The sequence below is a fragment of the Myodes glareolus genome, chromosome 12 (assembly GCF_982192425.1).
Source record: "Myodes glareolus chromosome 12, mMyoGla1.1, whole genome shotgun sequence".
Lineage (NCBI taxonomy): Eukaryota > Metazoa > Chordata > Mammalia > Rodentia > Cricetidae > Myodes > Myodes glareolus.
The window spans coordinates 1,810,975-1,955,153 of NC_142037.1; the positions used below are offsets into that span (position 1 = coordinate 1,810,975).

The following is a 144,179-nucleotide window of genomic DNA, read 5'->3' on the forward strand; positions in this document are numbered from 1 at the left end:
AATAGGTCCTTACTATTTTCTATTTTGTGTTAAATTATAGCTTCAAAGCAGAAGATTATTTCACAGACAAGTGTTGTCAAGCACTGTAAAGTCTCTGCTATCTTTTCCTACATATGAGCTACACACTTGGCCTTCAGTTTCCTAGGGATCAGTCAAAGACTTCCAGGTCAAAGAAAAGGACCTTATTCATCACAGCAGAGCAAACACCAAGGTGGGTAACAGATGGGCACTCATGGGCATCTGTGCACATTGTGGGCTCTATGCAGGAAAGGAGCCTTGAGCTGAGGGAACTTTGCTTTGTTTATTTTTATCATTATCAAGCACCATGTCATTTTCTGTGTGTTCTGCAAGCAGTCTTAAAAAGATGATATCTCACTTCCAAAGTCTGAAAAAAAAAAACATTTAGAGACCCCTGAAGAATGGTTTCTCAATGCATATAACCAGTTTTTTTAAAGTAAATTTCACTTGTCGTTTCCAATAGAAACAAGAAAAAGTGATGTTTATTCAGTGTAATTCATTATCACACTGAAATAAATTTTCAAGAAGCCAGGTTTTATTAACAAGCATCTTATGCTGATTTTTATGCATACAAATAACAAAACATTATCGTATTGTTTCTCATACTATTTCAAAGTCTATGTGGCACTTTTATAGTTTTACTAAAATTTCAAAACATGATTTGGGCTCCTAAAATTGTTAATAGATAATGAGAACAGAAGGAGGTAAATTGTTTTTTTTTTAAAGCTAAACAACATCTTTTTCTATTGGAAAATCCCAAATTTTTCCTCAGTTTTAGGCTTTGTAATAAGCTATCCTATAAAATTTCAATAGCTATAAGACTTTCTTAATTAGGTGAGGACATTTTTCATGTGCAAAACAGTTCAAATTAGCACAAGAATTGTACTCATACAGGAAGGCAGTTTTGTAATATTATATGTTTATTTTTCTAGGTGACATTATATCCTATACCTATAATATCAAAATATTTCAAAGTGTCAATTGTTAGATGAATTCAAACACTCTCCATGTAATTATTTGTCTTTCTTTACCCAGCCTAACATATATCTAGAAAAACAAAAGTATTGAGAAAAAGAAACATTTAAATAGTTTAGCAATACAATGACTAAACCAACCCACTGAAAAGTTACTCTTTCTCAAACCACAAAACCAATAAAAAGAGTTACAATTGTTTCTATCACTAAGTATTTACTGATTATAGGCATTTCTGTGAAGTTCACTCAACTATTGTGTTACATATTTTAGGTTTGGCAGTCAGAGCTGAATCCTTTTCATTACTCCCCATTTTCTTTAGGTAAAATATGGGTACTAAGTAAACTTTCACTGACTTTTAGGCATAAAGACAGAGTGACTGGACAGGAAAGAGAGCTCTAAGATAAATTATGAGGATAATCAGACCCACTGATGGGCACCAATTTTGATCAAACCAAGATAAAAGGAGAGCATACCCTATTACATTACTCCTCCTGCCTCTCACTATGATGCCCTGGTGTGAAGAAAGAATTGATAACAGCACAGAAAGAGCCACTACATGAAGAGATGAAGTCAGGATTTGGTTCAGATCCTTAGCAGATAGTGATAGAATGAAGGGCAGAGGAAACAGCACAAATAAAATACAGAATTCTAACTAAGGGTCTGTCCTTCAAATTCCATTAAAAAAAAAACACTTTCTGAAGAAAAACAGATGATTTACATCAGGAACTATGTTAAAGTGTAAAGAATGAAGTTTACTCTAAGTATTTTCTTTTCAGAAACACTCTAAGTATTTTCTCTTGGGAAATTTCAGAATAGGCATTAAACAGCAACCACGAAACAGATAAGAAAAAAGAGGACTGTTCAGATTTAAGATAAGAATAGTTCCCTTTAAGCAATAATTTCTTAACATAAAAATTTCCTACGCAATTGTCAGTCAACTAACTTTCAAATGAAATGCACAGAATTCCCAAACGGCTAAATGTTTAATATACTTTTTTAATGACCTCATTTCATGCCACTACCCACGGGATGCCCTGGTGGATAGCTAGTTTTGTTTCTGGAAAACCAGTTGAACATAGTGTCAAGAGGTGTCTACATAGGAAGGAGATTTTCAAATGCCAATATTCACGTTTTTACTGGTACTCAAGATGTTCTCACTTTTGTTGATTGTATTGTTTGATCTGGAAGAATTATTCAGTCTAAAGGGTAATTTGGAATAAATGGGAAAATACCGAATATGGAAATACTAAAATTTTGTCAACTAAAAAAGAAAATCTCTAAATATTAGTACTGAAACTTTAAGTGCCATCTGGTGCCTGGCCAGGGTCAACCAAGTTCACTGGCAAGCTCATTTGAACATGTATTCATATGTTCAACACAGTTCATCTCAGATGCTTCCCATCCTTCCCAGAGAATGTTCTCTGTAAAAAAGAACAGCTCAGCTTCTGTTGGCCTCTATCCTCTCATTGGATCGTGAGCAAACTATTGCCAATACCACTAATCCTGCAAGTGAGAAGTAATCTCAACTATGGAACAAAACTGGGTAAGGTGATGCTCCCATGTCTTCCTCACCTCTGTTCTTTTCAAGCCAAAGTTTTTTGAAGCTATTTGTCAAATAGTAAGAGTGTCCTCTAGTGACTTGTTGAATGTTCTACCTGCTGATTATTAAATTACTTTTTTCCTACAATTACTTCATTTCTTCTCCACAGATTCAGTTTTAGGACCTATCAAACTTGGTCCAACCTAATTGTCTTTGTTTTATTAATAAATACTTCCCATGAAACCAAATTAAATTTCATTTTTGTAATTTATATAAACTGTGAGATAAATATTTGTAAAGTAGTACAAACTGTTGGATGAGCAAGGCATGAGTATTGGTGTTCAGTACAGGAACCACACTATCAGACTTGGGAATTACCTTGGCTTGAGGATTCGGTGGTGAAGAATCATGGAGTATGACAAACTTAAGGAGGATTGAATTGAACGCTGAGCGCTACCTCCAAAGGATACTGCCCATTAGCAATCCGTATTTATAAATATGAAAACTAGCATTTATTAGCTGAGTTGAAGAGAACTGGACTGGAAGACTTGGAAGCTGAGAGTAGAGAAAAAATATAGTTTCAACCAGGTGGTGACATGGATGGTCATGATTAAACTAAACAGTCAACAAAACCAAACCAAAGTCATGAATCTGGAAAAGGGATCAATACGAAAGAACATGGTTGATAGGGATGGCAGGGATGTAAGAAAGGATGCATGGAGAGCAGAACTGGAATGCATTATACATATTATGAAATTGTCAAAAGAAAGAGAACCTTCATTTTAAAAGTTTCAAGGAGAAACACATTTTTAAAATTCTAAACTCATGATTGTATTAAATAAATAGAATTTTAATTTAAGAATAATTTTTACATTTTCGTGTAAGATAAAAACAAAAATATTAAGTTTTTCCGAACTCTTTAGAATTTCATTGTTGCACTAGACTACTGACAATTCTACAAATAAAACCAATAAAACCTTACCAGATGTTTGTCCAAATCAGAAGCACAGTTCCCAAAGACAAATTTTTAAAATGTAAATTATTGGCATCTAGAGAAAGACTAGCAAAGTTTTGTCTTCAAGCAAGAACTTTTTACCATTAGAAACAAACCCTTCTATTAAGGGAACACCTAGAGGTTTATTTTTTTTCCCCTGAGCAACGGGTTTTAAATTTGACCTATAAAATTTAGGCTGGCCTACAGGTCCTCCATCCCTGTAGTACTAAAGAGTTAATTAGCATCTTAACTCTGAAACTGCCAAGGTCTGCAAAACTGTAAGCTAATAACAGCTAAACTGATGCAGAATGGTGTAATGCCTGCTAGTCATTTCTCTTATGGACTTAATTCCTGGAAATTGTTCCAGTCCTCAAAGGAAATAAATGATAGCATTGGCCAATTAACTCCTATCTATGCTTCTTTGTTTTTGTTAAAACATTAACTCATTCAATGGTTGTTCAGACATATAAGTAAAAATAGATAAATTTTTACTATATATATCATGTTTTAGACCCTCTCAAAAGAGGAAAGGCCATTGTAATTCATTCTACTTTTCAGGTTGCAACCGGACAGGTTTATTTGAAACGTTCTTAATTTTTCCCAGGCCTATACTCTACTATTTCGTGTCCAAATATGACTAGGAATTAAATGAAAAGTTTTCCAAACAGCATAGTCCAAGTTTTAAGCATTTTGCTGTACTTACGTGGATCTCATGCTGCTACCAGGGGCCCCTTCTGAACAGACAGCAGCAGCAGCAGCGGCAGCAGCGGTAGCAGCAGCATCATCAGCTTATCCAGGAAGGCCCCTGCAACCCAGGCCATGCTCATGCTCCAGGATAATCTAAAGTGAGCGGCAGCTGCTTGGGTGGCTCCGTATCCTTCGTGTTTCTGATGGTTCTCCCTCCTTGCTGACTCTTCTCCTGTTACTCATGCTGCTAGTTCTCCACTGGCCACAAAAATTGATTTCAAACTAAAATCAATCAGAAGAGACAGAGATGGACACTTTATACTCATAAAGTATTGAGGAACTCTCAATCCTGAATATCTATGCCCCACTATAAAAGCACCCACATATGTAAAAGAAACATTACTAGAACTCAAAACATACATCAAACCCCACACTCTAATAGTGGGTGATTTCAATACTCCTCTCTCACCAATGGACAGGTCCACCAGACAGAAACTTAACAGAGAAATAAGAGAACTAACAGATGTAATGAACCAAATGGACCTAACAGACATCTATAGAACATTCCACCCAAACAGAATATACCTTCTTCTCAGCATATCATGGAACCTTCTCAAAAATTGATCACATAATTGGTAACAAAGTAAACATCCATAGATACAAAGAAATTGTAGTAATCACCTGTGTACTATCAGATCACCATGGAATAAAGTTAGAATTCAACAACAATTTTAACTCCGAAAGCCTACAAACTCATGGAAACTGAGCAGTCAACTACTGAACCACCCCTGGGTCAAGGAAGAAATAAAGAAAGAAGTTAAACTGTTTCTTGGATTTAATGAAAATAAAGACACAACATACCCAAACTTATGGGACACTATGAAAGCAGTGCTAAGAGGAAAGTCCATAGCACTAAGTGACCACATAGAGAAAGCTCACATTAGAGACTTAACAGCACAGCTGAAAGCTCTAGAAAAAAAAAGAAGCAGACTCACCCAGGAGGAGTAGAAGAATGGGGATAATCAAACTGAAGGCTGAAATCAACAAAATTGAAACACAGAAAACAATCCAAAGAATCAATGAAACAAAGAGCTGGTTCCTGGAGAAAATCAACAAGATTGACAAACCCCTATCCAAACTAATAAAACGGCAGAGAGAAAACATGCAAAATAACAAGATCAGAAGTGAAAAGGGGGACATAACCACAGATAGAGAGGAAATTTAGAGAATAATTAGATCTTACTACAAAAGCCTGTATGCCACAAAATTGGAAAAGAGCACTAAATATTTACATATAGACTTATTTTGATTATAGCCTTATAATCAAAAATACAATAATCAAAGAAGAGACCTCAGAATAAATCCCACTGAAACCTGTATAAGAATTTCATAACTATGACTTGGAGTAAAACAAATTTGTGCTTCATTTAAAAAAAAGGAAGGGAAATTATGAAAGTATGGTAGCTATATAGTAAAGTTTAGCATTAAAATAATACTGATACCAGCTTAATGTAAAGGCAAGGAGGGTGCAATATACATTGGATTCACATGCTACTTGAAACAATATTAACAAAATACACGAAGCACTGTTTTTCCTCTAGAAGCAAAGAGAATTGGTCCTGCAAAGAGAGGAAGTGAAGTTTCTCATGTGACTACTCTTACTGCCTGGAGATTTTTTGAACCACAGCACAGACAGGAAAACGGAAGGGCCAAGAAATCCTCTGAGTTTGAAAAGACAATACTAGGAATATGGAAGATTAAGCTGTATTTTACAAAAGACACAAGGCCTGCACAGAATAAGGACATCACGGAGAAGCAGAAAGACCCCTCAAAATCCCACACTGTGTGAACAGCTGATTAGGATCAGAGGGCTGACAAAGGATTTGGAAAAACAGTGTTCAACACTCACATAGGGCCAGGAATAACATCTAGTTCCACCAGCTGCAGTGAGAAGCCCTTATCTCGCTATAAAGGTTTCATTACCTTTAATCTAAGAATTCCTCTGTTATTTCTTAAGAAAATGTAAAAGCAAGACATTTTTTCAAATACCTTAAATGTATTACCAGGACAGAGCTCAATGATATTTATAGGAAAACAAAATATTTACCATGCAAAAAGTCAAAACTACATTCCTTTGTTTCCTATAAGAAATCGACAGACACAGACAAGCGAAATGTCTCTATAGTCGACTACAAAGTGTTTCCAGGGACTCAGAGAAATCACAGAACTGAAAAGTAACTGAACTGAAAACTTTGACAGAGGATCTGAGTATTAGATCAAACAGAGAGAATTACTGAGTTATAAGGTAGGTCACTGGAAAAAGTACCCAGGGCGATTAATGACAAGAAAGAAGAATGGAAAAGGTAAAAAGACATGCAGGTCAACATTTTCACCATTAGTGTAGCAGAAGAAAAAAAAGAGGCAGAAAGGGCTACAAAGCACTCCAAAAAATTACAGTGGCAGAAAACCTTCCAAGAGTGGGGGAAGAGCTGGAATTCCAGATGCAGGAAACTCACGCTGAGACACATCACAGTTAAGCTGTCACAGTGTGAGAGGCTTAAAAGCAAAGGGAAGCTGGCAGTGGTGACAGGGGCCTTTAATACCAGCACTCGGGAGGCAGAGGCAGGCAGATCTCTGGATCCCCGTGAGTTCAAGGCCAGCCTGGTCTGCAAGAGCTAGTTCCAAGATAAGCTACAGAGAAACCCTGTCTTGAAAACCAAAATCAAAACCAAAACCAACCAACCAACCAATCAAACAAGCAAAAGCAAAACTAAAGGGAGAAAGGCAAAATGTTACATACTAGGGACTGCCCTACCACTATGTTAGTGACTTAATTTGTTTGTTGGGAAGAGATCTAAGAAATCAGAAGGGAGTGTGATAATATATTCAAGTCTCCAAAGAAAACAAGGAATCAAGAATATGTTATTAGAATTTCTGTTTTTCAGACTGGTGGAATGTAAAGGAACTGCTAAGAAAAACAAATGCTAGTGGAATTTACCACCACTTTTCCTCCCTGGGAAAGGGATATCAGTAACTGCATGAAAATAGAGAAATTATAAAAATCACTGGCAAAGTATACTGTCCGTCTCAAAACAGTAGAAAACTGCTTTGTTGTTGGATAAATTAATTATATCATTATCATGAAAATTAAAAGACAAAACTATTATAAAAAGCAACTATCCCAGTATATTTTCCACTTCTATAATAAAATATATGAGAGTGAACCAGCTATACCACTCTTGGGTATTTCAGAAAGACTCTAAGCTCTACCACAATGATACTTGTATCTCCATGTTGACTTCTGCTCTATTCACAATAGCTATGAGATGGAACCAGACTAGATGCTAGTTAACAGATTAGTGGATAAAGAAAACATTGTACATATACATAATGGAACTTAAGTCATCCATGAAAAAAAAACGTATGATTTAAATTTTTTATAAACATAAATATTTCTTCTACCCCTGACTGTTGTGATTTACCTTGTTTATGCTAGGTGGCAGTGGCATGCACCTTTAATTCCAGCACTGGGGAGGTAGAGACAGGCGTATCTCTGTGAGTCCGTCCTGGTCTATAAGAGCTAGTTTCAGGACAGGTTCCAAAGCTACAAAGAAACCCTGTCTCAAAACAAACAAACAAACAAAATCTTGTTTACTGTTCTGTAAGGACCAGACAACAGATGTATGTACAGTATGTTCTAACAAAAATAACCTTAAATTTGTATTAATATACAAAAATATGTTAAGCAATAGTAGAAACATAAACAGAATTGATGTGGGATTCCCCACTGTATGCTGTGAATACCATTGGTTAATAAAGACTGCTTGAGTCTATAGCAGAGCAGGGCAGAAAGAGCTAGATTGGGAAAACTAAAGTGAATGCGGGGAGAAAGAAGGGGGGGAAGTCAGAGAGAAGCCATGTAGCCCTGCTGGAGACAGACACTGGAACTTTAGCTGGTAAGTCACAGCCACGTGGCAATACACAGATTAATAGATATAGTTAAACTAAGATGTAAGAGTTAGCCAATAAGAAGCTAGAACTAATGGGCCAGGCAGTGATTTAATTAAATTTACAACATTCAATGAAATTAAATATAAATATTGTAACTATAATTCTTGCTTGATAACTGTTTTGTTATATGTAATTTTACTATGTTAAAGTTAAAGCCTTCCTTTTTGTTTAAATATAGTTTCTGTGCGGTTATTTTGGTTCTGGGCTGCTGGGACAAGCAAGTAGCCTCCTTTCTAAAAATTTGTCCCAACATGGGGCACCAGATGAAGACAGACATTCCACACTAGCTCAGAATTGAGTATAATAGAGTTATTTATTTTGGGGTAGACTCACAGATTACAGTCTTCTGCTCAAACGTGGAGCAGCAACCAAATCCCGCAGCTGGAAGAGAGGCCAGGCGCATGCTTTACATTGACATATATAGTATAAGAGGCCATGTCCAAGTGGGTGGGTAACTTAAAGGCTACTGGCGGTAGGATTTCCTACAGCACAGTATAGCAAAAAATAAACTCAAATTTGTATCAATATACAAAAATCCATATCAATGTGAAATACTTAAGACTGGTAGTTGCTTTTTTGGTTTAAAAGTAGATTCAAATAATCTACCCTCTTATCCTATCATTTCTGTATCACTTTTTTTTTTGTTTTGAAAATGAGATCCCTGAATTTAACCTCTATAGTTAGGCTCCTTTGTTTTGACCATTACCAATAACAACTCTAACAAACACCCTCCCCCCCAGAATGACAAATATCCATACCCACAGAATGACCAAAATCCATCCATCCTACCTCTTGGGAATGTGGGCATCATGTTCTCAACATTGCTTCCTGTTGTTTGGGGGTTCTGGTAACGTTTGGATCCTGAGAAAAATTAAGATATTGGTTAATTCTTGGCTGTAGTAGTATTCTGAAGCTGGGTGATGTCAGCCAGCAGCCTTGAAACTGTTCTGGATGTAGAACTCAGAGTAAGCTGCAACAGAAACATTTTGAGAGGTTGGATCACCTGGGTCATCCATTTTCATTGGTGTCTGGTCCCCTTGCTCTGAAAATACATAAACTTGTAAAGGTAACATACATAAGTGTATTAATTCAAGTTTAGACTATGTATTATACATGAGTCAGCAAAATACAGTTTTTTGTTTTATGTTTGAGGAGGTAAAGTATATATGATGTGCCATGTAGTTCTTTTAAGTTTACTTCTTTATATCTGTAGTCAAAATTTCAGGGGGTCTTTCTTGATTAAACATGATTTTCCTTAACTCAGAATGAATCTACAGCTTCTCATTTCCTTTGGAAATAAATCCATAACCTCTCCCCAAAGTAACATATCTTTTGACTTAAATTCTGAAGATATTTTTAAAATATATAGGTTAGTTTAATCTAGCAGTTTTCATAATCCAGTGTCTTTTGGCAGCCAAAAACTCAATTCAAAAACAACACAATAACATAAAATCCAGACTCTTTGTGCATTTCCCATCTTTACATGTTTTTTCCTTTAAGTTAATTTACTCCCCTTCTAAAGACTTTATTATTTTAAAATTACATATTTCTATTTTATATCCCCTATACCTGCTCTTTTCTTTCCCAGTCCTACATATGTTTATAAACACACTATAACCCATTTAGAGGTTGTCGTTTTTTTTAAAATCTGAATCTATCTTTACTGTATATCTGTAACCTTTTCTCTCTGCAAGAGCAAAACCATAAGTCTGCCATGCAGAGAACCCACCATGGGCTTAGTTATGGAATGCTGGCAGTTGCCAGGAAATGCTTGACCAGTAGCTCAGGCTTGTTGCTAGCTAAATCTTGCACTTTAACCCACATTTCTATCAATCTATATATTGCCACATGGCTTGTCCTCCAGCATATTGTGCTTATTCTGTGTCTCTTGGTGACTCCACTGACTCTGCCTCTGGTCTCCTTCCTTCATCATTTTCAGTTTGGCTGTCTTACCTATACTTCTGCCTGACTACCAGCCAGTCAGTTCTTTATTAACCAATGAGAGTAATATATATTCACAGTGTACATAAAAGATTATTCCACAGCATGTGCATGTGCATGTACACATGCACACACACACACAAGCTCTATTAAAGATACAGTAGTATGGGGTTTGCCATAAAAAAATCAAAATGAGATTCTGAAAATGATTAAAAATTGTACAGAAGAGTCAGGCCTGGAAGTACAACCATTAATCCCAGCCCCTTGAGTGACTGAGACAGAATGATCACAAGATCAAGAACATTCTGAGCAACTTGATGATATATTGTCTCAAAATAAAGAATAAAAACATTTGGGGATTGATGGCTGAGATGACCCTACCACATAGGATGACCTGATTATCAGTCATAATGAGCAGGAAGTAGTCTGTAGAACAATGCCCAAATTCCCTAAATGATTATTTATAAATGTTTGTTTACATTTAAAGGGGGACAAGCCATGAAGATAAATACTTTGCATTGATTTATTGATACAATAAATTTAAGGACAATGTTGTTATATGTATATTCCTGCTCTTGATTAAGTTTATGTGTTTGTGCAGCTCATTTAAAAATATAATGTATAGTTAAGGAATACATGTTAATAAATAATCACCTATAATAGTCAAGCTTATAATCATGTTAGGTTTTCCAGATGAACAGAGATAATGGATAGGTATTCTTAAAACCTTTCAAAGGCTAACAGAATATGGCAATTAAAATGTTTTAAGAATTTAGGACTTTCCATGAAAATGAGACACATCTGCTTCTGGCAGTACCAATCTACTTCAAGAGGATGATGGGCATTGAAGAGGCTCTTTATGGAGTTTGTTAGCCATTTGGGCACGAAACCGCTCTTGCCTGGATGGCTTCACGGTATACTGTATAAACTGAAGATGAAGGACCCACAGAAAAACATGACTGCTGAACTAGCCTAAAGGTAAGATTGTCTTTCAGGGCTCCTGCTTCATGAAAGTATCTGTCAGAAGTACTGAAGGATACAAAAGAAAGTGAGTGACAAACTGCCAATAGAGGTAAAACAGTCTTTCAAATTTCCTGTTTTGTGGAAGTCTGCCAGATACTATGGGCCTGTAGGCTGAAGATGGGTGCCCCAATGTTATAAAAGAACTTTGGGTGTCTGTCCTGGCAGCAAGATATTTCTGCCAATTCTAGAGTTTTGGAAGTTGCTTACAATGCACTTTCTGTTAACTTAGGTTATATCCTTCTGTAGTCTTTGAAGAAGTTGAAGAATAGATAGTTATAATTATAGTTTTCCTTAGTTACGATAAAAGATAAAGTAGATATAAATATTGTAACTGTAATTCTTGCTTTATACCTGTTTTGTTATATATACCTGTTTTGTTATATATAATTTTACTATGTTAAAGTTAAAACTTTCCTTTTAATTTAGACAGAAGAGGGGAGATGATGGGGGATTCTCTTCTGTATGCTATGAATATGTTTTATTACCATTGGTTATTAAAGAAGCTGTTTTGGCCAATGGTTTAGTAGAGTAAAACCAGGCAAGAAATCCAAACAGAGATACAAAGAGAAAGTAGGAAGAGTCAGAGAGATGCCTTGTAGCTGCTGAAGGAGAAAGGCACCAACTGTCAACTAGAATCTTATCAGTTATTATGTCAATATACAGATTAATAGAAATGGGCTAATTCAGATGTAAGAGTTAGCTAGAAATATCCCTAAGCTATTGGCCCAACAGTGCTGTAATTAATATAGTTTCTGTGTGATTATTTTTGGCCTGGCTAGCCAGGAAATGATCAAGCAGTCTCTGAGAGTCTCTGCTCAGTAGAACAGAGCTTGGTTTGTATGAGCAAGTCCCCGAATCCATCCCCAGTGTAAAACACAGAAATAAAAACAGATCAGTGAAGTGTGAATGCCTTCTAACAGTCACATATCTAAAGTAAATATATTTACATTTTATTTAGTGTTGTTTTAAAGAAAATCTCAATCATTCAATTTTACCAATAAAGACTCAGGGACTAGATGCTTCGGTGAAAGCCTGCTAGCTCAGAGGTACATAAAGCACCTAGCTGACCTTCCTTCCCTGCCAACATCCCAGAAAAAGCCTTTTCTCTTACACCATCTTAAATAAGACTCATCCAACTCAATGCCCCCCTATTTCTTGTCTCTCTGTCATTCTGACACACATTCTCTATGATTTTTTTTTCTTTTCTCACTTCCTGCCAACTGGTAGATTTCTCCACCTCTTGACATACAATTGACTTTATTTATAAATTTCAAGAAGAAAGCTCTTGGATTAAAGGTATATGCTAGGACTGAGTCACATCAAAACTAGACATAGGTTTTTCCAAGTAAATAATGCAATCTTAGGGTTCACAGTATGATCAAATAAACTGCAACATTTCCCCCTTTTGTCTAAAGAAAAGGGATAGTATTTTTTTAACTCTAGCACTTAAAACTCTTACAATAATCATGCTATTTCTACCATGTATTTTATAATGTTCATCTTGATTGTTTTGGGCTATATTAGGATTAAATATTTCTGTAAATACTTAACAGTAGCTAAAACTTCTGTAAAATGTTGTATCAATCTTATGCGAGTTCAGCAATTTGAATGTCTTGAGCAGTTTGCAGTCCAAAGTTGACCTTCAGTACTTGGTCATCTTAGTGGCAATCCTGGATAAGTAGAACATAGCATTCAAGCCAAAGGTATCCACTATTTGTGCAGAACTCTTTTCTTGGGACGTTTTCTCTTGATGATTTGTTCTTCTTCTGTAGATGTTTCATTTGTTCACTGGTTTCCAGATTCCTTACTTGGATGTTTTTGTTCTCCTGGAAAGATAAAAGCAAAACCTTGCCCCAAACTTAACTCTCAGGGATCCTATTTTGGGAGGTTCTTTTCAAGGGCAATTTTATTTGGCAACTGAAAAATATTATCTTTCAATTATTAAAATACTTTTGAAAACTTGAAACTAAATATATGTTAGTCTGTGTGGATAAATATATATACCTATATTCTCCTTTCTCTTTATATATAAATTCAAAGTTTAAGTATATTAATTTTTAGATAACAAAGGACATTCACTTTGAATTTTAGCCTGCCTTTTACAACAGGTTTTTAAATTTAAATTACTGTAACTCTTATGTGCTTGCCTCTGATTCCCACGTATTGGGATTAAGGCATGTTCTTCTCAAATGCTGGGACTAAAGATTTGAACCACTGCCTGGCAATGGATTCCTTATAATACTTATTCTCATAGGTTTGTCCTGATTTAATATGGTTCTCCATTTGCCCTTACTTTTTAGTGTTAGGGGTAAACTTTCAAGCTTTTGAATCAGCAATCTGTCTTTCTTATTTATTCTGCATTTGTTCCCTGGCAAATTTTAATAGTCCAGTCTTAAATTTGTCCACTATTTCATTGTTTTCAGATTTTCTGTCTATGTTGCCTACATGGACTACATAAATTTTGATGCCTTTGCTAAGTTTTGCTAGCTTATTCCATTTCCATTCATGTATGCCATGACCAGATATTTTTGACAATTATCTGTCAGTTGTTTTCCATTTTGATAACAACATAGTTATACTATTGCACATGCATTATGAATTGGAGAAAATATGTTTTCCTTTTGCTTTCTCAGTTCTTTGTCTTATATCCAATAGTGCTGCACTGATTTTGTGTTTCCTTCCTAAGTATTGTCCATTCCATCCCTTGGTCTATTTAGGCTGCTAATTTCCATTAGTTTTGGTTCCATCAGTGGTTGATGACCCATCAGTAAACAATTTATTAGCCAAATAGTATGGGCATTATAGTGGTCTTCATAGTTCAATAGGTGCCTCTTTTGGGGGAGAGGCAAATAGTTTAGGGATGAGAATTATGGGCAACTGAGCTATTTCTTCAGTTTAGGAAAGCACAGACCTTTTCCTTACTACATTCTGGCCATGAAGAAATTCAAATAGTGTCCTTTGCTTTACAGAAGCTTCTCAGTTTCAGGAGGTAACATTTATTCATTGTTGCTCTTATTGTCTGTGCTACTAGGGTCCCACCTAGGAATTGGTCTCCTGTGTTTGTAGACTACTTTCCACTTTCTATTCTACCAGGTTCAACATGCTTAGATTAATATTGACATATTTAATCCATGTGGACTTCAGTTTTTTGCATGGTGATAGATATGGATTTATTTTCATTCCTCTACAGGTTGACACCCAGTTATGACAGCACCATTGTTAAAGATGCTTTCTTTCGTCCATTGTATAGTTTTAGCTCCTTTGTCGAAAATCAGGTGTTCATAGGTTTGTGGATCCACAAAAAGGCAACATACTGATTGGGAGAAGATCTTCACCAACCCCTCATCAGACAAAGGTCTGATCTCCAAAATATACAAAGAACTCAAGAAACTAGACACTAAAACTCTAATTGACCCAATTAAAAATGGGGTACTTAACTGAACAGAGAATTCACAACAGAAGAAGTTCAAATGGCCAAAAGACACTTAAGGTCATGCTCAACCTCCTTAGTGATCAGGGAAATGCAAATCAAAACAACTTTGAGATACCATCTTACACCTCTCAGAATAGCTAAAATCAAAATCACCAAAGATAGTCTATGCTGGAGAGGATGTGGAGTAAGAGAAATACTCATCCATTGTTGGTGGGAATGCAAACTTGTGCAGCCACTTTGGAAATCAGTGTGGCGGTTTCTCAGGAAACTGGGAGTCAACCTCCCTCAGGACCCAGCAATTCCACTCTTGGGAATATGCCCAATAGATGCCCTAACATACTACAAAAGCATTTGTTCAACTATGTTCATAGCAGCACTATTTGTAATAGCCAGAACCTGGAAACAACCTAGATGCCCCTCAATGGAAGAATGGATAAAGAAAGTGTGGCATAGATACGCATTAGAGTACTACTCGGCGGTAAAAAACAATGACATCTTGAATTTTGCATGCAAATGGATGGAAATAGAAAATGCTTTACTAAGTGAGGTAACCCAGACCCAAAAAGATGAATATGGTATGTACTCACTCATAAGTGGATTCTAGCCATAATTTAAGGACATTGAGCCTATAATTCATGATCCGAGAGAAGCTAAATAAGAAGGTGAACCCAAAGAAAATCATATAGTTATCCTCCTGGATATTAAAAGTAGACAAGATTGCCAGGCAAAACTTGGGTGCACTGGGGTGTGGGGGGTTGGATGTAAGGGGAGATGGGTAAAGAGAAGGGAGAAGGGGAGGATTCAGGAGAGCTTGGGTGAATGGGATGGGTGGGATGGAGGAAGGGTGGATAGGGGAGCAGGAAAGTAAATATCTTAATTAAGGGAACCATTTTAGGGTTTGCAAGAGACTTGACTCTAGAGGGGTTCCCAGGTCCAAAGAGAGGTCCCCAGATTGTTCCTTGGGCAGCAGAGGAGAGGGTGCCTGAACTGGCCTTGTCCCATAGCCACACTGATGAATATCTTGCATATCACCATAGAGCCTACATCTGGCGATGGATGGAGATAGAGACAGAGACCCACATTGGAGCACTGGACTTAACTCCCAAGGTCCAAATGAGGAGAAGGAGGGAGAACATGATCAAGGAAATCAGGATCACGAGGGGTGCGTCCACCCGCTGAAACAGCAGGACTGATATAATGGAGCTCACCAAGGCCAGCTGGACTGGGACTGATGGAGTATGAGATCAAACTGGACCCTCTGAATGTGGCTGGCAATGAGGACTGACTGAGAAGCCAAGGGCAATGGCACTGGATTTTGATTCTACTGCATGGACTGACTTTGTGGGAGCCTGGTTTGTTTGGATGCTCACCTTTATAGACCTGGATGGAGGGAGGAGGACCCTGGACTTCCCATGGGGCAGAGAACCCTGACTGCTCTTAGGACTAGAAAGGGAGGGAGAGGTGAGGAGGGAGAGGGAAAAGGGAGGTGGGGAGGAGGTGGAAATTTTTAATAAATAAATAAATAAGATGGAGAAAAAAAGAAATTCAAATAGAACTCAGTTCCACTTCATACAGATATTGGAAACAGTTCAAGGCTTGAAAACTAAAATGGAGGAAATGAAGAAAACACAAACAGAGGGCCAGCTGAACATGGAAAATCGAGGTAAACGATCAGAGACAAGCATAACCAACAGAATACGAGAGAGAGAAGAAAGAATCTCAGATGCTGAAGACACCATAGAGAAAATAAACGCACTGATCAAGGAAAACAGCAAATCCAACAAATTCTCATCACAAAACATTCAGGAAATCTGGGACACAATAAAAAGACCAAGCCAAAGAATAATAGGGGTAAAAGAAGGAGAAGAATTACAACTTAATGGCCCAGAAAATATATTCAACAAAAATGAAGATTCAAGAGCATACAGGACACCGAATAGACTGGATCAAAAAAAAAAAAACCATACCCTTGCCATTTAATAATCAAAACACAAAACATACAGAATAAAGAAAGAATATTAAGAGCTGCAAAGGAAAAAGGTCAAGTAACTTATAAAGGTAAACCTATCAGACTTACACCAGACTTCTCTATGGAAACCATGAAAGCCAGCAGGTCCTGGATAGAGGTACTGCAGAAACTAAGAGACCATGGATGCAAGCCCAGACTACGAAAAAGCTTTCATTCACTATCAAAGGAGAAAACAAAATATTCCAGGATAAAAACAAATTTAAACAATACGTAGCCACAAATCCAGCCTTACAGAAAGTAATAGAAGGAAATCACAACCCAGGAATCCAACAATGCCCACAATAACTCAGACATCTAGCGACCCTTCACCAGCAGAACTCAAAGAAGGAAATCACACAAACTCTACTAACAACAACAAAAAAATAACCGCAGCTAACAACCACTGGTCATTAATATCACTTAATATCAATGGACTCAATTCTACAATAAAAAGGCACAGGCTAAGAGATTGGATACGAAAACAGAATCCAACATTCTGCTGTTTACAAGAAAAACACCTCACCCACAAAGACAGACATCTACCCAGAGTAAAGGGTTGGGAAAAGGTTTTTCAAGCAAATGGACCTAAGAAACAAGCAGGTATGGCCATACTAATTTCTAACAAAATTGACTTCAAACTAAAATCAATCAGAAGAGATGGAGATGGACATTTTATAACAGGAACAATTCATCAGGATGAAGTCTCAATACTGAATATCTATGCCCCTAATATAAAAGCACCCACATGTGTAAAAGAAACATTACTAGAACTCAAGGCACACATCAAACCACACACACTAATAGTAGAAGACTTCAACACTCCTCTCTCACCAATGGACAGGTCAATCAGACAGAAACCTAATAGAGAAATAAGAGAATTAATGGAAGTAAATATTCAAATGGACTTAACAGAAATCTATAGAACATTCCACTCAAATAGGAAAGAATAGGTTCCAGCATCTCATGGAACCTTCTCGACAATTGACCACATACTCGGTAACAAAGCAAACTTTCACAGATACAAAAAATATTAATAACCTCCTGTGTCTTATCAGGTGACCAAGGAATAAAGTTAGAATTTAACGATAATTCTACCCCCAGAAAGCATACAAACTCATGGAAGCTGAACAGTTAACTACTGAACCATCCCTGGGTCAGGGAAGAAATAAAGAAAGAAGTTAAACTGTTCCTTGGATTTAATGAAAATAAAGACACAACATACCCAAACCTATGGGACACTATGAAAGCAGTGCTAAGAGGAAAGTTCATAGCACTAAGTGCCCACATAAGGGAAATGGAGAAAGCACACATTAGAGACTTAACAGCACAGCTGAAAGCTCTAGAAAAAAAAGAAGCAGATTCACCCAGGAGAAGTAGAAGACTGGAAATAATCAAACTGAGGGCTGAAATCAACAAAATAGAAACACAGAAAACAATACAAAGAATCAATGAAACAAAGTGCTGGTTGTTTGAGAAAGTCAACAAGATTGACAACACTTTATCCAAACTAATCAAAAGGCAGAGAGAGAACATGCAAATTAACAAGATCAGAAATGAAAAGAATGACATAATAACAGACACGGAGGAAATTCAGAGAATCATTCGGTCTTACTACAAAAGCTTATATGCCATAAAGTTGGAAAATGTAAAAGAAGTGTACTTGTTTTTAGATAAGTACCATTTACCAAAATTAAATCAAGAAGAGGTGAACAATTTAAATATACCTATAAGTCATGAGGAAATAGAAGGTGTCATAAAAAACCTCCCAACCAAAAAATGCCCAGGACCTGATGATTTTAATGCAGAATTTTATCAGAACTTCCGAGAAGAGCTGATATCTATACTCCTTAAGGTGTTTCACTTAATAGAATCGGAAGTGTCACTGACAAACTCTTTTTATGAAGATACAGTCACCCTGATTCCAAAACCACACAAAGACACAATCAAAAAAGAGAATTACAGGCCAATCTCCCTCATGAACATCGATGCAAAAATTCTCAATAAAATTCTGGCAAAAAGAATTCAAGAACACATTAAAAAATTATCCATTACAATCAAGTAGGCTTTATTCCTGAGATGAAGGGCTGGTTCAACATACAAAAATCTATCAATGTAATCCATAATATAAATAAATTGAAAGAAAAAAACCATATGATCATATCATTGGATGCAGAAAAAGCATTTGACAAAATTCAACATCCCTTTATGATAAAGGTTTTGGAGAGGTTAGGGATACAAGGATCATACCTAAATATAATAAAAGCAACATATAGCAAGCCAACAGCTAATATCAAATTAAATGGAGAGAAACTCAAAGCCATTCCACTAAAATCAGGAACAAGACAAGGCTGTCCACTCTCACCATACCTCTTCAATGTAGTTCTTGAAGTTCTAGAAATTGCAATAAGACAACATAAGGAGATCAAGAGGATTCTAATCGGAAAGGAAGAAGTCAAACTTTCGTTATTTGCAGTTGATATGATAGTGTACATTAGTGACCCCCAAACCTCTATCAAAGAACTCCTACAGCTGATAAATAACTTCAGTGAAGTGGCAGGTTACAAGATCAACTCAAAAAAAAATCAGTCACCCTCCTATACACAAAGGATAGAGAAGCAGAGAGGGAAATAAGAGAAACTTCACCTCTCATGATAGCCACAAAGAGCATAAGGTACCTTGGGGTTACACTAACTAAGGTAGTGAAAGATCTATTTGACAAGAACTATAAGGCATTGATGAAAGAAATTGAAGAGGACACCAGGAAATGTAAAGACCTCCCATGCTTTTGGATGGGTAGGATCAACAGTAAAAATGGCAATTCTACCAAAGGCAATCTATAAATTCAACGCAATCCCCATTAAAATCCCAACAAAATTCTTCACAGACCTTGAGAGAACAATAATCAAATTCATATAGAAAAACAAAAAAAATCAAGGATAGCCAAAACAATCTTATACAATAAAGGAACTTCTGGAGGCATTACCATCCCTAACTTCAAACTCTATTACAGAGCGACAGCAATGAAAACAGTGTGGTACTGGCATAAAAACAGAGAAGTCTACCAATGGAATCGAATAGAAGACCTGAATATTAACCCACAAACCTATGAACGCCTTATTTTCAACAAAGGAGCTAAAAGTATACAATGGAAGAAAGAAAGCATCTTCAACAAATGGTGTTCGCAGAACTGGATGTCAATCTGTATAAGAATGACAATAGATCCATATCTACCAACATGCACAAAACTCAAGCCCAAATGGATTAAAGACCTCAATACCAATCTGAACACACTGAACCTGATACAAGAGAAAGTGGGAAGTAGTCTACAATATATGGGCACAGGAAACTACTTCCTATGTATAACCCCAGTAGCACAGTCAATAAGGGCAACATTGAATAAATGGGACCTCCTAAAACCGAAAAGCTTCTGTAAAGCAAAGGACACTGTCATTAAGACAAAAACGCAACCTACTGATTGGGAGAAGATCTTCACCAACCCCTCATCAGACAAAGGTCTGATCTCCAAAATATACAAAGAACTCAAGAAACTAGACATTAAAATGCTAATCAACCCAATTAAAAAATGGGGCTCTGAACTGAACAGAGAATTCTCAACTAAAGAAGTTCAAATGGTCAAAAGACACTTAAGATCATGCTCAACCTCAGGGAAATGCAAATCAAAGCAACATTGAGATACTTTCTTACACCTGTCAGAATGGCTAAAAATCAAAAACACCAATGATAGCCTATGCTTGAGAGGATGTGGAGTAAGAGGAACACTCATCCATTGCTGGTGGGAATGCAAACTTGTGCAACCACTTTGGAAATCAATGTGGCAGTTTCTCAGGAAATTTGGGATCAACCTACCCCAGGATCCAGCAATACCACTCTTGAAAATATACACAAGAGATATCCTATCATACTACAAAAGCATTGTTCAACTATGTTCATAGCAGCATTATTTGTAATAGACAGAACCTGGAAACAACCTAGATGCCCCTCAATGGAAGAATGAATAAAGAAAGTGTGGAATATATAAGCATTAGAGTACTACTCAGCGGTAAAAAGCAATGACATCTTGAATTTTGCATGCAAATGGATGAAAATAGAAAACACTATCCTGAGTGCAGCATCCCAGACCCAAAAAGATGAATATGGTATGTATTCACTCATTAGTGGATTCTAGACATTAATAAAGGACATTGAGCCTATAATTCTTGGTCCTAGAGAAGCTAAATAGGAAGATGAATCCAAAGAAAAACATGTAGTTATGCTCCTTGATATTGGAAGTAGACAAGATTGCTAGTCAAAAATTGAGAGCCTTGCGGGTGGAGGTGGGGTGGAGGTGAGGTGGGGGTAAGGCAAGATGGATAGAGAGAAGTGAGAAGGGAGGATGGGGAGAACTTGGGGGAATGCAATGGTTGGGATGGAGGAAGAGTGGATATGGGAGCAGGGAAGTATAGATATTAATTAAAGGGGCCATTTTAGGGTTAGCAAGAGACTTGACTCTAGAGGGGTTCTCAGGTGTCCAAGGAGATGTCCCCAGCTTGTTTCTTGAGCAGCTGAGGAGAGGGCACCTGAACTGGCCCTATCTTATAGCCACACTGATGAATATCTTGCATATCACCATAGAACCCTCATCTGGGGATGGATGGAGATAGAGACAGAGACCTCTGGACTGAGCTCCCAAGGTCCTTATGAGGAGAAGAGAGAGAGAGAACATGAGCAAGGAAGTCAGGACCGCAAGGGGTGTGCCCACTCACTGCGATGGTGGGGCTGTTCTAATGGGAACTCACCAAGGCCAGTTGGACTGGGACTGATGGAGCATGTGATCAAACTGGATTCTCTTAACGTGGCCGACAAGGAGGGCTGACTGAGAAGCCAAGAACAATGGCACTGTGCTTTGATTCTACTGCATGGACTGGCTTTGTGAGAACCTAGTCTGTTTGGATGCTCACCTTCCTAGAACCGGATGTGGGGGGGGGGACCTTGGACTTACTGTAGGGAGCCGCCAGGATGTGGCCTTGGCCAGATAGTGCCAGCAGTCCTACAGCCTGGAGGTATACATATCCTTTGATGTTGCCGCCTTAGGCCGGTGTGCTCGGAGCCTTGTTTTGCATTTCAAGAGACTCAGTCTCCTGACCTGTCCCGTGGCCTTGGATCCTAGTAGAATGGCATCAACCAATCAGCATTCGAGCCTCTCACCCTAGAAAAGCGGCTGTCTTTGGATTTTTCGCTCTCTCTCTCATCCCTGTTCCCCATTCCCCCTTTCAATCAAGGAGCTCTAATAAATTGTGATTGAGAAGGATTCTTGATTTTGTGATTGTCCATTCCTGCTGGTCAGGAAGCACGTCACAACTTACCACAGGGTAGGGAACCCTGACTGCTCTTTGGACTGAAGAGGGAGGGGGATAGAGAATGGGGAGAGGGGGAGGAAATGGGAGGACGTGAAAAACTTTAATAATAATAATATAAAACCTGAAAAAAAGATAATACAAGTTTTGATAAAAGTGGTTTGGGCATAAAACTTTAAATTCATCAATATAAGTTAGATAATAGAGTATTTTCTCTAAATATGCCAAATACAAATGGACTGAACATTGTGAATATGACGCTTACCTGAAAATTGTTCTTATCATTTATAGCTTTGATATGTTAGAGTTCAAACTTTACTTTTTATTTAACGAAAAGGGGAAATGTAGTGGAATAATCATTTTGTACACTGTATAGATATGTCACTCTAATTGCTTTAATAAAGAGCTGAATGGCCAATAGCTAGGTGGGATTTTGGGTGCAGATAGAGATGAGAAGAAGAGCAGAGATACCAGGAGAAGCAAAGCAGGCAGCAAGGGCTTTACAAAGTAAAGGTAACCAAGTCATGTAAAAGAAAGTAGATTAAAAGATATGGGTTAACTTATGTTATAATATCTAGACAGAAACCAACCTAGGTCATTGGCCAAATTTTCATAATTAGTAATAAATTTCTGTGTTGTAATTTGGGAACTGGCTGACTTATGGGACAAAGAAAGACTCAATACATTGGACTTAGAAATCACTAAAACAAAAAAATTATATAAAAACAACATATCAAAACTTAAAGAATGTTGGAGGAGGTCGTTTGTTGGTTCCCGGCTGTCCAGACTCATGAAATATTCACACAGAAACTGTATTAATTAAATCACTGCTTGGCCCATTCACTCTAGCTTCTTATTGGCTAACTCTTACATATTAATTTGACACATTTATATTAATCTGTGCATCACCATGAGGTCTTGGCCTACCATCAAGGTTTCAGCATATCTGTAGGAATCAAAAACTTCCCTGTTCTTCAGATTTGAAAGGAAGTTTCTTTTTCCCTGTAAGGGTAAATAATGGCTGTGTATGGCCATGATGCCATGTATATCCTGACATTACAGCAATAAAGTATCTATCTTTTTCCTTTGGGGCCAAACAAGACATGATAGCTATCCTTCCTAATGGTTTCCAATCTCAAAGCCCCATCACAATTTCACATGGTGTGAGATTCTCTCCCTGCTCCCCTCCTCTCTCTTATTAATGCTCACTAGAGGGTAATTTTTGTGAGCTTCTTTCTAAGAACAGACTTTCTTTTGTAATTTTGAGCAAATGTTTCTAAAATTTGAAGACAAAAGAACACTTCCAAACTTCTCTAATAGAATCATCATTACTACTCTGATAAGAAACCAAATAGGGGTGCTACAAAAATAAAAGATGGTATAGGAGGTCCTATTGCATTTGCATAGGTTTTATTGGATAATAAAGAAACTGAATTGGGCCTAGTGATAGGGCAGAACTTAGGTAGGTGGAGAGTCAGAATTGAATTCTGGGAGAAAGAAAATAGAGGGAGAACCACCATAGAGCTGCCAGAGTCAAACATGTTGACTCTTTCCTGGAATGCCATGACCTCGTGGTGAAAGACAGATTAGTAGAAATGGGTTGAATCAAGATGTGAGAGTTAGCCAATAAGAGGCTAGAACTAATGGGCCAGGCAGTGTTTAAACAAATACAGTTTCTGTGTGATTATTTTGGGCATAAGCCAGCAGGGCATCCGGGACGAAAAGCAGGCCCTCTCCTTTCCTTGTGACAAATGGTGCTCCAATGTGGTAAACTAACTCCACGTAAAACCTGAGAGGGCTTGAAAAATTATAGACACAAATATAAAGTTTAGCACAGCTGGTGGCATGCCATAGCTCCTTTAAGAAAAATTTCCTAACTCAGCAGCCATAACAAAAAAAAAGCCACACAATTTTAAAACATGGCTTCCTGGGCTGTGTCGCCAGTACAAATTCCAGCTATTAAGCATTTCAATGGCATTTGTGGGCCTGGGTGTTTCTGTGCTCACTTGGGGTCAGGAGGAAAGTACTCTGAGACCATGCCAATGGCTCAGCACTCCCTGCCTGGTCGGGTAGCATTTTAAAATTGAAGACAGGTGGAGCCAACATCCAGAGCAACTGCAACCAAGCTGCCTAACATTTTAAAAGATCTAGACAATAAAGAATTACAGATTCACAATAGGACAGATTCAGACATAAACAACCTTTAAATGGGAACACTGTTGAATAAATGTAGGCTTGGGAGAGAAAAGATATATACACAGTATGAAATATATACACAGTCATAAAATAAAGTTAAAGCTTAAAAAAAAAGGTAAATTCTTTAAAGAGACAGAGTACAAATAGTCATAGATTAAAAGAAGTAAAAACAATAACCCACTTAAAAATGAAAAATTCACAGAGTCTGGATTCTATATATAATTGTGTTTTCTTTGAAATTTTTGACTGTAAAGGAGCTAAGTACAGAGACATTTCATTATATATGAAAGATATCATGACTTCAGAATTTGGGTCTAAGGATATGATGCTTTGGAAAACAGGTTCTTCTGTTTTCAAAAAAGATGAGAACCAGTGGATTACCTCCAGGCAAATATGGTTTAATAGACCATGCCTTCCTGAAAAGTTGCCTTAAACACACTCCGAAAATTACTTCACCTGACTGCCGACAGAGACAAACCTAACACAGAGGATACGCCATGAGGGACCTTATTAACAGCACCCCCTACAGCACGAAGCAGACTGTAAAGAAAAAACTGTGCCCATATTCCCAAATATTGTTTATAAATGTTCTTTTACATTTAAAGGGGAATATGATATAGATATAAATAATTTACATTGGTATGGATTTTGCTTTGTTGATATAAACTTAAGGTCAATTTTGTTATTTGTGTATGTATTTCTGATCTTAATTACGATATTGTGATTGTGTAGCTCATTAAAAATGTAATTTATAATCAAAAATAAAGGTTGTTATTGGATAATCATCTATAATAGTCAAGTATGTAGTCATATTAGTTAGATTTTCTAGATGTGCATAGATATATTTCAGATAGGCATTCTTGATATCTTTCAAAGACTACAAAATATGAATTTAAGAAGTTTTGATAACTTAGGGCTTTTCATGAAAATGAGACACGTCTGCTCCTCGCAGCACCAGCTACTTCAAGAGAAAGATGGGCATCAAAGAAGCTCCTTATGGAGTTTGATAGCCATTTGGGCAAAAAATTGCTCTTGCCTGGACTGCTGCATGAACTGGACATAAAAAACCCACAGAGAGATGACTACTAAACTTGCCAAAAGGTGAGATGATCATTCAGGTTTCCTGATTCATAAAAGAGTCTGCGAGACATTTTGCAGGATATAGAAGAAAGTGACTAAACTGTCTTTAAAATTTCCTGCTTCATGAAAAAGTCTGATAAATACTATGGGCCTGTAGGCTGATGATGGATGCCCCAATGAAACAAAAAAACTTTGGGTAAATGTCCAGGCAGCGAGATGTTTCTGTCACTTCTAAAGGTTTGGAAGTTGTTTACTGCCAGTTTACATTGGTAATATTATATCCTACTAAAGTCTTTGATAGAGTTAAAAAATAGTTATAGTTATAGTTTTCCTTTCATATAATAAAAGATAAAATAGACATAAATATTGTAACTATACATCTTGCTTGACAACTGTTTTATGTAATTTTACTACATTAAAGTAAATGTCTGTTTTTTTTAAAGAGAAACAGAAAAGGGAAAACGGTGTAGGAGGTCCTCCTGTATTTGTGTTGGTTAATAAAGAAACTGCTTTGGGTCTGGTGATAGGGCAGAACTTAGGTAGGTGAGGAGACAGAACTGAATTCTTGGAGAAAGAAAGTAGAGAAAGAACCACCATGGAGCCGCCAGAGTCAGACATGTTGAATCTTTCCTGGTAGGCCATGACCTCATGGTGAAAGACAGATTATTAGAAATGGGTTGAGTCAAGATGTGGGAGTTAGCCAAGAAGAGGCTAGAACTAATGGACCATGCAGTGTTTAAATGAATACAGTTTCTATGTGAATATTTCTGGTTTAAGCTAGCAAGGCAGGAAAGCGCCCACACTCCTTTCAACAAAAAGATTTAATTAACATGTATTAGTTGTACATATTAATTTAACTCAGTGTTATATTTTAATACATGTTTATAGCAGGCATAATCAAAAGCAGCTTCCTTTTTACCACTCAATTACTTCTTAGCCTCTAATAATCACTTTTCTACACTCCAGCAACTGCTCTCCTCTGTCCATTCCCCTTTGAGCTGGGATTATAAGAAGTGACAGAAAGGCCTAGTTTGTTATATAGCTACTAATATCTGAACTCAAATCTTCATGATTGAACAAGATTTCTTAGCCTTGAGCTATCTCTCCAACCCCCAATATAAGATACTTTAAGGATGATAATACTGATCTTGAGTGTGGTAGTAGTGGTGCATGCCGTTAATTTCAGCGCTAAGGAGGCTGAGGGAGGCCAATTCTTGTGCATTCGAGGCCAGCATGTTCTACAGAACTAGTTTAAGGACAGCCAAGGCTGTTACATTGTATAACCCTGTCTTGAAAAAGAAAAAAATAAAACAAAATATAAACAAACAAAAATTCTCACTTTATAAGACCTCAAATTGAGATCTGCAAATGAGAAAAGGAACTAGGTAATATATGAATTCCTTGAATGAGGGAGCTGCTAATAGTACATTAAAGAAACAGAGTAGGTGGAACTGAAAGGAAGTACCCAAAAGACTGAGGAGGGAAGAATTCATCTGTCTGCAGTGCCCTCCCTCACTCAGAAGCCCTTTGTGATGTGGAGACCTGGTTTTGTGATGTGGAGTTCCCAGTTCTGTGAAGTGGACATGGGTTATCCTTCACTCCTCAGGGAGAGCCCGATCAGTTCAGATGGAGAATCTTCCCTCTCTTCTGGAAAGCATATACGCCACATGGCTGAGCCTCAGCTCCATGATGGACACAATGGACGTGATATTTGCCATTGTGTGTGGACTGGGGCTCTACCTTCTGGTACTTCCCTTCATTGATAGTCATCTGTCTTTACCGCTACCCAATATAAAGTTCATCAGGAAGGTAAGAAACTCTCAATCTAACTAACAGAGAATACTCCTCTCTCTATCTCTCTCTCCTCTCCTCCCTTCTCTCTCTCTCTCCATCCCCCTCCCCCCATCTCTCTCTCTCTCTCTCTCTCACTCACTCTCCATCCCCCTTCTCCCTGTCTCCCTTTCTCTCCCTGTCTCTCTTCCTTCACACAATCCATCCTTCCCTTCTCTGTGTCTCTTTCTTGATTTTTAAATTAGCATACAAAGTATTGGGATTAATGACGGGATCTTCAAACAAACTTCATTTTGTGTTGATTGCTGTCTTCGATCCCGCTCTCCTCCTATATCTCCCTCGCTACCTGTGCTCCTCCACTACCCACAAGACACTTTTTGGCTTTCATGTGACATGGGTCCTTTTGCCGGTCTCTCCTACCTCAATACAACATTTTACTACAAATTTCTACTTTTCCAAATCTAGTAGAGAAATGACTGGGGAGATATCTCCAGAAGGAACAGAGATCTATTCTCCAGAAAACTGGAGAGCAGAGTTGAGAGCAGTCACCAGGGCATCTATCTGGAGCTCACAGTATGTCTGTGATATATGCTGGTGGGCCAGGGTGAATTTGAATGCCATGGTTTAACGAATAGGACCAGCATTCTTCATATAAATTGGAGGCCTCTATATCAGGGATAAGACAAACATTGAGCACTGGTTCATATGTTCTCTTCTCTTGTACAATCCTTTCCTCTGTGATGGTTTGTCTGAGGACTGTGCTGAGCCTCAAAACGAATTAGACCAGAGGCCAGAGTGACTTCTGGGTTCAAGTAGCAGAATTCAACCTGGCAACTATGAAGCAGCTACAGAGATTTGACTCTTGAGCAGAAGAACAGTTACTATAGACAGCCAAGGTTGGCCTCACAGTGCAAATGTCTGTGCATCAGTCAGGAGACCACAGAAGAATGGAAGCTGATATGCTCTATAACCTTCTCCTTAATTTTGTTACACAGAGACCTTGCAACCCCATTTCTATGTTGGGCAGTGACAGGAAAAGGTCTCTGGAAGTTGGTGTCTCATAGCCTAGCTCCAAGTTCAGATCCTCAACTATGTCTGCCTCCCATAACACTAGGTTTACAAGCACATGTGCAACTATGTGGCTTTTTACATGAGTGATGGAGACCTGAACTTAGGTACTTACACAGCAATATTCTTACACACTAGGCCATCTCCACATCTCCCTTCTTATATTTCTTAAACTGGTTGACAAAGTGCTCAGTAGGTAAGTGCTTGTTTTGCAAGCATGACGACCTGGGTTTATATACTCAGCACTCAGAAAGCTGGGCATAGTGATGTGTGCCTGTAGCCTTGGTGCTAAGGAAACAAAGACTGAGGATCCATGAAGTTTCCTGGACAACCAGTCTAACTGCATCAGTAAGTTCCAGGTTTAGTAAGAGACTCTGTCATTAAAAATTAGAGTGACAGGAAGAATACCGACACATATCTCTGGACTCCCATATTCATACACACTGGAATACATATGAGAGAGAGAGAGTAGAGACAGACAGACAGACAGAGAGGCAGAGAGAAAGAGAGAGAGAGAACAACTGTTTGCACTTTTTCACTCACTTTAAAAATGTGAAGTTAAAACAACAAAAACAGAACAGAACCACCAACCAAGTTTGGTGGCACACTTCTTCAAACTCAGTACTTGGAAGACAGAGGTTAAGTAGATCTCAGTGAGTTCAAGGCTAACCTGATTTATATAGTTAAGTCCAGGCCAGCCAGGCCTGGAGAGCTATCTTAGCATTTAAGAACAATTGCTGTTCTTCCAGAGGAAGCAAGTTTGCTTCCCAGAACACATAGCTCACAACCACCTATACTCTAGGTCCAGAAGATCCAATACACTAATACACTATTCTGGTCTATGCTAGTTGCTAGGCACACAACACAAAAACACACAGCCCACACATTCCACACAAGCAAACAAACATAACACACCATAATACAACCACATACACACACATACCACACAAGCAAACACCACACCACCACATACACAACACACAATCACACACCGCAACCAATCACACACACACCACACAAGCACACACACCACATCACACAACCACACACACAACCACACACACACAACCAAACTTACAACACACAACCACACCACAAACAACCACACACAAACACCACACCAACAATCACACACACATCACAACACAACCACGTACACAACATAGAAAATGACATTAATCCTGTATCAAATTTAAAAATTCATGAATATTTGCAGCTTCTTTGGAGAATAATAAGACTATCTATCTGTCTGCCTGTCTGTCTATGTATCTATATCTACAATAACCTCTTTCTCTCTCAGCCTCAAAGGCAGATGACCTGGCAGAGTCGGTACAGGAAAAAGTTTAGGACTCAATCTAGGAAATGTCCCAAAGGTAAGTCAGTTTCTGCCATTAACTTGCCTGTGAGGAGCTAGCACCATGTTTCCCAGGTGAGTTGCAGAGGCCTAAGAAGGAGGTTCCTGGGAAGGAAATAAGAATACCCTCCTCAGGCTCTTGTGTTAGAAGAAAGCTGTGATGAGCCAGCTAACAGGTGTTCCTAACAGGGAGGGCTCTGGACTATTAGGAGCAATATTACCAGGACCTGGAGGTGGGACCTTGAGTAAAGTTGAATTTTTTCTGAGGGGAACCCATCCTTTCTCCCACAGGTCAGTCAGAAGGATCATGGGGTGAGGGTGACAGCTATGGGATCTGCTTATGAATGATTAAGTGTTGTTCATCCATCTATCTTGAGAATGCTATTGATCATGGATGACATGACCTTGGATGTTAATGAGCAGGCCCTAGAGTCTAATCTCATAATCTTTTCTAATGTGACACCCACAAATCTAGCTTACTATAAAAATCTTATGCCTTGCCTTACACCATCATAACCCAGTGTCCTAATTTCTAGCTTGGAGAGAAAGCCTGAAAAAGCTGAAAGAAAAAGAAAAAGATGAATCATTTCTAGAAGAAATTAGCCCAGGATACCATTTGCATTCATTAAGGAACATGTTTAAGTCACCAAGTACTAAACAAGGCAGCACTATCCTGCCACCCTTCTGGAACCTGAAAGGAAAATCAGAACAGCAGACAGCCACTCAGAAACTATCATACCCCACCATCTTGGGGGACCATTTCAAAGAGAAATACAACCAGCTCTTTTGGGGTCTCCCTTCTCTGCACAGTGAATCTCTAGTGGCCACTGCCTGGATCCCTCAGGCTACTTCTACTCTCCCTTGTCCCTTTTTCTTATTCAATGTCACCTCAAGTGTTTATCCAGTTCAAATGCGGGATCAGATGTCTCCAGTGCATTCCTGTACACGTTCTCTGTCCTACCTGGGCCTCCAATCCGCACCCTTAATTCTGGCTCCACCCCAATTCAAGGCCCCAGCTCTGAATCAAGCCCATCCACAACCCCCTCTCCCAGCCCAACTACCCTCTTCTCTACCCTACACAAATGATTATGGAGATTATGTATCATGTTGTTCTCAGTCACAAAGTCAGTCGCAGTGTCTCCCTACTGAAATACAACACGCAGAAGGGCACTCACTTACAAAACAGGAAAGGAGGCTGCCTTTACCCTTGATAGTCCAGAGACCTCAAGAAGTCTATGATGTCTTGACCTCCAACCGTTCCCAAGACTGGGCAGTCTCTATCCTTCCTGACAATTTTCCCATCAGCTGTGAGCTCCGAGAAAAACTAGAGCAACACATTCAAAAGTGGCTCATTCAACATCGATGGGACCTTTCTCGTAAGTTCCAAGAGTCTCTGGATGCGATGCAGCATCAGAACACAGTAACAAGACCTTGTAAAACCAGAGACAAACCAGGCCCCTCACGATCCTCTGGGTCTATGGGTGAAATTAACAAGGATGGCCACAAGGTGAGATTCCAACTACAAAAGGAATCTGGAAAAAATCTGGGTCCTATTTTAGGAAAAATCTCAAAAGATAAAAACAGGTACTTGGACAAAGATCCAGTAACGTTACAAGGGGCAAATATTTTGGAATCAGAAAGAAATACAGTGAAGAGCTTGAAGAGAGACTCCAAAACTGACTCAAAACACTTGAAGAATAAATTACAAAGCACATTAAAAGCTCATGTGGGCACAAAATCAGAGGAAATAAATCAAGGTCTGATCCCTCTGCGTGTGCGTCGATCCTGGCTTGCTATGAATGATGGTTTTTCGATGCCTAACGTCCAAATGGAAACTAAAAACGTACCATCCTCTAAGAGTTTAGAAAAGTCCATGAGCTCCTCACAGAAGCTTGCCTTTCTTGATCCAGGCGCTCACCAGGTCCTGGAAGAACATATTGTAAGGTTTCGAGTGAAGCACAGGTGGGGCCTACCCCTCAAGATGCTCAAGCCTGTAAACGTTTTTAAGCTGAAAAAAGTTGAGTCCTTGCCCGTTGCACTGTGTGACTCGCCGCCCTCAACTACCTTTGTATCTGGGACCAGTTCAGCAGTTGAGGTAGTCAGGTTCCTAGGAAAACCATGCCAGTTGAGAGAGGTGGTAATTGAGGATTCTTCTCCATCTCTAGGGTGTCTTCTCCTTGTTTCCTCTCCTTCTCATAAGGGTATCGAGAGAACTCTGGGAGCATTTCCATCTGGTGCTGACCATGAGCCTTCACAGGCCCCGCCAACCAAATCAGAGAGCAAGCATCATTCTGAAACTCTCAAGCACAAATTCACGAGTACACCATGTCAGAGTAGGACTGTCTTAGAGAAAGAGGGAGAGACCCAAGTAGTCCTTTTACTGCCTAGAACGACCAGTGTCCAAAACCCAGGGTCACCCAGTTACCAGGCAAAAACTGTTGCCAAGTTTCCACAAAGTGTGGAGACAGAACCAGCCAGTCAGCCACAAGTCTATACCACTGCTGTGCTCCTTCCTGAGCTTCCCAGGAGCACACTGCTTCCTGCAGACACTTTGGCTTCCCAGCGCTTAGGTGACATTGTGATGGTAGGAGGGGACAAGAGCCTGGTGCAGCAGAAGCCCAGTACTCCAAAGCATCAAGTCTCACCGAAGAGCCAAATCCAAGTGTTGGCACCTGCTTACCAAGGTGAGGAAACTAAGAGAAAAAGTAAAGGAAACCAAGAAGAAGGGCCCAAGCTCACCAGAGTCAAGGAGAAGGAAGATAAATTTAGAAAAAAACATCAGACCCTTCCAAAACCTGCACAGGTTCCTGCAGAAAGCCCCTTCCAAAAACTTGTGAGCCGCTTTCTTCAGTGGATTCACTCCAAGAAAGCAATCAAAGGGCGGGAATCTCCTCCTAAGGAAGATAAGCCTACAGCAGCTACTGCCCAGAGTCAACAAAAACAAGTAAAAGAAAAACCACGTGTGGACAGCAATGTTGCTGAGGCCCAGGAACTTATGACAGCACTTGGACAGATGCTAGAAAAAAAAATAATGCAACAAAGCAAACTCTGTGCTTCCAAGGTCAAACAGTACCCGGAAACTCCTCCACCTTCTACCCCTCAGTCTGCCTATGGCCATAAGCCAGCCTCCCACTCAAAGCAAAGAACACCAAGCCACCTGGTCAATTATTCCTGCCAAAAAAATTCTACAAAGGAGGGGAACATTAAAGACCAACCATCTAAGAAAAATGGACGATTTAGCAATGAACCACAGATTTTTCAGAATCCCAGACTTTTGCCCTGTAACACAACTTTAAACCTAGTGAGTTCCTTCCAGAATGGAATAATAGTGCCAACTGTTTCAAGTTACCATCTCTGCTGTCCTAGGCACTGTGCTGTTCGGAAAAATATCTATACTCAACGAGAAAAATCCTCTCTAGTTTTTCGCAGTAGAAAAATATAATTAAAAGAAAAAAACTTGGTCGTTGTAAAAATTATTTATCTTGTATTAATACATTCAATATATTTGATGTAGCCCAAAATACATATATTCCTCTTACTAAAGAGTGATGGTTCCTCTCTGTTCCATGTTTTATATGGGCCTTGGTTTCTACCAGAGATAAACAAGGATGAGTGATTGGCAGAGATAGTGCAAACCCACTTCCATCAAAACTCTTGACATCAAAACACTGTTTTCAGTTTACAGGGAGATGTTTTCCTTGGTAAAATGCTTGATGCAAAAGAATAAAGGCCTGAGGTTGGATCTTTAGCATACATGTATAAAACAAGCACGGTGATAGTTTTAATCCCAATGTGGGGGAGAGGAAGACAAGAGGATCCCTGGGGCTTGATGGCTAGCCAACTATTCAAATAAACAAGCTACAGCCTCATTAAGTGATACTGTCTCAAAAAAGAAAAAAAAAAGAGTAGATACCCAACACTGACCTCTTGCCTTTACACACACATACAAATATATATACACACAAATATGCGTGTCTGCTTGCACATACATATGCCCACACATAAAAATGGCATAAGGAAAAATGAGAAAATTCAATCTCATTGTCTGCTTCAATACTTTATATATCAATTTCACTGCCCAATTGCTTTATATTAACCTTATTAACTTTAGGGAACTGCAAAGACTAGGCAGACAGAGGCATCTTAAGCCTCAAAATTCTCCCTGGTGCTTCAGACAGGGCCAGAGTCAAAGAGCTTTACTTGTTATAAAATAGCCAGGACTTTGGATGGGGGCCCATAGCTTTCTTAGCAGAGAATAGATGGTGCCTGCCTCTAGGAAGCCTTTTCTCCTGGGGAAAGAAAGGAACAGTACAGCCTTAAGACAAATTCAGTCATATGCTTGCCACCTCTTTACATTCCTCATGCTCTACAACAGCAGAGGAAAGCACCTTCCAGGTCAGGGTGATGGTATCATTCAGGGATACCATTGAAGGTCATGTCTACTCCAGAAGAATAAACCCTACTGTTCACTTAATCTATCTCACAGCTAACTCCAGTCCAGGGAAGCATTCTGGATTAATGAAAAGGGGTATGATTGAGAGTTTGGGATTATAGACTCAGGGATGTATAAAATGAAATTAAAACCTTGGAATCAAAGAAGAAACAGGAAGGTGCTATAAAGATGTTATCAATGAGGAACACTTACTGTTCCCCTGCCATCTGGAAACCAAGAGGAGGAGGTTGTTAGGGGCCAAGTGATTCATCTTGCTCACACTTGTATCCCATCTATGATCCTTGGTTTCAGACCTAGAGAAGCCAACAAACAGCCCAACATAGACCGGATTGGAATTTAAAAAAATTAGGGAAGATCAACTGTTTGACGTTGCATATAATCAAATAACTGATCCTAGAAAGGATGATTTCACAATAGATGTAAAGACCAAGGATCTTGAGACCTTGTCTATTGTATGTATACACCATACCAGGACTAAAACCTTTAGAGAAATGGAAATTTAAAAGGGTGGGGGGATGACTTGGGATCACATGCAAATTTTCCTCAGCTCTTTGTCCTTGTTTATGTCAGAGACCAATAGGAAAGACACAATCAGAAAGGGTACACATTGTCAGTACCTTGTAGGAATGGATCCACTACCCTGTGTGGGAGAGGTCTATGCACTACTCTCTGCTTCTAGCATTCCTTCCTACTGGGCTCTGTCCATACAGAAAATTAGAAGGAGGAGGGACTATTTATGCGAAGACCATGTTCCAAGCAGTGCTACACACAGAACACAGAATAGGCACAGCTTAGAGACCTCATAACCCATGGAGGAGAACCTTGCACCAGACTGATGCTGATGCCAACATAAATGGGATTAGGCTGGTACTCACCTACATGTAGGGATAGTAATCACAGGCCCCTGGGGTCTGTGTGCTGATGCAACTAGCCTTCTCTTAAAGATGGACAACTAAGTTAGCCTCCAGAGTGGGACCAACAGTGAAAATCGAGATGGGGCTTGCAGGAAGGTCTGGAACTTGAAGCATAGTTGTTCTTCAGACAACAAAAACTAAGAAGAGGGTAATATAGATTGGACCTTGAACTCAGAAGAGGTCATATCTGACTGCTGCTGGCTTCTCTCAGGGCACCAAGAGGTGAGTTTTCTGAAGTGTGGAGGAGTTGGACCAAGATCCCATGGTTCTTATCTGGAAAAGGCAAAACATTGGCTACACTGTTGAACCAGACAGGAGACGTGGATTCTCTATCCTCCATAAGATTCAGGAAGGTCATCAAAGAGATCTAGAGAAGCCTCCCAGAGAGACCAGACAGCATGGACACCTCTCACTGCCTCACACTGCTTTGTAATCTGAAACTTCTCACAGTGACTTTCCATGGTAACCTCACATAGCTGAGTCCTCATGTCAACCTACACATGCCCCATGGAGATGTCTATGAAAGCTCTCACACACAAATCTCACAGACCCCTGTAGAGGCCTCTACAGAGACCACACACAGACCTTTCAGTCATGCAGAGGCCTCAATTTCAGAGTTGCACCCCTTCTCACACAGACACACTCCCAGACCCCACACTTAAACTTCCACATATACCTTATATAGAGACCTGTCTCACCCAGCAAATAGAGATCCACAGATACTGCTCACAAAACACCTAAAGGAACACAAAGACCACCCCAGTCTTCTCCCAAAGATGCCCCATAGTCAGCATGCAGAGATCCCAAATCCCAAATTCCCCCAGAAAACCCCAGCGACTCCCTCACAAAAATAGTTAGAAAACAGAGACTCCCCAAGTCTCAAAAAATCTCTCACAAAGACCACCCTCCCCCATGCTCTATAGATCCTTCTTAGATTCCAGTCACCACCCTGAAAAAAGCAGGTGATGTTTCCCATCTCTCACAGGTCTAATTCAAAGAGCACATTAGAGACCGCCAAAGAGACCTCCCACGGAGCTGTTCACAAGAACTTCTTTTCTCTCTGACACCCTACAGAGACAGCGCCCCTTATAGACTTCCCACACCACACAGATCTCCCATTGCCAAGGATGCTTCAAGGAACCTTTCCCAGAAGTTTCAGACTGCTCACAGTTGACACAAAACCTCTTACGGAGACTCCACAGAAACCTCATCCAGGGTTCTCAGTGGAGAACTTGATCAAGGGTCTCATATGGAAAGTTCATACATTCTGGAGCCTGAGCAGCTGATGGTGAAACATCATCAGCAAAATGGTACCCTAGACAGGATTGTGTTGTGAGTCACTGAGTATCACGGCCACATTGTCAGCATCATTCCAAATGGGATTCACTTATTGAAGAAACACATTATTTTTATCTTAGTAATATTCTTTTATCTCTGAAGAAAATCTACATTAAGACCTGTGCAAATATTTTCTTTCACAAGATTTCATTAGTTTGAACTTTGTTTTTACCTGGGGAGGGGTGCTGAGGGAATGAAGGTAGGACCAACAGACAAAGATATAATAAAGCTGGGATTAGGTGGAATCTGCTATCACCTCAACTAGGAACCTCAGTGTGTTCATATTGTACAGCACAAAAAAGGGGCTACCTAGTCTTAGTCGGAGGTCTCTGTACAATAGGTGTAGCTCAGGCTGTAAACTTCAGGAAAAGGAAGCTATGGTTGCTAGTTTTGAACACAATAATCAGTGGTTCATAAATACTAATACTTAGACTGCTGAGGGAAATATTGTCATTCTTCTAGAGCCTGGCCAATATAGGTAATGGCTTTGGCAATTTCTCATGGGTCCTAGGGCCACTGAGTTCTCAACATGGCTGGGTGCATGTCAACAACACATATTCACTTGTTGTAGGAGGCTACTTGCTCCCAGCTGCTCAGCCCCGAAATAACCACACAAAACTGCATTAATTAAATCACTGCTTGGCCTATTAGCTCTAGCTTCTTATTGGCTAGCTCTTACATTGCAATTTAACCCACTTCCATTAATCTGTGTATCGCCACGTGGATGTGGCTTACCAGCAAGGTTCTGTCTGGTATCTGTCTCTGGCAGGGCTACATGGCTTCTCCTTGATTCCACCTTCTTTCTCCCAGAATTCAGTTTAGTTTTCCATCCCTAGCTCTATACTGCTAAGCCACAGACTGAAACAACTTCTTTATTCATTAACCAATAAAAACAACACATATACAGAACAATCTCCCACACCATTCACTCAGGACTTAACTCACTGGAGGGACTTTCTCCACTCCTTACAGAACTCTGATCAACAGTTTAGAGAATCATACATTTTTAAACACAGTAAACTATGGCCAACTTCCAGTGAAAGTGATTTTTCAGTTTGTTAACATTGGCCCAAATTATATCAATGTCACGTTTTTGTCTCTTATTGGGGGGAGGTTTTGAACTTACATGGTTTTCTTTTTTTGAAAGACCTGAAGCAGAGGAACCAAAAACAACTTAAGGAATTATTTGTCTTATTTGTTTATAAGACAAACGGCTTATTTGTCTTACAATTTCAGTTATACTGTGTCATTAAAGAATGTATGTCATTAAAGGAAACTTTGGTAAGAACCCACGCAGGAATTTGAAGCAGAAACCATGGGAGAATGCTTCTTGCTAACTTTATCAGCTTTGTGCTCAGCAGGCTTGCTTATACATCTATGGCCCTCTTGTCCAAGGAGTGGCAACTACACTCTTGGACATTGATGTGCTCTGCTACATCAATGATAAATTCAATGCCCTATCCATATACCACAGTTCTATCTGATCTGGTAATCCTTAAGACAGACTCCCTTGTCAGGTGACTCTAGGCCAAAGGTTCTCAACCTGTGATTTTCGAACCCTTCGCGGGGTATTAAATGATCCTTTTATAGGGGTTGCCTAAGACTATTGGAAAACAGAGATATTTGTATTATATTTATAACAGCAGCAAAATTACAGTCATAAATTAGCAACAAAAAAAATTTTATGGTTAGGGATCGCTACAAAATGAAAAACTGTATTAAAGGACCATAGCACTTGGAAGGTTGAGAACCATTGCTCTAGGCTGTGTCAAGGTGAAAGTTGAAGTTCATTAGGACAATATATATTATGTTTTTTATTTCAGAGTTGAAAAAAAGAGGCATTGCTTAAAACACTTAAAGACAAAAGTCTTTACTTGTATAAATATAATTTCTGATAAGATTATTGTGATTGTTATTATCTGAACTGAAGAAGGTATACATTTAATTAGATTTATAGCAATTAATACAATGTCTGACTTATCTGGCCATCACTTTCCAAAGTACATGCTTTGGTATGACTTTATGTTTCTCACAGGAATGAACTGTTATCCTTGCCTTGATAAATTCTATTTTAATGACAGCTGTTAAGTATGTGTCACTAGATGATCCACCAGGATCACACCATCATGGTACTTTCTCCAAGAGTTACAGAGTTTATGTAAAGGGATTTTTAATTAGTTTTGACAAAAAATTTCATTTTTCTATTATGTGTGTGTGTAGTTGTGTATTACATGCTTGTGAGTATATGTCACACAACAAGCATGACACCAAGCTGAATATCATGGGTGTTTTCCTATGTCACTTTTTACATCATTGTCTTGAGACAGGGTCTCTCACTGAATCAGAAGCTCACCATGTTGGCTAGGCTGGTTGTTCAGCAAGCTCTTGGAATCTGCCCCACAATGATGGGGTTATAGGCATCCATAGCTATGTTTGACTTTTTTAAAAATGTCCTAAGCACTCTCCCTAGCTCCGTATAGTTTAAAATTAAATTATTTTTCTATGTTATTTCCCTGTGAAGACATTGAAAACTAAATGTCATAGTAGCAGTATGGTTGCCCTCTAGCCCTAATCAGATTATATACATGTTTTAACAGTGCAAGCTATGCAAGTAAGCATAGTGATCAGAACCAAATTAAATCAGTTAAGGGAAAATTAAAAGAAAACTTTTCTACAGGACAATATTGTCTTAGGGTAACTATTTTATCAGGTTTAAATGATTGATATTATTTCGAATTAAAGTTGTTGTATGAGGAGTAGGCCTGCTTTTGGTTCCAGTCGCCAGGCTCCCAGCTGCCTAGATAGCTACACCCTGAAAATAACCACACAGAAATTGAATTAATTAAATTACTGCTTGGCCAATAACCTTTAGCCTCTTATTGACTAACTTTCACATCTTGATTCAACCCATTTCTAATAATCTGTACGTCACCACGAGGTCGTGGCTTACCAGGAAAGATTCAGCATGTCTGATCTCGCAGCTTCATGGCGACTCTTTCTGCCTCCTTCTTCCCAGCATTCAGTTCTGTCTACTTTGCCTACCTAAGACTGCCCTATCAAAAGGCCAAGGCAGTTTCTTTCATCACCCAATGAAAGCAACACACAGACAACACACCATTTCCCATTTTTCTGGTTAAACAAAATGGATTTAATTTCTTTTCATACAAATCTGAGGCTACAATTTTGAAAACAAAATCTTGATACTATATGTTATTATGCTCTCTTTGAATTGTTTAAATGCTAAGGAAGGAGCAATAGATGCTAAAAGATACTTGTTCATAAATTCTGCTAAATTAATCCAAAAGAGGTATTTTAAAAATACCTTGACTTCAAAATTGAAGTCAAAAGGTATGTTACTTTGAAGAAGAGATTTTGCTATTGTTCCCACAGAAAATGAGAGACTGTGAATTCATTCTGAGTTAAGAAAAGTCAGGTTTGATCAAAGAAGACCACCTGAAAAATCTGTGGTAAGAACAGATGGCCCGGATGTCTGAGTTCTACATGCAGAACAGATTCAAGACTGCTGCCTGAGATGATCAAGACTCACAGGATACTTCAGTCAGGACTTGATCATAATTTAAATTTTCTTTAGGTCCCCATAAGATTATCAGTGCTCCCAACCAGCTGAAAGTAGCCTGGAACACTCCATTTCTCCCCAGTCCTGTCCAGACCACCAAAAAAGCAGGATGTGACCTGCATGGCTAAGAAAGGTACCAAGCCATGTGGTTAACATAGATAAGGATAATGAGTTAATATAAGTGATAAGAGCTAATAAGAAGCCTGAGCTAATGGGCCAGTCGGTTTATAGCCTAATGTAGATTCTCTGTGTGACTTTCTCTGGGACTAAAGGGCTGGGGAACCAGGCGGGACAGATACCCCAGCAAGCAGGACCTACAGGGCAGATGCAAGGGGACAGATGAGTGGTATCAAAATGCATGATATGACATCCACAAAGAATCAATAACTCTTAAAAGAATTTTTAAAATATTCAGCAATAAATGCAAGCAGGTGAGAAAAAAAATGAACTAATACTATTACAACACATCAGCATTGCTGTGTACTGCTCTAAAAACTGTTGATGTGTGCCCAGAGGTGAAAAGGGGAAAAACAGAGGGCACAATGCCAGGGGACTGTGAGCATGCTATGCTTCTACTGTTAGATGTATCAACCCAGGAAATTCCTTGGCATTCTTACAGAGGACATTCCATGATGTGGCTCATAGCAGTCTGGTGGTTCTCTTACAAAAACCCAGCAAAAACAGCCTCTTACCCTTTCAAGTAGTTCTACGCACTTTCACTGTGTGGTACTAATTTGATCCTTTCCAGAGAATACCTGTAAGGAAAAGAATATTATTTTAAAAGAAGAGACCAAGTAGACACAGTTTTAGAAACACTGGGGTGGAACCTGACATGTGCTTTCCCATTTCTCTCCTGTCAGGCATTCACTTGGATCCTCCTAATGTTTCCTGGTACCATTAGAGCTCCAACTAGATAAGAGAATACTGAGTATGCACATGTCAATCTGTCTCAACACTGCCCCTTCCCCACAAAAGAAGGAATGGGATTGGAGAGACAGCTTAGCAGTTAAGATACTGATAGCCGGGAGGTGGTGGCACACGCCTTTAATCCCAACACTCGGGAGGCAGAGGCAGGCAGATCTCTTGTGAGTTCGAGACCAGCTTGGTCTACAAGAGTTAGTTCCAGGTCAGGCTCCAAAGTCACAGAGAAACCCTATCTCGAACCCCTCACCACAACCAAAAAAACCATCTGTAACTCCAGTCCCAGGGGCCCAGGGACCTGAGGCCCTCTTTGGTCTGCTCCAAGCACTTCATGCATGTGAAACACAGGTACATATGCAGAAAACGTTGATATACATAGAATAAAAGGGTTTTTTTAAAATTATATGGAAGGGCTGGAAAGATGGACTGCTGATTAAGACTGCTTCCTACTCTCCCTAAGAACCCAAGTTTGGTTCCCAGCACACATGTTAGGCAGTTCAGAAATGTGTGTTATCCCAGTTCGAGGGGGTCTGAAGTGTTTAATCTCTGCAGACACCTGCCCACATGTGGCACACACACACACACACACACACACACACACACAGAAATAAAAAGATTTCACTTTGCATTGGACTCTAAGTACCTCCAAAATTTTTTTGATAAAAAAATATCAAAAATTTTCCTTCTGAAGTAAATGTTACTAAAAAGAAGGAGACTTGTCTTTTATTGATACAGAAACCTGGGGTGGCGAATCCAAGGCCAAATTATACCTAAGAAACTAGATGTCACCTTAGGAGCTAAAAGAGATGGCATGGAGCTGGGTGTGGTGGTACATGCCTTTAGTCCTTGCACTGGGGAGGCAGAAGCAGGTGGATCTCTGAGTTCGAGGCCAGTCTTATGTACAAAGTGAGCTCCAGGATAGCCTGGACTGTACAGGAAGACCTGCTGTGGAATATTTAACTACATAAAGGTGTTTTACATTTGTTTATACTTCACTTGTTTAATTATGTAAAGATGTGTTGCATTTGTTTCACCTTGCCTGCCTAAGGCACCGGACTGGTCTAATAATAAGCTGAACAGCCAGGCAGGAGAGGGATAGGTGGGGCTGGCAGGCAGAGAGAATGAGCAGGAGGAGAAATCTAGGCTGGAGAGAACTGGAGAAGGAGAAGAGAATAAAGGAGAAGGAGACGAACCTGCCTGGGGCCAAGAAGTCAGGCAGCTGCCAGACAGACAGACACAAGAAGCAGTGAAAGTAAGATATACACAAGGAAAAAAGGATGAAAAGTCCAGAGGCAAAATGTAGATGAAGAGAAACAGGTTAAGTGTTAAGAGCTAGTAAAAAACAAGCATAAATTAAGGCTAAGCACTCAAAACTAGTATTAAGTCTCCGTGTCATGATTTGGGAACTGGTTGCTGGCCCAAAAGAAAAAGCCTGGTACAGAGACCCTCTCTCCAAAACAACCAAACAAACATAAAACAAACAAACAAAAAAACTCTATGGAATTTACAGATAAAAGTGGTCATGAGTATATACTATATCCTAAGACAAGATTAATTATAATTAAAATGCAACACAACTCCAAAGTCTCAAGCAAGACTGATCCCAAGTATTTAGGTAAACTATACTTAACCTACAATAGCAGATTCTGCTTGCACAGAAATATGGCTATGATATAGTACATAAAAAACAAAAGAAATCAGTGTGGTGGCACAGGCCTATAATTCTAGCACTCAGAGGTGGAGGCAGGAGCACTAGGAGTTCAAAAATCGTATCAGTCCATGTATTGAGTTCTAAGCCAGTCTGTGATAGAGGAAACGTTCCTCATAACCAATAAACAAACACAAACAAAAACCCCTGCACACATAAAAAACAATACCTATAGAAAAATACTGTGTGTTTGCAAATATATTACAAAGCTTGAAAGGACATACATAATTTTAACTTATTCTAGAAAGAGAGAATTCAGACTTTTTCATGTTTTTTTCATTTAGTTATATTTTTGAATAAGGGTCTGAAATAGTCTGGGCTGGCCTGGAACTTCTTAGATAGCAAAGGGTGACCTTCAACTTCTGATGTTTCTGTCTACATTCCCTCAGTGCACAGTGTGCACCGCACCAGCACACTGCGTGCACAGCTCCAGCACACGGCACACAGTGCACACCGCTCCAGCATACAGTGCACACCGCTCCAGCACACAGCGTGCATCGCTCCAGCACATGGGATACAGTGCACACTGCTCCAGCACACAGCGTGCACCGCTCCAGCACATGGCACACAGCGTGCACCGCTCCAGCACACGGCATACAGTGCACACCGCTCCAGCATACAGTGCACACCGCTCCAGCACACAGCGTGCACCACTCCAGCACATGGCATACAGTGCACACCGCTCCAGCACACAGCGTGCATCGCTCCAGCACACGGCATACAGTGCACACCGCTCCAGCATACAGTGCACACAGCTCCAGCACACGGCATACAGTGCACACCGCTCCAGCACACGGCACACAGTGCACACCGCTCCAGCATACAGTGCACACCGCTCCAGCATACAGTGCACACAGCTCCAGCACACAGCGTGCACAGCTCCAGCACACGGCATACAGTGCACACCGCTCCAGCACACAGCGTGCACAGCTCCAGCACACGGCACACAGTGCACACCGCTCCAGCATACAGTGCACACCGCTCCAGCACACAGCGTGCACCGCTCCAGCACACGGCATACAGTGCACACCGCTCCAGCATACAGTGCACACCGCTCCAGCACACGGCATACAGTGCACACCGCTCCAGCATACAGTGCACACCGCTCCAGCACACAGCGTGCACCACTCCAGCACATGGCATACAGTGCACACCGCTCCAGCACACAGCGTGCATCGCTCCAGCACACGGCATACAGTGCACACCGCTCCAGCATACAGTGCACACAGCTCCAGCACACGGCATACAGTGCACACCGCTCCAGCACACAGCGTGCATCGCTCCAGCACACGGCATACAGTGCACACCGCTCCAGCATACAGTGCACACAGCTCCAGCACACGGCATACAGTGCACACCGCTCCAGCACACGGCACACAGTGCACACCGCTCCAGCATACAGTGCACACCGCTCCAGCATACAGTGCACACAGCTCCAGCACACAGCGTGCACAGCTCCAGCACACGGCATACAGTGCACACCGCTCCAGCACACAGCGTGCACAGCTCCAGCACACGGCACACAGTGCACACCGCTCCAGCATACAGTGCACACCGCTCCAGCACACAGCGTGCACAGCTCCAGCACACGGCATACAGTGCACACTGCTCCAGCACACAGCGTGCACCGCTCCAGCACATGGCACGCAGCGTGCACCGCTCCAGCATACGGCACACAGTTCACACCGCTCCAGAACACAGTGCGCACTCCAGCACACTTGGTGTTCTGCAGTGCTGGGGATCAAATCCTTGACTCTGCAATGCTAGGCAAATGCTTTACCAACTAAACTACATCTCAAGCTCAAGAGTAAGAAATCTTGTCTTTAAACTTACTTTAACTCAGTATACTTTTCTCCCATAAATATACTACACTACTTTTATAATAAAAGGGGGGAAAGAGTGAGGAAACTATAATCAAATCTACTTATTCACCCATATACTTAAGAGTTAAAATTTTAATTAACATACTATAAATTCTTGATAAACTATTACTAACATTTTAAATATTATTTTTGGCATCTTTAGGGAACTTACCTTAATTAGGGAAAGTCCACTTCTTGCTCATTTCTCTCTCACAGCAGAAGGCGAGGAAACAAGTGTGAATTTTCCATATGCTTTATATTCAGTATTTTAGGTCTTTGAAAATCTAACCTAATGAACAGACATTTTCTCTTAAGTCCACTATTTATTTGGGTCAAAATCAGATTCTTAAGTGTGGTGTTGCTCACCCAGAATCCCAACACTCAAGAAGATGAGGCAGGAAACTCTCAAGTTAAAGACCAGCCTGGGCTACAAAGGAAGGTCCATTTTAAGAAGCAGTTGGGGAGCATTGCCTCAGAGGTGAAGAGTACTTGCTACTCTTGCAGAGGATCAGTGACTCACAACCTCCCAGGACTCAGGTTCCAGGGGATCTGATGCCTCTTCTGACCTCCATGGGCACCAGGTATATGTCATACAGAGACATACATTTGGGCAAAACACTCACACACATACAATAAAATAAATAAATCTAAAAAGAAGTTAAAAGCCAAAACTAAAACAAACACCAACTACGCATGCTCAAAGTGTGAAACAGACACTGAAACAAAATAAACAAGTAAGGGTGAAGGGTAGAGACTACTACTGTTTACCGACATAAAACTCTTTCCAACTGCACATGTCTACTTCTTACAGCTTTACATACAGCAGCTCTTGTATATGCTTGCGTGCCTGTGTGATTTTACCACAAAGCTACATTTGGCAATGTCTGGAGTGATCTCTGTTTAAAGCTAGGAGCGCAATTTAACAACTAGAGTCAATGGACAGAGCAACTCCACACTTGGCCAGCCAAAAACACAACATAAGAGTATCACGGCATTTGGGAACGACTAACTAAAATTCAAGAATTTAGTGAAAATAGATCCAGAATGAAATTTCCTGGCATTATGAAACTGGACTTCATAATCTCTAGAAGCAACAAGTCAAGAAACTGAAGGGGCTGCAACACAGAGATATACCGCATTACATGCAAATTTATCCATGAGTGCTGCTTCCCAAATCTGCCCCATTTGAGGCTCCATAAGGGCAGAACTGGGCAAGCCTTGGCTCTGCAGCGTCTGAGTGCCTGAGATGTGACTGGCACACACATTTTTAATAATGAAGGAATAAGTGAAGGCAGATACTCACTGGACTTCTCTTTCCAACACAGAAGATCACTGTAACCAGTAGTATTGGAAATGATGAAATGTCTTTGGTTCCAGAGAGAGCTATTTCTCACATCCTCTTTGAGAAGCTGGTCTACATACTCATTATCTCAAAGTCAAAAGTTAAAAAAAAATCCACTCAGAAATGTCCTATTATTTATAACAACAACATGAACAAACGAAAAACAAGCACCATGTCAGCAAAGTTAAAAAGGTAGGCCTGAAGACAAGGGGGTTATCATATGTGTAGAGCAGCCTGTGATCCCAGCATTCAGAGAGTGGAGGCAGGAGGATTAGAAATTCAAGCTCATTCTCAGCTCTATAAATTCAAGGACCCCCCGGGCCACACGTAAGACATTGTCTTAAAAACAAAAGAAAAAAAAACTAAACACAGATCCCACAAAGTCACAAACTAAATAAACAGAAGTCATCAAAGAAAATTTAGATGGGAAATTTAAACAAACAAAAATGAATAATAACAAAACTAGGAAAAGACTGAGTAACTTTACGAGCACACAAGTTAATGCAATTTGGTATTAATACGGAACATTAAATAGAGAGCAGCATGACAAAATGCATATGTAAGCAGGAGTGGGAGCACAGACCCACACCCCAGCATTCAGGAGGCCGAGGCAGGAGGATCAAGAATTCGGGGCTACCTGGAGCTACAGATTGAATTCTTGTCTCAAAAACAAAATATGTAATTTTTGTTTTTAAAAGCAAATTTTTAAAAGCAAATGCATGATAAAATTACCTGAAAATACACATAGAGAAATACACAAAATTGTATTGAAGTTTCACTTTATGATTAGGGCATTTTGAAAAAGCTAATGTATTTTTATTTCTTATTGGACACTAGCAAGAGTAAAAGTTTCAGTAAGCTGGTTCCTAATTTTAAAAGTCACATTGAAAATAAGAAACTAAGGGAACATTTGGTGTCTAATTCTGTGCTGATGAATGATGGAAGTGAGCCCTATTAGTGTAGTCCTGCCGACTATCCCCAAGCACCACTGCTTGAGAAACACTGGCTTATAGGTTTTCCTTTATTTTTAATCTTATGTGTATGAGTGTTTTTCTTGCGTGCATGTTTGTGTACCATGTGCATGGAGGGCAGAAAAGGGCATCAGATCTCCTGGGACTGGAATTACAGACCAGTTGTGGACTGAAGCTGGTAACCAAATTAGGTCTTTGCAAGAGCAGCAAGAGCTCCTAACCACTGAGCCTTCTCTGCACTCCACTGTCTTATAGACTTCTAAGGATCTGTATGTCTCGCTTTCAAACTGAAGACATTGTCTTTTTTTATTTTTGAGACAGAATCTTATGTAGACCATGCTGGCCTTGAGTTCTTGATCCTCCTGCTCCTACTTTCCATGTGCTGGGAGTATAGCATGTGCCACCGCACCTGAGAGGACACAGGCATGTGCCACCGCACCTGAGAGGACACACCTCTTTCCATTTTATTTAGCATGAACAATGTACAGATTTTCTCCAGGTTTCAGAGTTCACTTGTCTCTTATAGTTGAAACTAATCTTGTCTTCTAAACATTGGGTTGAAAGCATGAAACCACACATATTGAATGTAAAAAGAGAAGAAACTTTAGAATAGTTATAGGAACTTAAAGGCTACAGTGTAACTCAAGGGTCTCTTGTACTCCTGTCATTTGGAACCTCTGAGAAGTCAGTAAAAAACATACCACATGAGGTAGCTTTTCAAAGACACTGGAAATACTGTATTTAGGTTGTTGTGATAGGTAGGAGACATGGGTGTGTGCATATTTGTGTGTAACACACAGTTTTATGTAATTACAATTTTCTTTTCTATTTGCTTTGGTTTTTGACACAGGGTCACGCTATGTCTCCCAGTCTGGCATGGAATTTGCTTATGTAGACCAGGGTGGCCTAAAACTCAGAGATCTGCCTGTCTCTGCCTCCTTAAGTGCTAGGATTATAAATATGAAACCATCATACTTAGCTGATTACAGTTTTCAATAAAAATAAAAATACTAGAGCTTGGGGTATACCAAGCTCATAGACTGCCTCGCATGCAGGAAGTGCTGGGTTCAATCCCACTAGCGCATAAAATTGAATGTAGTAGAATCCCAGCACTTGGAAAGCAAAGGTAGGAAAGTCAAAAAATCAAGATCACCATTCAGATGCATACTTAGACCCTAAGGAAGGCAGTACCTGAATGACCCACTGTCGATACTGCCATGCATGATAATTCTTTGCATCCTGATTAAGAATATCAGCAATGAACTCAAGCTCTTGAGAGGGATCTTTTAGCCATTCCACTACGACTCTCCGATGGTGCCTGAGAAAGAAGGGGGAGAGCTCAGGTTAACTCCAATGACACATCAGCTGCAGGTGCTACATGAGGTGATGCACTGGGCATTCAAGAGGCACAAATTCTCACCACTGCCAGAAAGAGATTAAGTGACAGAGAATGCCAGCACACCGGGAGCTGAGAGGCACAGTGACAGATGTGCTCAAGCAGGTATGACTTCTCTCTAACCAGACTTGCAAGGACAGTAAGCTTTCAAAGCCTAGGACTTTTGTGCAGGATTCTGAAGCACTGCATATAGATGAGCGAGAGATGTGAAACTAGTCCACCCAGTATGACTCTCTACTGCAACCTAGTCAGCTATCACTATGTTCAAATGTCACCTGCAGGAGACTTTTCCCTCTACCAGTTTGGCAGAACTTACTTACCTCTGCCCCAAAAAATATATAACTAGGGCAAGTTACAACTTTGTCACAAGACAATTTCTGTGTTATAAAAATACTTGTGATATATACTGGATTCCATTTTCAGTTTTCCTTGCTCTAAAAAGTTACACACACCTAAGATTCTAAGATGCACTGTGTGGCTTGGTAGCTAGCTCAACACTAGAGCATCTGCCTAGAATGTGTCACTCTGGGTTTCATCCTCACATGACTAGGAAAAAAACAGAATCACGGTGTAACACATACCTGTCTAGAAATATCTAGTTTATAGATAGTCTAGAAATATCTCTGGTTTATATGCTACAAATTGCATGTGTGTGACATGTACTGGAATAATATCAATCTTTAAAAAACATTATAGTATTTATTATACTAATGAGGAGTGACATGAAAAAGGAGAAGTCAACGCCCAATTAGTAACCTATACTACATGGATGAAAAACCTAAGGAATTCATCTCACATATATGAAAAAGGCAAAATATTATCAATAAAAAAATATCCTAGGTAGTGGGAACAACCTAAATGCCCCTCAACTAAAGAACGGATAGAAAAATGTGGTACATTTATACAATGGAGTACATTTATACACAACAGAGAAAAATAATTGCATCTTGAAATTTGCAGACAAATGGATAGAGCTAGAAAACATTAAATTGAGCGAGGTAACCCAGACTCAGAAAGACAATTATCATATGTACTCATTCATAAGTGCTTTTTAAACATAAAGCAAAGAAAACAGGCCCAGAAATCACAATCCCAGAGAACCTAGACAACAATGAGAACCCTAAGAGAGACATACATGGAGCCAATCCACATGGGAAGTAGGAAAAGACAAGATCTCCTGAGTAAATTAGGAGCACAGGGACCTTGGAAGAGGGTTGAAGGGGAGGGGAGAGACAGGGAGAGGATCTGAGAAAAATGTATAGTTCAATAAAATCAATATTTTAAAAAAAAGAAAAGAAAAAGAACATCCTGGGTAGAAAGACTTCTAGATTTATTATTACAACTCTCCCAGTCACTGATTATTACTAACAATTTCTTATCCCAGGGTTCTGTAAGTTTTACAAAACTGACTTCTCAGGACAAAACAATATTTCCCTAATATTCTGTGATCTAAAGACTTAAACAGAGAGGAACAGTTTACAGCAGAGTTTCACAGTGAGAACTTAATAAAAGAAGAAACTGAGTAAGGTGGCCTTTAATCTCAGCACTCAAGAGGCAGAAGGAGGTGGACCTTTGCGTTCAAGGCCAGCCTAGTCTACAAAGTGAGTTCCAGGACAGCCAGAGCTGTTACACAGAGAAGCTCTGCTTTGGAAAACCAAAAACCAAAAGAAAAACACAGAAAAACAATACAAAATAGGACCTGCTGTAGAATATTATTTTAAGATGTGTTACATTTGTCTATGTTGTGGAACATTTGTTTTAAGGATGCAAAGATGTGTTGTTGCATTCTTTCATGTTGCATTTATTTTAACTCTGTAAAGTTGTGTTACTTTGCCTGTCTAAAACACCTGGTGGTCTAAAAGAGCTGAATGGCCAATAGTGAGGCAAGAGAAAGGATAGGCAGGGCTGGCAGGCAGAGAGTATGAACAGAAGAAGAAGGGAGAAAAGAGAGATCAAGGCTCATGTGTTTGAACAGAGCACTTGTTCCCCATTTGGTGGCACTGTTTGGGAAGGTTTGGGAGGTGTGGTGTTGGAGGAAGGATCTCTGGGGGTGGACTCTGAGAGGTAAAGACTCAGGGCATTTCCAGCGTGCTCTCCTTTGTCTCTCTGCTTCTGGTGCAATAGCAAGCAGCTTCCTTCTCCCCAGATGCCCACCCCCACCATAATGTAGGCCTTGAGATCAGCCCAACACCAACTGGCCAGCCAACCACAGTTTGGATTTCATGGGCCAAGTGAAAGCTTTTTTCCTTACAAACTGATGACCTAAGTGTTACAGGCATAGAAAGCTGACTAACACAGCTTACAAGACACAAACTTGATCACATCATTTCCTTAATTAAAATGCATCACCACGCATAGCGGTACATGCCTATCTATAATCTCATGAGCATCACAAGTTCAAGGCTGGTCTAGTCCACTTACCCAGTTTCAGGTCAGGCATGGTTACACAACAAGGACATGTCTCAACCCCCACTTTGGTCAGCCCAAATCTATATTAGTGTTCATTAGGTCTTTTAAGATCACACTCTTCCTGTATCTCAAGGACTCCTGAAATGTAGTCCAGTCACATGGAATTATATGCACATCCCTGAGTGCATGGTGCTCTTTCATTCTTCTGCTCAGAAGTCTTCCCCACAGGGCTCTTTCTCCCCCTGGCACCACCACTCAGTCAGCACCACAGCACACAGTTGGAACAGCAGCAGTGTCTGCTGCTCAGGTACAGTCTGACGAGTGCTCTCCCAAGTTCAGACCTTTCTCTCTGTTGTCCATACCCTACCCCCCGATGAAAGTCAGGTCTCTGGGAGTGTGCCCTTGCAGGGGTGTCTGGACACCAACTCCTCTCTCCTGCTGCTCTCTGCTCTCCCACCAGCTATCGCATGGGATGGACTGCTACAGAATGTACCCCATGAAAATCCTTACCATCATGTTTTTCACGATGCTTCTGAAAATAACTGGTTTTGTTATTCGTTCTCACCTTTAGACTGTTTCTAGTTTCTCTGTATCCACAAAACTAATAAACATTTTTGGATAAAAGAATAAAGTATCAAATATAAAAGTTATTTTATGCTGACTAGAAAACAATTTTCATAATTTTACTACTCTAGCAGTACTGCTCCTAAGGTTGAAACTTATAATCCTACAAGGCAGATTACAGTCTGAATGTAAATGACTAAGATGATAAAGAAATCTCAGCTCCCAGTGCCAAATGCCATTAGCAGAGTGACATACATCCTTCCTGTTTTCCTCTTACCAAACTTGATAGTTTTGGGGCTGTTCCTCAATTGTTGCAGTGATGTAGTTCATTTCCTCTTGCAAATCCTTCTGAAGTGACCTCAAGAGAACTCTCTGAAAATGCCTATAGCAAAACAGCAAGCATTCACTCTGGTTACTCCACACAAGTTGCCTAGCAAGAATACCAAATAAAGCTACAATACAATAACATAATTTATAGACAATAGTCTGGTACTTACTTTACACAGCCAATAATTTAGCAATCTAAGAACTTATAATCATCCAAATTCATACATCTAGAACTGGAAGAACCAAGTATTTCATGTGTAAATAGAGAAACACACAACAAACACAAAATAGAGAAAAAGGAAAGTTTTGAGCTTGAAGGAATGGGAAGACAAGTAACTAAACTGTTATTTTCAGGTAATATTCTGGATTCTGGCATTCTATAATAAAAAATAAGACATGTTCTTTTCTATAGGATATAGTTATCTATATAATAATTAATAACATTACAAACATTATCAAAATATTGTAGTTTAGAACCACTACCAGAATATTACTTACAAATAAAGTAAGTCTTTCTACAGTGTATGCTGAGCACACACCTTTAATCCCAGCACTTGGAAAGCACAGGCAGGTACAACTCTGAGGTTAGGCTGCCTGGGTTATAGAGAATTCCAGGCCAACCAGGGCTACATATTTAGAGCATGTCTTCAAAAGAAAAACGAGGTAAAATAAACTAAAGAAAAGAAACAACAGAGTAAGAAAAGATGGTACTGGAGGTTTAATATGCAACTTAAAAGTCAATCCAGTAAGGAGACAGAGAAGGGAAGAGCACTGAAACCTACAACGTAAGAGGTCAAGACAAGGTTTAGGACTGGGAGATGGCTCAGTGCTTAAGACACCTTTTCTTACCTGGGTTCAGTCCCACATGGTGGTTTATAACCATTCTCTAACTCAAGTTCCAGGGGAGCCCACACCCTCCTCTGACCTCGGAGGAAACCGGGAATGTGGTACACAGATACACATGCAAGCAAAACACTCATACACATTTTTAAAAAATTAAATTAAATTAAAAAAAAAAGGTTTAAAAGAGGAATAGGAATCTTCTCCACAACAGCAGTTTAAAAAAAAAATTAATTGCAAAATTCTAAAAGAATAAAGCTTCCAATGTAGAAATCTATTAGTAAAGATAAAGGCTTAAGACAAAAACCTTCTAATTAAATAAATCTCAAACTTAAAAAAGTATTTTAATGTATTTTAATAATTTTTAACATGTTTTATACATTACTTGTAAAAATATTTATATATTTTTAAAAATATATTTAATGCATGTATATCTATGCACCATATGTGCACAAGCCAGAAGAGGGCATAAGATCCTCTGGAACTGGAGTAACAAACAGATGGTTGTGAGCTACCATGGCTGCTGGGAATAAAATCCTGGTCCTATGTAAGAGCAACAAGCACATCTTTAATCCCAGCATTTGGGAGGCAGAGGCAGACAGATCTCAGAGGTCAAGACCAGTCTGTCCTACAGACAGTTCCAGGACAGCCAGGGCTTCATAGAGAAACCCATTCTAAAAAAACAAAAACAATCCCCAAAACCCAAAGCAAGCAAATCAAGCCAACCCAAACAAAACCAGTGCTCTGAACCACTGAGTCATCTCTTCAGCCCCATGTCAAACACTTTATCCACACAATCTTTTCTTTTCTCTTTTTTTTAAAGATTTATTTATTTATTATGTATACAACATTCTGCCTCCATGTATGTCCACACTCCAGAAGGGTGTGCCAGATCTCATTACAGATGGTTGTGAGCCACCATGTGGTTGCTGGGAATTGAACTCAGGACCTTTGGAAGAGCAGCCAGTGCTCTCAACCACTGAGCCATCTCTCCAGGCCCCCATACAATCTTTTCTAAGTTTTCTTCTACTCAAGGATGTACTCTACAAAATGAGAAAGTATATCAAGAAAAATAGTTGGGTGTGGTGGTTCATACCTTAATTCCAACACTGGGGACAGGGTGCGTGTGTGCAGACACAGGCAGATTTTTGTGTGCTTATGGGCAGCTTGGTCCGCACAGTGACATTTTGAGGGGTTTTTTTGTCTTTTGTTTTTTCATTAAAAATCAAAAAATAGTAAAAGACAATAGATTTATAAGGTTTGAATAGATATCAGAGTGTGACACATTCAATAGTAAAGAAATATTTACAGGTCAGAGTCTGGGAGAGGAATTACTGCCACAAAGGAAACTAAACCAGACAGAAGAGAAATCTCAGCTGGCTCTACAGCTCAATATACAGCGTATTTGCCTACCATGCATGAAACTGGGCATGGAGGCACGAAGATGGAATTTCAGCACCTGAGAGTAGATACTGTAGATCACAAATCATCCCCAGCTACCTACTGAGCTCATGGCCAACCTGCACTATACTAGATCCTTGTCTTAAAAAACAAAAACAGAGCTGGTGTCACCAAGCCTGATGACCTGAGTTCAATCCCTGAGACCCACACAGTGGAAAGAACTGACTCCCAAAGGGCGCTGTGATGTGTCACACAAATATAAGTTAAAAAATTAAAAATACTCCTTTCAGCAATTTATTAAAGGACATGTAATTGTACTACAAAACATGGATAGCACGAAGTATAACTCATTTGTTGCAGAAAGAAGTACAGCTAACTCTGCAACTTCCAGAGAAAGAATTATTTCAACAATGCAAAACCAAACAGTAGCACAGTGTTATATTGTACACAGAAGTTAATTCAAGAAAATGGAAAGGGACTCTGGTGGCACAAAAGAATGGGGCAGAGATTGCTATTTTTCATTCAACAGACTTTAAGACAAATACGTGAATTATTATTTTGATGAAAATTAAAATTCAGTTAAAAATGGAGTCACAGACTCAAACCCGAGTCCTGCTAGCAGTAAATATTAATGGCGTCCATTACTTACCACCCTGTATAGTTGGCTGCGTTTAACTCAATAGCATCCCGGGTGAGCTTAAAGGCTCGTTCGCGTCTTTCATCGCGCTGCAGAACAGCTCGGAAGTAATCACAAACATCTCTAACTGGAGAGAGGACACACAAGTACCACGGTTTAAAATCCACTGTACTTACATGTACATATTATCTGCATGTGCATCATTTATACCAGGAAGCAAACACAGCCAAACAGTTGGGTGGCTGGGCTGTTTTATTATTATATTATTAATTTTTTGAGACAGTGTCTCACGCATACCAGGCTAGATTAAACTTTCTATATAACTAAGGCCGGCTTTGACTCCTAACCTTCCTGCTTCCCAGGAGCTAGGGTTACAGCTGTGTGCCATGTCAGCAGAGGCAAATGACAGTGAGTGCCACTCGGACAATATTCAGTGTCACAGACACAACACATGAGCTATGGAAGTCTAATCATGCTTACCACATGTATTATAGGTTAATGCCAAACTAAATATCACAAATACCTTCTGTAAAATTCATGTTATAACTGCTCTAAGTCTAATAAATGGTTATATGGTTCCAGCTTTATTTTTAATCTATTTCTCTACATAGGTGGTTTCCTTGATCTTGATGATTCAAAACGGGTGCATATTTTTACAACTGATATTCTTGTTGCTAACTATGAGCCAAGCACTGTAGTGTGTATGTAAGAAATTCACTCTCTCTGGAACACTTGCTTTCACTGTCCTCATCTACATTTCTCTATGGGTGTCAACTACAGAGAGGTTAAACGGTGTTCATGGACAGAGATCCAGTAAATGAACATGTCAGAATTTAAGTCAGGTAGTTGAACTCCAAAGTCTCTGCTCTTAATCCTTGGCACATAACATTTAAAAAAAAAAAAGTTATTTTTCTTTTCATTTAGTGTGACTATGTGTACTCAGGTATCCATGGGAGCCAGAGTCCCTGGAGCTGGAGTTACAGGTGGTTATGAGCTGCTTTGTGAGGGTGCTGAGAAAGAACTCAGGCCCTTCCTTTGCTCTTGTCTGCATGGCATCTCCTTAGCACCTCCCTTATGCCATATGCTAGGGCGAGGCCAGAACACATATTAGAAGTGGCATTCAGGAGGCTGAAGCCTCGGCTCAGCAGTTAAGAGTACCTGCTGCTCCCACAGAGGACCTGGGTTTGGCCCTCAGCACTCACATGACAGCTCAGAACTTTCTGCAATTCCAGCTCCAGAGGTTTCTATGCCATCTTCTGGCCTCCATGGACACTTGCATGCATATGATGCACAGACACACATGCAGACAGAAACAGCCATCTGTATAAAAGTAAATCTTAAAAGAAAAACAACTTTAGCATAAGTTTATAAGACTTGACTACTTCCTAATTTTTACAGCTCTATCGCACTGCTTTCCAAAAATGTCAGCATCTGAGAACTACTATGTGCCGTTATAAGGGACGGAGCTAGGACAGTTTCAACGTTAGATAGCACTTTATTCCTAGGTCTATATAGGCCCTTATTTTATTTTTTATATCTTCTATCCTTAACAATAACAACAGATTTTATTTAATGGCTAATGGATTTCCATTTTCTGTTGCTTTTCAGTTCATATTTTTTAATGTTGTCTCTTCATTCTTGTCTAAGAGTTCCTTACCAAATTCTGATTAGCAATCCTGTTTTCTATAACGTATCTTTTCCCATAATGTTGCTTGCTTTTAAACTCATGGTTCTGCAACTGTGTAAGTTTTAAACTTTGGTATATTTACCTTCCAATTTTTGATAAGTTTAATTTATTGTCAACTTGACACTGCTAGGGTTATCTAGGAAGTAGGAACTTCAACTGAGAAAATACCTCCGCCCAGTACTCAGAAGGCAGAGGAAGGTGGATCTCTCTGAATTCAAGGCCTGATCTTCACAGTGAGTTCTAGGTCAGCCAGAGCTAACATGAGACTCGGTCTCCCTCCTGTCCCCAAGAAACCTTACAAATCTGAAAAGGTTTGGGGTTTACATTTCTCATCACTAGTGAGGGAGACATTTTTGTGTATTTCTATTTCTTCTAAAATATTATGTGAGATATTTCAGAAAACATTTTCATATAATTATATGCTCTGAAATTTTCCTTAATATAGAGTATTTTATATCTAATCTCATAATGTTTGCATCACAATAAGACGTAAGTAGCATTTTCTTTGCTTATCCTGCTTACAGAGGGTTGAGAATGTCTCTTGCTGTCTTCTGGGGATCAAATGCAGGACCCTGCATATACTCTGTAGGCAATGCTCTACAGAGCTACACTCTCACCCAAGCTGACTCTCTTATACTTGCATAGAGCTTATTTTTGTCTCAGAACATTAATTTGTCTTTACATCCATGTTCATTAAGATATGAGACAGTGATATAATTATGCTTTTATCTAAATGCATAGCCAAGAGGATCAAGCCATTGATAAAAGAATGAAACATGCTTTTCAATCACACAGTAAGGCCTCATATATACTGATGACTTACTTCAGTGCTTACCCCTTCTGATTTCTATACCAGTATGGCATGTTAACTGTTTGGTACTATATTTTCATTTCATATATGGCAACCCCCATACCACTGTTCTTCCTTTTCAAACAGTTCTTCCCATAACTTAATAAGCAGTAAGTAAATGCATGCTTTTTGCAAAAAGGAATGATCTTAGAAAACAAAGTATTAACTGAAAGAAAAAGTATATACACATCTGAACATAAAAAACATTAAATTACAAAAACAGCATTTCATTTCATCTATATATGCTTTCATAGAAGAACAATCAACATTTGCACGACCTCCCACTTACAAAACAGGTCACATTCGTGGTAAGAAAAGGCTACTTTGTCAAAGAAAAGGTCAGCACATGCATGTCAACTGAGGCCAACACTACACAGCTAAAATACATCTTAAAATGCTGGTCCTTGAGCAACTAAAGCTTAGTCTAAATAAAACAGTAATTCATTTGTTATGTTCTAAATGCAAATTAAAGTACAACCATATAATAGCTATTACGTATTATAATGTAACATTCATTACTTAGAATATTTCTATTCCTTCAACAAAGTATTAAGACAAATGACAAAGAAAATAACATTAACTCACCAAAAATAATTCAGATTCTCATTAAAGAAAAATCTCTCTTTTTTTCATGCTATATGGTTGTAAATTTCAACTTTGTTAGAAGTTTAATTTACAGAGATTTTCCTAATAAACACAAACTTACATTTCTCACTGTAGATGATCTGGACCACTGGATTAGGGCTGTCATTCTGTGGTACTGGGTCTATATCAGCCCATTCTGCCCTGTTCCTGAAAACAGACATGTTCCCCATAATTATACTCAAAATGTGTTAGAAGAAAAACAATTCTAGTCTTGTTGTTGTATTTTTTAATGGCAACAATCACTCATTCAAATTAGTAACTTACTGTAATGAGTGGATTCTTCCAGGCCCACCTCTGCCACTTTGTTTTACATATTAAACTTTTAAACACAAAGTGGAAACTATCTTTGAATTAAGCAAAATAAGGGTAAGAGGAAGGAGAGATGTCTCAGCAGTTAAAAGCACTTGCTGCTTTCGCAGAGGGCCGAAGTTCAGTTCGAAGCACCCCCATGAAGACTTGAAATTATAATACTAGTTCCAGAAAATCTGATGCCTTTCTTTGACCTTCAAGGGCTCTTGCAGGCACAGGAGTACAGGCATGCAGGCATACACATAAAAATAAAATATGTATTTTTTTACAAGCATTAACGAGTCAACAATTTCAAATGTATGGTGTGGCAAAATGTGTTCTTCCAGAAAGTATCCAAGTTTTAACTTAATAACCAGTCTCGCGCATTCATTTAGTAGATTCTGGAGTTAGTATTTTTAAAAACTCGAATTTGACTAGAACATTTTATATTCAAAGTAGGGCTGTGGATATATCTCAGGAGGTAGAATTCATGTAGAGTCCTAGGTGTGATGTCCCAACACACACACACACACACACACACACACACACACACACACACAACTAAGTACCACTAGTTATTGTATACCAGAGGGGTGGCTCCAGTGGTCACTGGCAGAGTGAGGACCCTAACACTAACACTAACAAGACAAGTAAGCATATACCTTTCAAACTCTCTGGGAAATGCAACACATTCAATAAAACTTAAAAAAAAAATAAGTAAAGGTTTTAACTTGTCCCTTTCAATCATTCAGCAAAAAAATTAGGGAAACTGGAAATACATACAACACAATTAGTATTGCATGGGATTCAGACAATACGTATCCTTCCCAAATCCTTTAAATGGTAGTGGAAGTTGATTGTGTGCTAGGCAATGAAGCATTGCTCATATATTTTACAAAATGGCAGTGGTAAAACCTGTCACCCTTGGATCATAACTTTCTTCCTAGAAAATTAGAAAAATTAGCCACCTAATCTAAGCCGCTCTCCTCTACAGTAAAATCAAAGCATACAATGCTCTCAAAATAGATGTTTTTCTAGTATTTATGCTCTAGACACATCTGTATGTAAAGCACAAAATATACACGGCTCTGTACTAATAAAGCTTTCCTTTTAGTGGACAGGCCAATAATAAGTATAAAATCTAAGTAAGTTTGTTAGAGAAAAACAAAGTAGAACGATGGCTAGAGAGCCTACACACATTGCCTGAACGTAGTTAAGACCATGGAAGATCACACCTACCTGTGTGATCGAAGCACAGAGAGAACTATGATCATGTTCACTACAGTTCATTGGTACGAGAAGAGTGGAAGTGAACTCACCAACACTTGTCCCACGACGGTCTGTGCAGAAAGCAACAATTCTATACGATTATGAAAACTCTTTGAAAGTCAAGTCTTCTTGAAGGATTACACTCGATCCCCCCTAGTGAGAACAGTTCCTGTGAGCAAGAAAAAGGAAAGGCCAATGAGCTGCAGTTCAAGAGGAAAGAGTTCTCTTTAGGTTGAGGCGGCTCTTCATGGTATTAGTCAGAAATCAATTTACCTTACCCAATCCAGAAAATGAACACGATGAAGACTAAACATTTCCTGGAGCAGTCAACTAAAGAGATGTCTAAATGTTACACACACACACACACACACACACAATCACATACAGTTAGTTCATTTAAAATTTAATTTAAAAAGAAAATTTAATTAAAAAATAACCATGGCATTCCTTTTTTGAATGGAGAAGGAAAAGAAAGAAGGAGAGAGGTGGTGAATTGTTTGCAGAGCTGGAGGGATTGATCAGTGGTTAAGAACACTTGTTACTCTTTTAGAGGACCTGAGGTTGGTTCCCAGCAGTTATATTGGGTGACTCACAACCACCTGTAATTCCAGCGTCAGAGCACGCAACACTTCTTGCCTCTGACTCATTTATTATAAACATATATGCTTCCACGATCAAGTATGCGAATGAATATATATGTTCATTAATATATAATAAATAAATATTTATTTTCCAAATAAGCCTCAAGTGTGTGTGTGTGTGTGTAAAGTTTATTTGAAAAATAAACTCAGATATTTAGCCACATTATTTTGCCAGTCTGCTTCTGCTTAAGTTGTTGTAATTATATTATTTTCACTTCCTTAATTTTCACCATTTAATATTTTCAACAATATGTTGTCAGGCAACTAAGTCATCTTTCTCCTTAGTATTCTGCCACTAGCACATATTGTATCACAGGGCTGGTGAGGAAGCTTGGTGGGTCTAAGGTACTGGCCACCAAGCCTAATGACCTGTTGACCCCAACCCACATGGCGGAAGGAGAGAACTGATTACCAAAATATGTCCTCTGACTTCCAAGTATGCCCTGTGTTACACTAAATAAGTGTAATTTTAAAAAGTGCAAGACGAACTAGCAATATGGCTCCTTTGGTAGAGTGCTGGCGTAGCACGTACAATGCCTTGGCTTTGAACCCCAGCACCACACCAACCTGGCCCAGTAGCATATGCTTGTAACTCTAACACTTGGGAATTCATCCAAAGTTTTATCAAGGTCATCAAGGTCATCCCTGGCTCCACAGCAGGGCTGGGGAAGACCTTTTATCAAAAAAAAAAAGAAAAAGAAAGAAAGAAAGAAAGAAAGAAAGAAAGAAAGAAAGAAAGAAAGAAAGAAAGAAAGGGGCTGGAGAGATGGTTCACAGGTTAAGAGCACTGATTGCTCTTCCAGAGGTCCTGAGTTCAATTCCCAGCAACCACATGGTGGCTCATAACCATCTGTAATGAGGTCTGGTGCCCTCTTCTGACCTGCAGGAATACAAGCAAAACACTGTATACATAATAAATTTATCTTTAAAAAAAAGAAAGGAAGGAAGGAAGGAAGAAAAGAAATGTAAAAAAAAAAAAAAGAGGCTGACATAGTGGTACATACTTTTTATCCCAGTCCCTGAAAGACAGAAGGCAGAATCTCTGCAAATTCCAGGCTAGCCTGGTCTCCATGATGAGATCTAGACCAACCAGAGCTAAACAGTAAGACCTGTCTAAACAAATTAAAAAAGAAAGAAGAAAGGGATGGAAGAAGAAAGGAAGCAATACAAACAATACAAAAACAGGCTAAAGACACAGAACAGAGTTCTCAAAAGAAGAGCCATGAATGGATATGTTTAAGGAGGGCAACATCATTAGCCATGAAAGAGATGTAATTTAAAACTGTTGTGATTGAATCTGCTGTGAGAGTCCATCTCCAGTGCAAATGGCTATCCTCAAGAAAACAACAACACATTCTGAATAGGGCACGGGCAAGGAGAAACATTAATTCATGGCTGGTATGAGCGTGTGCGCGCGCACACACACACACAAGCACACGCACACGCGCGCGCGAACACACACACACACACACACACAGCAAGCGAGAGGAGAGAGACTCTGTTACAGTCTATATCCTAGAGGTTGGAGACCCTATGCTTCCTTCCACTTACTCCAGGGTTTCAACTACCAGCACATATCCCTCGTTCTCCACTTTTTAGTATCTGCTCTTCTATCTGTTTATACTCAGCTCTCGGGTACCGACTCTGCCCCGGGGCTTCGTTTTCCTCCAGGAAGAAGCCCCGCAGCTGCAGGCGCAAATGGTCCTCCTAGCCTCCTCCGGTCTCTTTCCCCGTCTCCTACCCGGGCTCTGGAATCTCCAGAAGCCACCAGGGAGCGTGCCCGGAGTGGCGAGCCACCAGGAGTGCAGCAGCTCACAGCAGTCCTGAGCTAGCAAGGTGCTGTTTTTTCCTGGAAGTTTCTTAAGTCTTATGAACGTTCGCTCTGCACACAACGTTCTCAAATCCCCATATACGCGGTGGTTTCCACTCTAAGCCACGAAATAAGCAGGGGTTTTTTGTTGTTGTTGTTGTTTGTTTGTTTGTTTTTGTTTTTAAGAAATAACGTAAAACCTAGAGGAAAGCAAATGACAGACCTAGTTCGCGGCTTCCCTCAAACCTGGCTCTCTGGGTCGCGCTTCACTTTTCTGGCCTTAAAGTGGGTGGGCTCCAAGTGCCTGATTCACAAGAAAGAGGTGGCCCCATCAAAAGGCCTTTACCACTTTAAGACTGCAGGGCCCGGCGGCAACAGCTGCGCTTCTCGGGAAAGCCTCCGAAGGGGTAGTGACGGCGGCCATGGGGCAGGTCCTGGTCCTGGAGTGGGCTCCGGTCCGGGTCCTGGAGCACCTGCAAGCGCCACCACGGTTGAGGAGGGACAGATGGAGCCGGTGGGTGGCCGACGCTGCTGGAGAGGGGCCGTCTGCTGCTCCGGGAGCGGAGCCCAGCTCTGGAGAGGCTGAGAGCGGGTAAGGCGTGTGCACCCCGCGAGAGCGCGAGAGGGAGGAGGAGGGAAGGCCCTCCCCGCCCCTCATGCCGGGCCCGCCCCTCGCGCCCAGCTCCGTCCCCCGTGCCTGTCCCGCCCCGCCCCTCGGTGCCGCCCCGCCCCGCCCCGCCCCGCCCCGCCCCGCCCCTTGTGCAAACCCGAGGCTCGCTCCGCAACGGTCCTGCTCTCCAGACCCTGGCCCTGAGCCCAAAGGCTTGGCCTGCGCGATGCCTTCTGCAACCCCGCAGGCTGCTAGGCTCTGAACTGCGTCTCAGACCTCGTTTCCTGCAGCACCCGTGTGAGCCAAGCCTGTTTCCCTCTCTCCCGCCCTTGCAATCCTCCTGCCTGCCTCTCCTAATCCTAGTTCCTGAAATAGCGAAGGAAGGGCATCTCCCCTTGGTACCGGTGTGGAAGGAGTCACAGTCCTTCTGAAAGCCCTGGGAAACACAGATCCCTGTGACTCTTACGCCTAGGACTGTCTCTAAGCCATGTACACGTCTGTAAGGACCCATTAGGCTTCACTGTGCTTGACTTGACTATATCCCTTATAATGTTCGGATTGTTTCCTTGGGCATCCAGTCCAGGACAGACTGAGACTGGGAAGTCCATCCGTATTTGCTTCCACGGTTTTTGTTTGTTGTTTGCTGGTTTCGGAATAGGTATTTTGAAGTTTGTTTATCTTGAAATCTCTTACTTTGCTTATAGGGATGCAAACTTGGTTGATGTAAGTGGTCTGGAGACAGAATCTTCTAATGGGAAAGATACTCTAGTAAGTATTATTTTACGGCTTTGAAAGACAAACTAGATTTTGTTTTAAGATTTTTAATCTAATTTTAAAAAATGTTGTCAGTCAACTCATTTGATTCTCTTCATGCCCCGTGCCTCCAGAAAGGTGCTGGCGATACTTCAGAAGCTATGGATACCCAGGTGGGCTCTGTGGATGAAGAGAATGGTCGACTACTGGGAGAGGTGGAGTTGCAGTGTGGAATATGTACGAAATGATTTACCGCTGATACCTTCGGAATAGACACATCGTGAGTACATTTCATGTTTTGGTTTTTTTTTTTAGATTTATTTATGTACACAGTGTCCTTCTACCTACATGCATGGCAGCAGGCCAGAAGAGGCCACCAGATCTCACTTTAGATGGTTGTGAGCCACCATGTGATTACTGGGGATTGAACTCAGGACCTCTGGAAGAGCACGGCTTCTCTTCCAGAGGATGGAGGTTTGATTCCCAGCATCCATGTGGCAGCTCACAGTGGTCAGGGAACTCCAGCTATAGGGGGTCCACTACCCTCTTCTGACTTTTTCTTGTCGGTGGTGGTGGTGGTGGTTTTTCAAGACAGGATTTCTCTGTGTTGCTTTGGAGCCTGTCCTGGAACTCACTCTGTAGACCAGGCTGGCCTGGAACTCACAGAGATCATCTGCCTCTGCCTCCTGAGTGCTGGGATTAAAGGCATGCACCACCACTGCCCGGCCCCTCATCTGACTTTTGCAAGGCCCTGCGTGCAAGTTATGCACAGACATAAAAGGCAAAACCAAACCAAAACAAAAACCCCTAATTGCAAAATAATTTGAAAGGTTGACATGGGAGACTTGGAGGGAGGGAAGAAAGGGAAATTATGTAATCATATTATAATCTCATGCAATTGAGAGGCATTTTTCAAAAGACCAAAGGAAAAAAAACTTTCTTTGACATATTCAACAGTTGCTTCAATTTGTAGATCGGTGGGATAGTATATTCTGCTCACCCTAACCCCTGTTCAGTGACCAGTATGCTGACTGAAGAGTTATTGTCATTTAGTGTATATTTTAGTATTGAGAGCAGTGCCCTATTAGGCATGTCCTTGCTTTTAAACTTAAAGTGATTGGGGAATAAGACTATATAACTAGAAGAGATTATATAATTAGATCTGAGACAAATTTTTAATGTATATTTAATTTTATTTTGGGTTTGATATTTACAATGGTAAAGCCTGTTGTCACAAAAATTTGAAGGTGTGGCATACAGTCCAGTAGTAGTGTGCTTGGCCACTGTGTGCAGAACCCTGGATGCATCACCATCATCAGAAAGACATTTTTTTAATTTCTCAAGAACACTGAGCTAATTTGTGCGTGTGTGTGTGTGTGTTTATGCCTAAAGCATACTTTGTTTCCTTCTAATTGCTTATAATCTACCCCTATATAAGTATTTTATACTTCTGTCAGGAAAAAAACAAACTTGTACCTAAACACGTATTTAGTCAAAGCTTCTATTCTGGAGAAATAAAATTATATTATGACTCAGATTGAGTCTCCTCCTCTATGGAATAGCTCAGTAGCTAGTAGGTGAGCATTTTTGACTCAGTATGAATAGCCATTAAGTTGATGGCTCTCTAACTGTGTGTAGCTCTGGCTGGCCTGGAACACCCTTTGTAGACCAAGTTGGTTTTAAGATTGCAGAAATCTGGGGCTGCAGAGATAGTTTGGTGGTTAAGAGCATTGTCTGCTCTTCCAGAAGACCCGGATTCAATTCCCAGCTCCCACGTGGCAGTTCACAACTGTCTGTAACTCCTGTTGCAGCAGATTGGACCTTCTTGATGATGAGGACATAATTTTATAAGAGGTATCAGACTTGCTCAGGGCCAGAGAAAACACTGCACAGTTCTAAGGGAAAGGGAAGAATAGCATCTGCTCCCATTTTTTCATGACAGAAAAGTTAGAAAAGATCATGAAACAAATGGTGGGTGAACCTTCTGACTATAACTGAAAATCCTTTTACATGACTGGGTAACTTGGAGATCTGATTTTCACTAATATTTTGTTTGTAGATGTTCTTAAGGTCAAAGAATAAGTATGCTGAGTATGGGGTTTCATTTCTTTTTTATAGTGGCTGACCAGAATGGCTGCATCTGTAAATATACTTTCCATTCTGGGATGTGTGATGGGATATCCATTCATACATATTCTTCATGGCACACTAACCATATCTTTGATTAAACTTGGTATAGTAATCAGGAAGAGGTAAACATTTTTATTTTCTGGAGTAACTTCTTGATTTAAATAAATTGGCCTTGTAGATGAAAGAAGTATACATTCTTTATTTTGAGGTTTCCATGTCATGTCTGTTCACTTCAGAAAGAGGAGAAGGTAGTTCCTGTCCTGACTCAAAAGAGTCAAAGAAGCCAAGCTGGGCAGTGGTGGCGCATGCCATTAATCCCAGCACTAGGGAGGCAGAGGCAAGCGGATCTCTGTGAGTTCGAGGTCACCCTGGTCTACAAGAGCTAGTTCCAGGACAGGCTCCAAAGCTACCGAGAAACCCTGTCTTGAAAAACGAAAAAAGGAAAAAATGGGAAGCCTTTTGTGGGGGCACTGGACCCTTAGCTTCACACTGCTAGGCATGCCCCCTGCCTCTAAGCTATTTCCTTATCTCTAAAGAAGGATTTTTAATGTTGTTTGGTGTCTGTATGACATTGGTTTCTTCTTTTTCCTTCTTTTTCTTCTATTATTATATGACATACAGACAAATGGAATAGACACACAACACTAGACTGTTGGGTCTCCAGCCTGAGGACTCACTCACTGCTCCATTCCTCCTTGACATTCTTCAAGACTCAGATTTTCACCCCCTCAGAAATGTCTCTGCTACCATGGGAACTCCTATCCTTGCTTTCTGTTCTCTTTTCTACTCTACAGTCCCCATATTTACCTTTTGATCTTACACCAGAAGCAAAGGCAAAGACCAGAACTCCCTACTTAGTAATATCTAGATGTCAGTATGTGTATTAAGAAAAAAAAAGGCATCGTGGCACACTTGTGTGATCCCAGAATTTGGGTGGTGAAGACTAAAATTCCATCTATAAAACTCACGTGAAAAATGAAGGGTGTGGTGGACACTTATGTAACAGCATTGTGGAGGAAACGAGTGTTCACTGGGATTTACTGGCTAGCTAGCCCAGCCTAATCAGTAAACTCTAGGTCAGTGAGAGGCTCTGTCTCAAAAACCAAGGTACTATCCTCTGATGTCTCCATATACCCACAGTCACACACACACACAGACAAATAACATACACAAGCACACGTATACACAAAATTGTCTTAAGCTACAAATGCATAGCTGTCCAAGTTTCGGTTTATGTCCTTTGAAAATAAGAACCTCCTGCGTCATCCGAATACTATTGCACCAGGTAATACAAGTTTCCTTAGTGCTTTTCACATTCTCTTGAGGCTTCTTTTGTTGTTGCTTCTCTCTCTAAACAGGACCCAACCGAGAATCAGTTGGTAGCTTATTGTTATGCCTAGGACTCTGATGTGGAAAAAACATGGGTCCCCATGGCCAGGGATAAACAGACATTTTAATCTCCCAACCCACTGATCAATGCTGTGACAAGGGGTGGGGCGAGGACTCTATTTCCTCTAGTCGCAAAGGTTTATGGGAATTGTCGTTTTTAGAGCTGTCTACCTTGCCATTTTTAGGATGAAGGTCCTATGTGACCATTATTCTGCGAACATATGGATTCGCTGTCTCCTGCCATTGTTTTCTCATCTGCTCTAAGAGAGGGAGTCTACTGGTATTTGCCCTACGTGAACTAGACAAGACTATGGATCTGGAGATTTCGGCACAAGTGAGTTTGTGTGTGTGGATGGTTGTGGACATTATGGGAATTCCCTAAGCGGGACCTCCCCACTAGCTCCAGCACCCAAGCCTCAACTCCAAGCTCTGACAAGTAGAGGACATGCCAGAGTGTTGGGCCCGAAAAGGTAAATCCGTCTGTAATGTTGGGGTTAAACAAGTGGATAGCACCAGAAACTCCTGCTGTTATTTGTAGAATTCAATAATCATCTGTAGGAGAGTGTGTCAAATTCCTGTGATAAATTTAAGCAATTCTCAAAGATACTTGCTCCATTGTTTAGTATTTCATCTCATCATTTTCAATCCTAACTGTAGTAAAACAAGTCATTAAGGAAAAATAAAAAATAAAACAAGAAATGTATTTATATGGATAAAGACCCCAGGACACAAACAAGTAGGTGAGGAAAGGATACCAGGACTGACAGTTTTGGTCCCTGTCTCTGACTCTTCGTAATCTACTACCCAGAAATGCAAGTACCTGTTTAAACCCTCAGTGAACTTGAGGTAGAGCAGTTCAACCCAGGTCTCCAGAGATGACTGTAGCATGCATGTGGACTTGCAAAGTCACTAAAGATAGGGATTGACCAGCTTTATAGTGCTGTACTGCCCAATAGAAAGAGAATGCAAAACATGTAGGTTTGCACTCCCTGGTCAGGAAAAAGAAGTGAAGGCAATTTTACTGATATAGTTAAGTCACTGGCTTGGCTGAGGGTATTGACTAAACTTCAAATGTTCAGCTATTACTTGTAGCTAATGGCCATAGTACTATATAGCACATGTCTAGTGAATTTGAAAATCTGAGTTGAACATCAAATAAAGGGAGTCTAATTTTCAAGACCATGTCATAGCCCCTCTGGATCAAAGCAGTTTATATAAAAAATTAGAGAGAGGGAGCTCCAGAGACTTCTACCACTTAGAACAGCCCTTCTGACAGAGAACCCTGCAAGATCTTCAGAGTACAGGCAGAACATTCTAGAAAGAAAAACAAAATCCCCAATTTGTCCTGCCAGCATGAATATAACTAAGTAATGCAACCTGACCCAGAAGCCGTTGCAGGCTTTTATGGCCATGGATATCTTAGACCAACTTGTTCAAGGATAGAAAAGGGTGATAACAAAAAGTCCCTAGTGGGGAAAGGTTTGTATGCAGAGAAGACAGTCGTCTGGTGAATCCTAAAATAGGAAATACCATATTTCCTTCATCCTCCCTCAATCTTTCCAGATGTTAAGCTCTCACACAATCCCAACTCCATCACAATGTGACAGTTCTGGTGCTTCCTTGTTAGGAGCCAGGGTTATCCAAGGCTATTTCAAAAGTCCCCATAAAAGGACAAAGATAATAATAGTTCTACGTCCTTGATCAATGACAGACTTTGCAAAGACTGGGCTGAGACTGTGGCTGGAGCCTCTAAGGAGTTGAAGATTTTGTTCCTGGAAACCTGGCTTTTTCCCCCGCAAAAGTCTACAGTTATCAGTTCCATAACTACTGTGTGCTCCGTCTGTGATGCACTCCAGGTATCTTGTGTTCATTTTGTAAAACATTGCTTGATTCTTTTCCAGCTGACTTCCTCCCATGTGTGATAGCTATCTGCTGACTCTGTCCCATTTCCCCCTGTATAAAAGATGCTGTACTTGTTAATAAATTTGCTTGGCAGAATCCATCAACTTATATAAGACCTCCTGTTCCCAACTTTCCAATATTCTTTATTTTCTCATTTTCAGACCACCTCTTACTAGGACCTTGTCACTGAAGAATCACATGCTGGTTCAGGTAACATCCTCTTTCCTGATTGTAATGTAGCAGAATGATATTATCAAAGGGAAAATTTTCTATGTCAGAAGCTCAAAAGTACTGTGTCTGAAATGCATGACTTTGCAGTTCTCCAGGAAAGAACCAGAAACCAAGCACAGTGCTATTTACATAGCACAAGAGTTAAGTACATTGATTTATCAAAAGGCAGGCGTTTTTTGTTTGTTTAATTTTTAACATAAGAGCACCTGGGAAGTAGAGGAAAAATGGATAAGAAATTTTAAGCCAAGTCTATATATTCCTAGTTAACATAAGCTAAGCCAAGTCAAGATATCAAGTATATTTGAGACTAGACTGCATGATACCCTTCTCTTAAAGAAAAGGGTAATTTTTAAAATAAGAAACAACCAAGTTAGAATGTGTCTTAATTAGGGTTCCTACGGCTATGAAGAGACACCATGACCATAGCAACTCTTATATGGAAATACTTAACTGGGTCTGGCTTACAGTTCAGAGGTTTAGTCCGGGTTCATCATGGTAGAAAGCAGGGCAACATGTCGGCAGACATGATGCTGAAGAAGTACCTGAGAGTTCTATATCCAGGTCAGCAGGAAGAGAGACACTGGACGTGGCTTGAGCATTTTACATCTCAAAGCCCACCCCCAGTGACACACTTCCTCCAATAAAGTCATGCCTATTCCAACAAGGTCACACTTCCTCATACTGCTACTCCTTGTGAGCCTATTGGGGTCATTTTCATTCCAACCACCACAGAATGGAAGTTTAAATTTGTATTTCTGTCATAACATGAGAGCTTTGTGTAAATTCTAACTCAAAGTATAAAGCTTCCAGTTGAAGAGTGCTTGTGACAAGATTTATCTTAATGAGGATAGAGAATTTCACCTCCTTTGTGGCTATGCTTATTTTAACTAGTTCTCTGTTGTTTTTAGTTTCTGTGAGGCTGGAAGGAACTTAAGTTGTTAACAAATCAACAAAAATCAGTTTTATCTTACTTGATGAGAAAAAAAGCCCATATGTGAGAGCTGTGCATTCAGTTGCTACTGCTACATATGGGCCCTCTCGTTCCTTTTCAAGATCATTGGGGCTGTCAGCTGAAATGAGATATTCATAAGAAAAGTGAATATAGGGGCTCTGAGGCAGACCAGGTCTCTCATTTATCTTTTCTCCTCCTAGAGAAACTACACATTTCATACAAGGGAGTATCTCAGGTTGAGTTTGGTTTTCAATAATCAGTTTATATTATAATAGCTTTTAAAAATATTTGTCTAAATATTAACATAGAAAAGTAGAAAATAAATGGATGAGACACTTTTCCATGAACATACAAAAGTCATGTATGTTCATGAGTCAAAAGTAGTATGTGGGAAGTTGCAGGTTCTTAAATATTACTGAACTTCATATTTATATCTGACAGGTTTTTCAATGATCATCACAGAGTGTTAGATAATAAATAGTAAGAATTTACATACATGAGAAATATGAAAATAAATATATTTGTTTTTAAAGTAGTTGATTTATGTAACAGTTTGTTGAAGTAGTAAAATGTTGCTGTGTTCTTCAGCTGAAAGTTGTAATACTGAATTCAAGTTTTCAATGTGAGAACTCTGACTAGTTGACTTAGATGCCCTTCTCTTTCTTCCATAAAGGAGGTAGAACCCAGTTCTCCATGAGTACAAGACAAAATGCTCTATCACTAAGCCACACTCCTAGCCTTGATGTAGGAAGTCGGTCTGTATATGTGTTGTTTTTATTGGTTAATGAATTAAGAAGCTGCTTTGGACTGTGATAGGGCGGAATAGAGCTAGGTGGGAAACCTGGTTGCATCCAACTTCAAATCTCTGTGATACTTCAGTTTGTCTTTCAGTTTTTCTGTGGTCTCCCTGGACCTGATTATTTGAAAATCTGGTGGATATTACCTTAGTAAACTTTTCTATAACTCCTGTCTCTACTTTTCTTACTCTTCCCTGGAAAGTTCCACATGGCTCCACTTGGCATTTTCTTCCTGGAAAGCATTTTCCTGATGTGTCTTCTCTAATCAATTCATCCTGGATTTGTTTATCTTCTCTCTAATATCTGAGTCACTTTGCCTTCTCTCATTTCCAAAACAGGTTTTCTGGAATTCAGTTTTCATACTTCACCATTCTCCCATTTTAAAAAATGTTGAGTTCTGTGATTTTTCAGATATCTATAACTATTACCAGAATCAATTTAAGAACTGACTTTGAATTTGACTTAAAATCTCTTTATCACCTTAAAGAGATCATTTAAACACTTTAATTCTTACTCTATTCCTTCCAATTCCAAGTAAGCTTTGATCTGTTTTCTGTCTATAGATTTTTGGACCATATGTTATTGGGTCATAATGTAGTTTGGACCAGTTTTGTCCATGGTAAATGAGAGCTCTCAATTTTTCTTCATCAGGGAAAGTTTTAATTTCTCATTTTTTCTAGATATAGATAATTCATGCTTAACTATTTCTTTCACTTTTAGATTAATTACTGGTAGTTAAATGCAGGGACTTTTGCAAATTACATATGACTTTACCACTGAGTTTACCTCCAGATCTACCTGTATCCCCAGAGTAGGTCATCCTGTTACCATATTTCTTATGTGGTTATTTATTCAAAGACATCTCTTAATATAATGGGATATTTTTTATCTCTTGTAACCTATTTGTCAAGATTACCTATTTGTCTTGTATCCAGGCTTTGCTTCTTAGTTTCTTAGTTACAAGTTTGTCCTATCTTAAATCAATAGAGACATTTTTGTGTAAAATTCAGGAACTACTCTGCCAATATTTCCTTCTGTACTTTTTTCAGACGTTCCTATCTCTCCTCTTGTCCTAATAAGTGGTTACTGCTATGAAAAGACACCATGACCAAAGCAACTTTTAGAAAAGAAAAAATTTAATTGAGGGCTTGCTACAGTTTCAGTGGTTCAGTCCATTGTCATTATGGTGGTAAGCATGGTGGCACACAGGCAGAAATGGTGCTAGAGAAGTAGCTGAGAGCTGCATTGTGGTTTAAGAAGGAGTGACACCAAGGCTAGCATGGGCTTTTGAAACCAAACCTCAAACCCTACCCCAGTGATACACTTCTCCCAATAAAGCTGCTCCTCCTAATCCCTCTCTGGAAAACATTCAAATATGGGGGCCTTCTTATTTAAACCACCACACCCCTCTTTGGTGTTCTCATTATGCATATGTTACCAATTTAATATGCTGTACCACAGCTCATTTTTTCCTTCATGCGTTTTACATTGTGTGGACTTATTTTCTAGTTAGTTCATTTTTTCTCACCTGCTTGCATTTATTGCTGAATATTTTAAAAATTCTTTTAACTTTTATTGATTCTTCGTGGATGTCATATCATGCATTCTGATCCCACTCGTCTCCCTGTCCCCTTGCATCTGCCCTGTAGTATGAGGTCCTGCTTGCTGGGATGTCTGTCCTGCCAGGTCCCCCAGCTATTTAGTCACAGAGAAAATCACAGAGAGTCTACATTAGGTTATAAACTGATTGGCACATTAGCTCAGGCTTCTTATTAGCTCTTATTGCTTATATTAACCCATCATCCTTAACTATGTTAGCCACATGGCTCGGTACCTTTCTTAGCCGGGCTGGTCACATCCTCACATTTAGGAAAAAAAATATGTTGCAGTGTAGTCTTGGCCAAGAGCACATTTTCTTAATCTGTAATCATTTCAGCCCAAAAGTTTGTTCAACATGGATAACAACATGAAATCAGTTTTAAATCTCTAACATAAAATATCTCTTAATCCTGGACATGCTGTGCTGCTTTCTGAAAGTTTAATCTGAGACTTAGAGCAAGGACAATAAATAAGTTGACTGAGAAAAAGTGTTTCAGGTTCCTATTCCCTTTTAATATTTTTATTTCCTACCTCTATCCCTTTTTAAAATAATGCTTGAAGGGATAATATGAGGGAGAATGATGGTATGCCTTCAGACATAATTGAAGAACACTTTTTTGTATCTTTGTCCCTAAGGTAAACAACTTAGGGAGTTTTAGAAGTTTCATTTCATGCTTGGATAATTCCATTACTTTCAGGCTGTAATGAGGCAGAGCATCATGGTAGGGAGCATGTGGTGGAAAAGAGTTGGTTATCTCACAACAGTTGAACTGTGGGTGGAGTAGTGAGAAGGACAAGGAATAGCCCTCAAAGGCACATCTACTCCTCCAGTTATCAGGTCCTACCAGCTGCGAGTACTGAGAGTAGTGCTCTCAGGATCCAGTCACTTCTTCATAGTCCTTCTAACTGCAAACCGAGTTTTTGGCAGATAAGCCTTTTCACAGGAACGCTTTATATTCAAACTGTAATTGTCAGGTAGAGAAGCCAGAAATAAGGGTCTAACAATGGATAATCACGCCATTATATTGAGAAAACTGACATGGCTGGACATTCTTGGATCATTACACCTACCAGGAGAAAGCCAGCAAAATAAAGGAATAAATAGCTCTGTCTCCTTAATACCTTGATGGAACTTGGGCTAATTCCATTGCTCTCAGAGAAGGTAGAACAAACTAGTGTTTTTTCTACATGTTTGATTTCTGAAGTTTTAATGGTGTACTGTGGTGTTCTTCAGGATGAAATCCTGCAGTTAGATTCCATAGAAACAATAATTTTTCTTGGAGACAGTGAGATGTTCCCACTAACCACCTTCCAATTCCACAGATGGTCCTATCTGCTTCACAGATGACATGCTAAAGTGCCTCCCCATATACAGGCTGCTCCTTATGTAGCAAGTTCAGGCTGTTATACACAGTCTCCTCAGAACACTGGTATGGGGTAGCACTTTTTCTTGGAATGCAGGAAGGAATGCGATGGGCAGATGGGTAAACGCTGGAGGCAGCAACCTTGTGTTGGAGTTGAGAAGAAACAGGGCTTCCCAGAAAGAATGAGTGGACTAGGCTTGGCATCTAAGGCACTAAGCAAGTGACCTTGTCACTAGGAGAGGGTATAGGGAGGTTTATATGAGAACTGCCCAGTTGTCTTAGTTAGGGTTTCTAGTGCTGTGAAGAGACATCATGATCATGGCAACTCTTATAAAGGAATACATTTAATTGGGTCTGTGTACAAATTAGTTTGTTACATTTATAATAGGAAGCATGTAGGCAGATATGGTACCAGAAAAGGAGCTGAGAGTTTTACATCTTGATCCTCAGCCAACAAGGCTATGTACTGGGTGTAACTTGAGCATATATGAGATCTCAAAGCCCACCACCCCAGTGAGACATCTTGTGACCAGGGCAGATCGCAGGGAGGTTTGTGTGAGAACTAGCCAGTTGTCTTAGTTAGGGTTTCTAGTGCTGTGAAGAGACATCATGATCATGGCAACTCTTATAAAGAAAAACATTTAATTGAATCTGTGTACAAATTAGTTTGTTATGTTCATAACAGGAAGCATAAGAGCATGTAGCAGACACGGTACCAGAGGAGCTGAGAGTTCTATATCTTGATCCTCAGCCAACAATGCTATGTACTGGGTGTAGCTTGAGCATAAATGAGATCTCAAAGCCCACCACCACAGTGATACATTTTCCGACTAATAGTGCCACTTCGTATAGGTCAAACATTCAAATCCATGCATCTACGGGGCCATACATATTCTTAGATATGCCTGCCTCTTCCTGTGCCCTAGTCACTGGCACTTCTATTTCCAGTTTTACCCCAACCAAGAAAGACTTCTTCCATGAAACTTCCTGGCAGTTAAATTTAATAAATTAACAGTTGTCTTTGGTTGAATGACCAAATGAGAATACACAGAATACATGCCTTCCATGACTCTTACCTTCTAACTTCTCATGGATGTTCCAAGCCCTCACAGTTAATTCCTACTCAAAAATTTTGAAATTTGCTGCTCTGCTGATGTGGAGATAGAAGAGTTGGCTCCTCTTCTTGCAAGACTCTTCCTAAATCAGATTCTGAAAATCTGCCGGAGTTTTAAAAGTCTTTGCAGCTAGAATGGAAACTTCATAGATAACTGGATGGTCTTAAATTGTTCCAGTATTTAATGTTTAACCCAGTTTTTAATGAATAAGTGATTGAATAACTGTAGAATTATCCTTTGAAGAAATGTGCAGATTAATGAGAAAGGTACAGGAGAGAAGAGGACAGAAATTAAAGTTCTCAAACAAGAAGCAACTTGGTTGGGCTGAAGACTAAAGAGCAAAATACAAGGAAGAAAGAGGCAAGAGTGGTGACTGAGTATTGGATTTTTGCTTCATTTTCTTTTTGTTTGTTTGTAGTACTGGGGACTGAACCTAGAGCTTGTGTGTACTAGGTAAGCATTCTACCACTGAGCTCCAATCCAGTATTGGATTTTGAAAGGCCTGAAATTCTCAAATTACAGTTCTGTCTTTTGACAAATGAGAGCCTTGAAATACAACTTCAAGGGGGAGAAACATGCAATCTTAATTTGTGTTTAGGGGAATTCATATTTTATCTAACCTATACAGAAACATACTAATGAGGGATAATTCTAATATCGGTGGTATTAGCACTGGCTACACTGAGGAGTAAGAATTGAGACTGATGAGAAAAACTATATGAAGAAAATATATTTTGTCACAAGATGATCAAATTTAATTTAGCTACAAGTTATTCTTATAGTGATAAACAAACATTTTAGAAAAATATCATTATTACATTTCAGTAGTTATAAACTATGAATTAAAATTCCTTCAGATCATGAGGAAATAAATTGTGGCAAATGCATACAATGGAATATTATTCAGGGATAGTATACTCTCTTTGAAATGATACAGAGGACTCTTAAATACCTATCGCTAAGTGAAAGAAATAAATATGGAAAGGTTGTTGGAATCATACAGTAGATATATTGATATGTTTCTGGAAAGATTGTAAACTCCTCTTAGGCAGTGTGTGATCTCAGCCCTTTGTGTATATATAAGTATTTAATAAATACTCAGAGCCTGGGGAGATGGTTCATTCAATCAAATGCTTGCCTTGAAAATATGAAGGCCTGAGTTTGTCCCTAGAACACATTCAAAAAGTTCTAGGCGTGGTGGTATATACTTGTAATTTCAGTTCTGGAGAGGCAAAGATAAGAGAATCCTTGGTTCTCATTGGTTATCCAGTCTAACTGGTTGGAAAGCTCAAAGGAGGTGGATGGATTTCTGAGAACAGTACCCTACATTGTCATTCTGACATCTAGATGCATGCACCACACAAACATATGCATCCACATATATGCACAAATACATAAAACATAAAGTCATTATAACTATGTTTACAATAAATAGACATGAATAAATATTTTATAGTTTACCCTGTCTGAATTTTACCTGCACTATATTTTTGGTATGCAAGAATCTTGATATAGCATAGGAAAATAATGAAATTGAAATGATGTGATGAAATTCCCAAATTATTAAACAAAATGCCTTTATTTTATGAGTCTCGTGCAAATATTATTATTGTTTCAGAAAGTCTTAATTGCACATATGTTCTGGCTGCCTCAGGAAAAAGATATTCCTCTAAAATTTATTTAAATTGTTATATTTTAATGTTATTAAAGAAAAAAGCATTGTGTTAGGGACAGGGTGATGGTATATGTATTGTGACTTAATGTGTAGATTGTTGACCTTTGGGCTCAGGACTACAGCTTATGTTGCTTCTCTATTGTTATGATAAAACACCACACCAATAAAAACTTACAGAAGAGAGTTGGAAGAGTGAAGGCCATGGTGGCAGAAGCAGAAAGCTGAAGGTTCACATCTTGAACTGCAATCACTAAACAGAGAGCAAGAACTGGGAATGGTACATGGCTTGGAAACCTCAAATCTTATCCCCAGTGACACACTTCCTCTAGCAAGGCCATATGTCTGAGTCTGTGGCAGACACTCCCTCTCAAACCAGCACACAGTCTCTATCCAGTGTAATTACTGCTCAAGCTGATTTTTGACTGAGTATATCAGTAAGCCCCCCTACTCCTACTGCTTTTTAGAGTCCTAAGTAAGAACTCAGAAAACACACTTATATAGACACTACACAGCTAGAGAGGTGTAGACATCATACATGGTACTTACAAGTAATTTTAGAAAAAAAAATGGCAGACAAGTTCTTTTGATTTTAAACCCCATAGGAAATGTGTGCAGTGATAATGGTTATACGTTCAGTGCAAGCAAGTTTCTGGGATAACATGTCTTCCAAGCCCTATTCATTTACTGATGTATTAATGAGAACAGTACCATGGGCTGGAAATGGTTTTCCTTTCTGTGAGCAGTGTGCCTGTGAGTTTAAAAATTTGCAAGCCTTCACTAAGTTGTCTACTGCTGTGGGATAATGCTCTTGTACACTATAAAGATTTTCATTCCCTATTGGTTTAATAAAATGCTGATTGGCCAGTAGCCAGGCAGGAAGTATAGGTGAGATGACCAGACCAGGAGAATTCAGGGAAGAGGAAAGACTCAGTCACAGTCATCCTCCAGATACAAAGGAAGTAAGATGAAAATACTGTACTGAGAAAAGATACCAAACTATGTGGCTAAACATAAATAAGAATTATGGGTTAAGTTGTAAGAACTAGTTAATAATAAGGCTGAGCTAATAGGCTAAACAGTTTGTAATTAAATAAGCCTCTGTGTGTTTCTTTGGGACTGAATGGCTGCGGGACCAGGTGGGACAGAAACTTCCATTTATAGTCTACCAATGTTTAGCTTAATCTTGACAAATATAGCTGATGATTACAACATATCCACGCTCAAAGGGTATGTCAAAAGTACCATCTAGGGCATTAAATTATGATATTAATGTACACAGTGCTCTCTAAATCAACTTTTCTATACCTGGTATTATGAGAGAAAGGGGCAAACTTTTGAATTAGGAATTGCTCACCTGCTAAACTTGTTCTGTGCACAGCTTCCTTCATTGTGACAAGTACCTGTGTCTATAGATGTTGCCTTCAATACCAGCTGTTGGTTATTAACTAAACAGACCACATTTGAATGACCCTAAATCTTAACACATCTGCTGTAATGGGCTGGAAAACAAGTGTGTCAGATTATAGATCCATGTTGTGGAGTGAATATTAAATATACCCTATTGACTCAGCGTTTGAACATTTGGTCTCTGGCCAGTAGTACTGTTTGGTAAGGGTATATATTCTTTAAGAATTAGAGCCTTGCTGGAGGAAGTAAATCACAGGGAGCAGGCTTTTAGGAGCCATGCTAATCTGGGGGGGGCCTGTGCTGTCACCTGGGCCATGGTGACATCCTGACATCTGAGCCCGAGCTAGTGTCAAGGGCTGTATGTCCTGGGTCCAGGTTCCTGCTGTGGCTGGGGTCTGTGATCATGTCCATGGTCCATTTTACCATGGTGGGGAGGTGTCATAGAAACCTTGTATGTTGAAATCTGAGAGTCATGCTGAGATGGCCCTAACCCTCATTGGCCCTGGGAAAGCTGGCACTGTCCCTTGCTCCACACTGCAACAGGAGAGATGGCCCCACCACCTTCATGGGAGAGCCAGCCCCCAGAACTCTGGAGAGGTGGACCCACCTGGTCGTGCCCCTCACATGAAGGGGCTAGTCCCAGTGGCCTGGAGTGAACAGCTCAGCTACCACCTAGACCCACAACACTTGGGTTGGCTCAACCTAATGGCCACCCCATCTATGGACTGCTGGAGTACATGGAGGGTCTGGTCCTGCAGAACGGATAATCACAGGATCTCCATGACTCAGGGCAACAGCACAATATCTGAGTGTAGTTTTGGTGAGGATCCAGTGATCATGGTGTGCTAGAAGGTTTGAACCAGACCAATGACTCATTGCATTGAATATTTTGCAGGTGGGGCTGATTGGACCAAAGGGTTATACTGAAGCTCCCAACTCCACTAGAATGAATGAGGAGGTGCTAGAAAGACAGAAGAAGAGCAAGATTTTTGTTGTTGTTGTTGTTTGTTTGTTTATAATTAATATTGGTTATAAGCTAGCTGATCTTCATACAACAGATTGGCACCTGAACGTGGTTGACTGACTCCACGTAAAACCTGAGAGAACTTCAAAAATGATACAGAGTTTAACAAAGCTTCTTTTGTTTGCCTGTGGCTTGCCACCGCTGTTTTAAGAGAGATTTTCCTGATTCAGCTGTCGCGGAAAAAAAAAAGCCACGCCATTTTAAAATGAGGTTTCCGTGCAAATTCTGGCTATAGAGCATTTGTGGTCCCGGATGTTTGTGTGCCTACTTGGGGTCGGAAACAAAGTACTCTGAGATCTGCCTGGGCAGGCAAAAGAATCAGGTCTACTAGGCGTGAACAATCGGGAGAGCATGGCGGATTTCTGCCGCCACACAGTGCTCTGTCTGGCAGATTTGACTGTAGCTCAGATAAAAACAGTTTATGTGTTGCATGCTCAGTCTCCGAGTTAAAGTACTGAGTGTGGCTCCTACCTGGTGGCCCCAGAATGAGCAAAAATGGCATGTCCACCATTTTGAAATTGGAGAGAGGTGGAGCCGACATCCTGAGCAGCTGCAACCTAGCTGCTTAGCATTTTAAAAGCTCTTCAAGACAGTGGAGAATTACAGACAATGCAGTAGGACAGATTCAGACATAAAAGACCTCTAACTGGGTCACAGTACATAGACTTGGGAGAGAAAATAAAGAGTATATAGTCATAAAATAAGGTTGATACTTTAAAAAATGGGTAAAGTCTTTAAAGAGAGAGTACAGATAATCATTAAAAAAAAATAGCCATGTAAAAATGGAAAATTCACAGAGCGTCTGGATTATATGTATTATTGTATTTTCTTTAAATTTTTTGACTGTAAGGGCGCTAAGTACAGAGAGACTTTTGATTGTATGGGCTGCCAAGCTAAACGAGCTTGTATATTATTATAAAGGTATAATGACTTCAGACTTTGGGTCTAAGGATGTGATCACAGAGGATGAGACCCTGTGGATTCCTTCTAGACCAATATATTATGATAGACCATGCCCTCCTGAAAGGTCATCGTGAACACCTTAAGAAAATTCCTTCACTCAACTGGTGACTGAGATGAACCTAGTACATAGGATACACCATGAAAGACCTGATTAAGAGTGCCCCCATTCAGCAGGAAGCAGTTTGGAGAGAAATAACTGCGCCCATATTCCCAAATAATGTTTGTAAATGTTTTGACATTTAAAGGGGGATATGATGTAAATATGAATAATTTTCATTGGTATAAATCTTGATGTATTGAGGTCAATTTTGTTATATGTATATGTATTTCTGATCTTGATTAAGGTATTGTGATTGTGTAGTTCATTTAAAAATGTATAATTTGGTTGTTAATGGATAACCATCGATAATAGTCAAGCTTGTTAGTTAGATTTTCTAGATGTGCATAGATATATTTCAGATAGGCATTCTTCACATCTTTCAAAGACTATAGAATATGACATTTAATGTTTTACTAACTTAGGGTTTTTCATGACAATGAGACACATCTGCTCCTGGCAGCACCAGCTACTTCAAGAGGAAGATGGGCATTGAAGAGGCTCCCTATGGGGTTTGTTAGCCATTTAGGCAAGAAACTGCTCTTGCCTGGACTGTTGCATAAACTGGACTCGAAGATCCCACAGAGAGAGGACGGCTGAACTTGCCTGAAGGTGAGATGATCCTTTGGGGTTCCTGCTTCATAAAAGAGTCTGTGAGACATTCTACAGGATACAGAAGAAAGTGACTGAACTGTCTTTAAAATTTCCTACTTAATGAAAAATGTCTGCTGGATACTATGAACATGTAGGCTGAAGATGGATGCCCCAATGATGCAGAAGAACTTTGGGTGACTGTACAGGAAGTAAGATGTCTCTGTCACATCTAGAGTTTTGGAAGTTGCTTACTTCTTGTTTACATAGGCAATAATACAACCTTCTGGAGTCTTTGATGGAATTGAAGAATAGATAGATAGTTATACTGTTTTCCTTTGTTATGATAAAATATAAAATAGATATAAATATTGTAACTGTAATTCTTGCTTAATAACTGTTGTGTTATATGTAATTTTAGTATAGTAAAGTTAAAGCCTTCCTTTTTGTTCAAACAGAAAAGGGGGAAATGATGTAGGTGGTTCTTCTGTCTGTGTGTTGCTTTCATGGGTTGAAGAAAGAAACTGCCTTGGCCTTTTGATAGGGCAGATTTAGGTAGGCAAAGTAGACAGAACTGAATGCTAGGAAGAAGGAGGCGGAGAGAGTCGCCATGAAGCTGCCAGGTCAGACATGCTGAATCTTTTCCAGTAAGCCATGACCTCATGGTGACATACATATTATTAGAAATGGGTTGAATCGAGATGTGAGAGTTAGATAATAAAAGACTAAAGCTTATTGTCCAAGCATTAATTTAATTAATACAATTTCTGTGTGGTTATTTTGGGGGTTAAACTAGCCAGGGAGCTGGATAGCTAGGACAAAAAGCAGGCTGACTCCTCATACAACAACTTTAATTCGAAATAATATCAATCATTTAAACCTGATAAAATAGTTACCCTAAGACAATATTGTCCTGTAGGAAAGTTTTCTTTTAATTTTCACTTAACTGATTTAATTTGGTTCTGATCACTATGCTTACTTGCATAGCTTGCACTGTTAAAACATGTATATAATCTGATTAGGGCTAGAGGGCAACCATACTGCTACTATGACATTTAGTTTTCAATGTCTTCACAGGGAAATAACATAGAAAAATAATTTAATTTTAAACTATACGGAGCTAGGGAGAGTGCTTAGGACATTTTTAAAAAAGTCAAACATAGCTATGGATGCCTATAACCCCATCATTGTGGGGCAGATTCCAAGAGCTTGCTGAACAACCAGCCTAGCCAACATGGTGAGCTTCTGATTCAGTGAGAGACCCTGTCTCAAGGCAATGATGTAGAAAGTGACATAGGAAAACACCCCATGATATTCAGCTTGGTGTCATGCTTGTTGTGTGAGATATACTCACAGGCATGTAATACACAACTACACACACGCAATAGAAAAATGAAATTTTTGTCAAAACTAATTAAAAATCCCTTTACATCAACTCTGTAACTCTTGGAGAAAGTACCATGATGGTGTGATCCTGGTGGATCATCTAGTGACACATACTTAACAGCTGTCATTAAAATAGAATTTATCAAGGCAAGGATAACAGTTCATTCCTGTGAGAAACATAAAGTCATACCAAAGCATGTACTTTGGAAAGTGATGGCCAGATAAGTCAGACATTGTATTAATTGCTATTATATAAATCTAATTAAATGTACACTTCCTTCAGTTCAGAATAATCTTAGCAGAAATTATATTTATACATGTAAATACTTTTGTCTTTAAGTGTTTTAAGCAATGCCTCTTTTTTTCAGCTCTGAAATAACAAGCATAATATATATTGTCCTAATGAACTTCAACTTTCACCTTGACACAGCCTAGAGCAATGGTTCTCAACCTTCCTAGTGCTATGGTCCTTTAATACAGTTTTTCATTTTGTAGCGATCCCTAACCATAAAATTTTTTTTGTTGCTATATTATGACTGTAATTTTGCTACTGTTTTGAATATAATACAAATATCTCTGTTTTCCAATAGTCTTAGGCAACCACTATGAAAGGATCACTCGATGCCTCACAAAGGGGTCGCATCCCACAGGTTGAGAACCTTTGGCCTAGAGTCACTATATAAGGGAGTCTCCCTTAAGGATTACCCAGGTCAGATAGAACTGTGGTATATGGGTAGGGCATTGTCTTTGTCATTGATGTAGCAGAGCACAGTCCACTGTGAGTGGCACCATCTTTAGACAAGAGGACCATGAGTTGTATAAGCAAGCCTGCTGAGCACAACGCTGATAAAGCCAGCAAGAAGCATTCTCCCATGGTTTCTGCTTCAAATTCCTGCTTGAGGTCTTACCACAGTTTCCTTTAATGACACAGGATAACTGAAATTGTAAGACAAATAAACCCTTTCATTCCTTAAGTTGTTTTTACTTCTTTTGCTGCAAGTCTTTCAAAAAAAGAAAACCATCTAAGTTCAAAACCTCCCCCCAATGAGAGACAAAAATGTGGCATTAATGTAATTTGGGCAAATGGTAACAAACAGACAAAATACATTCACTGGAAGTTGACAATAGTTTACTGTGTTTAAAAATGTAAACTAACTAAACTAGTTAATCTCTAAACTGTTGATCAGAGTTCTGTAAGGAGTGGAGAAAGTCCCTCCAGTGAGTTAAGTCCTGAGTGAATGGTGTGGGAGATTGTTCTGTATATGTGTTGTTTTTATTGGTTAATGAATAAAGAAGTTGTTTCAGTCAGTGGCTTAGCAGAATAGAGCTAGGCAGAGAAAACTAAACTGAATTCTGGGAGAAAGAAGGTGGAATCAAGGAGAAGCCATGTAGCCCTGCCAGAGACAGATACCAGACAGAACCTTGCTGGTAAGCCACATCCACGTGGCGATACACAGATTAATGGAAATGGGTTAAATTGCAATGTAAGAGCTAGTCAATAAGAAGCTAGAGCTAATAGGCCAAGCAGTGATTTAATTAATGCAGTTTTGTGTGGTTATTTCGGGGCTGAGCAGCTGGGAGCAAGTAGCCTCCTACAACAAGTGAATATGTGTTGTTGACATGCACCCAGCCATGTTGAGAACTCAGTGGCCCTAGGACCCATGAGAAATTGCCAAAACGATTACCTATATTGGCCAGGCTGTAGAAGAATTTTCCTCAGCAGTCTAAGTATTAGTATTTATGAACCACTGATTATTGTGTTCAAAACTAGCAACTACAGCTTCCTTTTCCTGAAGTTTACAGCCTGAGCTACACCTATTGTACAGAGACCTCCGACTAAGACTAGGTAGCCCCTTTTTTGTGCTGTACAATATGAACACACTGAGGTTCCTAGTTGAGGTGATAGCAGATTCCACCTAATCCCAGCTTTATTATATCTTTGTCTGTTGGTCCTACCTTCATTCCCTCAGCACCCCTCCCCAGGTAAAAACAAAGTTCAAACTAATGAAATCTTGTGAAAGAAAATATTTGCACAGGTCTTAATGTAGATTTTCTTCAGAGATAAAAGAATATTACTAAGATAAAAATAATGTGTTTCTTCAATAAGTGAATCCCATTTGGAATGATGCTGACAATGTGGCCGTGATACTCAGTGACTCACAACACAATCCTGTCTAGGGTACCATTTTGCTGATGATGTTTCACCATCAGCTGCTCAGGCTCCAGAATGTATGAACTTTCCATATGAGACCCTTGATCAAGTTCTCCACTGAGAACCCTGGATGAGGTTTCTGTGGAGTCTCCGTAAGAGGTTTTGTGTCAACTGTGAGCAGTCTGAAACTTCTGGGAAAGGTTCCTTGAAGCATCCTTGGCAATGGGAGATCTGTGTGGTGTGGGAAGTCTATAAGGGGCGCTGTCTCTGTAGGGTGTCAGAGAGAAAAGAAGTTCTTGTGAACAGCTCCGTGGGAGGTCTCTTTGGCGGTCTCTAATGTGCTCTTTGAATTAGACCTGTGAGAGATGGGAAACATCACCTGCTTTTTTCAGGGTGGTGACTGGAATCTAAGAAGGATCTATAGAGCATGGGGGAGGGTGGTCTTTGTGAGAGATTTTTTGAGACTTGGGGAGTCTCTGTTTTCTAACTATTTTTGTGAGGGAGTCGCTGGGGTTTTCTGGGGGAATTTGAGATTTGGGATCTCTGCATGCTGACTATGGGGCATCTTTGGGAGAAGACTGGGGTGGTCTTTGTGTTCCTTTAGGTGTTTTGTGAGCAGTATCTGTGGATCTCTATTTGCTGGGTGAGACAGGTCTCTATATAAGGTATATGTGGAAGTTTAAGTGTGGGGTCTGGGAGTGTGTCTGTGTGAGAAGGGGTGCAACTCTGAAATTGAGGCCTCTGCATGACTGAAAGGTCTGTGTGTGGTCTCTGTAGAGGCCTCTACAGGGGTCTGTGAGATTTGTGTGTGAGAGCTTTCATAGACATCTCCATGGGGCATGTGTAGGTTGACATGAGGACTCAGCTATGTGAGGTTACCATGGAAAGTCACTGTGAGAAGTTTCAGATTACAAAGCAGTGTGAGGCAGTGAGAGGTGTCCATGCTGTCTGGTCTCTCTGGGAGGCTTCTCTAGATCTCTTTGATGACCTTCCTGAATCTTATGGAGGATAGAGAATCCACGTCTCCTGTCTGGTTCAACAGTGTAGCCAATGTTTTGCCTTTTCCAGATAAGAACCATGGGATCTTGGTCCAACTCCTCCACACTTCAGAAAACTCACCTCTTGGTGCCCTGAGAGAAGCCAGCAGCAGTCAGATATGACCTCTTCTGAGTTCAAGGTCCAATCTATATTACTCTCTTCTTAGTTTTTGTTGTCTGAAGAACAACTATGCTTCAAGTTCCAGACCTTCCTGCAAGCCCCATCTCGATTTTCACTGTTGGTCCCACTCTGGAGGCTAACTTAGTTGTCCATCTTTAAGAGAAGGCTAGTTGCATCAGCACACAGACCCCAGGGGCCTGTGATTACTATCCCTACATGTAGGTGAGTACCAGCCTAATCCCATTTATGTTGGCATCAGCATCAGTCTGGTGCAAGGTTCTCCTCCATGGGTTATGAGGTCTCTAAGCTGTGCCTATTCTGTGTTCTGTGTGTAGCACTGCTTGGAACATGGTCTTCGCATAAATAGTCCCTCCTCCTTCTAATTTTCTGTATGGACAGAGCCCAGTAGGAAGGAATGCTAGAAGCAGAGAGTAGTGCATAGACTTCTCCCACACAGGGTAGTGGATCCATTCCTACAAGGTACTGACAATGTGTACCCTTTCTGATTGTGTCTTTCCTATTGGTCTCTGACATAAACAAGGACAAAGAGCTGAGGAAAATTTGCATGTGATCCCAAGTCATCCCCCCACCCTTTTAAATTTCCATTTCTCTAAAGGTTTTAGTCCTGGTATGGTGTATACATACAATAGACAAGGTCTCAAGATCCTTGGTCTTTACATCTATTGTGAAATCATCCTTTCTAGGATCAGTTATTTGATTATATGCAACGTCAAACAGTTGATCTTCCCTAATTTTTTTAAATTCCAATCCGGTCTATGTTGGGCTGTTTGTTGGCTTCTCTAGGTCTGAAACCAAGGATCATAGATGGGATACAAGTGTGAGCAAGATGAATCACTTGGCCCCTAACAACCTCCTCCTCTTGGTTTCCAGATGGCAGGGGAACAGTAAGTGTTCCTCATTGATAACATCTTTATAGCACCTTCCTGTTTCTTCTTTGATTCCAAGGTTTTAATTTCATTTTATACATCCCTGAGTCTATAATCCCAAACTCTCAATCATACCCCTTTTCATTAATCCAGAATGCTTCCCTGGACTGGAGTTAGCTGTGAGATAGATTAAGTGAACAGTAGGGTTTATTCTTCTGGAGTAGACATGACCTTCAATGGTATCCCTGAATGATACCATCACCCTGACCTGGAAGGTGCTTTCCTCTGCTGTTGTAGAGCATGAGGAATGTAAAGAGGTGGCAAGCATATGACTGAATTTGTCTTAAGGCTGTACTGTTCCTTTCTTTCCCCAGGAGAAAAGGCTTCCTAGAGGCAGGCACCATCTATTCTCTGCTAAGAAAGCTATGGGCCCCCATCCAAAGTCCTGGCTATTTTATAACAAGTAAAGCTCTTTGACTCTGGCCCTGTCTGAAGCACCAGGGAGAATTTTGAGGCTTAAGATGCCTCTGTCTGCCTAGTCTTTGCAGTTCCCTAAAGTTAATAAGGTTAATATAAAGCAATTGGGCAGTGAAATTGATATATAAAGTATTGAAGCAGACAATGAGATTGAATTTTCTCATTTTTCCTTATGCCATTTTTATGTGTGGGCATATGTATGTGCAAGCAGACACGCATATTTGTGTGTATATATATTTGTATGTGTGTGTAAAGGCAAGAGGTCAGTGTTGGGTATCTACTCTTTTTTTTTCTTTTTTTGAGACAGTATCACTTAATGAGGCTGTAGCTTGTTTATTTGAATAGTTGGCTAGCCATCAAGCCCCAGGGATCCTCTTGTCTTCCTCTCCCCCACATTGGGATTAAAACTATCACCGTGCTTGTTTTATACATGTATGCTAAAGATCCAACCTCAGGCCTTTATTCTTTTGCATCAAGCATTTTACCAAGGAAAACATCTCCCTGTAAACTGGAAACAGTGTTTTGATGTCAAGAGTTTTGATGGAAGTGGGTTTGCACTATCTCTGCCAATCACCCATCCTCGTTTATCTCTGGTAGAAACCAAGGCCCATATAAAACATGGAACAGAGAGGAACCATCACTCTTTAGTAAGAGGAATATATGTATTTTGGGCTACATCAAATATATTGAATGTATTAATACAAGATAAATAATTTTTACAACGACCAAGTTTTTTTCTTTTAATTATATTTTTCTACTGCGAAAAACTAGAGAGGATTTTTCTCGTTGAGTATAGATATTTTTCCGAACAGCACAGTGCCTAGGACAGCAGAGATGGTAACTTGAAACAGTTGGCACTATTATTCCATTCTGGAAGGAACTCACTAGGTTTAAAGTTGTGTTACAGGGCAAAAGTCTGGGATTCTGAAAAATCTGTGGTTCATTGCTAAATCGTCCATTTTTCTTAGATGGTTGGTCTTTAATGTTCCCCTCCTTTGTAGAATTTTTTTGGCAGGAATAATTGACCAGGTGGCTTGGTGTTCTTTGCTTTGAGTGGGAGGCTGGCTTATGGCCATAGGCAGACTGAGGGGTAGAAGGTGGAGGAGTTTCCGGGTACTGTTTGACCTTGGAAGCACAGAGTTTGCTTTGTTGCATTATTTTTTTTTCTAGCATCTGTCCAAGTGCTGTCATAAGTTCCTGGGCCTCAGCAACATTGCTGTCCACACGTGGTTTTTCTTTTACTTGTTTTTGTTGACTCTGGGCAGTAGCTGCTGTAGGCTTATCTTCCTTAGGAGGAGATTCCCGCCCTTTGATTGCTTTCTTGGAGTGAATCCATTGAAGAAAGCGGCTCACAAGTTTTTGGAAGGGGCTTTCTGCAGGAACCTGTGCAGGTTTTGGAAGGGTCTGATGTTTTTTTCTAAATTTATCTTCCTTCTCCTTGACTCTGGTGAGCTTGGGCCCTTCTTCTTGGTTTCCTTTACTTTTTCTCTTAGTTTCCTCACCTTGGTAAGCAAGTGCCAACACTTGGATTTGGCTCTTCGGTGAGACTTGATGCTTTGGAGTACTGGGCTTCTGCTGCACCAGGCTCTTGTCCCCTCCTACCATCACAATGTCACCTAAGCGCTGGGAAGCCAAAGTGTCTGCAGGAAGCAGTGTGCTCCTGGGAAGCTCAGGAAGGAGCACAGCAGTGGTATAGACTTGTGGCTGACTGGCTGGTTCTGTCTCCACACTTTGTGGAAACTCACTAAGAGTTGTTGCATGGTGACTGTGTGCCCCGGGATTTTGGACACTGGTCGTTTTAGGCAGTAAAAGGACTACTTGGGTCTCTCCCTCTTTCTCTAAGACAGTCCCACTCTGAGATGGTGTATCCGTGAATTTATGTTGGAGAGTTTCAGAATGATGCTTGCTCTCTGATTTGGTTGGCAGGACCTGTGAAGGCTCATGGTCAGCACCATATGGAAATGCTCTCGGGGTCCTCTCGATATTTTTACAGGAAGGAGAAGAGACAAGGAAAAGACTCCGTAGTGATGGAGATGAATCCTCAATTACCACCTCTCTCAACTGGCATGGTTTTCCTAGGAACCCGACTACCTCAGCTGCTGAACTGGTCCCAGATACGGAGGTGATTGAGGGCGGCGAGTCACACAGTGCAACGGGCAAGGACTCAACTTTTTTCAGCTTAAAAACGTTTACGGGCTTGAGCATCTTGAGGGGTAGGCCCCACCTGTGCTTCACTCGAAACCTTACAATATGTTCTTCCAGGGCCTGGTGAGCGCCTGGATCAAGAAAGGCAAGCTTCTGTGAGGAGCTCATGGTCTTGTCTGAACTCTTAGAGGATGGTAAATTTTTAGTTTCCATTTGGACATCACACGTGGAAAAACCATCGTTCATAGCAAGCCAGGATCGACGCACACTCAGAGGGATCAGACCTTGACTAATTTGATCTGACTTTTTGCCCACATGAGCTTTCAGGATGCTTTCTAGATTGTTTTTCATGTGTTTTGTTGAGTCAGTTCTGGAGTCTCTCTTCAAGCTCTTCTCTGTATTTCTTTCTGACCCCAAAAGATTTGCCCCTTGTAACGTTACTAGAGATTTGTCCAAGTATCTGTTTGGAGCTTTTGAGATTTTTCCTAGAATAGGTCCCAAATTCTTTCCAGATTCCTTTTGTAGTTGGAATCTCACCTTGTGGCCATCCTTGTTAATTTCACCCATAGACCCAGAGGATCGTGAGGGGCCTGGTTTGTCTCTGGTTTTACAAGGTCTTGTTACTGTGTTCTGATGCTGCATCGCATCCAGAGACTCTTGGAACTTACGAGAAAGGTCCCATCGATGTTGAATGAGCCACTTTTGAATGTGTTGCTCTAGTTTTTCTCGGAGCTCACAGCTGATGGGAAAATTGTCAGGAAGGATAGAGACTGCCCAGTCTTGGGAACGGTTGGAGGTCAAGACATCATAGACTTCTTGAGGTCTCTGGACTATCAAGGGTAAAGGCAGCCTCCTTTCCTGTTTTGTAAGTGAGTGCCCTTCTGCGTGTTGTATTTCAGTAGGGAGACACTGCGACTGACTTTGTGACTGAGAACAACATGATACATAATCTCCATAATCATTTGTGTAGGGTAGAGAAGAGGGTAGTTGGGCTGGGAGAGGGGGTTGTGGATGGGCTTGATTCAGAGCTGGGGCCTTGAATTGGGGTGGAGCCAGAATTAAGGGTGCGGATTGGAGGCCCAGGTAGGACAGAGAACGTGTACAGGAATGCACTGGAGACATCTGATCCCGCATTTGAACTGGATAAACACTTGAGGTGACATTGAATAAGAAAAAGGGACAAGGGAGAGTAGAAGTAGCCTGAGGGATCCAGGCAGTGGCCACTAGAGATTCACTGTGCAGAGAAGGGAGACCCCAAAAGAGCTGGTTGTATTTCTCTTTGAAATGGTCCCCCAAGATGGTGGGGTATGATAGTTTCTGAGTGACTGTCTGCTGTTCTGATTTTCCTTTCAGGTTCCAGAAGGGTGGCAGGATAGTGCTGTCTTGTTTAGTACTTGGTGACTTAAACATGTTCCTTAAAGAATGCAAATGGTATCCTGGGCTAATTTCTTCTAGAAATGATTCATCTTTTTCTTTTTCTTTCAGCTTTTTCAGGCTTTCTCTCCAAGCTAGAAATTAGGACACTGGGTTATGATGGTGTAAGGCAAGGCATAAGATTTTTATAGTAAGCTAGATTTGTGGGTGTTACATTAGAAAAGATTATGAGATTAGACTCTAGGGCCTGCTCATTAACATCCAAGGTCATGTCATCCATGATCAATAGCATTCTCAAGATAGATGGATGAACAACACTTAATCATTCATAAGCAGATCCCATAGCTGTCACCCTCCCCCCATGATCCTTCTGACTGACCTGTGGGAGAAAGGATGGGTTCCCCTCAGAAAAAATTCAACTTTACTCAAGGTCCCACCTCCAGGTCCTGGTAATATTGCTCCTAATAGTCCAGAGCCCTCCCTGTTAGGAACACCTGTTAGCTGGCTCATCACAGCTTTCTTCTAACACAAGAGCCTGAGGAGGGTATTCTTACTTCCTTCCCAGGAACCTCCTTCTTAGGCCTCTGCAACTCACCTGGGAAACATGGTGCTAGCTCCTCACAGGCAAGTTAATGGCAGAAACTGACTTACCTTTGGGACATTTCCTAGATTGAGTCCTAAACTTTTTCCTGTACCGACTCTGCCAGGTCATCTGCCTTTGAGGCTGAGAGAGAAAGAGGTTATTGGTAGATATAGATACATAGACAGACAGACAGACAGACAGACAGACAGATAGTCTTATTATTACCCAGAGAAGCTGCAAATATTCATGAATTTTTAAATTTGATACAGGATTAATGCCATTTTCTATGTGTGCGTGTGGTTGTGTGTTGTGTGTGTGTGTTTGTGTTGTGGTGTGTGTAGTTGTGTTGTGGTGTGTGTGTGGTTGTCTGGTGTGTATGTGGTTGTGTGGGGGTGTGTGTTGTGTGTTTGTGTTGTGTGCCTAGCCACTAACATAGACCAGAATAGTGTATTAGTGTATTGGATCTTCTGGACCTAGAGTATAGGTGGTTGTGAGCTATGTGTTCTGGGAAGCAAACTTGCTTCCTCTGGAAGAACAGCAATTGTTCTTAAATGCTAAGATAGCTCTCCAGGCCTGGCTGGCCTGGACTTAACTATATAAATCAGGTTAGCCTTGAACTCACTGAGATCTACTTAACCTCTGTCTTCCAAGTACTGGGTTTGAAGAAGTGTGCCACCAAACTTGGTTGGTGGTTCTGTTCTGTTTTTGTTGTTTTAACTTCACATTTTTAAAGTGAGTGAAAAAGTTCAAACAGTTGTTCTCTCTCTGTCTGTCTCTCTGTCGCTCTGTCTGTCTCTCTCTTTCTCTCTGCCTCTCTGTCTGTCTGTCTCTACTCTCTCTCTCATATGTATTCCAGTGTGTATGAATATGGGAGTCCAGAGATATGTGTCGGTATTATTCCTGTCACTCTAATTTTTAATGACAGAGTCTCTTACTAAACCTGGAACTTACTGATGCAGTTAGACTGGTTGTCCAGGAAACTTCATGGATCCTCAGTCTTTGTTTCCTTAGCACCAAGGCTACAGGCACACATCACTATGCCCAGCTTTCTAACTGAGTGCTGAGTATATAAACCCAGGTCGTCATGCTTGCAAAACAAGCACTTACCTACTGAGCACTTTTGTCAACCAGTTTAAGAAATATAAGAAGGGAGATGTGGACATGGCCTAATGTGTAAGAATATTGCTGTGTAAGTACCTAAGTTCAGGTCTCCATCACTCATGTAAAAAGCCACATAGTTGTACATGTGCTTGTAGACCTAGTGTTATGGGAGGCAGACATAGTTGAGGATCTGAACTTGGAGCTAGACTACGAGACATTAACTTCCAGAGATCCTTTTCTGTCACTGCCCAACATAGAAATGGGGTTGCAAGGTCTCTGTGTAACAAAACTAAGGAGAGGGTTATAGAACAGAACAGCTTCCATTCTTCTTTGGTCTCCTGACTGATGCACAGGCATTTGCACTGTGAGGCCAACCTTGGATGTCTGTAGTAACTGTTCTCCTGCTCAAGAGTCAAATCTCTGTAGCTGCTTCATAGTTGCCAGGTTGAATTCTGCTGCTTGAACCCAAAAGTCACTCTGGCCTCTGGTCTAATACCTTTTGAGGCTCAGCACAGTCCTCAGACAAACCATCACAGAGGAAAGGATTGTACAGGAGAAGAGAACATATGAACCAGTGCTCAATGTTTGTCTTATCCCTGATATAGAGGCCTCCAATTTATATGAAGAATGCTGGTCCTATTCGTTAAACCATGGCATCCAAGTTTACCCTGGCACACCAGCATACCTCACAGACATACTGTGAGCTCCAGATAGATGCCCTGGTGACTGCTCTCAACTCTGCTCCACCAGTTCCCAGGAAAATAGATTTCTGTTCCTTCTGGAGATATCTCCCCAGCCATTTCTCTACTTGATTTGGACAAGTGGAAATTTGTAGTAAAATGTGTTGGGGCAGAAGAGACCGGTAAAAGGATCCATGTCACATGAAAGCCAAAAAGTGGCTTGTGGGTAGTGGAGGAGCACAAGGTATGGAGGGAGATGTGGGAGGAGAGGGGGATGGAAGACAGCAATCAACACAAAATGAAGTTTGTTTGAAGATCCCATCATTAAACCCAATACTTTGTATGCTAATTTAAAAATCAAAAAAGAGACACAAGAGAAGGGAAGGATGGATTGGGGAAAGGAAGAGAGACAGGGAGAGAAAGGGAGACAGGGAGAAGGGGGATGGAGAGTGAGTGAGAGAGAGAGAGAGAGAGAGATGGGGGGAGGGGGATGGAGAGAGAGAGAGAAGGGAGGAGAGGAGAGAGAGATAGAGAGAGGAGTATTCTCTGTTAGTTAGATTGAGAGTTTCTTACCTTCCTGATGAACTTTATATTGGGTAGCGGTAAAGACAGATGACTATCAATGAAGGGAAGTACCAGAAGGTAGAGCCCCAGTCCACACACAATGGCAAATATCACGTCCATTGTGTCCATCATGGAGCTGAGGCTCAGCCATGTGGCGTATATGCTTTCCAGAAGAGAGGGAAGATTCTCCATCTGAACTGATCGGGCTCTCCCTGAGGAGTGAAGGATAACCCATGCCCACTTCCTCACAGAACTGGGGACTCCACATCACAAAGCCAGGTCTCCACATCACAAAGGGCTTCTGAGTGAGGGAGGGGCAATGCAGACAGATGAATTCTCCCTCCTCAGTCTTTTGGGTACTTCCTTTCTGTTCCACCTACTCTGTTTCTTTAATGTACTATTAGCAGCTCCCTCATTCAAGGAATTCATATATTACCTAGTTCATTTTCCCATTTGCAGATCTTAATTTGAGGTCTTTTAAAGTCAGGGTTTTTGTTTGTATTTTATTTTATTTTTTCTTTTTCAAGACAGGGTTATACAATGTAACAGCCTTGGCTGTCCTTAAAGTAGCTCTGTAGAACAGGCTAGCCTTGAGCTCACAAGAATTGGCCTGCCTCAGCCTCCCTAGTGCTGAAATTAAAGACATGCACCACCACTACCACACTTAAGATCAGTATTATCATCTTTAAAGTAGCTTAGAGTGGGGGAATGGAGACATAGCTCAAGGCTAAGAGCACTTGTTCAATCATGAAGATTTGAGTTCAGGTACTAGTAGCTACACAACAAGCTAGGCCTCTGTCACTTCTTATAATCCCAGCTCAAAAAGGAATAGACAGAGAACAGCACTTGCTGGAGTGTAGAATAGTGATTATTAGAGGCTGAGAAGGAACTGAGTGGAGTGGTGGAAAAGAGGCTGCTTTTGATTGTGCCTGCTATAAACATGTATTGAAATATAACACTGAGTTAAATATGTACAACTAATACATGTTAACAAAATCTTTTATTTTTGTAGCACCCTTATTTGGGTTTCTCATCAGAATAATGATGACCTCCATTAGAGAAGTTTAAAAGTGTTCTTTTGTCTTCAAATTTTAGAAACATTTGCTCAAAATTACAAAAGGAAGTCTGTTCCTAGAAAGAAGCTCACAAAAATTACCCTCTAGTGAGCATTAATAAGAGAGAGGAGGGGAGCAGGGAGAGAATCTCACACCATGTGAAACTGTGATGGGGCTTTGAAATTGGAAACCATTAAGAAGGCTAGCTCTCATGTATTGCTTGACCCTGAGGGAAAAAGACAGATACTTTATTGCTGTAATGTCAGGATATACATGGCATCATGGCCATGTACAGCCATTATTCAGCTTTACACGGAGATAGAAACTTCCTTTCAAATCTGAAGAACAGGGGAGTCTTTGATTCCTATAGATTTTCAAGGAGGTAGGCAAATTTCATACTATAGGACCTAACTGTACCTGCCCGGCCTATGTTCCAGGAGTCCTAAGAAATCAGGAAAACACACACACACACAAACAACCTAAAGTTGTAATTCAGAATGGTCCTTGGTCTAGGATTATCAGGAGGCAGGGCTTGCTCACAGCTGCAAGTGGAAGGGAGATACTGAATTCTTTAAAATCTGTGACGTTGCAGTACATTTTATCAATTCTTTTGAAGGAGAGAGGCTACCAGGCTGAGAGACCAAGGTTAGCTCAAGTTCTGAGAAAAAGAAAAGGCAGCTAGAGGTTCTATCCAACATTTGTGAAGCATGTCAAGTCTCCTTTAAATGTTTGGTAAAAGGATAAAGTAATGGTTTAGCAAATAAAAGCACTTGGTCGCAGAGAAGAATATAGTCCACTTCCTAGCATTCACCTTTGATTGCTCCCAACTACCTGGGACCTAAAACTCTCTCTGGCCTCCTCAAAAACCTGCACATATGTGAGTACAAATACAAAGACACATGAATATGCATAAATGAAATAAAAATAAACCATTAATTTCAAAAGTCATTTCAATATTCAGTAGAATTCCCCCATTAAAGTCATCTAACCTTAAGAATTTTTTCTTCTTTTTGGTTATTTCAGGTTTAATTCACATTGTTCTATTTCTTTGAGATATAAGGAATTTTGGGATTCTTGAGGGTTTTTTCTCACACAGACATTTTATCTCTGTACACTTTCCCCTTAGAGTTGCTTTTGCTACATTCTGGTGACATGGGATTCCCCTCTGTATGGTGTGAATATCATTGGTTAGTAAAGAAACTGTCTTGAGCCTGTGATAAGTTCGAACTTAGATAGGTGAGGAAAACCAAACTGAATGCTGGGAGAAAGGAGGCAGAGTCAGGGAGAAGCCAGAGCCGCTGCCAGAGACAGACATGCTAAAACCTTGATGGTAGGCCAAGACCTCATGGTGATACACAGATTAATATAAATGGGTTAAATTAACTCACAGATTTACAAAGCAATCTCAAAAGTAAAACACACTCAAGTTAGTCAAAGTAAAGATAAGGCCATCTCTCAGTCTAAGTCCCTTCCAGCTCTAGCCTGTCCCCTGCATGTTCATTTGCCCTCGTGGTAGTCTGCTTCCTACCAAGATCTCCAAAGACAGAGAAAGACTGTGCTGGTATTGGGGGAAGCAGATAAGCCTGTACTGTGGGACAATGGTCTTGTGCCTTGTAAAAATTTGTCAGGAAGTATAGATGTGGTGAATTCTGGGAAGAAGAAAGGCTCAGTCTACAGTCATCACCCAGACACAGCAGATGCAAGATGAGAATGCCTCACTAATAAAAGATACCAAGCCATGTGTCTAACACAGACAAGAATTATGGGCTAATGTAAAATACAAGAGTTAATTAATAAGAAGCCTGAACTAATAGGCCAACCAGTTTATAATTAATGTAGGCCTCTTTGTGCTTCTTTGGGACTGAACAGTTGTAGGACTGGGTGGGACAGAAACCTCTGTCAACAAGCCTGAAAATGTTGGGAGACAAGAGAGGGTGAATGGAAGTGAATATGATCAAAACACATTGCATATGTGTGTGACAATGTCATAATGAAATACATATTTTATATAAATAACATGACCAAATATTTTCAGCTAACCTAGTCTTTTAATTTTTGAAAATATTAAGTCATCAACCTTTAAATTTTTAAACATATATATATTAATATATATTCGTGCTTTTTCTATTCATGTTGAAATGAAATTTTAAAAGCTGATGATAAAAACATGAAGGGAGGAAAAATGAATACAATTTGAAACAACAGATTCAATTATTAATATTATTTAGCAAACAATCAGGATAAAAAATGTAATATAAAAAACAATAAAAATAATTATTACTGAAATTTAAATGCTAAAACTGCATCAAAGATATTATTAAAGAGACATTCCTTGTGACTTGAAAGAATAAGGGGCATGATCTGAAGGAAGCGGATGAGAGGAGTGTGGGGAGGGTACTGGAGGGGAGGGTGTGGGAGGGGACTAGAAAGGAGGGTGGGGGGCACTGGAGATGAATAGTCACAGTGCATAGTGTTGTATCACAGTGAAGTCATTTCTTTGTATGCCCACCAAAAATTAATTTTAAAAATTAATCTTACTAAAAATTGAAAAGACAGACATTAATCATGTACTTTGGAAACAAGTTTATAAGTTTTCAATGCCTCAAAATTCAACTTAATTATTCACAAAGCACTTAAAAATTATAGAATTAACATAAAAATATTAAAACAATACATATAACAATACAGAATTATATGAAATAATGGTAGTTTTTATTTTCCTATCTCTACATTATTTTCTGTCTCCATCACTTTTATTTTTCCAATAATCAACAGAAGTTTCTTTCTACTTACCTATAATTGTAAAGAATATCCAGGAGAGGAATGTCATAATGAAGAAACTGCATGCTAACTCTGACAGGTCTACCCCACTGCTTCATTTCTTCCAGTCCTCATCCTTCTGACCTGCATCCCTCACACACATGAACTGAAAAAGTATTCACCACAGCTTCTCATTTCATCCATCAGTACATTTATTTATCTCAAGATGATAATTGTTTGCTTTTAAAATCAACACATCTTAGGAAATTAACCAGACCTATTACTTTCAAGAGAATCCAGATAGTGTTCAGTTTTTCTTGGTATTTTACATGAATTTTCACATTAAGACAACAACAAAGAAACAAAATAACAACAACAAACAACCCAAGGTCTGGTAAGATTAAAAAGAGACAATTGTCTCTAGTACATATTTCTTCATCTAGCTTTTCCCTTTCTAGATAGTTTATTTTTTTTTTTTAAGAAACAAGCGTGATTCGTGGTGCCTTGGTTGTGTTTAACACTTTGCTCTGTCTGCACCACCTGCTGTGAACCTGCAGGTTAAACTCTTTTTGCTGCTGTTTCCAACACTCTGAGGAAACAGGTAAGTAGCCTCTGCTGCAATTGGTTACTCTTTTATTGTACTGACTTGTGTTTGAACTCCAGAGCACAGTAAGAAACTATAGTTAAGCACACACAAGATTCCTGCCTTCGAAGTCAAGGATCAGAGGGCCTGAAACAGATCTCTCGAGATGTCTGAAGGAAACTTGTTCCAGGTGAAAGCAAGAACGTTTGCAAAAACTCTGGAGCATTAAAACGCCAGCTGTACCCGAAGGGCTGCAGGCTCTTTCAGTAGGGCAGACAGAGGGAGAGAGTTTAGGAAATGAGATCTGTAAGGAGCTAGATTATGCAGGATGGTGTAAGCCATTATGAGGACCATGGATAAGAAAGCCACTGGGAGTTTTGCAGAAAGGAGCGAAATTGACTGCTTTTAAAGAATCAGTGTGGTTGCTGATTTATAGACAGCAGCTGGGAGACCAAGGAGGATGGAACTGTAATTTTCTGGGATGGCTGATGTAATCTGCTTTGGGAAGCTGTTTAGTTCATGCCTTTTATTTCAGGGAAGTTGCAGACTCTTAATGAGCCTTTCAGTCTACTTGGAGAATTAGATATGATCCTAAATAATCATTGCATAGTAGTCAAAGGAACACGACAAGTTCAAAAACAGAAGTGTCCAGAGAAGGCAAAGAGACTAGGAGAGTTGGGGACTTTTTTGTTTGTTTATTTCTTCTTTCTGTTTTTCTTTGTTTGGTTGCCTGTTTTGTTTTAGATTGGTTTGATTGTTTATTTTAAATTTTCTTTTGTGGGAGCACTGCAGGGGTAGGGGAGGACATGTAGGGACTGGGAGCTGAGTAAAATTGGAGTGAATGCATGATGTGAAATTCCAAAAGATTCAATAAAGAAATTATGTTAAATAAAAAACCCAAAAAGACGAGAGAGAGAGAGAGAGAGAGAGAGAGAATTGAGGACTGTCAAACAAAGGAATAAGTTTTAAAATTATATTTAATTTTTTAAAAACTATTCAAAGATAAAATCCCATTTTTTCACCAATTAAAGACATTGTATCTGCGTTAACTCAACTTTCTGTTACTGTCGCAATATGAGTAAATATTTGTTCCTGTGGTGTAAATGAATTGAGAAAGAGAAGATGTAATTAGTGGAAGAAAAAAAAAACAAGGTAAAAGGCTGTGTGAGGGTTTTAAACATAGATGACGAAGAGAATGGGCCAGCAGGCTCCACAAGCAAAAAGATAATGAGGTTTGAGGAGAGATTTAGTTTGGGCCGTACAGAGTGTGTAGTACTAATGGGAAATGTTTATATTGTTCCTTGTATGTGTGTGTACGTGCTCACATGTGTGTGTAGATGTGTTTGCATGTGGAGGCCAGAGGCTAACATTGTCTTCCTTAATTGCTCTTCACTTTGCTGAATGTCTCTCAGTCAAACTGGAGATCACTAATGCAACCAAACTGGCTGGCCAGCAAGCCCAGAAATGTTCCTGTTTCTGCCTCCTTGGTGCTGTGATTACAAGCACAGGCAGTCTTGCTTGGCTTTTTGCATACCAAAAATTATTATGGTATTGCATAATAGAATGCAATACCAGGGGGGTGATTTTCAGTCCTCCTGCTTCCATAGCAAGTCCTTTACCAACTGAGCCATGTCTCCAACATCTGTTGACATAGATTCTAAGTACCGTAAATCAAACATCCTTATTTTTACAATTTACAATATTTATTCCAGAACACTCTATGGATATGTATTGATTAAATATGCTAATTTAAAATTTGTACTTAAGTTGCAGTGGTTCTTTTCAGTACAGTTTTCTAATAGAATCTGTTATTTATGAAAATTATAGTAAATTAACCAAGAATTTAAGATTTAGCATTCAAAGTTACCTATATAATTATCATTTTTGAAAAAATATTACGTTTTGACCTACTTTATGTCATAACTTTAACATTATTTTTACATTGCCCTGAATCCAATTTTATTTAAGAAACCCTGAGAAAAACTAAACTTGGGTACAGTCTGTGATATTCTGAAAAGTGAAGAAGCTTATTTCATGAGAACACCCAGTCTTGTGTTCCACATGGGAGAATAAACCTGGCTGTTACCAGTACAGTTGTGTCAATCACAAGTTCCTGTGTCCAATGCTCACTTTTCACTCTCTATAAAGAGGATTTTGAGCTTCACATTTTGCAAAGACCTTCACTACTTGAAGTAATCAGTGTTTACATTTGACAAAATTCCATGTTAAGGTCCTTTTACATTACATTTTTATCTTCCATTCTTTGGGGACTACTGTTAGGCAGAGGGCCAGGCAGATAGTGTATGGAAGGTAGAATGTGTACATAAGTAAACTCTCTTTTGGAGAGATTCCTCAATCAGCTTCCTACTGTGAATCAATAGACTCACCTATTTTGGGGTTGTCTACAGCATGCCTTTTGGTACCCAGAATCAGAACGATAATGATGAAGACCTTTCTAAAGTTGTTTATGCTGACCCATTTCTTCAGTTTGCCAAGGACTGGGAAAGAAAGGGACATAGGTCATTTATGTCTCAGGTTTTCCTTTTCCACCTTTGCCTTCCCCAACCTACATACCACTCTGTATGTGTATTTTAATTATCTCACCATGGGGGTCTGTTTGCTCTAGGATGGAACATGGCCTGATTTCTTCAGCTTGTGAGACCTGGTCTTCTAGAATGACCAGCATCTTAGACAAGTTCATAATCTAACACCCATTAGTCTCCTTCAATGAACTCACCTATCTTTAGACTTGTTGATCATATGCCTTTTAGAATCAAGAATCTGAAAAAGAAAAAGGAATGATCCAAACCTTTCTAAAATTACTAAGAAACCCATGGTATCTTTTGCTAGAGTCTAGCCAGGTAAGTATAGTTCTCATGCCTCACCAAAGAAATATCTCTTTGCATCAGAGTTAGGGTTATAGAAAATCACATCTGATAAAAATGCAGAGAACAAGAAATTCTGTGGTTTCCTGTCCCATCTGATACATTTCCAACACAATTCCTACAATTCCTACACCTAAGGTTGAGGGATCATTGAAGAAGAGGATGTGGAAAAATTGTAAGAGCCAACAGAACAGTAACTTCACTGTGACATGTGTGTCCTAGAAATGTCAGAGAGACCACACCCATGAAGTCTCATCAACATAACTGCCTGGACAAGCCCTGAACAATGTTAACACTAATGGACATGCTAACACGGAAAGGGAAAATCTCAGGGGCTTTGAGCCTAGGCAAAGCTATGGGCTACTGGGGAGTGCTGGGAAAGAGAGAAATGATTTTTTCCAGTCAAGAGTCCCCCAGTTTGTTATCTAATACCATGTGGTCATCCCTGAGATCATATACATACAGGTAACATTATAAAGACTAAGTAGTCTTTACTTCTGCACTTAGAGATATAGATATATTCATACGTGTGTATATATGCATAAGAACTTTTTTAAAAGGAGGCCACAAATTTGAGAGACAGAACAAGGGAGGGATACATAGGAGGCATTAGAGGTAGGAAAGAGAAGGAAGGACATGATAAAACTGTAATTTCAAATTTTTCAAAAATTACTAAAAATAGAAATCAGAATTAATAAGTTAAGAATAACAGGTGCTACTTTTCTTGTAATGTGAATTAAATGTGTATTTTGCTAAATAAATAAAAATAATCATCTAACCGATATACCAGAATGAATTCCATATGTCAAAAACTTACAAAAGTAAACCACTATTTTGACCAAAAAACTCATAAAATAAAGAAGCAGACATCAGTTTTTGTTCCTGAAACTGTAATAGATAAGCATTCCACTTATCACTATACAGTAATGAACAACTCGTCCATGATACACAAAATGACATCTTATGTATTGTTTATGTTAAGAAGTACCTAATTTAGAAAAACAGATTAATTGTATCCTTACAGTGAAGTTGCTAATCACTTTTATTTCTCAGACTTCTGACAGTTTCATATATATCATGCTTTTTCCACAGAAAACTAATGATATCAACATAAATGCTCTTTAATATTATATGATCACCTTCTCTTTATCCTGCACAAAGACTCTCAAATGAGAAACATACTTTTGTGCTGTTAATTTCTTGAGACCTGGTGGGTGAATCTTTATAATGTAAACACAATCTATTAATATTCTGCTTTCACCTTTTAAAGGTCTTTGTAAAATAAATAGCTATAGTTTTAAAACTTTGTGTTTCTGTTATACATTCTATGTAATTTCCAGAAGAATATACCAAAATGCATTTCTTTACATGTTTACATCTCCCCTTAAGTAGTATGAATTCTGCAGAACCATAATGGAGACTTTTATTTTGACTTTGGTATAATGATGATAAGGATAGTCCCCTAAAATATTTAAAGACATGAGATGGGAAGAAAGAAAAGATTTAATTTGGGCCCACTGAGATGGCTCAGCAGGTAAAGGTGTAAACCTGGTCACCTGCAATCCTGAGAACTTACATAAAGGTGGAAAGAGAGAATTGACTCCCAAAGTCCGACCTCCATATATGCTTTCTGTACTCATACACATATACACACAATAGTACTAGACCATTTTTTAAAGATCCAGTTTGGTACTCTGGCAATTATAAATTATTCTGATAAATGTGAACGTAAATAAAAGGAAAAATCATAGGATAGCATATTAACATATGAGAAATTCAACAATTCTCAGTAAGCCGTAGTTACTAGTGTAAAAATGAGTAGAGATATAGAAGATGCAAATATCACCACTATTTAGCAGTTGTAAGTTTCTGTTTCTACTTATCCTTATCTGTATTCACTCCACCCAATAAGTTACTATAATACATCTGTTGTCTGGTCTTTACAGAACAGTAAACAAGATTTTGTTTGTTTGTTTGTGTGTGTGTTTCGAGACAGGGTTTCTTTGTAGCTTTGGAACCTGTCCTGGAACTAGCTCTTGTAGACCAGGCTGGACTCGAACTCACAGAGATAAACCTGCCTCTATCTCCACAGTGCTGGGATTAAAGGTGCACGCCACTGCCACCTAGCATAAACAAGGTAAATCACAACAGTCAGGGGTAGAAGAAATATTTATGTTTATAAAAAATTTAAATCATACGTTTTTTTTTCATGGATGACTTAAGTTCCATTATGTATATGTACAATGTTTTCTTTATCCACTAATCTGTTAACTAGCATCTAGTCTGGTTCCATTTCATAGCTATTGTGAATAGAGCAGAAGTCAACATGGAGATACAAGTATCATTGTGGTAGAGCTTAGAGTCTTTCTGAAATACCCAAGAGTGGTATAGCTGGTTCACTCTCATATATTTTATTATAGAAGTGGAAAATATACTGGGATAGTTGCTTTTTATAATAGTTTTGTCTTTTAATTTTCATGATAATGACATAATTAATTTACCCAACAACAAAGCAGTTTTCTACTGTTTTGAGACGGACAGTATACTTTGCCAGTGATTTTTATAATTTCTCTATTTTCATGCAGTTACTGATATCCCTTTCCCAGGGAGGAAAAGTGGTGGTAAATTCCACTAGCATTTGTTTTTCTTAGCAGTTCCTTTACATTCCACCAGTCTGAAAAACAGAAATTCTAATAACATATTCTTGATTCCTTGTTTTCTTTTGAGATTTGAATATATTATCACACTCCCTTCTGATTTCTTAAATCTCTTCCCAACAAACAAATTAAGTCACTAACATAGTGGTAGGGCAGTCCCTAGTATGTAACATTTTGCCTTTCTCCCTTTACTTTTGTTTTTGTTTGTTTGTTTGTTTGATTGTTTGCTTGTTTGTTTGATTGTTTGTTTGTTTGATTGGTTGGTTGGTTGGTTTTGGTTTTGATTTTGGTTTTTCAAGACAGGGTTTCTCTGTACCTTATCTTGGAACTAGCTCTTGCAGACCAGGCTGGCCTTGAACTCACGGGGATCCAGAGATCTGCCTGCCTCTGCCTCCCGAGTGCTGGTGTTAAAGGCCCCTGTCACCACTGCCAGCTTCCCTTTGCTTTTAAGCCTCTCACACTGTGACAGCTTAACTGTGATGTGTCTCAGCGTGAGTTTCCTGCATCTGGAATTCCAGCTCTTCCCCCACTCTTGGAAGGTTTTCTGCCACTGTAATTTTTTGGAGTGCTTTGTAGCCCTTTCTGCCTCTTTTTTTCTTCTGCTACACTAATGGTGAAAATGTTGACCTGCATGTCTTTTTACCTTTTCCATTCTTCTTTCTTGTCATTAATCGCCCTGGGTACTTTTTCCAGTGACCTACCTTATAACTCAGTAATTCTCTCTGTTTGATCTAATACTCAGATCCTCTGTCAAAGTTTTCAGTTCAGTTACTTTTCAGTTCTGTGATTTCTCTGAGTCCCTGGAAACACTTTGTAGTCGACTATAGAGACATTTCGCTTGTCTGTGTCTGTCGATTTCTTATAGGAAACAAAGGAATGTAGTTTTGACTTTTTGCATGGTAAATATTTTGTTTTCCTATAAATATCATTGAGCTCTGTCCTGGTAATACATTTAAGGTATTTGAAAAAATGTCTTGCTTTTACATTTTCTTAAGAAATAACAGAGGAATTCTTAGATTAAAGGTAATGAAACCTTTATAGCGAGATAAGGGCTTCTCACTGCAGCTGGTGGAACTAGATGTTATTCCTGGCCCTATGTGAGTGTTGAACACTGTTTTTCCAAATCCTTTATCAGCCCTCTGATCCTAATCAGCTGTTCACACAGTGTGGGATTTGAGGGGTCTTTCTGCTTCTCCGTGATGTCCTTATTCTGTGCAGGCCTTGTGTCTTTTGTAAAATACAGCTTAATCTTCCATATTCCTAGTATTGTCTTTTCAAACTCAGAGGATTTCTTGGCCCTTCCGTTTTCCTGTCTGTGCTGTGGTCCAAAAAATCTCCAGGCAGTAAGAGTAGTCACATGAGAAACTTCACTTAGTTCCTCTCTTTGCAGGACCAATTATCTTTGCTTCTAGAGGTTTGACATTTGGAAAAACAGTGCTTTGTGTATTCTGTTAATATTGTTTCACATGAGCATGTGAATCCAATGTATATTGCACCCTTCTTACCTTTACATTAAGCTGCTATCAATATTATTTCATTTTAATGCTAAAATTTACTATATAGCTACCATACTTTCATAATTTCCCTTCCATTTTTTTTAAAAAATGAACCATAAATTTGTTTTACTCCAAGTCATAATTATAAAATTCTCACACAGGTTTCAGTGGGTTTTATTCTGAGGTCTCTTCTTTGTTTAATTGTGTTTTTGGTTATTGTATTTTTGATTATAAGGCTATAGTCAAAATAAGTCTATATGTAAATATTTAGTGCTCTTTTCCCGACTTTGAAAAAAAATCATCAGTTCTTTTCTCTCTTACTTGATTATTTAAAAATTTTCAGGGATGAATATAACCTCCGGGAATGAAAAAATTTTAGTTTCTAGTTATACTTATATGATTGAATTTTGATTATCAGACTTTAAAAAAGGACTGTTGCTGTTCATGTCTATTCTATTTTGTTCATACATTTTCCATTGTAATAATTCTTAACCAGAACTGTAGCCTGATCATGGTTTTGTGTGCCCATACTTATTTATATCCACTGTCCACAGAAGGCGTTAGAAATGCTTTCCACTAATTTCCTAAGAGATGAAGAAGGTGGTGTCTTCAGATTTGCCCACTGAACCATGTCCTAAGGGTAAATACAACTTTGTCTTTTAAGTAAACCTTACATCGAAAGATAAGTTAAAGGAGCAGTTTTGAAGAGGAAATAAAAATATCAAAATTAATCAATTTATATCTGAAGGAGTGAAAGAACAGAGTGACCCTACTAAGTGACCTGACTTATACTTTGGCAGGGGACTCTACAGTAGCAGTGGCCTTCTCGGTTTCATCAAAAGGCTCATTATGGAACTAAATTTCATGTAAGGGTGGAATTCGAGAGTGTTGATCTTTAACGCATATTTTCTTGTCCTTTGGAAAACAGTCTGAACTCTTCCTTTCTTAGGAAAATTCCATGTCATGCGTCACCAGCCACCATATGCATCTGTTGGCACTTGGCAAATTATCATCTGCTAGATTTATTGATAGAAACAAGAAGTTCAGGATAAATCCTTTGAAACAAAGCAAATAGTATTTCTACTAGATTAAAAAATCTATATTTAAATAGTAATTATGCTTAGGTGTTTATTGCAGGGTGTTAAATTTTAATAAATTCACATTGGACATCTAAGGGAATAAATATATTGTTATAGACTCCTTGAATTTCACAGTGTGCACATAATTTACTATTCATGTGGAAATTATTCTAGTACTGTTCTGGCCTACAGTGCTGTGAAAAATTTTAGAAGCATAAGAATCCCAAACAGCCAGCATTTAACATAGATCCTCCCGGAAAACATAGTATTGGGGGATAACTTTTCAAAACAAAAGAAAACTGTATTTAGTTGGGGAGAGGGGATGAAAGACACCTGTTGAGAGGATTTTTTAAATATATATTCCTGACTATTCACATTTAAAAAGTTATTTGTAGTGTTGATTTTCCTTTTGATTAATAACAATATGACTAAATTACTGAACTCTTACTATTTATAGGCAGTGGTACTTTGTAAAAGCTATTCTCAGACAATCTTCACGAAATATTCAGAAATTTAAAATTATATTCATTTCAAAGACATAGAATCAGGGGTTTAGAGAGACTTAGAATCTTACTGTCAGGTGAAGAGGGAAACGTTCTGATGCTTGTCTCTAAAGTCCATCTCCAGGACATCTTATCTCCCAGAAGGGAGTTTCCTACTCATTTTATCATTTTAACTCTGTTTTATTTATTTATTTTTTTAGTTCTATCCTCCTTATATACCCAATGACGGTTCCTTTTAAAATAGGAACCAGGGGATTCATATTAAGTCATTCTGCAGAGTCCTTGCTTAATAGTCTTAGGAAATTACATCCAAATGTAATAATTTTTCCTTCATCACTAAGGAAGGCATATTTGATGGAGATTCTCATAATCTTATATATAATTCTTTTGAGATAACTGAATTGTTTGAAAACATTTTGTATAAGAAAAATAACATATCCCTGGCAACCTACAATATGGGAAGAGATAGCTGGCTCCTGAGAATTGTCTTCTGAACCTACACACACACACACACACACACACAGAGAGAGAGAGAGAGAGAGAGAGAGAGAGAGAGAGAGAGAGAGAGAGACGAACCATTCTTTCCTCGTTTCCTTAATTACTTTTCTTTTCCTTGGAATGGAGTCTCACTGTTACCCCCTTGATCTTGAACTCCAGAGCTCAAGCAATCCTCATTTTGTTTGGTATCTAAGATTATAGGTGTGAATATTGAGCTTACCTTTCCATTTTTTGATATTTTCTATCATGAAATCTTGTGCTCAAATTTCAACTTAAACTGAGAAGAAGGTAACTGCATTCGCTTCTCTGTTTTTCTCTGGGTCTCTTGCTATACCTCTGTCTAGTCTTGAACTTGTGACAACACTTCTGCCTCAGTATCCCAAGTCATGCAATAAAAGTAGTTAGCTGCCTCACACGGTTAATAGTTTTATCTTTTATGGAATTTTTGGTTTAATTTTTATTGTTGTTGTTTTGCACAATGATGAGGGGGCTGAGTTATATTAGACTAAGTGTTTTCAGTTTTTATTTATATTGCACAGTAGAAGGTATGGCAGCTTTACTGTGTATAAAATACTGCTTTCTACGTGTGACTTTATAATTTTTGCAAAAGCAGTGACTAGAAGACACTGTATGGCACCTACTGGCAGGCAGGGTGTATACTACTCCTGAAACTTGAAAATGAGTTATTTTAGTGATGAAATTCATAGCCTCTTCTCAAGGCAAGACAGTCAGGCCTGCTCCAAAAGAGGCTGTCCACAGATCTAAAACACAGAGGAAAGAAAGTTTTAAAGGCTTTCTTATACCATATTCCCCAATTCCTGTCTTTTAAAATAGGAACTGTGTTGCCTAAGGCTTAGATCTCTGACCCAGAAGGATGCCCCAATTACACCCTATTTAAGCCTCAAGCTTCACATATACAACTGTATTTGTGTCTACTGAAAGGTCTCTGTAGAGACTCATTGAAGGATCAGATTTCACTTTAGATAAAGCTAGAAAATGAGTAAAACTCGTCTTTGTCATTTAGTTGACCTCTTTCCCAATCTCATACCCCTACAGCAGCTTCTGGTACCTTCTGGTACTTTTCTCCTTTTTGTCTTCCCACTCACAGTCCTAAATCAGATAATTTATTCTGCTTTAAATTTTTCTTGTGTTAAGGAATAGATATGATTTCCTCAAGAGATTTCAAGCTAATAATAGTTAGCATACTCCAGTGGTGAAATGGTATTTTGCTGAAGTTCATATTTGATTTTGTTCATTTGTTTCAGTGTCTAAAATCATACTTAAATATGTCTACCTCCTCTTTACATGTGTCAAATTACCCCAGGTTTGGGGCAAACACTTATGATCTATTATCCTGAAACAGTGCTAAAGTGCTTTATGGTATATAATCACAAAACCAAGGGATCTATATAGAACTAGAACAAACAAGTAAGCAAAATATTTGTGGTTTAACTGTGGTTATTACTCTTGCTTTTACTTTCCAGTTTTTCTAAATTAACCAGCTATAAGAAACTGGGAGGAAAATGTCAACATATACACTTCTTTGGAATTTATTAATTTTCATTGGTTTTGTTGTTTGTTTTGGGGAGTGATGCCAGGAAAGGTACAGCTGCTGTGACAACATAATGACTGTATTAGTTAGCTTTTCTGACAGCTGTGACAGTATGTTTGACATAATGTAGTGGAGGTAAAGATCTATTTTGACTCCCAGTTTCGGAGGGCCCAGTCCAACAGTCATCCCCATGTGCTTGGGCAGAACACCATGGCATCAGGAGTATGTGGTGGAATCAGGTCTTCATGGTAGGTAGGAAACAGAGAAAGAAAGCATAGGAAAAGTTCAGAATAAGCTCTAGCTTCAAGGGCACACTCACCAGTCTCACTAGCTCCGTTCTCCTACCTCTCACCATTTCCCCAAGCCCCATTGTTTTATGAATCCATTAGACATTTCTCCATTGAGTCTCTCAGAGCACTCAAGGGGTGATGAGTTCTGGAAACTCTATTATAAACATAAGATGTGTGCTTTAATGACCCCCCCCCAGGCATTGTTAAATTCAGGTGACAGAAGTAACTATTGTACCAATGAATGTCAAAATACAACAAGAATGAAGTTCTCATGTTCTCTATCTTATAAGAACACCGATCTCCCTATTTCTTTGAAAAATGAGAAAAGATAAGTGAAGTTAGGTCACTTTTCAATACCAAAGTCAATAAAAAGCTCATTCAGTATTTATTCAGTTGTTGCTCTTCCATACTGATATAAATAGGGAAAAAAGTAAACTATTTAGCTTCAAAGTGCTGGTTTAATTTCGCAAGTTTAATCATTTTAGTTCTTAAAAAACTAAAAAAAAAAACTTAAAAAAGACACAAAACTTTAGCTTTACACTCTCAGCTTCCATCATGACAGTCGTTACTGAGCAAAACAAAAATAAATTTTATTTTTACAGAAATATGATCATCTATGATTTGATAATGTTAATGTTTCCTTAGAGTGGTGACCTTTTTCTTTTTGTCCTGAGATCCTCAGTATCACTGTCTGGACTTTCTGCCCTATGTCGCCTGGCACACCTGCTGACTTCCAGGTGACTTAAATGAGACAATAAGAATCTGCGAGAGTTGGTGGTGTCAGAGCTCACTGTTGCTTCCAACTCTGGAAACATCACTTCACTTCTGTGACTTCAGTTCTCTTCCGAGCTACTGTCTCTGGCTGCTCCTTCCTAGGACTCGAGCATCAAACTTCCCTCCTTCTGACTTTGCTTATAAGTGGCCATGAATTTCTGCCTTTGCTCATCTGTGGTTAATAGAGCTTGCTATGATTGAAAGAGTGTCCCCTGGAGGTACGTTAAAGACTTGGTTGTCAATTTGGTACTATTAGCAAGTGAAGGAAACTTCAAAATATGAAACCCAGTGGGAAGAAGGTCTCAGGATATCGAGGTATTTCCTAAAAGGAGATTGTGATACCCCAGTCTCTATGTCTCTCTCTGACTCCTGGCTACTGATACAAGTGGTTTGTTTGCCTTACTTACCTGACCACCAAGTGCTGTACTCAAAGGCACAAACAACTCAACATTCAACACATGGATTTTGAGTGAACATGCACTCAAATCATTACAGACCCCATTAAATATGTAGCGTGATAACAGAAAGCCCATGACCACACACAACCCAAGGAACAGAGGAAGTATAGATTGGAACCAGAGCCCTGGACAGAAGCAGCCACAGACCCGAGTTAAAGCATTTTCTCTAAGTGTCTCTGCTTTTGTCAAAGCATGAAGCTGACCTATACAGATCCTTACCCTTTACTTTCTCCATTTGTAAATTACCTGAATGATTACTGCCTTGTACCTTTACTGATTCAGTAGTTTATTTGAAAAATTTTGTTAATATCACATTGTATTGCTCAGAAAAATATTCTAAGAAAAATAATTCTAGGAGATGTAATGCAGTTTTAGGGATAGAACTATTTAGGTCTTAAAAAGTGCCACTGGATTGGAAGACAAAAGTGACTATATATTTAGGGATTCCACTTAAATCTTTAGAACAGAAAGCTGGCTTACATTGGAATACACTTAGTAAATTGTAATTTTTTTCCCTTCTAGAAATAGTTTCATTTCCAGGCACATAATTCCCAGGCTAGAATTTAAAAATGAATAAAAGTATTTGTCATGATCTGCCATCAGCTTTACCTAATAAATTTAAACTCTAAATATTTATAATGTCATCTTGTCATAAGAAAGTAATGTGTGTGTAAAGCCCTATTAAAGGGATGAAACACAGGGCCCATCATTCAAGGAAGGATATGCCTAAACCAGAATAAGTTTTAACAAATAACTTCCAGGTGTTATAACATTTTTACACAGTTGTTTGTGTGAGTGTGAGTACGGTAACACATGCACACTTATGTGATTTTTATGTGTTCAGGTACTGTAGGAGGACAGGAAAAAAAACCATAAGATCTCATGGAGCTGGAATTACAAGCAGTTGTGAGCTGCTTGATGTGGGTGCTGGGAACTTAATCCAGGTCCTATGCAAAAGCAGTAATTGCTTTTAATTTCTGAGCCATCTCTTCAGCTCCTCTTATGTCTTTTAATATGAACTTATTTTCTTTCAAGCCATACCCTTACTGTGAAAGATTCTTTCAGCATCTTCTTGCTCTGTAGCTAGGCTTTAGAAGCAGTGATCATTATAAATCTTAGTTTTCACTATGGCAAAGAGAGATCTTTGGAGGTCCTGGTCCCACATACTTCATATACGGCTAAGAGAATAGGAGTGCAAAATATGCTGCAAAACTTTATTGAAATGCAGTAAGTGCAGACTGTGTATGTTTCTGTGAAAGCAAAAACGAATCCATTGACATTTTGTGGTTTTATTTTTGTTCATTTTAGAGAATGGGTTCCATGTTTCCAATTTCTTTCTTTTTTTAAATTTTTTTTCAAAGTTTATTAAATTATAAAAGTTTCCATTTCCGCCCCCGTCCCAACACCCTCCCACTTCCCCCACTCCCCGTCCTCCTCCCTCTCCATCCCTAAGAGCAGTCAGGGCTTCCTGCCCTGTGGGAAGTTCAAGTTCCTCCCCCCTCCCTCCAGGTCCAGGAAGGTGAGTATCCAAACAGACTGGATCCCAAAAAATCCAGTATATGCAGAGGAAACAAGTCCCAGTGTCCATGGCTTTTCAGAAAGACTCCCGGCCAGCCACATTCAGAGAATCCAGCCACATTCAGAGAATCTGGTTGGATCACGTGCTCGTTCAGTCCCAGTCCAACTGGCCTTGGTGAACTCTCAGATCAGTCCCCTTGTATCAGTGGGTGATCGCACCCCTCGCGGTCCTGATTTCCTTTTTCATGTTCTTTCTCCTTCTGCTCCTCATTTGGACCTTGGGGGGCTAAGTCCGGTGCTCCAATGTGGGTCTCCATCTGTATCGCCATCCATCGTCGGATGAAGGTTCCCTCTGGTCTTGCCTTCTTTGCTCACATTCTCTTTCCTTCTGCTTCTCGTTTGGACCTAGGGAGTTAAGTCCAGTGTTCTATTGTGGGTCTCTGTCTCTATCTCCATCCATTGGCAGATGAAGGTTCTATGGTGATAAGCAAAATATTCATCAGTATGGTTATGGGCCAAGGCGGTTCATGCACCCTGTCCTCTGTCCAGAGAACAATCCGGGGATCTCTCCTTGGACCTGGGATCCCATTTATAATCAAGTCTCTTGTAAACCCTAAAATGACTCCCTTAGTTGAGATATATTCTTCCCTGATCCCATATCCATCCTCCCTCCCCCCTCATCCCAGTCCCCCGAGCTTTCCCCATTCCTCCCCTACTCCCTTCTCTCTAACCCTCTCCCCTTCCAACAACCCTCCCACACCCCCCATGAACCTGAGGTTACCTGGGACTCTTGTCTATTTCCAATCTCCAGGAGGATAACTACATGATTTTCTTCAGGTTCACCTTCTTATTTAGCTTCTCTAGGATCACGAATAATAGGCTCAAAGACCTTTAATTATGTCTAGAATCCACTTATGAGTGAATATATACCATATTCCTCTTTTTGGGTCTGACTTACCTTACTCACTAAAGCGTTTTCTATGTCCATCCATTTGCATGCAAAATTCAAGATGTCATTGTTTTTTACCGCTGAGTAAAACTCTAATGTATGTATGTTCCACACCTTCTTTAACCATTCTTCTATTGGGGGGCACCTAGGTTGTTTCCAGGTTCTGGCTATTAAAAATAGTGCTGCTATGAACATAGTAGAACAAATGCTTTTGTGGTATGATAGGGCATCTCTTGGGTATATTCCCAAGAGTGGAATTGCTGGGTCTTGAGGGAGGTTGACTCCCAGTTTCCTGAGAAACTGCCACACTGATTTCCACAGTGGCTGCCCAAGTTTGCATTCACACCAACAATGGATGAGAGTTCCCCTCTCCACATCCTCTCCAGCATAGGCTATCATTGGTGTTTTTGACTTTAGCTAATCTGACCAGTGTAAAATGGTATCTCATAGTTGTTTTGATTTGCATTTCCCTGATCGCTAAGGATGTTGAGCATGACCTTAAGTGTCTTTTGGCCATTCGAAGTTCTTCTGTTGAGAATTCTCTGTTCAGATCAGCACCCCATTTTTTAATTGGGTCAATTAGAGTTTTAGTGTCTAGTTTCTTGAGTTGTTTGTATATTTTGGAGATCAGGCCTTTATCTGATGAGGGGTTGGTGAAGATCTTCTCCCAGTCAGAAGGTAGCCTTTTTGTCTTACTGATGATGTCCTTTGCTTTACAGAAGCTTCTCAGTTTCAGGAGGTCCCATTTATTCATTGTTTCTCTTTTTGTCTGTGCTACTGGGGTTCTACCTAGGAAGTGGTCTCCTGTGCCTATGTCTTGTAGACTACTTCCCACTTTCTCTTCTATCTGGTTCAAAGTGGATGGATTAATGTTGAGGTCTTTAATCCATTTGGACTTGATTTTTGTGCATGGTGATAGATATGGATCTACTTTCATTCTTCTACAGGTTGACATCCAGTTATGCCAGCACCATTTGTTAAAGATGCTTTCCTTCTTCCATTGCATACCTTTAGCTCCCTTGTCGAAAATCAAGTGTTCATAGGTTTGTTGGTTAATATCTGGGTCTTCTATTCGATTCCATAGGTCGAATTCTTTGTTCTTATGCCAGTACCAAGCTGTTTTCAATACTGTAGCTGTGTAATAAAGTTTGAAGTCAGGGATGGTTATACCTCCAGAAGTTCCTTTATTATATAAGATTGTTTTGACTATCCTGGGTTTTTTGTTTTCCATATAAAATTAATTATTATTCTCTCAAGGTCTGTGAAGAAGTTTGATGGGATTTTGATGGGGATTACATTGAATCTATAGATTGCTCTTGGTAGAATTGCCATTTTTACTATGTTGAGTCTCCCAATCCAAGAGTAAGGGAGGTCTTTCCATTTTCTGGTATCCTCCTCAATTTCTTTCTTCAAATTCTTAAAGTTCTTGTCAAATAGGTATTTCACTTCCTTGGTCAGAGTTATCCCAAGGTATTTTATGCTATTTGTGGCTATCATGAAAGGTGAAGTTTCTCTGATTTCCCTCCCTGCTTCTTTATCCTTTGTGTGTAGGAGGGCAACTGATTTTTTGTAGTTGATCTTGTATCCTGCCACATTACTAAAGGTGTTTATCAGCTGTAGGAGTTATTTGGTAGAGTTTTTGGGGTCACTTATGTATACTATCATATCGTCAGCAAATAACAAAAGTTTAACTTCATCCTTTCCAATACGAATCCCCTTGATCTCCTTATGTTGTCTTATTGCTATTGCTAGAACTTCAAGCACTATATCGAAGAGGTATGGAGAGAGTGGACAGCCTTGTCGCGTTCCTGATTTTAGTGGAAAGGCTTTGAGTTTCTCTCCATTCAGTTTGATGTTAGCTGTCGGCTTGCTGTATATTGCTTTTATTATATTTAGGTATGATCCTTGTATCCCCAGTCTCTCCAACACCTTTATCATAAATGGGTGTTGAATTTTGTCAAATGCTTTTTCAGCATCTAGTGAGATGATCATATGGTTTTTTTCTTTCAGTTTATTTATATGATGGATTACATTGATAGATTTGCGTATGTTGAACCAGCCCTGCATCTCTGGAATGAAGCCGACTTGATCATAATGGATAATTTTTCTAATGTGTGTGTGCGTGTGTGTGTATGTGTGTATGTGTGTTTCAGGTTCATGTGCACTCTAGCGTGCTATGAACTAGACAAGGAATTCATATATATTGTATGTAATTATAAAATTTAATAAATTCATATCTGTTTATGCTGCCAGCTGATGAAAGTTACAGAACAGATATATGATGTATTATGTAATGTATAATTATACAATTTAATAAGATAGTGCAAGTTATCTATGAGTCCTCAAAATTTGTTATAGAGCATATACATTATTACATATAAATTTTAGATAGCCAGCACAATACAATGTAGAAAATATATGTGTGTGTATCTGTGTACCTTTGTCTGTGTTTGGGTGCATACATGTATTATGTGGTGAGAGTGTGTATGAGGGTGTTGGGTATTTAAATAAAGATGCTGTATGTGTAGCCCAGTCTGCATACTCCAGAATTTCAAAGATGACTAATTGTACCAACTATAATGTAATGTAAAGTTTCTGGAACACAGCAGTAAGCAAATCATTTCAAATCTTGGTGTATATATGTATCAAGAACCTAACGCATTCTCTAAAAATATTTATTAGCACCTATTATGCCAAACATCATTCTAAGAAACTGTAACATGTCAATGAACAAAAAAGACATAAATCCTTATCTTTGGGGTTTTACATCAAGTAGGAAGCAAGCAAGGAAAATGTATAATGAATAGAAATGCAACATAAACATGAACTTAAAACATGATAATATTCTAAAATTATGCACACATGTTAAGGTACACTGCAAGTATATTAATTGACTGAGGTAAAGAAAAAATGAAACATAAATACATGCTTATGCAGGTTAATGTCTTTAATCTTCATTATGTGCATATTTCGTGAGTGTCAATGTACTTATCAAAAGACATTTTAAATTCCCAAAGCAGTACAAATCAATAAATATGTCATTTTCATGGTATTTTTGGAAATTTAGAGTACCATTTTGATTGCTGAAATCCTAATGAAATCATTCAAGACAAACCTATTTATTCTAGTATGTATTCTGTAAACATATATGGTCTTCATAATTTGTTGAATGCCTTTTTCACGCATGTGTGTTTTATTCTTGTAACTATACTGTTAAAACTTAGGGCTATTTTAAATAGGAGAGTACACGAAATTAATAAATACATTGACTGAAAAAAATTTCCTTAATGAAATAGGAGTGATTTTCCGAGTTCTTTTGCAAAAGTAGCTTAATGAAACCAATTAATAAGTCATGAATGGCTTAAGAGATACTGCTTATATTACTGAAACATTAAAATTAATTTTAAGGAAGAATTTTGAGAAGATTTTCAAAACTATTTTCCCAAAAGAAAAGACAGAAAATAGATTTACCTATTATTTCTCCAAAACAGCCCTTTTGTGGTACTGTGTGGTACGAGTTACTGGGAGCTTGTTCTGTGGGTTTAGGGTTTAGAGGAGAGAAGGTGATTCCTCTTCTTCCCCAGAGAAAGAGAGTAGATTGTACCAAGTACTACAGCCCCGGGGTTGCTTCTTTGCAGTTGTCTGTAATGAGGTTTACCACTTGCCTTTCTGCAGGACCAAACCAAGATGAGGGTAGTAAGGAACCTCAGTGTGAAAACTTCAAAGACAATAATCCAGCTTGATATTATTCTAATGCATTATAGGCAAAGGTTAAATTTAATGAAAAAATGGGGGAGGCTTGTGCTGTGGGAGTTCCTTCAGCCAATCGCCGCTGAGTTACCAGCCCATTGGGGCGTGGTCTCTCCCTTTAAAAAAAGCAGCGGCTGTCCTCCACTCTCTCTTTGTCTTCCGGCTCCGTTTCCGGCCCCTGGACTCCTTTCCTGTTCGCGCGGAGGGGCTGTTGTCTGGGACGGTAATCTGTAAGTTTTTTCCCCTTTGAATAAATAACCATTCTATTAATCATAATTCCAAACTGGTGTGGGATTGTCTGTGACTTACGCCTTCATCTGGCGCCCCACGTTTGGTTGTAGAACCCCCCCCTTCCCCCCCACTCAACTGCTTGCTACCAGCTCGGCTAGTCACGAGACCTCCCTCAGCTGCGGCCTGTGCCCTGTGTGTGGAGCCAGCAGTTCAGTTAAACCCCACGCCTCCCAAGCTCCACAGGCTCGGGACAGTCTCTGCCTGCCTGGTTTGCTCTTTTCTGAGTTGTTTTCAAATTTCCCTTGTAAGTGCGGCGCTTTAGTGGCGTGAATCAGAACGACTCGGTCACGTGGAGGCATACGCGGCTTCCGGGTTGCTCTTTTCTACCCCTGGATTCTGGGTTTCTGGTTCTGTGTATGGAATTGATTTAATTAAACTTTCTTTCTTGAGCAACTTATATTTCCTAGTTTTTAACAAATACTAAGGCAGACACTGAAACAGGACCTGTTTAAGTCACCTTTGCAGTGGTTCTAGTCGCAACTTGGCAACAGCGCCACCAACTAGACAAGAGGTAATATGGCAGTTTTTGTTTCCAACGCCAATTTTACTGTTTTCTTTATTAATACAATGGATTATGTCATGCAAGGTTTATATGACTATGGGAATATATTAATTTACTTGTTACTAGGTTTCAGTTTTCTTTTCAATATTTTATCATTAAGAAAGATACGATTTTTACGGACTAATATTGAACAACTAGTTGAAAGGATTAAAATTATTGAAAATCAGGGGTTATCTGAACAAGTGGATACTATGATAGACAAAATTGACTCCATGTCCAAGGGTACTAGGAAGTTACCTGAAAGGGTACAGGCTGTTGAATTTGACGTTCAGATGTTACCACAAAGTTTTGATAAGGTAACAGATAGAATGAACCTCCAGAATGGGAACCAAAAAACTGATACCTTAGTGAAATTACTAGAAACATGGGTAGGTCAGGAGATTCAGGATTTAAGGGATACAATGATAAAAAGATTAGAAATGATTGAAGAAACTATTGGAGCTGGTGAACAGAGTAAGAAGGCACAAGGACAGGATACAATGCCACCACCAGCTGTTAGAACTGGCTTACCCAGGGTCCTAACAACATACCCTGTAATTTATTCTGACAAAGGGTTAACTTCCAAAGGCTCAAAGGGAGTTAAAGAAGCTAGATGGACACCAATAGCAATGAATGATTTAAAAGAAATTAAGCAAGCTGTCGTTAACTTTGGCTTGCACTCTGCATTTGTTAAGGAAATGATAAGGACTTGGGCTTCTAATGTCAGAGCTACCCCCCATGATTTCTCTCAGCTAGTGTCTGCAGTTTTAGATGATGGGCCTTCCTTGATGTTTGGAATTTATTTCAGAGAAGAATCCAAACATATGGAACAGCAAGGAAGAGCAAAAGGTGTGGAGGTTTCCCAAGATCAAATTCTTGGTGTAGGAGCATATGCTGATCCACAGGTCCAAGCTCTTTATGATGAAGAAGTGCTGTCCTTATGTCACAAAGCAGCCTTGAATGCTTTGAATAGAATACAAGATCCAGCAAAAAGGGTCGAATCATATACCAGGGTTAGGCAGGGACAGAGAGAACCCTTTACTGACTTTGTGCAAAGATTAATTAAGGCTCTGGACATAGGGGTAACAGACCCAGAAGCTAGACGAATACTTCTTGAATCTCTAGCTTTTGAAAATGCAAATACTGAATGTAAAAAGATAATTGGGCCTTTAAGATCTAGATCAGCACCAATGGAAGAATGGATACAGCATACAATGAATGTTGAGATGTTTAGCTATAACGATGAATCCTGGGTAGGAGAAGCGATTTCCAAAGCTATGAGGAGACATCAAACTACCAGGTGTTTTAATTGTGGTAAATTAGGACATCTGAAAAGGGATTGCAGGCAAAGAAATCCTAGGAATAATATCTCCTCTGGGAATGACAAAAGTAGGAGATCTCAGCCTTCAGGTATATGCAGAAGATGCGGTAAAGGCCGACATTGGTCCAACGAATGCAGGTCAACAACAGACAGACAAGGCAACCCAATACCATCGGGAAACTCCTTGAGGGGCCTCTCGCAGGCCCCCAAGCCAAAAGTGGCCCAGTCATTCCCAGTTACAGTCGAAAATGTGTCTCACCAAGAAAATTAAAAACTCCAATGTCTGCCGTAAAAAGTAATACTGGTCTAAATGATGAATTACATGTGGAGAATGAGTCAAAAAATTCAGGAGGACAGAGTAAACGTATATTTTGGCAAACGTATATTAACGATCAAAGACCAAAGCTAAGAGTCTGTATAAATGGCATTTTTATTGAAGGCTTATTAGACACAGGTGCGGATGTAAGTATAATTACTCCAGAATCCTGGCATCCGAATTGGCCTCTTCATGAGGTAGATGTTCAGTTCCTGGGAATTGGAACCCTATCTCGTGTAAAACAAAGCACAAGATGGGTGGAATGCATAGGGCCTGAAGGGCAAATAGGAAGATTAAGGCCATATATAGCAAATATTGCAATAAATTTATGGGGCCGTGACCTGCTACAGCAATGGAATACCCAGATTAACATTCCTGTAGTTCCAGGAACTCACAATTCTGGGAAGGATATAATGAGGTATTATGGAAAAAGGTCACCAGCCATTCAGGCTGTACAAGAACACACAGCCAATAGTAAACCTTTAGAGGTACCAACAGCCCTACCTTTAAAATGGCTAACTGAGAAGCCAATATGGATCAAGCAGTGGCCTCTAGCTGAAGATAAGTTACAGGCTTTGGAACAGCTGGTACAAGAGCAACTAGATGCTAACCATATTGAAGAATCAACCAGCCCTTGGAATTCTCCTGTGTTTGTTGTAAAAAAGAAATCTGGTAAATGGAGAATGGTGACAGATCTAAGAGCTGTCAACAAGGTAATTCAGCCTATGGGTCCGCTACAATCTGGAATTCCTTTGCCTTCTCTATTACCAAGAGGATGGCCTCTTATAGTTATTGATTTGAAAGATTGTTTTTTCACTATACCTTTGCAAAAAAAGGATAGAGAAAAATTTGCCTTCACAGTGCCTACTTATAATAATTCTCAGCCTACTAGGAGATATCAATGGACTGTCCTCCCACAGGGGATGCTCAATAGTCCCACATTGTGTCAATATTTTGTTAATAAGCCACTGGAAATAATTCGTAAGCAATTTCCCAAGTCCATAATTTATCATTACATGGATGACATTTTATTATCTGATTCAAATAAAGATACTTTGGAAAGTATGTTTGAAGAAGTAAAGAAAGTTTTGCCTAGGTGGGGATTACAAATTGCCCCTGAAAAGATTCAAAGAGGAGATTCTATTAATTACCTAGGCTACAGAATAGGGTTAGAGAAAATTCGAACACAAAAGGCACAAATTAGGAGAGACCGGTTACGGACTCTTAATGACTTCCAAAGATTGTTAGGAGATATTTCCAGTCTACGACCAGCTGTTGGGATAACACCTGATCTAATAGTTCATTTAAACAAAACCTTAGATGGTGATAAGGATTTGAATAGTCCCAGAAAATTGACAGTTGAAGCAGAAAAGGAACTGACAATGATTGAGGAAAAATTACAGGAGGCACATGTGGATAGGGTCAACCCGAATCTTAGTTCCATCCTAGTCATACTGCCTTCCAGAATTTCTCCTACAGGGATTTTAATGCAGAGGGAAGATATTATTTTAGAGTGGATATTTATACCTCATAAACCAAGTAAAAAATTAAAAACTTATGTAGAAAAGGTTTCAGAATTAATTATAAAAGGTAAACTGAGACTTCGTCAACTAGCAGGTATAGACCCAGCAGAAATTATAGTGCCTTTTACTACTGAGGAAATAAGAAAGTTATGGGAAGATAATGAACCATGGCAAAGAGCTTGTGCTAATTTTTTGGGAGAAATTAGCAGCAACTATCCCAAAAGTGATAGACTTAACCTCATAAAGAGAACTTCTTGGATTCTTCCTAGAATTGTACGTGATGCTCCAATAACTGGAGCTCGGACATTTTATACCGATGCAAATAAATCAGGGAAAGCAGGTTATAAATCGGAAGAATTGAGTAAGGTGGAACAAAGCCCTTATAATTCTGTCCAGAAGGCAGAATTATATGCCATTCTTATGGTGCTAAGGGATTTTAAAGAACCTCTTAATATAGTTACAGATTCACAATATGCAGAAAGAGTTATCTTGCATATTGAAACCGCTGAATTCATACCAGATGACACAGAGTTGACTTCATTGTTTATCGAGGTACAGGACATAATTAGGAATAGGCTTTGTCCAATGTACATAACACACATCCGGTCCCATACCGGTCTGCCTGGGCCTCTAGCACAAGGTAACGCTGAAATTGACCAATTATTGATTGGAAGCGTTCTGCAGGCCTCAGAATTTCATAAAAAACATCATGTCAATAGTAAAGGCTTAAAGAAAGAGTTTTCCATTACATGGCAACAAGCTAAGGACATTATAAAGAGATGTCCTACTTGTTCTTTCTATAATCAAACACCATTGCCTGCAGGGAGTAACCCAAAGGGTACTCAAAGGAATGAAATCTGGCAGATGGATGTGTTCCACTTTATGGAATTTGGTAAATTAAAATATGTACACCACACCATAGACACGTATTCAGGTTTTCAATGGGCAACTGCCCTGAGCTCAGAAAAGGCTGATTCGGTAATCACACATTTATTGGAAGTTATGGCCATCATGGGTATACCTGCACAAATAAAGACAGACAATGGTCCAGCATATGTATCTAAGAAAATGAAACGCTTCTTTGCTTATTATAATATAAAACACGTTACAGGTATACCAAATAATCCTACAGGTCAGGCAGTTATAGAAAGATCAAATCGTACTATAAAGGATATGCTAAACAAACAGAAAGGGACGAAAGATACCCCCAGAAATAGATTGCATAATGCTTTATTAACCTTGAATTTTCTTAATGCTAATGAGAAAGGAACAACAGCAGCAGAGAGGCATTGGATAATGGAAAAAACTTCTGAACTAAACCAACCTGTTTATTTCAAAGACGTGCTGACCTCTCAATGGAAGCCAGGAGATGTGCTACGTTGGGGAAGGGGTTTTGCTCTTGTTTCCACAGGAGAAGAAAAATTGTGGATACCATCAAAATTAATAAAGGTTCGATTTGAAGAGGAGAAACCTCTTGAAAAGGAGAAATGACAGCATCTACAATGATGATAACCATACAGGTGGTAAGAAAAGCATATAGAATGGGGGCAGGGTTCTGTTCTTATCTCCACAGGAAAACACTGATCTTTGAAAAGTTCAAGGGACCCTGGATATTTGAATACTGACAGATGGAAAATAACGGCCCAATAGGGACTATCAAGAAAACTGAATAGGGCAGAGGGCCTTCCGAGGGGTGAGTTGATCCGGGCCACGGCAGGGGCCCCGACGAGGGGGAACTAGGACTTTCCCCGACCCCATAGACTCCCAGGTCTGCCTGCCCTGCTGGCTCCACCCAGCTAGCTTCCCGCCAGCCTTTCCAGCTTCCATCCAGAGGGCCTTCCAAGGGGTGAGTTGATCAGGACCAAAGCAGGGGCCCCGGCGAGGGGGAGCTAGGGCTTTCCCCGACCCCATAGACTCCCAGGTCTGCCTGCCCTGCTGGCTCCACCCAGCTAGCTTCCCGCCAGCCATCCCAGCTTCCATCCAGAGGGCCTTCCAAGGGGTGAGTTGATCCGGGCCACAGCAGGGGCCCCGGCGAGGGGGAGCTAGGGCTTTCCCCGACCCCATAGACTCCCAGGTCTGCCTGCCCTGCTGGCTCCAACCAGCTAGCTTCCCGTCAGCCATCCCAGCTTCCATCCAGAGGGCCTTCCGAGGGGTGAGTTGATCCGGGCCACGGCAGGGGCCCCGACGAGGGGGAGCTAGGACTTTCCCCGACCCCATAGACTCCCAGGTCTGCCTGCCCTGCTGGCTCCACCCAGCTAGCTTCCCGCCAGCCTTTCCAGCTTCCATCCAGAGGGCCTTCCGAGGGGTGAGTTGATCCGGACCAAAGCAGGGGCCCCGGCGAGGGGGAGCTAGGGCTTTCCCCGACCCCATAGACTCCCAGGTCTGCCTGCCCTGCTGGCTCCACCCAGCTAGCTTCCCGCCAGCCATCCCAGCTTCCATCCAGAGGGCCTTCCAAGGGGTGAGTTGATCCGGGCCACGGCAGGGGCCCCGGCGAGGGGGAGCTAGGGCTTTCCCCGACCCCATAGACTCCCAGGTCTGCCTGCCCTGCTGGCTCCACCCAGCTAGCTTCCCGTCAGCCATCCCAGCTTCCAGCCAGAGGGCCTTCCGAGGGGTGAGTTGATCCGGGCCACGGCAGGGGCCCCGACGAGGGGGAGCTAGGACTTTCCCCGACCCCATAGACTCCCAGGTCTGCCTGCCCTGCTGGCTCCACCCAGCTAGCTTCCCGCCAGCCATCCCAGCTTCCATCCAGAGGGCCTTCCGAGGGGTGAGTTGATCCGGGCCACGGCAGGGGCCCCGGCGAGGGGGAGCTAGGGCTTTCCCCGACCCCATAGACTCCCAGGTCTGCCTGCCCTCCTGGCTCCACCCAGCTAGCTTCCCGCCAGCCATCACAGCTTCCATCCAGAGGGCCTTCCGAGGGGTGAGTTGATCCGGGCCACGGCAGGGGCCCCGACGAGGGGGAGCTAGGGCTTTCCCCGACCCCATAGACTCCCAGGTCAGCCTGCTCTGCTGGCTCCACCCTGCTAGCTTCCCGCCAGCCATCACAGCTTCCATCCAGAGGACCTGCGGAGTGGTGAGTTGATTCGGGCCCGAGGCAGGGGCCCGGTGAGGAGGAGCTAGGACTTTCCCCGACCCCATAGACTCCCAGGTCAGCCTGCAGTGCTGTTTCCACACTGCTAGGCTCTCCCGCCTGCCATCCCATCTTCCATCCAGGTACAAATTTCTATATTTCTCCCCTTCCACTGAGGCCATAAAATTTCCCCAGTTCAGCTGCCTTGCACACTGGGCCTGCTCTGTAGGGGCATCCCGGAAAGAGGGAGTGCCTGTGCTTCAATACCCTGCCTGGGGAAAGGTAGGCATTCTATCAGTGAACTCCCTGCCCAACAAGGGAACCTGACCCGATACCAGAAGTTCCAATAGAGAGCATTTGATCGAAGAGATGGGCAGACGCCAAGGCAAGACCTCCTCCAACAATCTGAAAAACAACATGAAAATATCAGATCCCAACGACAGTACAACAGAAGGATTTGAACACTCTAACCCAGATGAAGTGGAAAAAAGTGCCATTATGAAAGCAATAGAGTCCCTTAAACAGGATATGAATAACTCCCTTATGGAACTGGTCGAGAAGTATAACAAAAAGTTTGAAGAAATGAGTATAGAAATGGATGAGAAATATAACAAAAAGTTTGAAGAAATGAGTAAATCCGTGAGTGATACCCTGAGAAACCAAGAAAAAACAATCAAACAAGTAAAGGAAACAGTCCAAGAATTGAAAACTGAAATGGAGGCAATGAAGAAAACACAAAACGAGAACCGGCTGGATATGGAAAACCTAGGTAAACGAGCGGAGACTACAGAATCAAGCATAACCAATAGAATACAAGAGATAGAAGAACGAATCTCAGATTCTGAAGATACCATAGAGAAAATAAATGCTCTGGTCAGAGAAAACGACAAATCCAACAAATTCTCTTCACAAAACATTCAGGAAATCTGGGACACAATAAAAAAACCAAATCTAAGAATAATAGGGATTGAAGAAGGAGAAGAACTGCGGATCAAAGGCCCAGAAAATATATTCAACAAAATTATAGAAGAAAACTTTCCCAACCTAAAGAACGATATTCCTATGAAGGTTCAAGAAACATACAGAACACCGAATAGATTGGATCAGAAAAAAACATCCCCGCGTCATATAATAATCAAAACACAAAACATAAATATTAAAGAAAAAATTTTAAGAGCTGCAAAGGAAAAAGGTCAAGTAACTTATAAAGGTAAACCTATCAGGCTTACACCGGATTTCTCTATGGAAACCATGAAAGCCAGAAGATCCTGGATAGAGGTACTGCAGAAACTAAGAGACCATGGATGCAAACCCAAACTAATATACCCAGCTAAGCTATTGTTCACTATCAACGGAGAAAACAAAATATTCCAGGACAAAAACAAATTTAAACAATACGTAGCTACTAATCCAGCCTTACAGAGAATATTAGAAGGAAAATCACTACCGAAGGAATCCAACATTCCCAACACGGCCTACAATAACTCGAACATCTAGCGACCATTCACAAGCACAAAGCAAAGAAGAAAAACACATACACTCTACTACCTAAAAAAAAATGACCGGAGTCAACAACCACTGGTCATTAATATCACTTAATATCAATGGACTCAATTCACCTATAAAGAGGCACAGACTTAGAGATTGGATACGAAAACAGGATCCAACATTCTGCTGTTTACAAGAAACACACCTCAACCACAAAGACAGACACTTACTCAGAGTAAAGGGTTGGGAAAAGGTTTTCCAAGCAAATGGACCTAAGAAACAAGCGGGCGTGGCCATTCTAATATCTAACAAAATTGACTTCAAACTAAAATCAGTCAGAAGAAATGGAGATGGACATTTCATACTCATAACTGGAACAATTCATCAGGAGGAAATCTCAATCCTGAATATCTATGCTCCTAATATAAAGGCACCCACATATGTAAAAGAAACTCTTCTAGAACTCAAGGCGGTCATCAAACCACACACACTAATAGTAGGAGACTTCAACACTCCTCTCTCACCAATGGACAGGTCAATCAGACAGAAACCAAACAGAGAATTGAGAGACCTATTGCAGGTATTAAATCAAATGGATTTAACAGACATCTATAGAACACTCCACCCAAATAGGAAAGAATATACCTTTTTCTCTGCAGCTCATGGAACCTTCTCGAAAATTGACCACATACTCGGTAACAAAGTAAACTTCCACAGATACAAAAAAATATTAGTAACTACCTGTGTCTTGTCAGATCACCATGGACTAAAATTAGAATTAAACAACAATGCTCCCCCCAGGAAGCCAACAAACTCATGGAAACTGAACAGTCAACTACTAAATCACCCCTGGGTCAAGGAAGAAATAAAGAAAGAAATTAAACTCTTCCTTGAATTTAATGAAAACAAAGACACAACATACTCAAACCTATGGGACACTATGAAAGCAGTGCTAAGAGGAAAGTTCATAGCACTAAGTGCCCAATTAAAGAAAGCGGAGAAAGCACACATTGAAGAATTAACAGCACAATTGAAAGATCTAGAAAAAAAAGAAGCTGATTCACCCAGGAGGTCTAGAAGACTGGAAATAATCAAACTGAGGGCTGAAATCAACAAAATAGAAACAGAGAAAACAATCCAAAGAATCAATGAATCAAAAAGCTGGTTCTTGGAGAAAATCAACAAGATTGACAAACCCCTATCCAAGTTAATCAAACGGCAGAGAGAGAACATGCAAATTAATAAGATCAGAAATGAAAAGGGGGACATAACCACAGATACAGAGGAAATTCAGAGAATCATTAGATCTTACTATGAAAGTTTATATGCCACAAAGTTGGAAAATGTAAAAGAAATGGACATTTTTTTAGATAAGTACCATATACCAAAGTTGAACCAAGAACAGGTGAACAATCTAAATAGACCTGTTAGTCGCGAAGAATTAGAAGCTGTTATCAAAAATCTCCCTACCAAAAAAAGCCCAGGACCAGATGGTTTCAATGCAGAATTCTACCAGAACTTCCAGGAAGAGCTAATACCTATACTCCTTAACGTATTCCACAATATAGAAACAGAAGAGTCATTGCCTAACTCCTTTTATGAAGCTACAGTTACCCTAATACCAAAACCACACAAAGACACAACCAAGAAAGAGAATTACAGGCCAATCTCACTCATGAACATCGACGCGAAAATTCTCAATAAAATACTGGCAAACCGAATCCAAGAGCACATTAGAAAAATTATCCATTATGATCAAGTCGGCTTCATTCCAGAGATGCAGGGCTGGTTCAACATACGCAAATCTATCAATGTAATCCATCATATAAATAAACTGAAAGAAAAAAACCATATGATCATCTCACTAGATGCTGAAAAAGCATTTGACAAAATTCAACACCCATTTATGATAAAGGTGTTGGAGAGACTGGGGATACAAGGATCATACCTAAATATAATAAAAGCAATATACAGCAAGCCGACAGCTAACATCAAACTGAATGGAGAGAAACTCAAAGCCTTTCCACTAAAATCAGGAACGCGACAAGGCTGTCCACTCTCTCCATACCTCTTCAATATAGTGCTTGAAGTTCTAGCAATAGCAATAAGACAACATAAGGAGATCAAGGGGATTCGAATTGGAAAGGATGAAGTTAAACTTTCGTTATTTGCTGACGATATGATAGTTTACATAAGTGACCCCAAAAACTCTACCAAAGAACTCCTACAGCTGATAAATACCTTTAGTAACGTGGCAGGGTACAAGATCAACTCCAAAAAATCAGTGGCCCTCCTTTACACAAAGGATAAAGAAGCAGAGAGGGAAATCAGAGAAGCATCACCTTTCATGATAGCCACAAATAGCATAAAATATCTTGGGGTTACTCTAACCAAGGAAGTGAAATACCTATTTGACAAGAACTTTAAGAATTTGAAGAAAGAAATTGAGGAGGATACCAGAAAATGGAAAGACCTCCCCTGCTCTTGGATTGGGAGAATCAACATAGTAAAAATGGCAATTCTACCAAAAGCAATCTATAGATTCAATGCAATCCCCATCAAAATCCCATCAAACTTCTTCACAGACCTTGAGAGAACAATAATCAAGTTTATATGGCAAAACAAAAAACCCAGGATAGCCAAAACAATCTTATATAATAAAAGAACTTCTGGAGGCATTACCATCCCTGACTTCAAACTCTATTATAGAGCTACAGTATTGAAAACAGCTTGGTATTGGCATAAGAACAGAGAAGTCGACCTATGGAATCGAATAGAAGATCCAGATATTAACCCACAAACTTATGAACACCTAATTTTCGACAAGGGAGCTAAAGGTATACAATGGAAGAAGGAAAGCATCTTTAACAAATGGTGCTGGCATATCTGGATGTCAACCTGTAAAAAAATGAAAGTAGATCCATATCTATCACCATGCACAAAAATCAAGTCCAAATGGATTAAAGACATCAACATTAATCCGTCCACTTTGAACCTGATAGAAGAGAAAGTGGGAAGTAGTCTACAAGATTTAGGCACAGGAGGCCTCTTCCTAAGCAGGACCCCAGCAGCACAGACAATAAGAGAAACAATGAATAAATGGGATCTACTGAAACTGGGAAGCTTCTGTAAAGCAAAGGACACTGTCAGTAGGACAAAAAGGCTGCCTTCTGACTGGGAGAAGATCTTCACCAACCCCTCATCAGACAAAGGTCTGATCTCCAAAATATACAAAGAACTCAAGAAACTAGGCACTAAAACTCTAATTAACCCAATTAAAAAATGGGGTACTGAACTTAACAGAGAATTCACAACAGATGAACTTCGAATGGCCAGAAGACACTTAAGGTCATGCTCAACCTCCTTAGCGATCAGGGAAATGCAAATCAAAACCACTTTGAGATACCATCTTACACCTGTCAGAATAGCTAAAGTCAAAAACACCAATGATATCCTATGCTGGAGAGGATGTGGGGTGAGGGGAACACTCATCCATTGTTGGTGGGAATGCAAACTCGTGCAGCCACTGTGGAAATCAGTGTGGCGGTTTCTCAGGAAACTGGGAGTCAACCTCCCTCAGGACCCAGCAATTCCACTCTTGGGAATATACCCTAAAGATTCCCGATCATACTACAAAAGCATTTGTTCTACTATGTTCATAGCAACACTATTTGTAATAGCCAGAACCTGGAAACAGCCTAGGTGCCCCTCAATAGAAGAATGGTTAAAAAAGGTGTGGAACATATACACATTAGAGTTTTACTCAGCGGTAAAAAACAATGACATCTTGAATTTTGCATGCAAATGGATGGAAATAGAAAACGCTTTACTGAGTGAGGTAAGCCAGACCCAAAAAGAGGAACACGGTATGTATTCACTCATAAGTGGATTCTAACCATAATTAAAGGTCTTTGAGCCTATTATTCGTGATCCTAGAGAAGCTAAATAAGAAGATGAACCTGATGAAGATTATTTAGCTATCCACCAGGAGGTAGGAAATAGACAAGAGTCCCAGGTAACCTCGGGTGCATGGCGGGGAGGGAGGGTCGATGGAAGGGGAGAAGGTTAGAGAGAAGGGAGTAGGGGAAGAAAGGGGAAAGCTTGGTGGCCTGGGATGGGGGGGGGGAGGGAGGAAGGATGAATATGGGATCAGGGAAGATTATATTTCAACTAAGGGACCCATTTTAGGGTTTACAGGAGACTTGATTATATATGGGATCCCAGGTCCAAGGAGAGATCCCCCAGATTGCTCTCTGGACAGAGGAGTGGGTGCCTGAATCGGCCGTGGCCCATGTCCATACTGATGTATATTTTGCTTATCACCATAGATCCTGCATCTGACGAAGGACGGCGATACAGTCGGTGACCCATATTGCAGCACCGGACTGAGCCCCCCGAGGTCCAAATGAGAAGCAGAAGGAGGAAGAACATGAAAAACGAAATCAGTACTGCGAGGGATGCTATCACCCACTGATACAAGGGAACGGATCTGATGAGAGTTTACCAAGGCCAGTCGGACTGGGACTGAAAGAGGACGTGATCTAACCAGACTCTCCGAATTTGGCCGGATTCTCTGACTGTGGCTGACCCGAAGTCTTTCTGAAAAGCCATTGACTATGACACTGGGACCTGTTTCCTCTACATATAATGGATTTTGGGGATCCAGTCTGTTTGGACACTCACCTTCCTGGACCTGGAGGGAGGGGGAAGGAACTGGAACTTCCCACAGGGCAGGAAACCCTGACTGCCCTGTGGGACGAAGAGGGAGGAGGAGGGGGAGTAGGGGGAGTGGGAGGGTGTTGGGAGGGGGGATGGAAATGGAAACTTTTATAATTTAATAAAATTTACTAAAAAAAAAAAAAAAAAAAAAAAAAAAAAAAAAAAAAAGAAAACTGAATAGGTTCTGTAAGTACCATATACTAAATCATATTTCTAAATTTATAGAGCTGGTTTTAGAGTTGGACTCTGGCTCAGTCCCTCTCTAATTCCAAGCCTGTTGTTTAAAGAAAAACCCAGAGTTTCTGGAGTTTCTGTCTCATGTCAAGAGCCATGATATGGGACAGAAAGAAATATGAGTTTAGAAAACATCTTTACTTTTCTTCATATCTATCATACCTTCATTAAATATATCTATCATGTCTCTCATTGAATATAGGTATTCATGTATACGTCTATATAATTAATGTTTAAGTTTTCCACAATGAAAAATGAGTTTTTCCTACAGTGACATTTGAAGTTTCCAGGAAGAAGATGGGGCCCCATAACAACAACTCCACCTGGTTGATATGACGTCATGATACTGATAGCGCTACTACAAGACCTGTTTTGGGTACCAGCTGCACAAGACGGTTCCAACGTGCTGAAATGGTGCACATCTTGTACAACATTCTGGCCAGACCTCCACAAAATACTCAGAGACTATTTGCAATTTTAAAAGACATTGATCTTGAAATTTAACCATCATTTTACTTTCACAGGATCCCCCAGAAAGAACGTCGCCCCCATGACAGCTGGAAGTAATTCTAGAGAACGACGTCCCCTCTCCCAATAAAGTTTGTCCTTGGGTTTAGGGACATCATTTAGGGGTTGGTTATAATTAGTATACGGTTGAGGGTTGGGGGAGGAATTTTATAAGCACAGGAATCTTAAAAAAAAAAAAAGAGAGGGATAATTGGATTATGGGATAAATAGATTTGTACTTGTGAGTTATTGCTTTTAGACAAACATATTGGTATCGATTCTTATATATTGATACAAAGTTAAATTATGTTGACTATTTTATGCATGCATGCTTCATGCTTCTACCTCTGTTTAAAACATTTTTATGTATTTGTATATATATATTGTATTGATATATGTATATTTACCATATTGCATTGTACACTTCTACCTCTGATTAAGATACTTATATATTGTTTATGTATTGATATATATTTACCATATTGCAATGTATACTTGCACATTGTTTATATTTGGAGGTCTCATTGTCCTCATTTATTGCACACTTGTTTATTATCTCAGTCTTTAAGTTAGATAGATATTGAGAATTATATAGATCAACAGTCATCTAAGTTTGTCATTTATAATTAGACTAATCAGGTTCTTTAGATATATAGAGATTATATTCAGTATAGATAGATAATCTTCAACCTCTTCAAAGAGCTGTAGAAAATGGCCTTTAATCTAATTCAGAGTTCTATGGTAGGGAGACACAATCACTCCTGGCAACACTGATCTATGCCCGAGAGAATGTTGAGCACCAAAGACACTCCACCTGGAGCCTTTCTTCTTGGCAGAACTGGCCTTTGGGTAAAGAAATGCTCATACCTCAACTACTGACAGAGTTACAGAATATCCGTAAATGGATAAAACAAGACTGTCATATCCTGCCAAGACAGGGTAAGATAGTTTTGAAGTTTCTTGCCTTTGAAAATGGTATGTCAGTTACATCAGGCCTTAGCCAAAGTTGGTTGCTTCAACGCTGCAAATGTGACTTTGGGTGTTTGTCCAGGTAGCCAGTTGTCTCTGCGATTTGTTACATGTTCTGGAAGTTGTTTGATTGCACTTCCTAATTACTCAGATAACATTATTTCCCTTCTCAGATCTTCGATGGGATTGAAGATTATATAAATGTAGTTACTTTCCTTTCATGACTTGGCCAAGTTATTTGTTATACAAGACTTAAGCTAGTTAGAATAGGATATTTGTATTTATTGTATATAATTTCGTAGGTTTGTACTTATTGTATATAATTGCGTAGTAGGCTTAGAACTCTCTTACTTAAACAAAAGGGGGAGATGCTGTGGGAGTTCCTTCAGCCAATCGCCGCTGAGTTACCAGCCCATTGGGGCGTGGTCTCTCCCTTTAAAAAAAGCAGCGGCTGTCCTCCACTCTCTCTTTGTCTTCCGGCTCCGTTTCCGGCCCCTGGACTCCTTTCCTGTTCGCGCGGAGGGGCTGTTGTCTGGGACGGTAATCTGTAAGTTTTTTCCCCTTTGAATAAATAACCATTCTGTTAATCATAATTCCAAACTGGTGTGGGATTGTCTGTGACTTACGCCTTCAGGCTTGGGCATCATAGACAGCAATACAAAAACCCTGTTAAAACAGATTCTAATTTGAACAACCCACTCTCATCAGGTTTACCTCTGACCTGATCCCTAAGTTTTCAGACAGAAGACCTACAAAGTTAAGTGTGTGCCTCTGCATGCACCCACCTACAGAGTCTTTTAAGCACATCTTTTTGAGTTGAAACAAAGCAGAGTTTTCTCTGAATGCACTGCTTGTGGTCCCTCAGTCAGGTAGTAATACCCAGCCTTTGCAACCAGAGTCCCTAGTATGGCAGTGGGGTCCACAGCTTGAGTCCTGTGATTCCCAGCACCCAGTGCCTGCACCCAGGTGGGAGAGGAAGTTACAGGTATGACCATGAGAAGAGGTGCAGAGACGATGGACATGGGCTCCTTTCTCCTCCCAGACTAGCATTTGACATCTGTCACCTCCAGGAAATTGAGTTGGGAGAGAGGTGGAGAGACACACAGCCTGGAGCTGGAAAGGTAGTCTGTTGCCAGGTGGCAGTCCCTGCACACTCAGCGCGGGAACCAGGAGAGTCTGCAGCTGGAGAAGAGGCTGCAGCTTCTTTGTGGCCAGTGGAGGACTGACAGCATGAGTAACAGAAGCAGAGCCAGTGAGGAGGGAGAACCATCAGAAACACGCAGGATACGGAGCCACCCAAGCAGCTGCCGCTCACTTCAGATTATCCTGGAGCATGAGCATGGCCTGGGTTGCAGGAGTCTTCCTGAATGTGCTGCTGCTGCTGCTGCCGCCGCCGCCGCCGCCGCCGCCGCCGCCGCCGCCGCCGCCGCCGCCGCCGCTGCTGCTGCTGCTATCTGCTCAGATGGGGCCCCTGGTAGCAGCAGGAGATCCACGTAAGTACAGCAAAATGCTTAAAACTTGGACTACGCTGTTTGGAAAACTTTGCATTTAATTCCTAGTCATGTTTGGACCCGGAATAGTAGAGCATAGGCCTGGGAAAAATAAAGAACGTTTCAAATAAACCTGTCCGGTTGCAACCTGAAAAGTAGAATGAATTACATGGCCTTTCCTCTTTTGAGAGGGTCTAAAATATGTAATATATATATTTTATTTATCTATTTTTACTTATATGTCTGAACAACCATTGAATGAGTTAATGTTTTAACAAAAATAAAAAAAAAGAAGCATAGATAGGAGTTAATTGGCCAATGCTATCATTTATTTCCTTTGAGGACTGGAACAATTTCAAAAATTAAGTCCATCAGAGAAATGACTAGCAGGCATTACACCATTCTGCATTAGTTTAGCTGTTATTGGCTTACAGTTTTGCAGACCTTGGCAGTTTCAGAGTTAAGATGCTAATTAACTCTTAAGTACTACAGGGCTGGAGGACCTGTAGGCCAGCCTAAATTTTATAGGTCAAATTTAAAACCCATTGCTCAGGGGGGAAAAAACCTCTAGGTGTTCCCTTAACAGAAGGGTTTGTTTCTAATGGTAAAAAGTTCTTGCTTGAAGACAAAACTTTGCAAGTCTTTCTCTAGATGCCAATATTTCACATTTTAAAAATTTGTCTTTGGGAACTGTGTTTCTGATTTGGAAAAACATCTAGTAAGGTTTTATTGGTTTTATTTGTAGAATTGTAAATAGTCTAGTGCAATAATGAAATTCTAAACAGTTCGGAAAAACTTAATATATTTTTTATCTTACACGAAAATGTAAAAAAAATTCTTAAAATTCTATTTATTTAATCCAACCATGAGTTTAGAATTTTAAAAATGTATTTCTCCTTGAATAAAAATAACTTTTCAAAATGAAGGTTCTCTTTCTTTTGACAATTTCATACATGTGTATAATGCATTCCAGTTCCTCTCTCCATGCATCCTTTCTTACATCCCTGCCATCCCTATCAACCATGTACTTTCTTACTGATCCTTTTCCCAGATTCATGACTCTGGTTTGGTTTTGTTGACTGTTTAGTTTAATCATGACCATCCATGTCACCGCTGGGTTGAAACTATATTTTTTCTCTACTCTCAGCTTCCAAGTCTTCCAGTCCAGATCTCTTCAACTCAGCTAATACATGCTAGTTGTCATATTTATAAATACGGATCGCTAAAGGGCAGGATCCTTTGGAGGCAGCGCTCAACGTTCAACTCAATCCTCCTTAAGAAGTTCATCATACTCCAGGATTCTTCATCACCGAATCCTTAAGCCAGGATAATTCCCAAGTCTGATAGTGTGGTCCCTGTACTGAACACCAATACTCATACCTTGCTCATCCAACAGTTTGTACTACTTTACAAATATTTATCTCACAGTTTATATAAATTACAAAAATGAAATCTAATTTTAAATTAAATTTAAATGAGAAGTATTTATTAATAAAACAAAGACAATTAGGTTGGGCCAAGTTTGATAGGTCCTAAAACTGAATCTGTGGAGAAGAAATGAAGTAATTGTAGGAAAAAAGTAATTTAATAATCAGCAGGTAGAACATTCAACAAGTCACTAGAGGACACTCTTACTATTTGACAAATAGCTTCAAAAAACTTTGGCTTGAGAAGAACAGAGGTGAGGAAGACATGGGAGCATCACCTTACCCAGTTTTGTTCCATAGTTGAGATTACTTCTCACTTGCAGGATTAGTGGTATTGGCAATAGTTTGCTCACGATCCAATGAGAGGATAGAGGCCAACAGAAGCTGAGCTGTTCTTTTTTACAGAGAGCATTCTCTGGGAAGGATGGGAAGCACCTGAGATGAACTGTGTTGAACATATGAATACATGTTTAAATGAGCTTGCCAGTGAACTTGGTTGACCCTGGCCAGGTACCAGATGGCACTTAAAGTTTCAGTACTAATATTTAGAGACTTTCTTTTTTAGTTGACAAAATTTTAGTATTTCCATATTCGGTATTTTCCCATTTATTCCAAATTACCCTTTAGACTGAATAATTCTTCCAGATCAAACAATACAATCAACAAAAGTGAGAACATTTTGAGTACCAGTAAAAACGTGAATATTGGCATTTGAAAATCTCCTTCCTATGTAGACACCTCTTGACACTATGTTCAACTGGTTTTCCAGAAACAAAACTAGCTATCCACCAGGGCATCCCGTGGGTAGTGGCATGAAATGAGGTCATTAAAAAAGTATATTAAACATTTAGCCGTTTGGGAATTCTGTGCATTTCATTTGAAAGTTAGTTGACTTACAATTGCGTAGGAAATTTTTATGTTAAGAAATTATTGCTTAAAGGGAACTATTCTTATCTTAAATCTGAACAGTCCTCTTTTTTCTTATCTGTTTCGTGGTTGCTGTTTAATGCCTGTAGAGGACCGCAACCACATTCGCCATTGCAAGATGGCGCTGACATCCGGTTCCCCCGCCCGGTGAACAGGATAATGCGCATGTGTTGGCAAATTTCCAACGCTGTAGTCCCTGCCTCTCCCGAGGTGTCATCTGGGATGATGTGCAGCTGACCAATCTGAGAGTGACACGTCCGAGGCGGGGACTGTTTCCTATATAAGGGCTGGGCTCGCCTCGCTCTGGGTCTCCGCCATGTTGGCTTATGCTCTCACTCTCAAGAAGCATTAAAAGCTGTTCTGCAGAAGGATCCTACGTGCCCTGCGTTGTTCTTGCTGGCGAGACAGTAGCGCGGGACATCTGGTGCCGAATCCCTCGGGACGCTGAGGGACCCTGACAACTGCTCGCACCGCCGGAGACCCCTTGGACACAAGGAGGATTCAGAACTGCAGGTCTGTATAATCAGAGAGATATGGCTTTTCCTGGATTTTTCAGTTTTGGGCTTGACTTGTTTCCGCATTGGGAAGGTTTCGTAGGGGCCTTGCTACCTCTTTTAGTATTCCTCTTATTTTTCGCCAAAGACTGCTTAAAAGATGAATCCTGCCAGGCGGTTGCTGCAACGGAGGAAGTCCAGGATAGCATTTCAGAAACTGAGTACAGTGAGAGGTTAGGTGCGCGCACAGTCTCAAATAAGGAAAAAGGACCCTCCAGTGGTTTTAAGAAAATAAGAATGGGGGAGAGGACTGACTTACAAGGTCGAAAGATTTCTGGAACCAACAATAAGAAAAAAGGAAAGGACAGTAGTTTATATCCTCTGCAGGAGCTTGAAGCTCCGCAAATTGAAAGTGACCATGAAAGTGAGCATGGAAGTTCTGGCTCAGGAGAAGAGGCAGAAGAACTAGGTACAGAGGAGGAGGCAGAATTAACCAGCGGTAGGGCCATGAGGTCATCCCAAAGGGCCCATCCGCCTCCTTACGAGCTGCGCCCTCGCCCGACTGCCCCTTCGGCGCCTCCTTATGAGGAACACCTTGGGCCAAAGACTTTTTCATTTATCCCTGACAAGGTCAAGAGAAAGCTGCACCTGGCCTTCCCCGTTTACGAAGGGGAAAATGGACGGGTGTATGCGCCTGTGGAGTACAACCAAATAAAAGAATTAGCAGAGTCAGTTAGAAAATATGGAGTGACCGCTAATTTCACATTAGCCCAATTGGACAGATTAGCCTTGAGTGCCATGACTCCGGCAGACTGGGAGACAGTTGCAAAAGCGTCGCTTGTCAGCATGGGTCAATATTTGGAGTGGAAAGCTCTGTGGCATGAGGCGGCCCAGGAACAGGCCAGAGCTAACGCTCAGGCCTTAACTCCAGAACAACAACAATGGACTTTTGACCTCCTGACTGGGCAAGGGCGCTTCACCGCTGCCCAGATAGACTATCCTTATGACGCCTACCGCCAGATAGCCAATACAGCTATAAGAGCATGGAAAGCTTTGTCTAAAAAGGGAGAAAGAAGCACCCCGCTCACCAAGATTATACAAGGGACTCAGGAGCCTTTTTCAGATTTTGTGGCTAGAATGACTGAGGCAGCAGGACGCATTTTTGGCGACACTGATATGGCCACGCCACTCATAGAGCAGCTCATTTTTGAGCAAGCTACGCAGGAGTGCCGTGCGGCCATAGCCCCCAGGAAAAATAAAGGGTTACAGGACTGGCTCAGGGTCTGTAGAGAACTAGGAGGACCCCTGACGAATGCAGGTTTGGCTGCAGCCATCATGCAGTCACAAAAACACCCTTTTAAAGGGCCAGACAAAAGAGTTTGCTTTAAATGTGGGAAGCCAGGACATTTAAAAAAGGATTGTAGGTCATCAGAAAAGGAGAGAGCGCCTCCTACCCTCTGCTCACGCTGTGGCAAAGGTTATCATAGGACTGAGCTCTGCCGCTCCATTAGGGATGTCCATGGCAAGATCCTCCCACCATTAGGAAACCCACAGACTGATCCAAAAAACGGGGGTGACAGGCCCTCGGTCCCAGGGCCCTCAGAAATATGGGAACAAGTTTGTCAGGGCAACGACCAAGGAACCCTCGGAGGCAGAACAAGAATGGACTTGTGTGCCTCCACCGACTTCCTATTGATGCCCCAAATGGGGGTGCAGCCTGTCCCTGTGCAGCTGCCTGAGCCTCTACCCCCTGGAAGCGTGGGCCTGCTTTTAGGGCGTGGCTCGCTTACCCTGCAGGGACTGATTGTCCACCCAGGTCTTGTTGATAGTCAGCACACTGCTGAGATACAAGCCCTGTGCTCTTGTCCTAGTGGAGTTTTTTCCATCAGTAAAGGAGACAGGATAGCTCAGTTACTGTTTCTTCCGGCAGACACCCACCAGAGGCCGGGGAGTAAATTAATGGGGTCAACAGGACAGGATTCGGCCTACCTGGTTGTTAGCCTTCAAGATCGACCCAAACTGCCCCTTTGGGTGAATGGTAAATGCTTCGAAGGCATTTTGGACACTGGCGCGGACAAAAGTATTATCTCATCGCGCTGGTGGCCACAGTCCTGGCCTGTTATTGAGTCGTCTCATGCCCTACAGGGCTTGGGCTATAGTGCAAACCCCACCATTAGCTCCACCAGATTAACCTGGGAAACAGACGAAGGGCAGTCAGGATATTTTACACCATATGTCCTTCCCCTGCCAGTCAACTTATGGGGAAGAGATGTAATGCAGGGTATGTGATTGACCTTATCTAATGCATATTCATCTCAGGCCCAAGATATAATGTTAAGAATGGGCCATAGGCCAGGAAAGGGCTTGGGTCGCTCCGAGCAAGGAATATGGGAGTCAGTAAATCCTAAACCTAATATCAATAAACAGGGTCTGGGTTTTTCCTAGGCGCCACTGGGGCAGCACGGCCCATACCATGGAAAACAGAGACCCCAGTATGGGTTCCTCAGTGGCCACTTACCTCTGAAAAAATGGAAGCAGTGAATCAGCTAGTTAATGAGCAATTCGTTTTGGGGCACATAGAACCATCCACCTCTCCGTGGAATACACCCATTTTTGTCATTAAAAAAAAAATCAGGAAGATGGCGCTTGTTGCATGACTTGAGAGCCATTAATGAACAAATGCATCTTTTTGGGCCTGTGCAGTGAGGACTCCCAGTGCTTTCAGCTTTACCCAAAAATTGGAGTCTGGTAATAATAGATATTAAGGATTGTTTTTTTTCTATTCCATTGCATCCTGCTGATAGGCCTCGCTTTGCTTTTACTGTTCCTTCAATTAATCATATAGAGCCTGATAAACGCTTTCAATGGAGAGTTTTGCCTCAGGGTATGGCCAATAGTCCAACAATTTGTCAGATGTTTGTGCAGGAGGCTCTTGAACCGCTTCGTGAACGTTTCCCACGTTTGCTTGTGATTCATTACATGGATGATGTACTCATGTGTCATGAGGACTTACAGGTCCTAAGGGAAGCCTACCCATTGCTCATTAAGAGTTTACAGCTATGGGGGCTTCAAATAGCTGCTGAGAAGGTCCAGATTACAGACACTGGCCAATTCTTAGGTTCTGTTATTCTTCCTGAAAAGATTCTACCACAAAAAGTAAAAATTTATAGGGACGATTTGCGAACATTAAATGATTTCCAAAAGTTGTTAGGAGATATTAATTGGCTGCGACCGTTTTTAAAAATCCCCTCTGCTGATTTGAAGCCATTGTTTGATATCTTGGAAGGGGATACTCATATTACCTCCCCTCGGGCCTTGACGCCGGCAGCAGAAGCAGCCTTATTACTAGTGGAGGAATCCATTAAGGAGGCACAGCTGTGCCGTATTGATGAAACTCAACCATTTGTTCTATGTGTGTTTAAAACAAGAAAGCTACCCACTGCTGTGTTATGGCAGGATGGACCGTTACTGTGGATCCATCCGCATGCTTCTCCTAACAAAAGTATTGATTGGTATCCAGCTGCTATAGTTCAAATTGCCCTTAAAGGCCTTAAAATGTCTGTTAGTCATTTTGGTAAGCATCCAGCGGTTATGATAGTTCCCTATACCTCCTTTCAGATACAAACTTTGGCCGCCACCTCTGACGATTGGGCAATTTTGGTTACCACCTTTTCAGGAAAAATTGATAATCATTATCCCAAACACCCTCTGCTGCAGTTTGCTGCATATCATCCCATTGTGTTTCCCCGAGTTACGTCTTCTGCCCCGCTAAAAGACGGGGTGATGGTGTATACAGATGGCTCCAAAAATGGTGTGGGAGCCTATGTTGTGGATTCTAAAATATATACAAAGAACTTTTCTGCCACCTCACTCCAGGTGGTGGAATGTATGGTGGTTTTAGAGGTTCTTCAAAAATTTCATTGTCCTCTTAATATTGTTTCTGATTCTGCCTATGTGGTTAATGCTGTTAAATTATTAGAGACCGCTGGAATTATAAAACCTACTAGTACAGTGGCAGCTCTTTTCCAGAGGATACAGGACTGTTTACTAAATAGGAGAGCTCCATTTTTTATCACACACATAAGAGCACATTCGGGGCTCCCGGGCCCCATGAGTTTAGGTAATCATCTGGCTGATCGTGCTACGCAGCTTGCTGCGGTAGCTCTTGCCTCCCCGTTACAGACCGCTAAAACCTTTCATGATAATTTTCATGTTACAGCTGAAACCCTGCGTAAACGTTTTTCTCTTACCAGAAAGGAGGCTCGTGATATTGTGACCCAATGTCACAATTGTTGCCAGTTTCTCCCTGTCAGACACACTGGCGTAAACCCCAGAGGGATTGCGCCTTTGCAAATATGGCAGATGGATGTGACTCATATCACTGCCTTTGGAAAACTTCAGTATGTGCATGTGTCAATTGACACATGCTCTGGCGTTATTCATGCCACACCACTTACAGGAGAAAAAACCTCTTATGTCATTCAACATTGTCTTGAGGCATGGAGTGCTTGGGGCAAGCCCACATCTTTAAAGACGGATAATGGGCCTGCCTATACTTCTCAAAAGTTTAAACAATTTTGTGCACAGATGCAAGTCACACACATTACAGGCCTGCCTTATAACCCCCAGGGGCAAGGTATTGTAGAGAGAGCACATCGCACACTCAAATCTTATCTACTTAAACAAAAAGGGGGAATATTGAAGGAATTACCCCCGACACCAAGAGTAGCCATTGCCATGGCTCTGTTCACTATAAATTTTTTAAATCTGGACGATAATGGCCAGAATGCTGCAACACGACATAGTTCGGATCCGCAGCGGCCCAAGGATTTGGTTATATAGAAAGATGTGTTTTCTAATGAATGGAAAGGCCCGGATCCCATCCTATTGAGATCCAGGGGAGCTGTTTGTGTGTTCCCACAGGACCAGGAAAATCCATTCTGGGTGCCAGAAAGACTGATCCGAACGGTGAGGGGTGACCCACAACACGCGGACTCGCCTGAAGATTTGGCTTCTGTTCCTCCTACCATTTTGCGGATGGATGACAACGGTTACGAAGGAGCAGCGATGGGGGATACTCTCAGCCTTCCTGAAGCCGACACCAGTCAGCCATAGAGTGGCAGTGTTTCCTCGTTTCTTTTTTTTTATTATTTTACAACCAATAAGACTCTGGGGCTCCCCTACTTTCTATTTATAAGCTTATTGGGTGGGGGTGGGAATGTTTGGAACAGCCCTATGCTGAGGATCAGTGTTTCTCCTCTGGATGGTCTGCTGACTCAAATCCCAAAGTCGTAGGGACAAAGTGTGGTTATTGCACAAGCGCTGGCTGCCCTGGAACAGGGAACCTCTACTGATGTGGTTATCTATGCTGAAGCAGTAAGGTTTATGCCAACCAGCTCCTGCACCCCTAGGACACCTCTGTCCATTGCACAGGGTGGAGTGCTTGGCTTAGCTAGCCCTGAAGGTTGTCGAGCTAAAGAGCATCGCACAGAGAATGGCCCTCTCTGAGAGATATGTCGTCCTGCATAAGGGTTTCCTGCCGTATATTCCCTTTCCCAGAAAAATGGCAGAGGGCAGGCCGGATAAGTTCCAGGTGTCATGAACCTAGGGGCAGATTCCGTGCAAGCCCATTATAATGTTTCCACTTTGGGAAGTGCGACCTCTATCTCTGCCTTCTGAGGGAGTTGCCTTTCTGCAAAGAAGTAAAAAAAGGGTGAGATGTAGAGGACCGCAACCACATTCGCCATTGCAAGATGGCGCTGACATCCGGTTCCCCCGCCCGGTGAACAGGATAATGCGCATGTGTTGGCAAATTTCCAACGCTGTAGTCCCTGCCTCTCCCGAGGTGTCATCTGGGATGATGTGCAGCTGACCAATCTGAGAGTGACACGTCTGAGGCGGGGACTGTTTCCTATAAAAGGGCTGGGTTCGCCTCGCTCTGGGTCTCCGCCATGTTGGCTTATGCTCTCACTCTCAAGAAGCATTAAAAGCTGTTCTGCAGAAGGATCCTACGTGCCCTGCGTCGTTCTTGCTGGCGAGACAGTAGCGCGGGACAAATGCCTATTCTGAAATTTCCCAAGAGAAAATACTTAGAGTGTTTCTGAAAAGAAAATACTTAGAGTAAACTTCATTCTTTACACTTTAACATAGTTCCTGATATAAATCATCTGTTTTTCTTCAGAAAGTGTTTTTTTTAATGGAATTTGAAGGACAGACCCTTAGTTAGAATTCTGTATTTTATTTGTGCTGTTTCCTCTGCCCTTCATTCTATCACTATCTGCTAAGGATCTGAACCAAATCCTGACTTCATCTCTTCATGTAGTGGCTCTTTCTGTGCTGTTATCAATTCTTTCTTCACACCAGGGCATCATAGTGAGAGGCAGGAGGAGTAATGTAATAGGGTATGCTCTCCTTTTATCTTGGTTTGATCAAAATTGGTGCCCATCAGTGGGTCTGATTATCCTCATAATTTATCTTAGAGCTCTCTTTCCTGTCCAGTCAATCTGTCTTTATACCTAAAAGTCAGTGAAAGTTTACTTAGTACCCATATTTTACCTAAAGAAAATGGAAAGAGTAATGAAAAGGATTCAGCTCTGACTGCCAAACCTAAAATATGTAACACAATAGTTGAGTGAACTTCACAGAAATGCCTATAATCAGTAAATACTTAGTGATAGAAACAATTGTAACTCTTTTTTATTGGTTTTGTGGTTTGAGAAAGAGTAACTTTTCAGTGGGTTGGTTTAGTCATTGTATTGCTAAACTATTTAAATTGTTTCTTTTTCTCAATACTTTTATTTTTCTAGATTATATGTTAGGCTTGGAAAAGAAAGACAAATAATTACATGGAGAGTGATTGAATTCATCTAACAACTGACATTTGGAAATATTTTGATATTATAGATATAGGATATAATATCAAATGAAAAAATAAACATATAATATTACAAAACTGTCTTTTCCTGTATAGGTACAATTCTTGTGCTAATTTGAACTGTTTTGCACATGAAAAATGTTCTCATCTAATTAAGAAAGTCTTAGAGCTTTTGAAATTTTATAGAATATCTTATTACAAAGCCTAAAACTGAGGAAAAGTTTGGGATTTTCCAATAGAAAAAGATGTTGTTTAGCTTTTAAAAAAAAACCAATTTACCTCCTTCTCTTCTCATTATCTATTAACAATTTTAGGAGCCCAAATCATGTTCTGAAATTATAGTAAAACTATAAAAGTGCCACATAGACTTTGAAATAGTATGAGAAACAATGCGATAATGATTCGTTATTTGTATGCATAAAAATCAGCATAAGATGCTTGTTAATAAAACCTGGCTTCTTGAAAATTTATTTCAGTGTGATAATGAATTACACTGAATAAACATCACTTTTTTCTTGTTTCTATTGGAAACAACAAATGAAATTTACTTTAAAAAAAAAACTGGTTATATGCATTGAGAAACTATTCTCCAGGGATCTCTAAATGATTTTTTTCTCACTTTGGAAGTGAGATATCATCTTTTTAAGACTGCTTGCAGAACACACAGAAAATGACATGGTGCTTGATAATGATAAAAATAAACAAAGCAAAGTTCCCTCAGCTCAAGGTTCCTTTCCTACATAGAGCCCACAATGTGCACAGATGCCCATGAGTGCCCATCTGCTACCCACCTTGGTGTTTGCTCTGCTGTGATGAATAAGGTCCTTTTCTTTGACCTGGAAGTCTTTGACTGATCCCTAGGAAACTGAAGGCCAAGTGTGTAGCTCATATGTAGGAAAAGATAGCAGAGACTTTACAGTGCTTGACAACACTTGTCTGTGAAATAATCTTCTGCTTTGAAGCTATAATTTAACACAAAATAGGAAATAGTAAGGACCTATTACCTACATATTAGCAAACATTTTATGTAAAAGACATTTATTATTTCAGGTATTCCAGATGATGCTGTCTTGAGAAGAGGCATGCAACTCTCCTGTTTAATAGCAGGACTGGGTCTAATGCACACAACACATTCCATCCAATTTTTGCATATAAAGTCCTGCTATGGCAAAATTCATCTCATTAGACACTGGAGTTGTTAGTCAAGTTTGTGTGTGGTGTAGTATGGGTGTGGTGAGGTATGTGTACATACATGCATTGTGTGGTGCGATTTGTGTGTGTATGTGTCATGTTGGTGTGTGGGGCAATGGTGTGTGTGTGGTGTATATATACATATGTGTGTGGGGTGAGAAAGGAGGTTGGTGTATGGGTATATGTGTGTGTGGTATGGTGTGCTGTGTGTATGTGTATATGTGCATAGTTTGCACATGTTGCACACAAATATCCTTTCCTTCTTTATTTTCTGTAGCATGTTTAAGTTAACTAGTATAAATCTGTATTTCCCCTGAAAGCTTAGCTTGTGATAGGAAATGTACATGTAGTCTGTTCTGGAAAGTTGCTTCATAAACGAGGAGTGAGGGCTAGTAAAATAGAGAATGAGAATAAGAAAAAGTTGTTGTAAAGGAATAGCACTGAGTTGGTCACTGTTGTGGTAAAGAGGGGCCTGATCTCCTTGGGAATACTTGAAGCCAATAAAATACTTCTCAGAAGTGCCTTCTTGAGAGACAGAAGAAGGATCACTTCTCCCTATCCTGTCATGAGATAGAGGTATTCTTCTTCGTTCTATGGTAAAGTGAGATGCTACTGTATATTTTCAGGTATGCTAGGATGTGCCTAAGGTGTCAAGCAGGAGGATGTGTTTCTTGGAATCTCAAAAAGTGCCACCGTGTTGCACATGAGTAGATGGGTAGCTAACACTGATCAAAAGTGAATCAAGATGATGTGAGGTAAAGTTCAGGAGGTGACTTACCTGATGTTATTCATAATCAGTCTTTATAACCCAAATATCTGGATACTCTTCAGTTAATCAAATTGATGAAGAAAATTGACACTTAAAGAATGCATACTTCAGATGATACTTAGAAGGAGCAAATGAACAAAATGTCAATAGTTAAAGTTGCCATTTTCAGTACAGTGTTAGAGCACCTTGCCTCCCACATTTCCCTTGTTTCAGATCCTGTCCCACCAGCCCCATTCAATGAGTTTTTCTAGAACCTGTCTCATTATTCTATAAAATGATGTATTTGAGTTGGGAGATGAACAGATATGAACTGCTAACCTTTCCCTGTGTCTTCGTCATTCATCTTGGATTTTAGTTGCCTTTTGGATTCATGACACATTTTTCCATGTCAGTATTTTTCTTTAAAGATGGTGAGAACCAAATCAAACTTTACAATTTCTATTTTTCTTGTATTTATGAATTTTGGCAAAAGAGTAAGCATGCAATTTCTTTGGCCATGCTTTTCTTGTGAGTATATAAAAGTGTTTTTATTTATTTATCTTCATTTGTTTTGAGCTTTGTCTTCTTTCTCTTTATATTACATATTACCTTCTTTTGGTGACTCATGATATTTGTTATTTCCTTAGACACTTTACTCATTTCTGTCTTTTCCATGGGAATGTTTTCTAAGGGTATTCATTATTTTATTTCAATTTCCATTTGATGAACTGTTTTCTTATATCTAACAACAATGTCCCTTTGCATGCTGATGTTCTGAGGAAGACAAGGTAATACTAGAGGAATTTTCCCATTATG

The 144,179-nt window shown here is 40.0% G+C and overlaps 4 protein-coding genes and 1 long non-coding RNA gene across 5 annotated transcripts; 3 read left to right on the top strand and 2 right to left on the bottom strand.

The window, feature by feature from the left end:
- Positions 1-3,344: 3,344 nt before the first annotated feature.
- On the bottom strand, positions 3,345-59,902 carry LOC125399540 (protein farnesyltransferase/geranylgeranyltransferase type-1 subunit alpha-like). Its single transcript, XM_087912336.1, has 10 exons — positions 59,828-59,902; positions 58,923-58,963; positions 57,377-57,462; positions 54,146-54,260; positions 51,206-51,310; positions 47,751-47,877; positions 40,448-40,510; positions 9,015-9,086; positions 7,697-7,831; positions 3,345-4,496 (listed from the first exon to the last, which is right to left on the bottom strand). Exons 1-7 carry the CDS (start codon positions 59,900-59,902, stop codon positions 40,472-40,474), a joined length of 588 nt encoding a protein of 195 aa, XP_087768462.1. The 3' UTR covers positions 3,345-4,496; positions 7,697-7,831; positions 9,015-9,086; positions 40,448-40,471.
- On the top strand, positions 26,852-32,989 carry LOC125399537 (spermatogenesis-associated protein 31-like). Its single transcript, XM_087911862.1, has 3 exons — positions 26,852-27,069; positions 29,420-29,492; positions 30,010-32,989. Exons 1-3 carry the CDS (start codon positions 26,887-26,889, stop codon positions 32,913-32,915), a joined length of 3,162 nt encoding a protein of 1,053 aa, XP_087767988.1. The 5' UTR covers positions 26,852-26,886; the 3' UTR covers positions 32,916-32,989.
- A 1,791-nt stretch (positions 59,903-61,693) lies between the features above and the next one.
- On the top strand, positions 61,694-82,282 carry LOC125399538 (set1/Ash2 histone methyltransferase complex subunit ASH2-like). The gene is made up of 7 exons (XM_087911863.1): positions 61,694-61,915; positions 62,638-62,701; positions 62,821-62,966; positions 66,391-66,539; positions 67,917-68,061; positions 68,269-68,317; positions 79,757-82,282. The coding sequence occupies exons 1-3, from the start codon at positions 61,746-61,748 to the stop codon at positions 62,932-62,934; spliced, it is 348 nt and encodes a 115-aa protein (XP_087767989.1). The 5' UTR covers positions 61,694-61,745; the 3' UTR covers positions 62,935-62,966; positions 66,391-66,539; positions 67,917-68,061; positions 68,269-68,317; positions 79,757-82,282.
- Positions 82,283-86,652: 4,370 nt separating this feature from the next.
- Positions 86,653-93,137, bottom strand: LOC148120068 (spermatogenesis-associated protein 31-like). The gene is made up of 3 exons (XM_087911860.1): positions 92,439-93,137; positions 90,153-90,225; positions 86,653-89,635 (listed from the first exon to the last, which is right to left on the bottom strand). Exons 1-3 carry the CDS (start codon positions 92,619-92,621, stop codon positions 86,727-86,729), a joined length of 3,165 nt encoding a protein of 1,054 aa, XP_087767986.1. The 5' UTR covers positions 92,622-93,137; the 3' UTR covers positions 86,653-86,726.
- A 37,715-nt stretch (positions 93,138-130,852) lies between these two features.
- LOC148120069 (uncharacterized) lies at positions 130,853-140,561 on the top strand. Its single transcript, XR_015739357.1, has 2 exons — positions 130,853-134,569; positions 139,474-140,561. It is a non-coding gene; the product is annotated as an uncharacterized LOC148120069 (long non-coding RNA).
- Positions 140,562-144,179: the final 3,618 nt, after the last annotated feature.

What these genes read in the sequence shown, in the direction of transcription:
- LOC125399537 (XM_087911862.1), top strand. Translation starts at nt 26,887, where the DNA reads ATGGAGAATCTTCCCTCTCTTCTGGAAAGCATATACGCCACATGGCTG. An exon ending in ATATAAAGTTCATCAGGAAG is followed by an intron (nt 27,070 to 29,419) that starts GTAAGAAACTCT and finishes TTTCTCTCTCAG; the next exon opens with CCTCAAAGGCAGATGACCTG. An exon ending in ATCTAGGAAATGTCCCAAAG is followed by an intron (nt 29,493 to 30,009) that starts GTAAGTCAGTTT and finishes CCTAATTTCTAG; the next exon opens with CTTGGAGAGAAAGCCTGAAA.
- LOC125399540 (XM_087912336.1), bottom strand. Translation starts at nt 59,902, where the DNA reads ATGTGGGTTGGGGTCAACAGGTCATTAGGCTTGGTGGCCAGTACCTTA. An exon ending in GATCATCTACAGTGAGAAAT is followed by an intron (nt 54,261 to 57,376) that starts GTAAGTTTGTGT and finishes TCCTCTCTCCAG; the next exon opens with TTAGAGATGTTTGTGATTAC. An exon ending in CCCCAAAACTATCAAGTTTG is followed by an intron (nt 47,878 to 51,205) that starts GTAAGAGGAAAA and finishes CTTCTTTCTCAG; the next exon opens with GCACCATCGGAGAGTCGTAG.
- LOC125399538 (XM_087911863.1), top strand. Translation starts at nt 61,746, where the DNA reads ATGGGGCAGGTCCTGGTCCTGGAGTGGGCTCCGGTCCGGGTCCTGGAG. An exon ending in TCTGGAGAGGCTGAGAGCGG is followed by an intron (nt 61,916 to 62,637) that starts GTAAGGCGTGTG and finishes CTTTGCTTATAG; the next exon opens with GGATGCAAACTTGGTTGATG. An exon ending in CTAATGGGAAAGATACTCTA is followed by an intron (nt 62,702 to 62,820) that starts GTAAGTATTATT and finishes CCGTGCCTCCAG; the next exon opens with AAAGGTGCTGGCGATACTTC.
- LOC148120068 (XM_087911860.1), bottom strand. Translation starts at nt 92,621, where the DNA reads ATGGAGAATCTTCCCTCTCTTCTGGAAAGCATATACGCCACATGGCTG. An exon ending in ATATAAAGTTCATCAGGAAG is followed by an intron (nt 90,226 to 92,438) that starts GTAAGAAACTCT and finishes TTTCTCTCTCAG; the next exon opens with CCTCAAAGGCAGATGACCTG. An exon ending in ATCTAGGAAATGTCCCAAAG is followed by an intron (nt 89,636 to 90,152) that starts GTAAGTCAGTTT and finishes CCTAATTTCTAG; the next exon opens with CTTGGAGAGAAAGCCTGAAA.